This window comes from Micromesistius poutassou, assembly GCF_964030765.1.
Source record: "Micromesistius poutassou genome assembly, chromosome: 2".
In the NCBI taxonomy this organism is placed as follows: domain Eukaryota; kingdom Metazoa; phylum Chordata; class Actinopteri; order Gadiformes; family Gadidae; genus Micromesistius; species Micromesistius poutassou.
The window spans coordinates 15373063-15498774 of NC_140272.1; the positions used below are offsets into that span (position 1 = coordinate 15373063).

The 125712-nt window shown below is 43.7% G+C and overlaps 10 protein-coding genes across 13 annotated transcripts; 3 read left to right on the top strand and 7 right to left on the bottom strand.

The window, feature by feature from the left end:
- Positions 1 to 18997: 18997 nt before the first annotated feature.
- Positions 18998 to 37051, bottom strand: LOC311339072 (ras-related protein Rap-1A-like). Of its 2 annotated transcripts, none has more exons than XM_084464434.1 (8): positions 36999 to 37051; positions 31552 to 31646; positions 30675 to 30743; positions 29989 to 30045; positions 29085 to 29225; positions 24703 to 24846; positions 23911 to 24033; positions 18998 to 20070 (listed from the first exon to the last, which is right to left on the bottom strand). In XM_084464434.1, exons 2-7 carry the CDS (start codon positions 31606 to 31608, stop codon positions 23944 to 23946), a joined length of 558 nt encoding a protein of 185 aa, XP_084320560.1. In that variant the 5' UTR covers positions 31609 to 31646; positions 36999 to 37051; the 3' UTR covers positions 18998 to 20070; positions 23911 to 23943. The 2 variants fall into 2 exon arrangements, with proteins under 2 accessions (XP_084320560.1, XP_084320561.1); XM_084464435.1 differs by having other exon boundaries at positions 31552 to 31641; positions 36999 to 37038.
- Positions 37052 to 37633: 582 nt separating this feature from the next.
- Positions 37634 to 41353, bottom strand: timm17a (translocase of inner mitochondrial membrane 17 homolog A (yeast)). Its single transcript, XM_084464122.1, has 6 exons — positions 41116 to 41353; positions 40221 to 40320; positions 39457 to 39520; positions 39217 to 39345; positions 38985 to 39095; positions 37634 to 38457 (listed from the first exon to the last, which is right to left on the bottom strand). The coding sequence occupies exons 1-6, from the start codon at positions 41139 to 41141 to the stop codon at positions 38381 to 38383; spliced, it is 507 nt and encodes a 168-aa protein (XP_084320248.1). The 5' UTR covers positions 41142 to 41353; the 3' UTR covers positions 37634 to 38380.
- A 2248-nt stretch (positions 41354 to 43601) lies between these two features.
- Positions 43602 to 47762, bottom strand: lmod1b (leiomodin 1b (smooth muscle); the record flags this gene model as incomplete). Its single annotated transcript, XM_084464268.1, has 3 exons — positions 43602 to 44398; positions 44491 to 46242; positions 47466 to 47762. 3 exons carry the CDS (start codon positions 47760 to 47762, stop codon positions 44372 to 44374), a joined length of 2076 nt encoding a protein of 691 aa, XP_084320394.1. The 3' UTR covers positions 43602 to 44371.
- Positions 47763 to 50505: 2743 nt separating this feature from the next.
- shisa4 (shisa family member 4) lies at positions 50506 to 54830 on the bottom strand. Its single transcript, XM_084464834.1, has 5 exons — positions 54694 to 54830; positions 53692 to 53869; positions 52869 to 53005; positions 51976 to 52170; positions 50506 to 50606 (listed from the first exon to the last, which is right to left on the bottom strand). The coding sequence occupies exons 1-5, from the start codon at positions 54770 to 54772 to the stop codon at positions 50563 to 50565; spliced, it is 633 nt and encodes a 210-aa protein (XP_084320960.1). The 5' UTR covers positions 54773 to 54830; the 3' UTR covers positions 50506 to 50562.
- Positions 54831 to 55420: 590 nt separating this feature from the next.
- ipo9 (importin 9) lies at positions 55421 to 71030 on the bottom strand. The gene is made up of 24 exons (XM_084464760.1): positions 70826 to 71030; positions 69092 to 69153; positions 68689 to 68775; positions 68269 to 68470; positions 67974 to 68062; positions 66912 to 66998; positions 66687 to 66806; positions 65686 to 65786; positions 65306 to 65364; positions 65018 to 65169; positions 64766 to 64864; positions 64309 to 64415; positions 63694 to 63833; positions 62860 to 63022; positions 62007 to 62233; positions 61756 to 61904; positions 61260 to 61388; positions 60350 to 60625; positions 58958 to 59124; positions 58287 to 58420; positions 57882 to 58001; positions 57249 to 57368; positions 57067 to 57143; positions 55421 to 56580 (listed from the first exon to the last, which is right to left on the bottom strand). The coding sequence occupies exons 1-24, from the start codon at positions 70989 to 70991 to the stop codon at positions 56470 to 56472; spliced, it is 3144 nt and encodes a 1047-aa protein (XP_084320886.1). The 5' UTR covers positions 70992 to 71030; the 3' UTR covers positions 55421 to 56469.
- A 3701-nt stretch (positions 71031 to 74731) lies between these two features.
- Positions 74732 to 99160, bottom strand: LOC311339257 (guanine nucleotide-binding protein G(s) subunit alpha-like). Of its 2 annotated transcripts, XM_084464633.1 has the most exons (13): positions 97804 to 99160; positions 96183 to 96255; positions 95089 to 95143; positions 94696 to 94815; positions 94480 to 94506; positions 89116 to 89213; positions 77554 to 77608; positions 77190 to 77263; positions 76820 to 76878; positions 76522 to 76642; positions 76069 to 76199; positions 75778 to 75845; positions 74732 to 75202 (listed from the first exon to the last, which is right to left on the bottom strand). In XM_084464633.1, the coding sequence occupies exons 1-13, from the start codon at positions 97940 to 97942 to the stop codon at positions 75056 to 75058; spliced, it is 1167 nt and encodes a 388-aa protein (XP_084320759.1). In that variant the 5' UTR covers positions 97943 to 99160; the 3' UTR covers positions 74732 to 75055. The 2 variants fall into 2 exon arrangements, with proteins under 2 accessions (XP_084320759.1, XP_084320760.1); XM_084464634.1 differs by lacking the exon at positions 94480 to 94506.
- Positions 99161 to 101665: 2505 nt separating this feature from the next.
- LOC311339255 (tubulin beta-4 chain-like) lies at positions 101666 to 104990 on the top strand. The gene is made up of 4 exons (XM_084464630.1): positions 101666 to 101755; positions 102875 to 102983; positions 103144 to 103254; positions 103505 to 104990. The coding sequence occupies exons 1-4, from the start codon at positions 101699 to 101701 to the stop codon at positions 104692 to 104694; spliced, it is 1467 nt and encodes a 488-aa protein (XP_084320756.1). The 5' UTR covers positions 101666 to 101698; the 3' UTR covers positions 104695 to 104990.
- A 1107-nt stretch (positions 104991 to 106097) lies between these two features.
- On the top strand, positions 106098 to 111510 carry prelid3b (PRELI domain containing 3). Its single transcript, XM_084464636.1, has 6 exons — positions 106098 to 106224; positions 106886 to 107054; positions 108588 to 108677; positions 109408 to 109478; positions 109596 to 109698; positions 110029 to 111510. Exons 1-6 carry the CDS (start codon positions 106193 to 106195, stop codon positions 110143 to 110145), a joined length of 582 nt encoding a protein of 193 aa, XP_084320762.1. The 5' UTR covers positions 106098 to 106192; the 3' UTR covers positions 110146 to 111510.
- Positions 111511 to 112469: 959 nt separating this feature from the next.
- aurka (aurora kinase A) lies at positions 112470 to 116347 on the top strand. Of its 2 annotated transcripts, none has more exons than XM_084464631.1 (9): positions 112470 to 112776; positions 113085 to 113143; positions 113267 to 113618; positions 113720 to 113759; positions 113939 to 114130; positions 114401 to 114539; positions 115036 to 115184; positions 115345 to 115519; positions 115742 to 116347. In XM_084464631.1, the coding sequence occupies exons 2-9, from the start codon at positions 113093 to 113095 to the stop codon at positions 115937 to 115939; spliced, it is 1296 nt and encodes a 431-aa protein (XP_084320757.1). In that variant the 5' UTR covers positions 112470 to 112776; positions 113085 to 113092; the 3' UTR covers positions 115940 to 116347. The 2 variants fall into 2 exon arrangements, with proteins under 2 accessions (XP_084320757.1, XP_084320758.1); XM_084464632.1 differs by having other exon boundaries at positions 113270 to 113618.
- A 2295-nt stretch (positions 116348 to 118642) lies between these two features.
- Positions 118643 to 121089, bottom strand: slc32a1 (solute carrier family 32 member 1; the record flags this gene model as incomplete). Its single annotated transcript, XM_084464629.1, has 2 exons — positions 118643 to 119827; positions 120691 to 121089. The coding sequence occupies 2 exons, from the start codon at positions 121087 to 121089 to the stop codon at positions 118643 to 118645; spliced, it is 1584 nt and encodes a 527-aa protein (XP_084320755.1).
- Between the last annotated feature and the right edge of the window lie 4623 nt (positions 121090 to 125712).

The following is a 125712-nucleotide window of genomic DNA, read 5'->3' on the forward strand; positions in this document are numbered from 1 at the left end:
TTTAACTTTCAGATCATACATGCATTCGTTATATTTTAAGAAGTGTTGACAGCGGCTTTTAGACACATCAAACATTTGATGTGAACATTAGCATAAGCCAATTATACACCAGTCTCAGACCCAAGTGATGCCTCCCGTGTACTTCAAACGACTCACGCAGAAACAAACAAAGATAAAACAATGTTTTCCTCCTTTGATCTTCGAGTTCTGCCTCGTTTCCTTGTGGAATTTCAGCCAGCGTTTGTACAAATGTCGTCTGGGTGTTATCTGTGCCCTGTTCCTCAGCCCTTGGCGGGGAGCCGTCCGCGGTGGCCCTGTTGATTCAGTTGTTGGGGGGGGGGGGGGGGGGGGACCCTCAAGAAGTTTCAAATCATCGGGTTCAATTAAAACCAGCTATTGCCTCATTCAGATTGTTATGACCTTGTCTGAACCACAAGTATTTGTTTGCATGTTTTGTGCTAAACATGATGTTGATTTACTCTGACAGAAGATGAGCTTTGCCTGTGAAATTGTTCTGTAAACACAGAGATAGCGACCACAATAATAATGAAACTTTGTGCATCTTAGTGTCAACATCTCTTTGATACTAAGAATTTAGTTATTTATTTTCTTATGATCAGAGATCCTAATTCTCAAGCAGCAACTTCAAATGCCAGTGCTTTTGTAAGCCTGTATTCCTGACTGGGCAGTGGATATCCATAGCTTATTAAACACCTTTTGTCCCTGAATAACTGGAATGAGAGAGTCTGGCAGGGAGGAGAATACTCTCCCACCGCCATGACAACCAATATTTACAGAGATAAGCACACACTCCAGCTAATGGCTGAGTGGCAGCCAGTGTGGAAACAGAACTGTTAAAAACCACTCGCAAGGAAAGCATCCGTTCATTGTGGACACACACACACACACACACACACACTGCAATTATTTAAAATCCCTGAAAAAGAGGAGTAATTTAGCCTGTACTTAGCCAGTGTTATCTCAGCAGGAGGGGGACTCTTCTTATCGTCTTCTTATTTGGACACAAAAACTCTCTGGGACACACACACACACACACACCCTCTCTCACACTTACTGCTACAACCCATTAACAACATATCAATATTGATATTGTTTATTGAACCATGCTCATGTTTATTCTCATAAGAAGTCCACATTCAGTAGCACGCCTGTCATGTTGGTTTGCTCAGATAATGACCCAGAATTCCATGTTATTAGTATGTTGTTCCTGTAAGGGTCACGTGTTTTGACCTTTATGTTCAACTCTCTCCCGCCGGGCGAGTCAGCAGCACTCTGTGTTGGTTTATGTTGATGATGATGATGAGGTCGAGGTGGTCTCCATGTCATTACTGGACCTCTCTCTCTCTCTCTCTCTCTCTCTCTCTCTCTCTCTCTCTCTCTCTCTCTCTCTCTCTCTCTCTCTCTCTCTCTCTCTCTCTCTCTCTCTCTCTCTCTCTCTCTCTCTCTCTCTCTCTCTCTCTCTCGCTCAGACTGCTGGGAAGCATACGGCCTTCACTGTCTCCCCCCATACCCTCTCCCCCCCCATGCCCTCTATTAGAGACATGGCTCTCAATGAGATGAGAAGCCAGCATGAGGCCAGACTGTCAGAACTGGACAATAGAGCGTCAGGTACATCCCAGCTCCTGGCTCCATACTCGGCCAAGTGCCACACACCCGGTGGGTCTGAAGAGGTTTAGCGCGGACGTCAGTGACGTGAATTGATGGATTAATATGATGGCTCGTTTCTGTGAGTGTCTGTGTGTAGTCACGCATTCATTTTTTCATGCATATATATGTGTGTGTGTGTGTGTGTGTGTGTGTGCATGCATGCATGTGTCAGTGTGTATTCATGCATGAATATTTTCATGCATGTGTTCAAGCATATGTGTGTGTGTGTGTGTGTGTGTGTGTGTGTGTGTGTGCGTGTGTAAGAGTAAGTAACAGAGACCCCCAGTCCTAGTTCTGTCCTACCCATGGGGCTTCCCACAGCAGCCGATCGGTCTTTCGGTTTGTCAGATCCCCTGCGTGCCTCTGAGCGATGCGTTGCTCAAGCGGAGCCCAGCACCGCTCACCAGACGGGACCGCTGACACCACGTCAGATAGGTGGAGACGGATATACGGGATCTATTGGTTTGCAACATGTTCATTCTGGTAGCTTTATTTCTTACCTGTTTATGTATAAACATGTGTATTCTGCTCAACACAAACTGCAGCGTCGGCTCTTCGTTTTTGCAACATTTTATAACGTCATTTTTTGACATTTAAGTAGGTCCCATGGCCTGGTTTTCTGGGCTCTCTGTGTGATTCACTGTGCCCGCAGGATGTGGCTATGGCCTTTACTATTGTAGAGTAATATTCCCCACAACACATCCTGCCTTGTTTCTCTTCATCTGTCTCTCGTTCCTTTGCTTCTGGCTTTGCATCGCTAGTTGTGATGACAACTTTTACCCCTGATCTTTCACTTTTCAAATATTCCATTCTCAAAATCACGAAGAAGTCTGAATAATACGATAAGTTGCAGTATCTCAAGAGCTCTCATTATCCTCTGCTTCTATAGTATCCCTCCTCTTAAAATCCCAGAATCAGGGATAGACTCTCCAGCTTTTCTTATATTTTTTCTCCTGTTTTACTCCCACCCTCACTCTCCATCCATCCATACCTACCGTACCATCGGTCTCCTCCTCCTCCACCCTCCGCTCAGCCCAGCTTGTGGCCCTCACGGGGAGGCTGATCGCAGCTAGTTCTGTCTGGTATCATGACCTCATCCCAGTCCCCGGGCTGTGTGTGGCGCGCACAAGCCTCGTCATCCTCTTTATCAGTCACCCTTATCTTCATCATCACGCCACACTGTAACATTGGTTCCACTCCGCTGAACCACCCTGCGGAGGTGGGGGTGGGGAGGGAGAGAGACAGAGAGAGAGAGAGCGAGAGAGAGAGAGAGAGAGAGAGAGAGAGAGACACACAATTTGGAATGCAAAATAAAATATTTAAAAATCTGTTATTTTAAGAGGAACATAACACTTCCACAGTCTCTTAGTGGATTCTACGCAGCGAGCGAGACCTGGCCTGACACATCACATGCAGTCTAGCATCCAGCACTGTTGAGAACGGTGACGTATTGTCGGACAGACAAATATAGATGCGCCCTGGCAGAGTGCTGAAAGTGTCAACAGCAGGCGAGGGTCTTTATCACAGCGGATAGCCGATGTGATACGTAGTGACAGAATGAGAAAGACACGCAGCAGAGGTTTCAAATGTGGCTTCATGTTCGGTGGGCTGTTATTGAGATGGGACATTATGGTATGGTTAATTTTCACTCCCTTTCCTCTCTTGGGGAATGATGATCTAAAGCAGTGACCCAGATCCTAACTCAAATCCATCATTATGAGAACCTGGTCCATGTAACTGTCTGTGAATCCCTTGAGTAGTTGTAGAACTCATGTTAATCACACAGGGTGTTCATCCTTCGTTATCATCAAAATAGTATCTGAATGAGTCGAATCCGCCTTCTTGCCTAACATCTCGCAATCAGACAGATGTATCATCAGCCCAGAGCTCCTATTATAGTAATGCCTTGCCTCCAAAAGAACAACACACTTCCTTTTTCCCTTTTCTTTCTTCACCCTGTCAACATGACCTGCTTCCTTTAGTAGCCCCTGGTCCTCAGAGGCTACTACCAGGGTTGTGTAAAGATTTGTGAGCATCTTCTTAATGGCTTAATTCTGGTCTGCTGGGGTTCAACTTTGGCAAGAAAGCCTTTGACATTTCGTCATTGGAAAAAGGTTTCAAATGTTTGCCAAGTTTGGGAAAACTGTCATCCTTATCGATTCTGACTGAATTCCACCGGAAAGGACTGAGAGTTGTCAGAACCTAAGTGTCCAAGATTTTCTACTGAGGACATCAATACCAAAAAATGTGATTTGCCACTATTAATCCCACTCATTACCATTGCTGTATTTCCGTTGCATGGATTTCCTTAGGCTCACCAATGCAAACAAATCGGAAAACGGTGACATATCGTTAATCTGATCAGAAAATGCAATTTACAAACGATTTAAGATGTCATATTACACAGAGGTATCACATTATTGATCACTGTTTGAACCTGAGTACCCACAAAATGTCAAATGTAGGACAAATCCAAAGTCAAATACCCACTGCTGTTAGATTTAGACAGTACACAACAATGAGAAATAGAAAGCAATTAATGGTAAGCACTACTGTGAACAAGGGAACCAATCTAATGGAATTGTTTACCCTCTCAAGCCACTGGGATTGCAATACAATGGATTGGTGGGCCAGTGAGGCCCACCTCCCCCGTAACACATGTAGTCAGATGGTATTGGATTTCAATCATATGGGCTCCAGCACCCAAACCTCACCCCCATCCCAGTAACCTTGAACGTGCAAAAACCGAGGGTAGATGATAGATGGGTCGATGGATGGATGGCTGGATGGATGGCTGGATGGATAGCTGGATGGACAGATGGGGCTCAGTAGATACTAATGCCTTACAGTCTGGGAGATCAGGAAGTTGTTCAGACACATGTGCTTGGTAAGCAAGATTAACTGAAATGAATATGCAGCCATATTGACAAATTATATTGAATTTATTTTTCAAAAGTCCAAGTTGGCCTTTTTGAGTGTCTGGGTGAGTACAAACGATGAAGAGGTCAGGAAATGTGTGTGTGTGTGTGTGTGTGTGTCTGTGTCTGTGTCTGTGTGTGTGTGTGTGTGTGTGTGTGTGTGTGTGTGCGTGCGTGCGTGCGTGCGTGCGTGTGTGTGTATTTATTTGGTGCTATCAAAATTGTATTACATTGCACGTATTAATTAAATATAATAAGGGCATTTTTTAACAAATGACCTAAAACAAAACACGTCTTCCTGAACACCATTATTAACAACCAAATGAACCGAAGCAAAAGCAAATAATTGTGCTGCTATAAAGTTTTCACTTGTATTTGGCACAGTAGTACAAATTGTTGGAAAGTGGTGTTGGAGGAAAAACCTAGAACATTATGTAGTGACTTGGTCCCCATCGAAGGAAGGCTTACACTTTCTGCACTGATTATTCCAGACCTGGGCCATGTCAATGAAACCAAATGAGGGTATTTCAAAAAGACACAGTGTCCAGGACCAAAGATATAAATAATCTCCAAATAATGTTTCTCTACAGTGCACAGGGAAACTGCACTGCATCTAGGTCTAAACATCAGCAACATGTGCAACTTCAACCACTGTAAACAACGTGAGAGTCAAAGCAAGAAAGTAAGTTCTTACATAGGGGTCTGCAGCACAAAACCAAACATCAACATTCAAAATGGGACAAATACAAAATTGAGACTCTGCATACTGGATTCTGAATCCATTATCCGGATCCCCCAAAGACCCCCAAAAACATTGGAAAGAATCCACAAAAAGCTACTCTAGCCCTAAAAAGAGTAGCAGAAGGCTCAACCACTGTCTCAGACCAAAAGCTGAGAAAATCCTTGGATAGGTAAAAACTCAGTCAGCACAGCCTCACGAACGAGAAAGGTGGCGGTTTCATTTAAAGGGAGGAGAAAGGAGAGAGGGGAGAGGATAGCGGGAGAGAGATTTATATAATGAATGGCTGTCAGTGTGTACCAGCGCCTCCCAGCCCTATGATTAACTCCTACATATATATCCCAAATCAAAGACATGGCTTACGACTCCTGACTCCCACAGAGTGGCCTGGTGTGGTGCAGCCCTGCCCGGAGACACTGCAGCTGTTGTGGCTGGGCGATTAAAGGACACACTGTGTGTTTGTGTGTGTGTGTGTGTGTGTGTGTGTGTGTGTGTGTGTGTGTGTGTGTGTGTGTGTGTGTGTGTGTGTGTGTGCCACATGTTTCATTCATTGTATGTGCGGTTCTCCAATGCATCTTACCCTGGAGTTGCACTGAGCTGCAATGTGTATATAAATACATTTCACTGGGGTCGCAGTCTGGTCGTAGAATGCCAAAGACAACACAAGACACAAAGATATATTCACAAAAAGTATGCATATCATTTACACATCACAGAGTGCACTGAAGGAGGGCACTGAATAACACATGACAAACAAACAGGACATCCCTAGGATATAGAATATAGAGGATATAACTGGAATACAACAAACCCTGGGGTCCCTCTAGTGGACAGGTACGGGAACTCCAAGGATCTTGAACGACTAAAGAGGGTCAACGATGAGAGATGGCACACAAGACAAATCCCTGAAGCATCTAGCATATACTGACTCCACTGTCCGCAAAGGCAAGTGACTGAAGCTCTCTTGTTACGTGATGAGCCGGTTGGTTGAATACTTTAATTATCAATATGTCATGAATAAGAATTAAATTAAACGAAGAGGAGATACAAAAAACAATAAAGGACTTAGTGTTTTAGTTTCAATATCTGTTATAGCATCAGAGCATCAGCTGTTGTCACCAACACACACCCATGTGGGAGGACATTCTAGGGATTACTGACTGATCACGTTCTCGCTCATCCTACGCGGATTATAAATAAGATATACAAATATCATTATTACCATAGTCACAAAACCAAATGTCGTGTGTTTGTGTGTGTCTGTGTGTGTGTGTGTGAGAGGAAAAAAATGTCACCACTCTAATTCTCTTTAGCTGTTAGCATTAACTGTGTTTTTCATTAATTTAATTCAACTTCAACTCTCTGCCTCTCTCTCTCTCTCTCTCTCTCTCTCTCTCTCTCTCTCTCTCTCTCTCTCTCTCTCTCTCTCTCTCTCTCTCTCTCTCTCTCTCTCTTTCTCTCCCCCCATATGCATCCCTACAAGCTCGCCCACCCTCCATCCAACCTCTTCCAAAACCCTGTCACCTTGGTTCCTTCATCTCTGAAAAGTTCAGCGCTACAGCAACCATTAAAGATTTAACGGATGACTTTTACTATTTCCTCTGGAGCAAACTGAAAAAAAAACTATTTCCCACATGGCCGCACAAATAAATATCCCATGATTCTCTGGCAGTATAAGCTGGGTTAGTGTGGCACCGTGTGACTTTACATCTCGTCAACAGCACACTACTGAAACACTAACCCGCCTCTCTCTCTCCCTCTCTCCATCTCCATATAGCGCTCTCTCCCTCTCTCGCTCTCTCCTTCTGCAAGCATTAGCCTACAACCCGGCTCTGTTCTCTCTCTCTCTGTAAGAGCTCCTTTCTCTGCCCATGCAGCAAATAGTAGCCGAGTTGCAACTATCAAACGGGAAATGATTTAAATGGGATTCCTGTGTAAAATGCATCAACGTTTACTGCGTCAGCAGTAAACAGCGCTGTGCAAACAGTCATAAATTCAACATACATAACCAAACCCAGCATGAGGGTCTGAGTCAAAGTAGGCCAGTGTTTGCCTAAAGGTAACAGAAGCACGTTTGCTAGCAAAAGGATGCAGTGTCCGTCTACAATCCATTACTGGGTGCAGGTTATCACTGGTGGTGGTTTTAATGTTTGCTCAAACCTTTACTCCTACTATTGCTTATCCCCATTGAATTGACAGAGCCACCTGGGACACTATCACTCACTGATGCATTCTCACGTCAACAGCTGCTTTCTGTTCCAAACCACCTCAGGTTTAAATCTCTTGCTTTTCCTCTCTCAAACAAACGCATGCATGAGAACCAGGGGGTCAAAGCAGTGCTTTGCAGCGAGAGCCGATTGAACAGATGAAAAAATTCCAGACGTTACTCCACGAAATGCTAAGCCCCGCCCTCTATACCCTTCTTTCAAACCTCATTGTAAAGCCTTGGAAAGCTCCCACAAATGGACATTATATAGTAGATTCCACGTGATAGAGAAGGAGAGGGTGATGGAGGGAGAGAGAGGGAGAGATCAAGAGAAAGTAGGAGAGAGAGAGAGGGAGAGAGGTAGGGTAGAGAGACAACATGAAAGAGACAAAGATACAGAAAGAGTGAGGGTGAGAGAGAGAGAGAGAGAGCACAAGGGAGGGAGAAAGCCCTCCCTCACAGACATTTAATAGCTAGGCTATATGGTGGAATGGTGAAGGCTGACTGCGTTCTTGAAGTGAAACCCCGTCACAGCTGTCCTTTTTGTTTCGCTATCACTCTAAGCAGCCTTTTGTACCGGGTCTCTATGGGGCCTTTTGTCTGCGATAGCAAGATTTTTATTTAGGCGTCACCTGATCGTCTGGCACAGAAATGCTTGGAGCTAAAAGTGGAATTTGCTGTCTGCTTGATGTGCTATGTGAGTGTGTGTGTGTGTGTGTGTGTGTGTGTGTCTGTGTGTGTGTGTGTGTGTGTAAGAGAGTGTGGGCATGGTGTGTGTGTGTGTATAGATGTGTGTGTGTGTGTGTGTGTGTGTGTGTGTGTGTGTGTGTGTGTGTGTGTGTGTGTGTTTATAGCTGCATGTGTGTGTGTGTGTGTGTGTGTGTGTGTGTGTGTGTGTGTGTGTGTAGATGGGTGTGGGAGGGTGTTTTTGTTTGTGTGTGCTGTGGTTGTGCTTGCACATGCCTGCGGTTATGTGCCCTTCAAGAGTGTGTCTGTATGCATGGCAGCACGTGCATGTGGAAGTTTGAAATGTGTGTGCGAGTGTGTGTGTGTATGTGTGCGCATGTGTGCGCGTGTGTGTGTGTGTGTGTGTGTGTGTGTGTGTGTGTGTGTGTGTGTTTGCGTGTGTGTAGGGGGTGTGCATGGCGACGATTGTACACGAATGCATGGATATTACTGCGTCCCCCGGTGTGTGTGTGTGTGCTCGGTAAACCTACGGTCTCCCTGAGCGCTGTCTCACAGCAGCACGGTCTGTCCACTCAGGTTTATCGAGCCGGTCTACCCCCCTGGAGCCGCCAGCTGCAGCCAGCCCTGTGGACCAACGGGGAACACACACTCATTCTGCTTGTTGTGTCAGACAGCCTCAACTGCGGCAGCAGCGTCAGGTGCAGGTGCAGGCGCAGGACCGGGGGTTAGAGACCATTTCTCCACAGAAAACCCTTTTGTCAGGAGAGCTCTTTAGGCCAATGGCTGAGCGGCATTCATCTCCAGAGACGCCACTCTGTAGCTGACCCGGCGCTCTGCCGTCCAAGGCATGAGGCTAGCACAAAGAAGAAAGGCGAGCACAGGGGGAAGGAATCAATAATCCCGATCCATACGCTATCACGTTTTCATCTCGGGGGAATAGCTCGGCTGGTCAGGGACCCCCGTAATACGGCTAAGTGTGAGCGATCTGTTGTGCGGCGTTCAAAGAAATGTGTTTTATCTCCAAGACGCAGTGTTGACACGTTTGTAATTGTAGTCATGCAATCTTGAGGATTTGCGGTGAAAAAGACACAAAAGAAACAAAGAAACAAAGAAAGTCGCGCGTTTCAAGTCAATCACATCTTTGTTACAGGGCTGGAGGATTCTCTGGCATTTTTCTTTGCTAATTGCTGCTGCGCTTGAGTCCTGTTATAGGCCTGATCCAGAGGGATATGAATTATTCAGAGACTATTTTGCTTCACCGGAGGGATGGAGGTGTGGGCGACACAAGGTGCAGACAGGATGTGTGACACCAGTGTGTCAGAAAAATAAGAACTGTCGATTCCCCCCTCCCCCAGGGCCCTGTTTTATCTTCCCCTTCTTCGCCTTCTTTCTTTATCAACCTTATGAATGGTCTTTCTTTAGTTCTTCTTCCCCTCCTTTGACTTCTCTTTCCCTGCCTTCCGCTCTCAGCAACAGCTGAACTGTAGGTCTACCTCTGGCTGTTAATGAGAGCTGGACTCTGACTGCTTCTTTGTGGCTATTTTTGCAACACTCACTTCAGCTGCCTTTTTGGAGAGAATACACTCATTTTGATTGGACGTTGATAGACAAACACACCCACACGCCACACATACTCCTATGACTGCATACAACACATACATATACACACACCCAAACCCAAATCACATATGCGCACACACACACACACGCACGCACGCACGCACACATGCAGGCACACACACACTGGTCTGTGTGTGTGAGCGCTACCATTAACTGAAGCAGTAAACCGTGAATTCCAAGACCTATAGAAAAAGGCAGAGGGGTCTAAAGGTCTGAGTGGGTCTCTGTTGCTACATGCAAACCTCATTCAAGTACACATTTACTCCTCTTTTAACAAGCTTCTCTTTATGTGCCAAGTAGCTTACACTCTGGAATAAATAATTCACTCTCATTAGTTTTCTCTTGCAAACTCAATGTAGTCTGATGGGCTCCGTCGGGCTGTCGGATGGAAGTTTCTTCACTGTATCTTTTCTTTATACACACACACACACACACACACACACACACATATACACGCAGCCAAAGTCAAGGGTGCATTCAAATGCTCATTCAAATAATTAAAGACCATCCTAGAAAATAACTGCGTGAGTGTGATATTCTTTGGCATTCTCTCAATATCAACGTGATGAGTGAACATGAACAGCAGGTTTAGAACCAGAGAGAACAAGGGGCTGATGTGAATGGGAGGCCCCACCCACATTACCTGGAGCCTGGTTCCACCAGGGGCGTGGCCAGGATGTTATTTCTTGGGGGGCCAGCTCGGGCCAGTCTTTTATTTGGGGTGGGGGGGGGCGGGGGGTGCATGATTGCTTCGCGCGTTAACAGGGAGGCCCAGAGCCTGCGAGTGCGAGAGCATAAATCGCGCTTTCAACGAAACATGCAGTGAACTGTCAATCAACTGGGGTGGCACCTAGGGTGGCACATCAGGTTCCAGGGGGGGCCAGTGCCACCCCCGGCCACCCCTCTGGCTCCGCCACTGGGTTCCACACCTCCATTCTTCATTATTTCCTCATAAGTAGGCCTCAAGCTAAAAGGTATGAGCCAGACTGCCCCCCTGAGGCTCCTTACTGCCATAGAGATACTTACATATGCGCCGCATTGACTCCTCCAACTGTTGCCGAGATATGTCAACTTTGCCGCCATATTTCAGGGCGCCGAGACTGGCCTGTAAACAAAGTAAAGTCAGCAGTTATTCTGGATAAAAAGCACTATAGGGTTGACCTTTCTCAACTGATTTGTTTTTTATACACAGATTAAATCACATTATATCGATTTTTAATATTATAAGAATACATGTTTGTTTTACTCCACATAGATCATAAACATTTGAATAAAAACAACGGCTCATAGAAATGGAATGACAAATGTAAACTTTACAGTGCTTTTTGTCAACAAAATGCAGTTCCCCTGTTTGCTTGTATTTGTTCACCGCTCCGATATTGTGCAATGTAGACAATAGACAAATCCCAATACAATCCCAAAGCCAATGCATTGTCCATGTACAATATGCCTATGTCTACTGCTGTCACTCTGCAACAAAAAAAATATATATATATATATATATTATAACACATATATAAATGCTTACAAAGGTTAATTGACAAGAACGTATTTCTTTTTCAAGGCATGGTATGGCATATGAAATGGTTTACTCTCCGACAACGCTCGGCTTGGTGCAAAATGTGCAGCCCCTCGTCCCAATTACTGCTTGTCAAAAACGTAAGGTCAGCTTGCAACCTTATGCCAAAGGCATCAACATAAGGGAGCTTCACGACTGAAAACCCTGTGTGTGTGTGTGTGTGCGTGCGTGCGTGCGTGTGTGCGTGTGCGTGCGTGCGTGCGTACGCATGCGTGTGTGTGTGTGTGCGTGCGTGTGTGTGGTGTTTGCATCTGTGCTACCACATGCAGGCCGGCTTTCTTGTCTTTGCATATGTATACCTGCAGCCAATCAGCATGCTAATAAAGAGGGTGATTGGAGGAGACAGCGGTGACAGCGGTGGCCGACCAGCCCTCGGCATGCAGTGCTCCAATGACCTTCACGACGACCTTCAAGCAGAGCTCACCTCCCTACTGCCCAGGCCGCCCACCTATTGCTCCATTAAGAGGCAATCCTGATATAATGACAGCTCACTGAAATCAGCACCGTTCCGGCTCGTTGTTATAGATCGTGGCGGGAGACAAAAAGCACGGGTTAATTCATGTCAACAGGCAGTTGAAGCATCTCTTAGTGCAACAGATATGAAAGTATGAATCATGTGAGTCTGATTATTTATCAAATGTTTGAAATGTATTTTTGTAACAGTATTTGGTAGATAAGTCTTTTTTGTATGACAGATTTAGTTAGAGTCGTTGATAAGATGTTCTTTATGAATCACACAAACGTGGGATTAATTTGACTGGTTTGATGTGTGATATCATTCAAGGCAGTTTCAACAAATACATACACACACACACATACACATGTGTGTGTGTGTGTGTGTGTGTGTGTGTGTGTGTGTGTGTGTGTGCGTGTGTGGGTGTGTTTGTGTGTGTGGACAGAGCTGTGTGATCAGGTGCCAGTTGGCAGGTCCCTCTTGCTCATGGGCTCGGCAGCCTACAGCAGACACATGCTCAGCCCTGCCTGCCATCCCCTGTCCCTCCTGCTGAGCACAATCAGTACACACACAATCAGTACACACTACACAGCACATCCGCAACCATTTCACATCGGTGTCACCCGTCTATCAGTAACACATCCATTTAAAGCTCCATTGTGAAGAATTGAGTAGCAACTGTAGCGATTCTGTCCAAACATAGCATGCAACATGGCGACCAACACAGTGGTAACGTAAACACAACAACTCTTGTTTTCATTGGATTGTACACTAACTACAATATACTTATATTATATTCAATTTCTGCCAAGTCCATTCCACTAGATACCACTAAATTCTACACATTGTTCTGTAACCATATCCAACTGTTGATTTTTGTTGCAATTTTTCTTAATTTGTTCGTTTTCTTTTTTTTGCTATAACAAGGGTCGTTTTGAGTTGTCATGCTTTTTGTTGGCGTTAAAGTTGTGTGTTTGTTAATGTTTCAGTATTAAACGTATCTCTTTCGATCATATGTGATTTTGCATTGGAGGAAACACTGTTAATTCCATCATGAATATTAAACAAAACATGGCATTCCCATTGGGTGTATTTTTACTCAACCTGCACTGTTCGTGCCCGACGCAAAGAGAAACTGTTTCATCTAGCGCTCATCCATTTATTTCTACCATGCACTGAGCATAATATGAAATCTTCAGCAGAGAAACAGCCTCTAATTCCAGCAATGAATTTCATTACTGTGTGAATGGACCGTGTGAAAAAAATCAATCCAACCACCAACCCATCTCTCCACGCATCCATCAATCTCTTCGCTCACTGAGTCCATGTTACATTTAGCTGGGGTTAGGTGAAAGTCGTGGTCGGCATAGCGAGCAGTAGAACCGCACTAGAACCCAGGACACGCTTGGGTTTATTGCGGGCAGAATATCCAGAGTCAGCAGGGTGGGAGAGCCAGACTTGATGAGAGAGCTTCCATCTTTCGCTTGCCCGCGATTTCATGCATCGAGTTACATTTCACTCGTTTGAGGAAGGCTGCCTCCTGCCCCCACCATCTTTTTCACATTGTCCCTGCGTTCCACCTGATCCCCCCACTCTGTGCTGACCCACAAACGTGACTCAATGCAGGGTTACTCCAGCATGCACACTACTCCAAAGGGGGGGGGGGGGTCTCTCTTGCACTGGATAGATTGCCAACAGCAAGAGAGATTGGATTTCATCTGCAGAAACCTGGGTGTTTGTGTGTGTCAGTGTTGGAGCATGTGTGTGTCTGTGTGTGTATGCCTGTGTATATGTGTGTGCATGTGTGTGTGTGTGTGTGTGTGTGTGTGTGTGTGTGTGTGTGTGTGTGTGTGTGAGGGGGGGGGGGGGGGGCGTGTGCCTGCATGCTTGTGTGTGTGTATGTGTGTGTGCGTATGCTTGTGTGTGTGGGAGTGTGTGTATGTGTGTGTGCGTGCTCTTATCTAGGCAAGGCTTCAGCATCTCCCCACTATAAAATCCTGCTCTGATTAAGTTTATCTCCGTGTCGCTGTGAGGGTTTACATTTCCATCCGTGCTTCGCCTTTCCTGGGAAAAGGTCAGAGATTGGTTTGTTGCTATGGAATTCTAAGATATGTTGGCCAATGCTGATGTAAAATAAAATAAATGTAAATCCTGGTTCTAATTGTCACCAGCAAACCATTTGTAATACCACAAGAAACTCAGTTAATTGTACATCCAGAGAACACACACACATTGTAAGATTTGTGTTTGTCTGCAAAAATTGAGAGGTAATGACTAGATTGAACCAATGCGTCCCATTAACAAAAACACGCTCTCTTGTAATATAGAGGGGCCCCTAAACAGTGGCCCCTTACTGCTTTTTCACAGTGGCCAGATGCCAGCAGCTGTTCCATGGCTGGCTGACTCCTTCCTGGATCACCTCAACGCCAACACACACACACACACACACACACACACACACACACACACACACACACACACACACACACACACACACACACACACACACACAACACAGCAGTTGCTTGTGTTGCTGGTTCCACTGCATACCAACAGGCTGCTGTTATGGCCCAAACGTGCCCAGTTACAAGCGACTTATAAGATAGACAACATGCTTCAAGAGGGGGTAAAAACACCCACACACACACATCACATCACATCACCATAGCAGACAGTAGTAGACGTCCAAGTCCAGTGGGTAGCTACTGACTCGATATGACAGAATGAATGGGATGGTCTTTAACTATAAATGGCTAAGCACACACATTAACTCCTCCAGGCATAAATAATAGCCCAGGCGTATGGGTCCTTTTATTATATCATGCATGGAGTGGTGAAGGCCACATTAGTGCATGAGAGAGGCGGGAGGGGAGAGAGTGAGGCCTTGATGTGTACTGATAGAGACACACTACTGACACCATTTGATAGTCAAGCACATACACATCAGAAGAGCACAATCATTCACACACACACACACACACACACAGACACACAGACAGACACACACACACACACACACACACACACACACACACACACACACACACACACACTGTTCGATGTGATTGGGTAATAGACTTTGGCTGGGGAGCAGAATGAGGTAAACACCAAATAAGGAGGACAGAGAGGAGAAAATAGGCCTGGCTAATGAGCTATTGACATTTAGATAGATCCAGAGGGGAAGACATAGACTTCCATTAGATTGAAAAATGGCATTGGGTCTCTCATTTGCATCGCAACCGAACCAAATTGATGAGGCTTTGTCGGTGAGATGAATTTGTTGTGGAATTGCATACAAGGTAAGAGAGAGAAATCAGGGGGCGGGGATTGGGGGGGGGAGGAAAATTACATTTTGAGAGTGAAGCAGAGGATCTGGTTGCAAAACAAAATGCAGGAAAAATCAATGCATTACATCACCCCTTATGCTAGAGAACAATAGAGTCTGACCTAAAGATTACAGTCTTGGTATCATACAGGCAACTGGAACAATGCATCCCGAATAAAAGGTTGTAATGATATCACAGGAGCTATAGATGAAGTCTATGAGTATAGAGAGAGAAAATACATTAGAAAGTACTGTACTACTGTAACCACTTTGCATTTTCTACTGAAGAGGATTGCTCCTCACAAAATACAAAATGGAAGCAATACCTCTTGACCGTAATCGAGCACAAGTGTTTCCCCAAGCATAAATGTCCCCCATTATGGCCCCCACAAGCCGACATGGAGCTACAATGCACTGAGGGTGTTTTTTTTTAGTTTGAGTTATATCAGCTGATGTAATCACCAGGTCCTCACTACGAGGGAGGGGCCCCTTGAAGCCAGTGCTGGGCGCGTCAGCGCTGGGTGGGTCGGCTCGTAGGTGGGATGGGGTGAGTCGATTACGTCAGCTGATTTACCTCTCAACAGCCCCGCCGACGAGGAGGGAGGGCCACTTGAAGACGAGCCGATTCCTTTAAGTCGTTTTGCATCGATTTCTCCATAGTCCTCATGTCATCACTGACCGTGCAGGCCATGTTTCAACGTCAAAGTACATTGAGAGAAAGCTTGTGCAAGGAAAACATGAACACTGCCCGCGATCAAATACATGCTCGTATTCAGTACAACTTTAATATCCGCACATTTGGTCCGTTCAAATTGCCGGATGCAAAATCATAAATAACAGATTTTATGATTCTGAATATATACATGTAATCCTACTTATTTACTCATGGTAGGAAAAACAACGGGGGACAAACAACATGAATTCTTACAAGGCCAAAAATAGTTTCAAGAATTCCAGGTATGTGTTTTTCCACATGTCAATTTTAAAGAGTTAACTCGCTGGGTAAACAGCCAGACTGTTAGCATGGCCATAGCAGCGCTATGTGTGGAGGGAAGAGTAAACACTGACATGTGTCTACACACAACAGGCCAGCCTGTTCAAATACCCGCCAAACCTGCCGTGCGTAGGCCCCTATGCTATGCTAGCGCTAGCTGTGTCAACTAGCCTGAGGGAGAATCAGTGGGCTTTGTCGTTCTGGTTTCAATTAGGTGCCCCCCTTAATGAGAAGCGCTTTCCTCGGTTTTAATTAAAAAGCGGTGTGATTATGGGAATCCTAAGTGGATAAGTGGACTATCGCTGTTGGGGAAAAATACTTCTCTACGAATGTGTGATAACTAGGAAAAGGTGACAATGTGAAGTTTTTTTTTTTACTTCACATGATGAAACATTGGAGCTATGTTATTGCATGGAATTAACATATTCCATACTGTTACGTAAAAAAAGAAAACGGCATGATTAACAAAAGTGACATTATAGATTGTATTATTTCTTGCAAAAATGTATTATATGTAAAATAAAAACAGTTAAAAAGGTTGATGTCTGATTTTGTGACACCATAGCTTATGCATTTACAGACAAAGAACATTTGAATAAACCCTGTCTCAGAACCATGGAGAGAAACTGTATCGGCCTACGCCCTTCTCATATACACATTAAACACATTAGACACAGGAAATCAGAGAGACAGGCCGTGGAGTGCAAAGCTAAGCTTGCACTCCTGTCTGTTGAGAGCCTGCTACTGTACTGTCTAGTTCATGTTCACTTCCTCTCCAGAAAATGCATTAGACACAGCAAAAGATATCCCTGCAGCTGGGACCCCCGGTCTATACTGGCCAGCCACTAATCTGTTAATTGATCTGGAAAGGGGAAGGAGGGGTGTGTGTGTGTGTGTGTGTATGTGTGTGTGTGTGTGTGTGTGTGTGTGTGTGTGTGTGTGTGTGTGTGTGTGTGTTTGTGTGGGCAAAGGGTTCTAACGTCATAGTGTGTTTGTGTGTGTGAGTCAATGCGTGTCTGTGCGTGAGTGTGTATGTGTGTTAATTAGTGTATGCATAGGGATTTAAAGCCATTGTGTGTGTGTGTGTGTGTGTGTGTGTGTGTGTGTGTGTGTGTGTGTGTGTGTGTGTGTGTGTGGATGATGGGTTATGGTAGGAGATGATATAATTGAATTCATATAAAATCTTCTATAATGGGTTCAGGGACCTGGAGTAAAAATACGCAGGCGTCTAATAGGCCAGGGTATTGTTTGGTGGATTAACCTCTCCCAGTCAACGATATCTTAAGAGCCTCTCAGGCTGTATGCTGTAAAGTCAGGAATTCAATACCTAATGGGAGATCGATTCCAGCAATTAAAACTCTGGTGGTTTGTTTTCTACGAACAAAGAAAACCTTTTAAGGGGTTGAAGGCTTACCTTATGTGCAGTTTAATGGAAACTTCAACAAAGTAATAAACTGACTCCCTAACCCCCTCTGTTGTGGTTCACTCATTAAATAACACTTAACCACATTTTTACAATGTATAAAACCCTGATTATGAAAGCCTTAAGTAGTAGGCCCAGAAAGAAGACAGCCTCCTGTGTGAAGCAGGCTTGACTCTCTCCTAAAGGTCAATAAACCCATAGCATAACATGCAACAGCCTAAGTGTCACTAATTGATGGAGGCGAGGAGGATAATCCTCAAAACCATTATTGGGGTGGTTGGATTGCTCTTCATGACGACCTGGGAAGGGAAGAGGCAGCTCTCAGGGTGGAGGAATGCTTAAGAGTAAGACAGTTGTATATCACTGGGAAAAAAAGGATGATACATAGACATAGAGGAGCAGGGTTTGGTATTACCACACTTCCTAGCCACTAAAAGGATTTAAGGAGCCGGTGGTGTCTGGAGTTTACATGATAAGACACACAAACAGAGCAAAGTGACTCACCCACGCGTTAATCTCCTCTGACGCCATTCTCACCAGCGGTTATTAGCCCACCACCTCAGCCTCACACATCCCCCTCGTCGGGAGGCAGTCATCCGAGGAGCTTAGATGATACAGCACAATTCTTATCCACATCTAAATATCAGCAAGTGTCTTGGCCCAATTGCTACTCCATTAGTCTTTAAACCACACGATGACACTTCCAAGTGTATTTTTTTTTGTTAAAGCACCGAGAACATGAATAGGCCTAAATGCCCATGTTATTTGTCACGTAACGTTTATGTTAAGTAGCACATATATACATTAAACTATAGATTCCTTTTGTTTTATGTTCAAAAATTATTTTGGCAGGGAGGGTAGATATATGGGTATAAATTCCTGAGATAAGGCAACACATTATCACTGGTTAAAAATTGCTACAAAACACAGGCTGATAGCTTCTTGTAAAACATAAATAAGCGCAGTAGAATATTTCCGGCTAGACACTGCCCCCTAGAGGTCACCGATATAACAGGACTGCTTCGTCGAAATGATTCTCCATTATCAATGGGAGACAACTTGAATCTATTCTTAAAATGACTGGCTATCTAATTCTAATTCATTCAGATCTTAAAGTTTTTTTTGTTCTTGCTTTACTGGGATGTATTTGATTACCAATTATTTGGGATACCAACTATTTGGTATCCCAAATAACAAACGTCACAGCACCAAGGTTGGAGTTCACTTTCTAAAATCAAGTCAAATAAGCTTTGGATAAAAGTTTAATTCACAAAAATACATTGACCAATATAATGAAAATGTACTAAAATGTACTTTAATAATCCATAAAAGCTGGAACATCATTTGACAAAAAAAAAATAAAACAAAAAAAACAAAAGAAGCATTATTAGAGTTGGTTTTAGTATAATATATTTCGGCTTCAAGAGACATAGAAATCAATCCTTATTTTCCCCCCATATTTCTTCTATAAAAGACCCATTTTTTTCTGAAGCATCATTATGCAAAAATGGCATTAGAATATATTATGGGAGCTATGAAATCCCAGTGACAGTATAAAATTAAGTCACATCAGAGAGATATCTGCAGAAGAGAAGGTCCATGAACAATTGGGCAAAACTAAAACAAAAAGGAAAATAAAAGAAAAACAAAACATGGATGTTGTTCTATTACCACTGACATGACGGCCATGGAGGATCGGGTCATGGCTATAAAAGAAAAACTAAAAAAAACTTTCACTTCTCCACTTGAGTTCACTTTGAAGACATCTACACTTTTAACAGATGTGGTATTTCATGCTTTTTGAAGATTCATTATAACCATACAACTAAAGAGGTCCACTTTCCATGTCTTCGCAACAATCTATTCATATTGCCAAGACGGAAAAATACTGAATTGACGTTATAACTTGTTTTTTAATCCCCCCTCTTAATGGTTGGTATTATTCTTTTTTTATTTTTTTTCCCGTTAAACATCTAAAAATAAGAGAATTTAGAAAAATAAAAATAAGGGCAAAGTAAGCAGACGACGCGGCCGCAGTTGTGCTGCGGTCAGAGGCTTTTCTATTTCATCGTCGTCGTCATCGTTGTTGTTGTTAAAGAGTTTGCGGTGGTTTGGATGTAGACACTGTCCGTTCACGGGTTATAAATCAACACTGATTCAGAGACGCAAGACACAGGTCCCTCGCAGGTGAGAGAGACAGTGAGGGAGGGAGCTTCGCCCCCTCGGCCTCGTCGCTGTGTCGGGTACAGACCGGTCAGCTGATTCACTTTTTATGGCGGATGGCAGAGGAGGGTGTGCGGGGGTAGAGGGGTGGATGGGTGGGGGGGTGGGGGGGGTGGGGTCAGGGGTGGGACCTGGGTGTGTGGGGAAGGGAGGAGCGGGGTGATGGGGAGGGGGAGGGGCTGTTCGGAATGCTGGCACGTTCCAATCAGGGCAACAGTTCTTCATTACAGCATTCTAAAGAAGAACAAACACAGAACACAAGCAATCAGTACAAAATGCATGCGTTCATTTTGGCCCCTGATCCTGGCCCTAGAGCTGTTGATGGGGTTTGGTGCCCCCTATCGTTTCATAATCCACATGACAGTCATCCCTCTTTTGGCCAACAGAGGGCGTCGACCCTCCCCTAGCCCAGTTGTCTCATATTACAGGAAGAATTCTTCCCCTGTTGAACTCTGATTCAACATGGGAGGAATTCTTCGAATATGCAGGGAGACACATTCATGGACAATCCACAATGTTTCATTGGAATACATGAATAGAGAGCTTGTCATTCAGCATACTGTTGTCATCCCTACGGTTTACACACACACACACACACACTCAGATCCCGTCAGATTCTTACATTCAGCCAAGGCGTGGCTCATTTTTCAGCATTATCAAGTTGTGATTACGTTAGGGCGTTTATATAATTGCGACACAGTTTGGTAGCATTAGCTATAGATGCCAAATGCCAGAACTAAATCAAATGGAAGCCATTGATTGACATGGATTTGATCTATAGCCCCACCTCTCAAACACTGGTGGGGATCTTTCAAATGTGAGTCATTCAACACGCCTAATCTCAAACAGTGGTAATCTATGTGCTGCATTACATTCATCAGTGATCAGAGCATTGAGCTAGAGGGAATGTTTCCATAACCCTCCTAAGAGTGACACTATGTATTCAGCCCCCCAGGGAGCAGGAAGCATAACCAGCTGTGAATGAGGTAACCTTGGGGATGGGGGGGGGGGGGGGGGTTGGGAGCGGGGGTTCAGGGTCTCGTCAAGAGACATCTACGCCAGTCTCTTCCCGACAAAATCCATCTGGGGGCCAAAGCCACAGCAGAAGAAACAAACAGCTCGTCCACTATTTTAACCCCACGTTAGCAGGGCCTGCTTTCCCAGTTCTGCTGCTATCCTATCAGGCCCCATTCACAGGAGGTGGGAAGGTGACAGTGGTCGTGATTATTAGGGGGTACTTCAGACAGAACATTTATTTGTAGTGGCCGGGTAAAATCATAAAAGATGCCAAAGGTGATTCATTGAATGAGTGTGACTCATTGAAAATATAATTATGCTACTTATTAATATGAAGGTAAGATCCAGTTCTCATGACTCAAAACTCAGGCAGTTCGCTAGTGCCGACTTGAACTCAATTACCCAATTGATGATGTAATAGATTAATTTGCGGTAATTTCATCTGTCATCTCTAGGGACAAGGCAGTGAAACCCCAGTCCACTGGAGTTTCACGAGCACAGTTTAGGTTACGGACTTATTAGACAACAAATGTGAACTTTTGTTGGAAAACGATGCCCCTTTCAATTGAGTCAATAATGCCATGAACTCTCTGTCCCCCCTGTAGCCTATTCTGGTCTGGTGTCTCTCGGCCACCCTCGTCCCAGTTTAGGGCCTGTGTGTGTTGTGAGTAGTGGAACAGTAGGGACTGTAATCCCATTAGTGTTGGTTCACTGGGCATACCGGCGTTGGCTGTGTGTGTGTGTGTGTGTGTGTGTGTGTGTGTGTGTGTGTGTGTGTGTGTGTGTGTGTGTGTGTGTGTGTGTGTGTGTGTGTGTGTGTGTGTGTGTGTGTGTGTGTGTGTGTGTGTGTGTGTGTGTGTCCCCCCCCCCCCTCCGGATGCTTTTCGGCTCTTTTACACACACTCCGTCGGAGTTAACAGACAAACTGGAGTCCCTGTAGTGAGCGCTGAAAGCAGATGCGCCTGCACTGACATGTTGGGATACGTCGTAGAACTCACATTTTCACCATTTCTTCATCGTATGCACATGTGTGCCATGATTAATGATTAAAAAAAATAATAATTCATGTTAACTGTATTTTATATAATATGGTAACACGGACCCAATGACCTCCAGAGACACAGATCAATGCACAACAAGCTGAATGTGGCCTGGCCTGTATCTTTAAACCCGTCGCAACTGTCACTTGGTCAACACGTGCGCTCTGTTCAGCTTCACTAGCCTCCACATGTGGAAACATGGAAGAGGTCCATTCTGGTGGAACTATTCTTAGCAAATCCTAGATCGTGGAGATCTCACAGACCCAAAGATCTCCGGCCTAAGGAAAACTTTGCACATTGGTGCGGAAAAGCATTACATTGACTTTCGGAAAATGCATAAACAAAATTATTAAATGTTAATTTCACATCCATATATAATCGCAAGACAGCACATACCAATTTCCCCTTGATGACTATAATGTGTACATTATACCTTTTAGTTCAGAGTGTTTAATTACAAGGCCAGTCAAACCCCCCCCTTTAAAAGCTTAAGGCAACAACCATGTCCATACCATGTCTCATCTGGCCATAACCCCAATACATACATATAGACAGCCCTACTGCCTCAAAATACGGGCGGTGGACATTAAAACCAGTGATGTTTTTTAACAGGAATTAACTATAGCCTCTTTTTTTGGACCGAGAAGTGCAAGGAAGGCAGAAGTTGCGTTCAGTCCTGTGGTAGAAACCTCAAAAAACCTTAAGGTTTTTCCGATGGACACACATTCCTCCCTTCTCCCAGATGATGAGGCATCCCGCTTAAGTCACGACCCAATCATTCAGCACAGGGAGACCATGACCATGAACACAACTAAATAAATAAAAAAACCCAAATGAAAAACATGGAGGTATGCAAAGCAGAACAGTTCCCCTACGACTCGGTCAGGCCTGCAAATGATCAGCTGCGAGGCGGGGCCAGTGTAGGAGATTCCTGGAGCCTCGAGCACCTCCTACACAAGAGCATGGACAGCCTACAGTACAGTTCCCCTTCCCCATAAGCACATCATGTGATTTGATGCGTCTGTCTTTTGACGTGCTTGTTTTAACACCAAGGTCCACTTTGGAAATGGACGTTTGGAAGTGGTAACACTTTCAAGGGCTAACCTCTGCAATGTTTTGTTTCGTAACCCGATGTCAATTCAAATCCCAATGACAGAACCTAAAGAAATATACAGCAACATGTACCGTTTGAAGACAAACACACAGCATTTTCTCTGTGCTAACTAGAGCGTGCAAGTGCACAACACAAAAGTCAGAAAAACCTTTAAAAAGGTGTTCCGCGTTAACGTCTCTAGATGTTTACATGGTGAGTATACAACATTTAACCTGCAGCAAATGTCCAAATGTGCCTATCATGCAAGCCTAGTAGACTCACCCTAAAGTGTGGGGCTGAGCGGCAGCCGAGGACAGACACAAGAAAAGTAACCCACCCTAATAATGAGTTAATGCTTAATATTTCAAGTTGTTTTTTCAAGGATATCACTTTTGAATCAATGCATCTTTTACTTCTTCAGTCCACACTATTAAAGTACTTGAAATATCTGAAGTGTCTAAAAGAACTTACAAAAGTGGCTGCGGTGACGTTAAAGTTAGCACAGCGCAGGCTGGACTAAGTGGAATCTACATCCTAAACCGTTTTTTATGAACAACAGGCTGTCCGACCTGAGGTGTTTATGCGAGTGTGTGTGCGTGAGCTTTTCACATGGTTTTAATTAGCCCGGTTAAATAACCCCATGTTGGCTGAAGGTGAGCGTCGTCAAAGCTCTACTGGTACGAGGCAGTGCTTCAAGGGGCCATATAAAAGATGCATGGGAGAGAGGATGTGACACAGATGTGCAAATAATGATGGACCACGCTTGCCCCTTCATCATGACCCCGTCACGTGACTGTTTGGTAGGCTAGTTATTAGCCTTTTGATGTTGAGAGTGTTTGTGGTTATTAGTGCGTGCGCACACACACACACACACACACACACACACACACACACACACACACACACACACACACACACACACACCTGGCTCAGAGCTGCTGCAGGGGGTAGGGGTCTTTAAAGCAGAACACAGTTGGATTTCTTTTTCGCCTTCTTCTTTTCCACTGGCGTTTTCCTATTTATCTGTCTGACCAGGTCATAGAAGATCTGAAAAACAGCACAAGAGAGCAGCAACAATTAGCACACACACAAACAGACGTGTGGTAGACCTTGCCTATTTGCTGTACAGGAGGACAAACAAACTCTCTGGAATAAGCAGACCAGTATCTGCAATTGAAAGAAAGTCACTGTGCACACACATTCACGTCCACGTCGTTGCCACGCGGGGACATGGTGGCTTTGCCAAGGGTGTGACATTGTGTGCTAGGAGGCGTACAACTGAACACTTCTTTAATGGCCACATTGTAAAGCCAGCGTCACAGGGACAACAAACAGACAACAGCTGGGTTATGGTGACTGCTCGGCTGGCTGCTTTGCTTTTAGACGCCGATACTTAAAATGAAGAACCAAAGAGCATCAACAAAAGAAAAATCTCTAAATCAAAAAGGTAAGGAACCGCACCATCTCTGCTGAAACACAAGCACTGGAATGGCTGTTTTCAAGAGGCAGAAATCGGGCCAGGTGATGTCATTGACATTGACGTCAGGAAGCATCCCAACCAGATTATAATTATGATAAATATCGTATTGGTGTCACGAATCCTGAGGTGTGATTGGAATGTTGTGAATACTTAATGCGGCTGAATTTATACGGCTTCATGGCGGGGCTTCACAGTGGAGCAGCAGAATGGAATGGGTGGTGTGACGGGGAACTCACGTCGAGGACGTTGATCTTTGACTTAGCGGAGGACTCTAAAAAGGCACAGTGGTTCCACTGTCTGGCCAGGTTCTGGCCCTGCTCCTTCCCCACCACGCGCTCGTCCTCCAGATCACACTTGTTCCCCACCAGGATCATAGGCACCTAAGGCGGGGGGGGGGGGAAGCAAGAGAACACAAGGCGTGAACACATGGCTGTACAACATGGAAGACCCCATCGTATTGGGTCTTTTTCTGTTTTAGAACAATCATGCATTCAAACGTCAGTAGTAGAGCTAGGTGATAATATTAATACTCAGGATTCCAAACAATATTTATATAAATATACATACATACAGGATAACTCCCAATGAAAAATTGCATGTTGTGTAACTATGTTAATGTATAAAATGTGTTGATGCAGTGCTAGTAAATGACAGTAGTGAATAATTAAACCATGGGATCGGAGAGAGGATGACAACACACACATGAATTCTAGCAGAGGGCAATGAATGTTTCAATTATTTACACAAAACAGGTCTTGAGATGAACGCAGACGGTGAAACAAATAATTGGATGGAAATGAAAAGATAATGAAAGATGGTCAGGAATAATGAGGAGGGCATTGCTGGGGTTGAGATAGAGTGGTAGTGAGTCAGAGTGAGATACCAAACACACGGTTGGCACAGGAGAAATGCATAGATGGGAACACTGCAAGGGTGAGTGTGATGGGAGAAGGTGTAAAGAGGAGTGAAGGTGTAAAACAGAACTAGTCAGGGGGCCATTAATCAGAAGACCGCCATCAGCTTATAAAAAGGGAGGGTGGAGTTGAAAATGTCCAATACGTAGTGGTCTTGCTTCACCGGGACGGTAAAAAAGGGAGGATTCCAAGACACTCAAGAAACAAAAGAGCAATTCATCCCTCGGGTCAGGTTGTGTTTAAATAAACTGAACAATTGAGGTTACACACCACAAAAAAGAACCAAAGAAAATGCATTAATAAATCAATACAAAACCCATTTAATCTAACCCAATTTGGCGAACAAACCGAAAAGGAAAAGCAGGAAATTCTTTTCAACATCCCCAGTGCAGAGTACTCCACGATGGTGTAAACTGCTTTCAGAGTCTCGTCAGACCCTTTGGCCTTGGCTGTCACGGTGGGCACAGGGTTCGAGCGAGCCAAGTGTCGGGGATGCGTCTCATCCTGCCTGCTGCTGCTTCCTGACTGGCCTATCTAGGGAGAGCGGCGGCCCGGAGGAAGCCGTGCGATGACCCCGCCCGGCCAGGATAACATCGCTTTCCTTCCTGACCGCTTTCCAAGCACACTGGACTCCATGCTCCAGCTGCTGCCTGGAATGACGCGATAGTTGACCCAGAGCATATTCAAAAAAACGACAAAAAAAACAAAACATTTTGCTCTTCGCTCATCTGCGAGACCGAGATCTCGCAGCGGCAGAATAATGTTCTTCCGATATAAATAATTATATAAGTATTTGCTACAATAGTTATGTTAAAGCAAAAAAGCTAAAAACAAGTAAAAGCCTTGAAGGAAATCGACAGTGACAGCTTGTCCCCTGCATTCTCCCCATGATTTAGGGATGTGCTGTATCGGTGACCACAGCGGTGCAACCCACAGACACCACATTGCATGATGCAGTTTGCATGCAAACATACGGCATCTTTATATCATTTAGTGGGGAATGTAGTCACCAAACAACCAACAAACAAAAGCCTATTAGGCTGGCATTGACTTCCTTTCCCCAGTTTGACCAAGCCTTGCCCAGAAGCAACGTCGGTACTTGCGGTGGAGGAAAACAGCAAAGATATTTGAAAGTTACTTAACATAGTGGACCGACATGTGCCGGCATGCTCATACCGCTAGCCTCCCCCGAGCACAAGCATCGAGTTGTTCGTGGGGTTGTTCTTGGACAAGCAGGCTCGCTCCCTCAGAGAGCGTTAGCGTGCGTCTAGTTAAAAGGGCCAACTACTATGTTGCCTCCCTCTCCTCCCGTTCTTTCTGGTTTACGGGGCGAAGGACAGGAAGTGGAGATGTTTGGACTAGCCCCCATGGAGGTTGCTGCTTGATGTTTGATATCCAAACAAGCCCTCAGATTGGGCCGCTGAAGGGCGCTCCCGGGCGTGGGGGAGGGTGTCCCCAGGCGATCCGGTGGTATGCACTCCTCCTAATGTAAACTATCAGCCAATCTGGGATTAAGCACTGAAGGAGAGGAGTGGCAACGATGTCGCAGGAGAAGGAGAACAGGAGAGATCTCTCGATACAGCGGTGTCAGCACCCTGGAGCTGGCTATAACATGTGACTGTAATCTACGCGGCTGGCTCCGTCGAGAGGGTCTTGGCGTGCCGGAGACAGGTCCCATCCCGCCCACAGCGCCGATCCGGATAGACCTAAACATTCCGCCCACTGCTGAAGAATGTGTTGTCTTCTACTGTCGTAGATTCTGAGGAATCTACGACAGAAGAAGACAACACATTCTTCTCCTCGCGCCTGAATGAATGGGGACTGCGTTGCCCCGACAGTGGAGTGAGTCGTAAGCCTGCGCCGGGTGAGTCATTACCAACGTGGTCAGACAAGTCAGTGCAAAGATGACCTGGAAAATAAAATGTCACAAGCGCCTCCCCTTACATAACACCGGCGGGAGGAAACTAGGGAGGGAAGTGAGCTTTTAATAAACTATTGGCAAGTCGCTCGGTTCACTTTTGTCGACAAGTCAAATTCTCATTTCTCAATTCTTGTCATAAAACCATTAAAAGGACTGGGATGGTGCCCTGAACGCAGGCTGTTCAGGCGCTTACCGATGGCAAACACTCAAGGACAACCAAACATTGTGGAATATTAACCCTTAAATAACATCTTGATGATGTTGATATTGTTTCTGGGCAATTTACCGTCTAAAAAAATAAATAAAAATAAAAACTCAAAGCTATACCAGACAGCCAGTCACAACCACCATGCTAAAAAAGGCCATGACTAAAGTTTCCTCCCATTCTCAGTACACCCCCAGCCCCAAATCATGTTTTCTCATCCTACAAGTTACCATCCCTGAGACAGGCTTTTCGAAGTCTGTTTCATCTTCCTTTTAATAGAGTCCTTTAATTGAGCATGGCGAGACCGAAGTGGCTGAGAAAACATTTAGTTGTAAATGAGCCATGGCATTCGGATCAAGGAGCGGGGAGAGCGAGAACAGCTGTGGCAGCAGCAGCCGCTACCGGCGCTGACCGACTGATCCAGCTCTCTGGTCCCCATGAAAGCCTTCTCCTGCTGAGGTATCCGTCCTTTTTGGCTACAGTGGAGCAGATTAACAGAAAGAAAAATACCCTGGAGCGTTTTCCTTCCCCGCCAGGGTGTTTGCTCCGGTCTAAGGGGTAGAGAAAGATAAACAGATGTCGTCGCCAATCACAACCAAGGGTCTTAAATCTCCAGTATGGATCTCCCGAAGGTGGAACGTCCCCCCCTCGGTCAGAGGTCAGATAAGCAGGAGAGCCGGGAATATATTAGGAAGGAACGTGGCTCCGTGATGACAGGGTTGAACGGTTTCCCCTCCATGAAGAGATGGCTGTGATCTGTCCGAGGCCCCAGTGCCCTTGACCACATGGGTGGGGGGGGGTTAATGGGGGGGTAACGCAGGGCTAGATTCTGGGTGCTTTCACTGCACCTCACCCCTGACAATCCAATCACCTGCACACATAGCATCAGACCAAAAAGTATGCAGGCCAAAATAAATGGAGGGAGTTGGAAGGGACCGGGCGCTGTTAGGCCAATCGCAAGCCAATGAAAGATGATATCTGAGAAAGGACCAGAGGAATGGCCAAACAAATAAGAAAGGAGCTGAAATCGAGGGATGGAGATTCTGAGCTGAGCTCTTGAGGGAAGTAGGAAATAAACATGGCTGACATGGGAGTAGAGGCAGAGAGGCAGAGAGAGAAGGAGAGGAGAGAGAGAGCGAGTTATGGTAACATTCAGTCCCTGCAGAGATCACCAAAAAAGGGCATCCTGGATGTGAGGCACCCTGCCCGACTGGAGGTGGAGAACTCAGCAAACTAAAAGTCTCCGCATCGTAAAAGGGACACACAGGGACGTGTTCCATCGAAACCAAATAACTGACAAGACACATTTTTACTTTTCATTTCATCCTTCCCCTACCAAGTTCCCTTTTCCGTAAAATAAAGACATGGCTTTATTAAGTAGCTTACAGAAGGATTACCATGCAATTATAATCCCATAATTCAGATTACATCATCTAATAATGTTGATTTGTGGGTTTATAACTTTAGAACCACTACTAACAGAAAAGAGTAAACGGGCGTGGCACCCCTGGGGGATCACATTAAATGATCCCTTGACCATGATCAGAGAAGTGCTCAGGCATGTGAACTGCCACTTACATCTTCAGTGTCCTTTACTCGTAGGATCTGTTCCCTCAAGTCCTGGAGGTCGTTGAAGGTTGACTGTGCCGTGATGGAGTAGACCAGCGCGAAGCCTTGGCCATTCTTCATGTACAGGTCCCTCATAGCCGTGAATTGCTCCTATAAAAAGGAGGGTACGAATGAGGAAATGGGAGAAAAGGGCTCCTCAGTTTCTATAATCCAGAATTTGAATCAACATGCTCTATTCAAATTGAAAACCCGAAATCATTTAACGCCTCGGGAGCATTTAACAAAAACAGGAACCGAACACAGTGCTAGTTTAGGAATGACCAGTTCTTTCGAAATAGAAACTTCAGAAATAGATACATCAGATAAAAAAAAAAGTTAATGTTTTCCAAGAAACTAATTTCAAAGGATCTCTTAATTCAGCCAATATCTTTCAATTCACTTCCGAGACCAGGCATGAACTCACTGACCCGTCGCTTGACAGCCATTGAGCGTGTGATTTATTAATTTTTCTATGGTTCCTCCCAACAGCTACAGCTGTGTTACTCATGTAGACGACATCTGCCTGCTAAGCCGCAGCTCAACCACCTAACAATGTATTTATGTCAAACCGTCTAGCCTGGCTAGTGTCAAACAGGCCTGAGTTTCATCTATACCCCTGCAGCGCTGGGGCTAGTGGATCCCGGCAAATATGTGCGTATTGCAAGGCCTCAAACGCCCAATATTTTCAGGTAGCCCCGCCGTGGTTTTAGCTTATCAATCAATAGCGGTTACACAGGCTCCCCAGTGGAGATCACTCATCATGGTCCCCTGGGATGCTAACATGGCAACTTGAGCCCATCATCTGAAGCACTGAGGCCATGACATATATAAGGCGAACTCTGAGATGGTAGCTTTGAGTGTTCAGATAACTTACGGTTCCTGCCGTGTCGAGGATTTCAAGCATACATTGCTGTCCATCGACCTCCACTTGCTATTGAGGGAAAGGAATGGCATTAGTACATCACATCACAACATATTTTAAGAAATATTATCTGGTAGAGCCGGCAGTATATTGAGTAGCATAGCAGTTCATTAATAGTTCATTTGTATAATAGTTCATTTGAAATTGGTTTAACAGGCTACTAAGTAATGTGAATATGAGTACCAAGCAGGAAGAGGCTTTTTGTTTGACTCCATTAGGTTTGATTAGTTCCTTGTGAGGCAGCCTCACAACGAAGTAATCAAACCTTCTCGACTTATTAGACTGTTATTAAGTGCCGTTTTCAAAAACAGCACTCAAGCTATCACACATTCTTTCAATAACCACAATCTGAGTGCATGTGGAGCTTCACTGTGCCACTTATTGACATAATGGCCAGCTGCAGGCTAACACACAAAATAGACTAGGATACATCTCCCAAACCAAATGCACAAAAACAAAAAAAAGGACAAAAGAGTGAGAAAGAGAAGACAATGGCTTGGAGAGAGCCTGGACAGAGAAGGGGGAATAACAAGAGTATGGCGTCATAATGTGAACCTGCAGACCAGCTGCTAGCAATCAACTCATTCCCGAGACGCCGCCATCGCAACTCCCCCAAAACCCATCAGTGTAGGGCTTACCTTTCTGTACGAGTCTTCTATTGTCGGGTCATACTTTTCCACAAAGATCCCCTGTACGAACTGAACCGTCTGCAAGAACAAGAGACAGACCAGACAGCCAGCATCAGAACCCAGCCTCTCCAGACCATTGTAGCCATCTGTGCTGCTAGCATGCTAGCATAAAATATCTCTCCAAAGAAAACTCAATGCTATGATATCTTAGTACTAAGTGTGTTTGTTGCTATAGAAGCAGAGACAAGTTTGCCTGAACACAGGCAAACTGACAGGTCTTAACCTGTCAGGACCTGCCAGTATGGCGGAATAACCTGACAGACACCAGCAGTGTTGGTAAAGAATTGAACACAAGACCATTCTTCTTCTTCTACTACTCCTACTACTACCACCACCACCAGCTTGGGAATTATCTTAAAATTATGTTAAGCCTAATAGACCCACAATAAATCACAAACATATATAGTATCATTGCGCATGACAGAATGCAACTACTGTATATAGGTTGCCGGATAATCTAAAGCGATTTCCCATACTAAGCTCATGTAATTCTGCAACCAGGCAGCAGCAGAGCATTGATAACGAGCAGGCTTAAATACTTGTTAAAATGAAATGACTGACTTTATATGCATGGGAAAAACTATGACATAAATAATAACGTCTTTAATCAAAAGTGATAGGTTACTCTTATGATTTAATAAAAGTGATTTCCCCTCTAGCCAACACCAGTTGAGGCTTGGCCCAGTATCACACATTGTCCCCAACATATGACTCATGGAGGTACAATTGTACACAGACTCTAAAAAAACAAGGCAGAGACCTCACGGCCGGCCGACAGGAAGGATTCGAGGTGGGTGGGGGTTAGGATGCAGATAAAAATACTCACCAGAGCAGACTTGCCCACACCTCCTGATCCTAGCACCACTAACTTGTATTCACGCATGGCGGGATCACTTCACCGGACAGCCCCAGCAGTCTGCACTGGACAAACGGGAAGAGGAGTAAGATAAAGAAGAGTGGGGGGGGGAGGGGGCAGAGAGAGAAAGATTTTTAATACTTAAAGTAAAACAAAAAGTAAAAAAAGAGGAATTCCCCTTAGTTTTTTTTGCTCAAATGTTTCCTCCTCTGGAAAAGAGGAAGGATTCTAGTCATTCCTGGAGGTGCACACACAACAATGGAGGGGGAACACCCATAAGTGGAGCCGCTGCTGCTGCAGGGTGGAGGAGGTGAAGCCTGAGTGACCTCTCTCTCTCGTTCTAACCCAAACCAGCTGTGGCGTGCAATTGTGTCTATGCGGTTGTGAGGCAACTGCGAAGGAGAATACGAAGAAGATGCATGGAACTGGCCAAAGCGCCTCATAATGACGCGATTATTTGACCATCGGGCGCGGGCTGTCAAAACACTGCCACTGTTGTCAGACACAGGCCGAGCAGCCATTCCTTCTGGAGATAATAGAACTATTGAGGCAGGCTTTGTGGGCAGGACTCTCACACTATGAAAAGTGAGATTAAGACTTGGGGTTGGTGTGAAATCGATTGATTAACTCTTGTATCATTATGAGGAGAGCGGGGGGTGTCAGGGGATCAATGGCTCACACACACAGAAAGCAGTTAAGTCGGTGGGGTTTAGCCAACTGGGTCACTACCAGTTGAGGTCAGCTGAAAAAGCTGCGGAGGTCCGTTACTGGTGTTTTCTTTGCGATTGCGGCTGTAGCAGTGGAGCCCGAGGAGGGCTGGGGAGTCTGAGATCCCACATGATGATTTCCCGTTGACTTGCAATTGGCCAAATTGGATACAAATGGTCCATGGAAAGCAGTGGTCGAAGCTGCAGGCATAGACCTACAACAGCTTAAATTTCCTTCAAAAGTTGATTTGAGTTGTTTTTCCCCCGGTAATTACAATCATTGGCTTAGAGATGATATTGCTCTGACTGTAGAACTTTCAGATTTGCCTGCTGTCCAATAATGTAATATGGACTAGAAAACTAAATCATAATATAAATTACTTGGAAAGACTATACTCTGCTGGTGTTAAATGACACCATTACTTTAGAGGGCCAGTTAGGGGGTTCCCCGAACTATGTGTACGGATCATGGTTTGTTATTTAATGGACCATGATCAATAAATTAGAAAAGTGCACATTGACACTGCTATTTTCTACATTTGGAGTAAAATATTACTTTCTCAGACCACACGGCTAGTTGGACCACATCTAGTATGTCCAAAACACCAGGGCTCATAGAAGATGGACTTTGAAGTCAATGAAAATGGGCCCAAAGGCAAATAAACAGTATCGACACATCAGCAAGAATATAGTGCTTGATAGTTATCATAAAATCAAAGTTTTACTATAAACTACATTTTGAAGAGCTGATCAAGCGATAGTCACCAGCTGTTCTTTGCAGCAGATTTTTCTCATACATGTTGAATGTTTTATTTCTCCACTTTTTTGAAATGCTAAGGACAGATATGGTCCTTCAACTCGCAATGACTATGATGGCCACGAATAATTAATATCTGCTAAACTTGCGACTCAAAGAGAGAAGTATTAGTCTTTTGTGTGATTTTTCGATTTTGGGCGTGGCTGTTTAAGGAACAACAGCACGTGCCTACACAAATGCTATGGGGCGAATAAACAAAAAAGACTTCCCATGTCAGCGCTCAATTACAAAACAAAATCATCTGTGTGAACAGCACACAATGACCAAGGCCACGCCCTATTTTACAGTGATATGTACATCATGTTTTCTTGCATGGACAAAGGGGAGAAAAATCCCTGCTTTGAAGCAAATGACATCAGAAACGGCCCATCCCAACACACAGCGTCTGCAAGTTCAGAAGAATGCTCCACATGTTTTTCAAGGGTTCACTAGTGTACAGTTATGTTCCGCCCATCTTTCATAGTCTGATAACATAAACAAACCTCGCCGCGCGTCAGGACCCAAATCGGGTCATGGGCTCACTGCTGCTGGGTCAATTCCACGCCAAAAGGACCTTGCAGTGGATTTTCATGTCCGGAACTCATAACCCACCAGACTGTTGCTATGTGTGGTTAAAACATAGGGATAATCTACTAAGCCAACAACTAACCCTACAATTTAGGTTTTCACAAACAGGACCGCACTTGTGTCATTCTGACCTGTCAATATTACCGGAAATCTACCCAGTCCTTAAATCACTTTCTGTAGATCAGTATAATACATTCAGTGTATGATTCAGTAACAGAAGAGATTGCATTACAATGAACAAACTTTAAAAATGAATTGTGTAATCGGATAATGTCTTGGCAAATAACATTATCAACCACATTTTCTGGAAGTAAAGATTACCTCAGCCAACCACTTTCATGCAAAGAGTCTTTTCCACACATTTTCAAGGTTGGCTGATGGCCATTATAAAGTATACCCCAGTGTATAAGCCACAGGTTAAGAATGCAATTGTGGCGGTCAACTTATGGGGCAAAAACCTTTTTGGAGAACTAGACCATTACTGGCTCTGCAGGCCTGTTAATAATGAGTAGAAAAATAAGTTTGTTCAATAATACTTCTTCCAGGTCGGAACACCACTCAGCATGAAATTTAAATTTCATCATTAGGCAAATATGTCAAGTACCATTATCTCTGGTGTTTGCCACATAAAGAAACAAAGATGCTTTTGAGTGTAGAATACAGCATTATAGTTGGTCCTTTTGACTGTAAATGCTTAATAACTTCCAATACTCCTCTGGTCCCAAATGTCACCCTGCCAACCCTAGTGACATAGGTAGATTTAAACTACGCCCTCAGGGAAACACTTCAATCATATTATTATCTCTTGTTGACCACCACATACTTAACAGAACGGTATCAGCTCTTCTGTGACAGAATAGCCAAAAGTAGCACATAACGGAGTCAGCTACCACCTGTGCATAGACATTCCCGGAATTACTCTCCTAACGCCAAATCTAAGCCTATATCACCAACCAACACATGTGCACACACACACACACTCACAAATACACAGCCATTTAAGGACATCTCCCTCCTTAAACTAAACCTCTCCTTCTTTCCACTGCCCTCGACGACACATTGTCGTTCCCAACAAAACAAACAGCAACATATTTGTGCTCTCATAGTAACTCCAGCAAAACGGGAGGGAGGGGAAAGCCACATGTTGTTCACACACACACACACACACACACACACACACACACACACACACACACACACACACACACACACACACACACACACACACACACACACACACACACACACACACACACACACACACACACCCTCTATGGACAAAGGTATGTCTCCATGTACGGTTGAAAGCGAAAGAAGGGCTCTCTGGCAGCGCGTCTTCACGGGCTGCGTCTCCAATGAACGCAAAACTAAAATGATAGACCCGCAGCGTGATTACTGAGGCAAGTAGAAGACTAGTGCCTTCGATACAAGTATCTGACCATCATCACCACTTCCTGGCTTGGCAAAGGATATGACAATGTGATGAAGCTGTGAGTCAGCATGGGGCACACGTGATTGACAGCTACTAGCTCTCTCCCTTGCCCCATTCCACGGATAGTGTCAAACCACACATCCGCCCATCATGCGAGAACACTGACACTACATGTAACTATGCTTCATTACAACATTACAATGCAGATGGGGTAAAAACAAGTTTTATCGTTACATTGATGTCAAATGACTAACTTTTTGTAGTTACTTTTTTGACTCCTTGCCAATACCAAAAAATAACACAGAAATCCTCTTCGGTAAATCATAGGAGCCAAACTTCACGACATGAGAACAACCCTCAATTCTGAGAACTGCTGCGCTTAAAGAAAGTGAGAAGTAACGCCCCGGAAAATGTTAGAAATATGATAAGAAAATTATGTCAGAAAAGAAGAAGTATGACAGCACAGTTCTCGATTTGCATATTACATCAACCAAAAGTCTGTCTAATTACTTTATGGCCTAAAACTCAAAAGGCTAGGAGAGATGTGTGAAATCAAGTGATACCAGTATCCTCCTTAGGATGACAAGGAAAGACGATTGGTAAAGCAATCAGAATACTGATGCTAGACTACAATATGTTCAACATTTTTAAGTGGCATGTGCAAGAGCAAGTGGCATGCGCCTGTCAGTTATACGTGACCTGTAACCACATCCTCTTTGCAGAGCACCAGTCGGCGTCTTGCTGATATCGTGGAAAGGAGTGGCTACTAAAATAGATTCTTTCTTTTAGTCTCTGTTCCTGTTTAGGGCCCTGGACACAGGGGCTTGTTTGGAGGAGGAAGTGTTTTATAGCCGACATCTCATCACCAACCCCAGTCTTATAGAGTTGACATACACCGGATGAGGCAGATTATTTCGACTCTGAAGGAAAATATCTTCTGAGGAGGGCGCGCATAGTGAAACACGAGAATCCATTTTCAATACCAAGTGCCTCGATTGAGATAGGTCCTAAATGTAGTTTCCAAATATATTCCACCTTCTCTTTTCGCTAGCGGAACCCTACCGGCGTTGTCTACTGCAACACGCTCTAACACACCGTTAACCCTTGACAAGATAAGGCATTAGAGCCGTCTAATGATCATACCAAGTGAGATAATGTAACGGTTACCCACACAATTGCCATACGGTTAGCCCACCAGGTCCTCCCGTTATGTGCCGTCTGTGGGCACGGAGCTCAGCGGTAACATTCCTCGAGCCAGATCGAGGTTGGGCATTTTAACAGCGCTTTAATTACATAAGTATTTTGACTTGACCATACCAACCATCGACGAGCTCATAAGAAGCGAATTACAGTGACTGGTGGTCTTCAATACACTATCCGTGAACTGCCTTCAGTGCAGCCAATAGACTAAGCCATTTTAACTAGCTCGTTAGCTAAATAATGCTAACTAGCCAACAGACTGCGACGAAAAGGGCTACCGACACTTCACAGGCTAGCTAGCTAGCCTGTACATTCCTCTCCCAGAAAGAGACCAAAACACAGTTAGACCGCCAGAAACATATCCTCAATGTCAAACTCATTGTGTTTTATTGTTAGGTGAAATTAAATACACGAGTAGACATGCTAGCCACACAGAATACAACGCATTTACCCCTAAAGACCAAACCAATTGCTAACATTACCTGCCCTTCCGCCTGGCCTTGACTAAAATGGGAGTGCACAGTACGTTTTTACTTACGGACAATGTTTATTCTCCCGTATACTAAAACTAAATATACTGCATGCTGCCAAATACACTAGCTGATTTTAACTACAGTAGTTGACGATATACTCTGAACCGGTGTATAGATTTAACAGGGATTATTAGCTAGAGAAGTTTGACGTTTCCACTTACCGTCTCTCGTTCGCTGTCTCTGGCTACTCTGCAAGTGTCAATTTCGCTCCTGCCCCTGTGCGCAGTAGACGTCATTCCTGCCTACTTCTTTTTTTGATGGTCACGGCCTCTTAATAAAATTGTCCCAGATCATCTTTATTGAAATGATACCTATTCAGTTTCACTATATAACCATTCATATCGACAATAAAAACAAATATATATGTTATCTCATATTTAGTTATTCAAGTTTTGGAGGCGTATGATACTTACATCAGATCACAAGGACGTGATTTAAAAAATATTATTTAGTAAATGACGAAAATCTGCCAATAAATAACAGCCTTCAATCGTCTCCAGTATTTTAACAGTTTTGGTCACTTCAGATGTCCTATTAAATGTTTACTTGTAGTAGGCTCAATACAAATAGGCTCAATACAAGTACAATTTGTCACATAATTATAATTATAAAATAACATTTCTTTATATATTAGTGTAAAACAAACTTCTGAAGCATCCACATAGCCAATTATATCAGCTAGACTAGAGCAGGGAGGGAAATAAAAAAGGTATGAGTGTGGACTACCCTCTAGTGGGGGAGATGATACACCCTGGCTAATCGGTCTTTGGTCTAGTCAAAGGATTTCACAACCATCAAAAGTTAACAAATAGACAGATGGAGACATTTATTTTGGTAGGATTCCATATCTCACATGTGTGATGTCATTTGTAATAAACCATTCCTCATCGTGTCCTGCCAATGAAATCCCTTATTAGCAACTTTACTATGCTGGTGTTAAAAAAAACACCAGTAGATCTGATAGCAATCTTAGTACAACACTTTCCAACTAAGAATAAATAAAGACCTTTAAAATCAGATACTCCAGGGATAACAATGATAATCAATGACTGCCATTACAATGGAATTTAAAGAAATGAGGAGGCGTGGCTGTTTTGGATTCACAAAAAACGGCCAGCCCAAGCAGGTGACATCTTTAAGGCAAATATTTGAATACATGCTGAATATTTACTGTATATATACATTTAATAGACATTATACAATTCAACAGCTTCCATCTGCGACATGGGTAGATTTTCCAGTAGTTAGGGTCGATCTGTATTGCAGGGCCAAGATGGATGACGGGTCAAGTTATTTGTGTTTTACCAATGTCGGGGGAACATGACATGGCTGAGCAAAACAAGACAATGAGTCTATAACTTGGGTCCAAAATGAAAGAAAACAATGACGTATTTTGCTCCCTGCTTCGGTCAGTCCATGGAAGGTGCAAATTGGTGGAAATTGTTGCCCATGTTCGCCATATTCTTTTTAACCTTCTTTTCCTTCTTCATAGTTTCCACAAGTAATTAAAAAAAACCTAGTTGATGTCAAGAGATTCCCCTCCTTATTGATATTGCCTGTAATCTCCAAAACCAGATGCAGCCATGGGGGCTGGGGCAGGTTCTTCTGCAAATTGGGGACCTAGATGGAAGAAATGAAGTCATTTTTTAGAATTAGAGATGCCCCTTTCTGTCCCTGGTTGGTCAGATGTCTGTAGGAAGAGGTTCCTTTACCCACCCATAACACAAAAATGTCACCTTTATGGAGGCATCACCTGAACATGCATACATGTGCATTAAATACTCACAAATGGCATTTAAATAGATATTTAACATTAAATTGCAACATTTCAGCACAGTATTTAATTTTTTTATTCATACATTCTTCATTTTCTATATTTCTTTAGAATAAATTGTAACGACCAATTTCAGAAACAAAAATAATGTGACAAACCACACTGTGTTTATTTGTTATGTGTAGCTCTCCAAATGTCAAACAATTAATTTTAGTCCAAAGATTCCTGTTTAAAAAGTTCATCACATCTCACAGAATAAACAGGCTCATGACTATTCATTTCATATAGTTTGTCATGTTTACATGTTGCCCTCTACACTGTGTAATGTAAAACCAAAGCTGACATTTAGTCCAGTCAAAAGCACCAAACTTACCGGTAGGAATCTGTGATGAAGCAAATCTGGTAAGAAGTATTCCAGCGCCTTCTATCAGAGCCAGCAAAATGCCTCCCATGGCAGCAGAACCGACCATGGCCACTGGTCCATCTGAGGAAGAAACAAAGTCCCAGCTGAACTCTTAAGCACACATGACATCAGTCAGTAAATAGAAATGTGCACAAGCTTTATGTCATACATTGTTTTCTTGAACCTTTGCAGGTCTACTCACTTCTTGCAGCAAGAATAGCTCCGGTCATGGCTCCACTTGTAATTGAATTCCAGGGATCCTCTTTGCCTCGAACTTTCACAAGTCCACAGTCAATCATAGAAAAAAGGCCCCCCCATACAGCAAAACTACCTGAAATCAGACAAACCAAAATCATGACAAAACAGCTAACATTCATGCCTTGATTAAGGTACACCATTGACCTTGTAAGGATGTATTTTGGGAGAGATGTGACGTTATTACCTCCCAATTGTGGAGCTCTGGTGCGGATGGCAGTCATGCTACCCTTCATTCTGTGGTTCATTCCCTACAGTGAAAGGGACATCTCATCAAGAAAGAAGTCTTCTACAACCTAAAGAACTTGTTTTGACACACTAATGACATGCCACATAATATGCAGACATCCCCAATTCAATGACCAAATGCAACTGTTTTTTCCTGCTTATCCGTAGAGAAAAACAAATACACCCAAATCCGTTGTGCCACAGTTTTAATATAACCTAGTTTAGGCAACCCTTCCCCCATTAGTGTTCTACTTATATTTAACTAAAATGTATATAGTGAAGCTAATTTGTCCTGTAGCATTTATGGGCATCACATGCTTTAACATCACAGTAATAACTATGTTATTATTGTGTTTGTAAGTTTCCAATAGTCACATTAAAAATGTAATTAAATACAATAAATAAAAAAAGGAGCTTAGGCGCAACCTCCACAAACTGTTTACTGAGAAAACATGCGTGTAGGATCGTATGCTCCGGGTTATTCAAACTCCTCCTTTGGAATGTATGGTAGGCCAAGAACTAGTTGGTTGGCTTTCTAAAAAAGCCATCTGCATTTCTGAATTAGGAGTAAATGTGTTGGGTGGTCTTGTTTTACGGCAAACTTGCATTATAGCATATATGTGCAGTCTGTAAACATGTTGGTTACGCAACTATAAGGCCATTCTTCTTGTTAATTGTATATGTACAGTCGGTTTTACGTCATGCTTTCTGGTCGAAACTTACAGAAGGGGCATTTCTGAAGCCTTTGACAGCCTGAAAAATCCCACCACCAATGGCCCCCATTGTGAAGGCACCGCCACAATCGTCCACGATTCGCCAGGGACTAAAGTAAAAACAAACATACAGCTGTAATATGTGAGGTCTCTTGGCATTGACTCACACTGGTATGGCGAGGTTGGAGTATTTATGAAGGTATCAATTTCATCCCTGACCTCGGATACCATGAGAAATTGTCTCAATATCGGAAATGATTGTAAACTGTAACAATTCTAGGACATTCAACGACACAAACCAATGCAATCCGATTGGGCTTTCGTCAATATGCAACAATATCAGCTAGTAGCACTGGATTTTGCCCACTGCATGTGTGCGCACATGACCAGTTCCATGCCAACAACATGTTATAACAATTCCTTACTCGACTTCCCATACATTATCAACAAGGATATCCTAATAGTAGTGAGAAAACACGTTGAGCAACACACTAAATGCAGTCACTGTCACCAAGAGCTTATTATGTATAACTAGCAGTCTACAGACGTGGAAATGTCACCGCTTGATTAACAAATTACTCGTTGAATTAGTGAAATGACTGGGATCACTGGGATTCCATTTGACTAATGAGTTGACATGTATAACAATGGTTGCTGAATATATAAGATATCCGACAAGGTCACTAGCAACGTGACTAGCGTTGACTTTCAATGCTCTGCTGGTAGAGCCCTGATGCTACATGCTGTTAGCATTGCAACCCAGGGTTGCCTCACAAAATCCTATAATACCAACAGATACTACTTTCAAAAAGTATAAAATATGTCTTCAATTGTCCGTTTGTTCAACGCAAGAAGTGGGTCCTAATGGATTAAAACACATTTTTTAGTATTTATACAGCTCGTACCATGGCTCTCTTGCGTATTCCTCCATTTTGTTCTTCTGGTGTTCCGAAAGACGTCACGCTTAGCAAGGTGACGTAACACCTTTGGTTTCAAAGGCTGAAACAAAACTGACGTTGTAGTTTTTCGCGAAAACAAACAAAATGGTTATCATACACTTAAATCCAACGACATAGTAAAAAAATAATAATAATACAGTTAAAGAAGAATAAATATGTGACTGATCAACTGTACTAGATCATAAAATGACCATGATGTCATCAGAGATCAAGGACACATGCTGAGTGGCTCCTCTACCAGCAAGCCAACATAGCCAGTATGTCCTCCTGTGAAATGTGCTTTGCGGCGTCGTGTCATAGTAGCCATGCAACCCTGTCGTGAACTGCACCCCTGTCGTGATGTTTGGCCAAAACAAACATAAAAATTAAATCAGTGAATAATGGGATTTTTTATGATACGAAGACACAGAAGCCAAAAATATTTGTGAACATTTATTCTGTCCCTAAAAGTCAGAAGAGATGCAATTTAAACAAGAACAGAGGACAACAGTTTATTGATATTATTTGGTGAATGGAAATTATTGAGATGTATATATTAATAACGTAGAGTCATTATTAAATAAATCACAAGCTCTCTCACTCCTTCAAACTCAACTAGATGCTTTTCTCTTCTCTTCTATTCTCCTCACTAAGAATCACGAGAGGACACGTTTCACGACAGCGGTGCAAACTATGACACAACAGAAGCCACATGAGCTGGTTTATAATTTGCTAACAATAAGTCGAGTCTAGAAGGGAGGGAGCGGACGGAGGCAACCCTATTCCATATTGTATATTTGGACTGCAGTACCCATTTCAAACGCTAAGTATCAATGTTTCAAGCACAATTGGTGTCATGTGATGTCAACGTTGGTGTGACATCACAAATCTTAGTTGATGGGACATCCCAATGTTGGTGTGACATCACCTGCCAAATTCAGAAAGAGAATGTGTTTCTAGATGTAGGTCTAGAAACAGTAGTAGGCCTAGGTCTACAGTTGCTCTCAATTACAACATTATAATCCGATAGTCGATAGTCGATAGTCATTCGATAGTCCAAGGAATGACTTCCCATGTACTTTCCTAACCACTTGACCTCGATAAAAAATGTCATGAGGTCAATGAAAGATGTGAAGGGGAAAAAAAGGATGGAGGAAAAGACAGCTGCTGTGCCAAGAGAATCCGACTGCACCTACACTAGGCTACATATTCATGCAAAGCGTATGTTGTGGTCGAGGTCTGCCTTAGTGAAACTACAGTGTCCCTAAGATGGACTACTAAAATCCATCTTAGATACTTAGATACCTGCATGTGTGTTATGGCTTTCTTTCATGCAGCCGTGGATGGAAACATGGACAACCCAGTGAAAGATATTATCTTACCAAGGTTGGAATTTAATTTAAAAAAAGAAATAGGCCTATAGGCCACCAGTCAACAAGTGAAGCAAAATGGATGTCACATAATGGATGCTCACGCTTACCCACCTGTCCACCCATACTTATCGACATGAATTACAATTAGCATGATGTTGATAGTTTGTTTTCGCAAATGGTCAAATGGTGAGTCGCTTTAAATGTTCCTGACCCAAGGAATTGGGGACAATATAAATAATAATATCATGCTGTTTGGTGTTTATTAACTATTAATCAGCCATCTCCATGTTCTTTTCCCTTCAGCCGAGATCTGGACTATTGGCCAGACTAGCAGAGACGCTGGCCCCATGGCACATACAAACAATAAAGGAATGGGTTACAGAGTAAAGTCTCCATGGAGAAATGACCAAATATAGGCATTTTGGGGATGCAGAGGCTGAGGCAAGGGGATGAATACATAAACTGGTCTGCTGCTGTCCGGCTCTCTCGTGCTCTCTCCCTCCCTCTCTCTGAATACTTAAACTAGCCTGTTGTTAACCTGCTCTCCTTCTTACCCTGTCTCAGGGATCACCCCTGATTATCCAAACACCAAACAGGGTATATCTGACGGGCTGATGGTTTCTTGCTGGAGTACATGCCGGTGCTTCCCTCCGGCCTGGAACATCACAGAGGTGAAACAGCCACAGCAATCCAAACCAAAGCATTCCTTTTGGTTAACACTATTGATTGATACTAATATATAATCTAAAATATAGCAAATGTGTTTTGTGCCATTAATAATATGCCATTGTCTTTAACTGAAGACAAACAGGCATTCATAATTAAAGGCATGTTTGTGTTATAATACAAAATAAAACCATTTGTTACAATGTACAATCATTGCCATCACCGCCATTTATATAACATTAGAGCAGTTTGAGAAGGACATTCTGTTATAAGTAAGACATAAGTCAAGATAAACTGTTAAAGACTGTGATAAACACATTATTTAATATAAGAAGTATCTACAATATTCAATCTCCCAGCCTAAAAAAATACAGATATCACTTTGGATGCTGAAAAAAAATCTACTTCCTGATAAAGACTCAAATTCTATCTTGAAAGCTGTTATATTAGACCAGGAATCCACTGGGCAGTTATCCAATGTGTTGAACATTGCCTGAGATATTTTGAGATTTGGCATTGAGACACACTACAAACCTTGTTTCATTCCATCAATACGGTAACCTTAGTGCTGTCAGATTGTTAACCCTGTCAAGTAAAAAAAACCTGCTCTGCATTTATCTCTTCCCTGATCTACTTTCTAGAATCCCACATTTGTGCAGAATTTCAAGTAAAAATTATGAAATTGTTTTCTCCCACAAATAAATATTTAGATCAAATTATTGCTCTGTTTATCATTACCATAGCTGGCTTTTATAGATTGAATCATAAAGCTATTTGTAAGTCTTATGTCACTCTTTATTCCCTCCACGCTCACATTAGTTTATTTTAATTACATGATTGGCTTCATATATTCAAGTGCAAATAAGAGGTAAAGCATAAATATGAACAGAAAAAAATAAGCAACTACAAACTCTTGACACTCGCTGCAGTTGAAGTCACCCCTGCATCACTCATCCTCCCTAGCATCGTATTGGTCCAGTGTTAGAGGGGAGGAAATCATTGTGAAGGCTTTTCCAACCATCCACGTTCTTTCTCTGCCTCCATGTATCCCACGGTTCAATTACATATAAAGAAATGTTACGACAGCATGGGAGGATGTTCATATTCAGTATCCTCTTAAAGGCTGGTGGCCAGATGTCAACCAGCATCATCCCTTTCTGGTGGCCTGTCCATTCAAATGGGAATTATTGCAACCATTTTGGCACCGGGACCTGCATCAAATAAAGAGACACGTTAGTAAAATACAAGATGTGAATGTACTTTACTTGCTTGCCAATCAATCCATATACATATTTCACCTAACCTTTTTCAGTTGGACATTACCACCTCCCCTGATGGAGGCCAGCAGTTGGTCCCTTGAGTTTTTGCCACCTTCTGGGCCCTTTGCATCCATCTTCCTCCGTGAAACTGGTGTCAGGGAGTTCCTAAGGGAATCCACATCTAGCATGGGTGGAGGGGGAGGCGGAGGTCCACCCCCAGGTGGAGGTGGGGGTGGCGGTGGAGCAGGGCTTCCTACTCCACCTCTCTTGGGAGTGAGCTTTGGCGATGCCATGGGCGAGGGGATGGGAGAGGGTCTTGGAGAAGCCTTGGGCGTGCCTCTAAGAGACCCACCGCCACTTCCAATTTTGGGAACCTCCAGCCCCCCCTTCTTCTCCCCATTGGCCTGGGCCAGCTTCTGCTCCTGAAGGCGTTTCTGTCTCTGCCGATCCATGTTGCGGCTCAGTATATTGGTCATGGTCATTCTGGGCCCTGCCAGCTCAAAGTGGTAGCCTAGCTTCAACAGGGTTGTGTTGTCTTTTAGAATTTTTGTCATCTCCATTTCTGTCTTGCCGCCACAAATGTGCCGCTGGTTGTGGAAGCGCAGCTCAGTTAGGGTGGCGTTGCGCTGCAGCGCCTGGATGATGGACATTATGCCCTTGGGGGTGAGAAGGTTAGAGTCAAGGTTTATGCTGGTGATGGTGTTGTTTTGGCGAAGGGTGCCCGCGATAGCGTATGCAACGTGATCATCAGCCCGGCAGTTGGCCAAGGCGACTGTCTTTATGCATGTGTTCTTGTGCAGTGCTTCAGCGAACTGAATGAGCGTTTTGACCTTGATGACCTCTGAGTTATTGACGTTGAGCTCAAGGAGAGACGGGTCATTGTTTCGAACCTGCTCCATCAGCTCGTCAAACATGCTAGCGTCCTCATCCTCCTCCTCCTCGCCCTTGCTGTTAGGACTTTTGATCCCATCACAGTTGTTGAGAGTCGCACTTTCCTCTGCCTTGTTGGCTCTGGAACATTTGTTGTTTTTGTCCCCGTCCCGGCCCTCCTTGCACTGGGTCTCCTCGACGTCCTTGTGTGCGTTTACTTTTCTCTCCTCTTTTGCCTGATCGTTTGGCTTCACTTCCTCATCAGTCTCTTTCTTTTTCTCTACCTTTTCAGTGATTGATTCAACACCGTCAACCTCATCCTTCTCAGTCTTTTGCCGCTCAAGCTTTAATGGGGTTTGATCCTTGACCCGACCGCTTTTCTCGTCTACCTGGCTTTCTGCCTTAGTCTGCTTCTCCAGCAACATGGAGACACGTCCCCGGGTTCTGACCTCCTCCTTTCTCTCTTTCTCCTTGCTGCCTTCCCTCTCGCTCTTCTCTCGAAGCTTGGATATGATGTCTTTGGTTTTGCTGTCGTCCTTCCTCCTGGAGTCCTCTTTCTTCTCTTTCTCCTGGCTCTCCTTTTCTTTCTTCTCCTGCAACTTGGAGATCATGTCTTTGGTTTTGCTGCCTGTGCTCTCGCGGGCTTCCCTCCTGTCTTTTGGAACTTTGCTGTCCTCACATGTCTCTTTGGTGTCTTCTCGCACCTCGCTCCTCCTGCTGTATCTACTGGAGGAGCCCAGGGACTCCTCTTTGGAGCACTCGGGGGCTCCTCCTCTGCTGCTCCTGGTGCTGTCCAGCTTTGCGTCTCGCTCTGTCGAGACGCTGGCCTGTCTCTGTAGTCCTCCCCTCTTGTCTTCGTTCCCCTCCTGGCCCAGGCCTCTCTTCTTCAGGCACTCCTGCTTCCGGCTCTCCTTCTTGGCGTCACCCTATTGGGGGGTAGGAATAGGAACCTTTAGTGATGTAGTAGAAGGTGTATTAACCTTCAGTAGGACCTTTAGTGTCCCTTACTCTACCTGTACTATTATAGAAGGTATGTTGACTTTAGTAGACATTTTATCAGAAAGATAGATGGAAGGATGGATATAGATGAATAGATATAGGTAGGTAGATGTATTGATGGATGGATAGACAGATAAGTGGTGGATAGATAGATAGATAGATAGATCTCAGAGTGTGACAGTGTAAACAGAGAACCCCACCCCCTCCCCTTTCTTTCCCGGAACACATAAACAAAGTATGACGTAACCCATGATGTAACACCTAATCATGTTGTGGCATCTGCCATTGTAATCCAGTGCCTTTTTGAACGTCTCATCCTTACAATTAGTCACTGAACACACCTAAAAACCAACATACTACACTATGTGTGTGTTTCTTAGGGAGTCACAAGACAGGGAACCATTTCCAAGCCCTACAGCGGTACAGCCAAGGGGAGAGTCACTACAGACTAAGTGTTTGATTTGTGAGCACTCTGACTGTTTGGCCAAGACCACTGCAGACGTGTCCTTAAAAGGCAGCGAGCGTAGGAGTAATCAACCAAGGAATTCCATCAGACCGGGATTAAGAAGCTCCACAGGGCCACGGCTCTCAACTAAACACATTAAATGTCAAGCCCCCAGCCCCCATGCTTCCTTCCATAACACTACCAGGGAAACCATGCTTAAGTGAAGAGACTTTGCTTAGTGGCCTAAATCAGACACAGAAGTACCAATGGTGTTTGTGTGTTTGTTTACACTTGTCGAGTGTCTTTTTATACACCAAGGATATAATGAGGTATAATGAGGAGGGTTAAGAATGGCTGACAAGTGACCCTGGGGGGGGCTGGTGTTTTTCCTGGCACAGAACCTCACCCTGGGAGACCCAATATTAATGAAGTGTTGGACATCCATGAGGTCCAGTTGTCCAAAGGCGGGGCGGTTGTTCAAAAGGGAAACATATCTCATGGAAGCTAACATTTGCATACCGAGAGAGGCAAAATACAATTCCATTTTAGGTCTAAAAGGAAAAGGAAAAGACAGCAATAGCAAATTATTCTAACCTAGAGCCTAAACGCTCTTTCATTTATTTCTCAGGCACTAAGCAACATGTCTTTCTTCACTAATAATAAAGTGGGGGAAGCACAAAGGGCTCAGCGGTGGTGGGACCATACCTCCATCGATGGCTCCCTGGGACCCAGCCTCCCCTTAGGATCGTTCTCCGGCCGACCGCTCGCCTTAGAGTGGGGGGCCGCGCTGCCGTCCGCGGGCCGAGGTACCCCGACAGACGGGTTGTCCCCTTGGGCGAGGAGCCTCCCCGCCTCGCTGGCCGGGTCTGGACCCTTCATCATGTCCTTCTCCAGCTCCTCCATCTCCTCCGGGGAGAGGGTGGACAGCAGGTTGTCCAGGTCCGGATCCTCGCTCACCTGCCGCCCCGTGCGGGTCAAGCCTCTGATCTTTCTGCTGGACATGGTGGTCTAGACAATAGACGTTAGGACTCCGATAGAGAGAGAGAAAAAAAGCTGAGTTGTTGAAGAGTGATTGTTGTTGTTGTGGATTCTGGTGGTTATTTTGAGGAGATCTCTGTTAAAAATAAAAAAACGAAACTCGGGTGTTGTTATTTGTGGCTCCTATAGGCCAATGGTGATGTCCTGTCGTCCAGTCCTGCTGACCAAGAAGCCACCAGAGGCATCAATCCTTGTGCGAAGAGGCTGGGCTCGGAGGAGGCTGCCTTCAAGACGGGGATAGCAGTGGCGGACTGCACAAGCCTCGCATCATCAAAGTGGACTGTGTGCCTGGGACATTCTTTAAAATCCTGTAAAAGTGCATGTCCATATTTAGTCCAGTGTACATAGTCCTTTAAAGGCAACGGGGAGGGCCAGCGTTTACAAAGAAGGCAGAGCCTGGCACTGCACAGCGAGACTTCCTATTACATAAATCAAATTGTTATTTTCAGGAGACTTTCCTGATTATGTCCTTATTAAAGGCGCAGATCGTTTTTTTTTTTAAACTAAGATAATGGCTGTAGGAGTGTGAGCTCATTCCTTGTCCTCTTAACAGGAATGTACTTTTAATTCCTTAAATAACGATTTTTCTGCTTTTTACAAATACATTTGTAGATAGTAGATAATATAAATGGGTAAGAAGTCATTGTTTGGTTATTCTACACACTATAAACTATATATATAAACCATATATAAAGTAAATAGGCCATTAGCTAATAATTACATAATAATGACATCTAGTGGACAAAAATATATTAACACACACACATAAATAAGACAAGTCTTTTGTACATTCCATGTTAGATTTATTTTTAATAATAATAAAAAATATTACATGATATTGCAATAACTTACCATCCATATGACATAAGCCGAAAGCCATAGCAAGACAAGGATATTGCCATCAGTCTCAGATCCATCAACACACTCATAGAGTTGGTCAGAAGCACAAAATTAACAGAAACACGTTTAAGCGAATAGTTATCAATCTTTACCAGCATCTTAAAAAGAAAAGTCCAGTGGAATGCTTGTGCTTTACAACGGCCTAATAAATATATACATATGAACAAAACAATTTCCATCTCATTCGCCTTTGTCCTGAGACAATACACTGCAATAGCTCTCAAGGGAACATCCTTTGAACTTTATATCATTATTTGCAATTGGCCTTTACTTTATACTGTTCTACGAATTAATTAAATACATAGAGAAAAGGTTATCTCTTTCGAACATGTACCATATTTGCCCTTTGATGCAAATAACAATAGCCATATTCAATACTTCGGGCCTGAATAAACATAATCCAGTTCTATTCTCATTGAGGGCTATACATATTTCATTAATAACTGTACAATACATGCTTAGAACATCATGTTTAACATTCAAGCATTTACAAGGGGGCCACAACACCGGAGCAAAAGGGATGTTAACAAAGATCACCTCTGGTAGCGAGTTGTAGAAACTGCTGCTGCTGTGTGTGAGCTGAGCACCTTGAACTGTCTCTACACCATCTTTAACCATAGTTAATTACATATATAAGGGTGTGTGTATGTGTGGAGGGGGTTCACCATCATTTTTGGGTTTGGAGAAGAGATGAGTAATCGGTTGACAGTAAGATGAGAATAACTAATATAATACAACAGTCAACCAAATGTACAACCTCATCATAAATATACCTCATGTTACGCTGTTGAGAATCCTTTTAGGAGTGTGTTCCAATATCATCAAATATGCAGTGGTTTGATTGACAAAATTGCATGGAAAATAGTTAATAAACATATTTCTCTTCATGTTGATATGGACGTGTAAGGCAAGGTATCGTGTGTATTTTAATCAAGTAGCATGACCTACGACTTCAGTGACCTGATATGTTACAAGAAATACACTGATTTTACGGATTCACACAAAAAAGTGTCTTTCAAAATGAACATCCCATTTAATTGTATTGACAATTATGGCAATCACTCGTTGTTAATGGTAATGGCTGGAATGTGAGGAAGACAACGGTTACCTTCCAGTTAACATGCACATGAGGTGAGGATACCGATTAGACGGATGAACCTAATACGCTACAGCCAGGCTAACTGTCAGGTTCATATGGAAGACGAGGCGAAATTCAGCTGCCGAGTACATTTTCATCATGTGTGAACTATGAGTGACTCGTCGGACAAACCGTTTCTGATCACAAATTAGGAGTCTCATAGAAAATAACAATAAATAGAGTATAGAACATTCCTTATGTTAGTGTGCCTTGCATTCCCTTCAGCGATCAACATTTCTCATGAATAAATATGCTGGCTAAGACATTGCTGATTAGAGATGAAATGTGACCTTTGGCAGCCATCCTATCATATGCGTTCAACCAGGGCAAGAAGGTCAAGCGTTATTTGTTGAATTTCAACAGTTTAAATTAAAAAACCTCACCAAAACAGGGTGCTGTTTTGCTACCTTCATTCACAAGGCCGAACCCCATACTCTGGCCTGTTCTGGGGCTGCTCGTTTCTGCAGTTATCTTGTCACTAAGGGATCACATGACTCACAGAAACACAGCAGGACGGGGCTATGAGGAAAATGACCAAAAAAGTTCCCCTGGTTATCTTCAAACTGCTGCTAGTCAAGCTGTGTGTGTTTTATCTTCTCATGCCCCTGCTCTGTGTGTGTGTGTGTGTGTGTGTGTGTGTGTGTGTGTGTGTGTGTGTGTGTGTGTGTGTGTGTGTGTGTGTGTGTGTGTGTGTGTGTGTGTGTGTGTGTGTGTGTGTGTGTGTGATTATAAATGACCAGGGTACTGTGGTGGAGAGTAAGGTGGAGGAGCTGAAAGAAATACAAACGCAAATTCAATAATCATCTCATGTATATATCTTTTGTATTAAAATAAATATTGATTCAGTTTGATTCAATAGAATGAAGCCTGAGGAATTAAATAAATTGAGCCATCATAGCTGTGCCATCCTAGAGTGTCCAGCAGGGGAGTTTGTTGTGTTAGTATTTGCTTTCCGTCAGACGATTCCGTTCACTTGCAGAATTACAGGAGCTTATTACACGGGTCTTCTCAATGCTGTGGAACGCTCCGTTCACTTGCAAGGGCCTTCCCGACTTCCGGTGGTGAATTATTTTTCAATAATGACCATTGCTAAGCATATAAAGACCGCTGCCAAGGAAAGTGGAGTGATTCACATCTTTCATATCACTCCGCAAGTAGTCTGGTAACTTATCAACCCCAGAGGATTCGGTTGTTAAGCGACGTCAACGAATTGGACTATTTCTCTGCTGATAAACACTACCAATGGTAATTGTAGAAAGACACAGCGTGTGAAGTTATTTTTTCGTTTTGGCAAGTAACCATGTAATAAGCGGGATAATGTATAGAACGTCGCCGGTCATTATCTTAAATAAGCCCCTTCAGGTCGAAGCAAGACACCTCCGCTTCACGTCGGTGTCCTGTTCGCCCTGTCTGGGCTTATTTCCCGATAATGGCCGGCGTTCTATACATTATCCCTTACATAACTCCTGTTCATGTGAGGGGAGTCCACTTTTAATTAGTTTCCAAAAATTTGGATTTATGAGGCAACCTGTGTTACAGGTTGACAGGTCACTCTCAGCTGACAGATTACACTCTGAGTAGACTACCAAGCCATAAGCATCTGATAACATAATCACATCACAGGCAGCCTAATGATCACAGGGCTGAAAATAATGCGGCCTATCTTTGTGTTTGTAGACTACAACTACAATCTGGTTTTGTTACTAGCTCCCGTTTTGAATAAGCGACCATTCGGAACACATTGGGAAACTTTAAATTGTAATTAACAGTGTATTCCCATCACATGTACAGGAGCTGGGCTCCTTTAACTCTGCAGGTCAATGGAAGCTGCTAACAGATGGCAAATACTAACCCAGTGAACTGCCTTTCTGGACACCCATTGATGAATTTAAACGTCTGAATCTGAGTAAGACGTTGACAGTATTTTACAGTTATAGTAACAGATATTGTGTAAATCATATTTACACAATATCTGTTACTATAACTGAGGAAGTTATAAGTTACAGTTATAGTAACAGATATTGTGTAAATCATATTTACACAATATCTGTTACTATAACTGTAAAATACCGTAAAATCAATATAAATTATATTGTATAATACATCATTTGAGAAGAGAAGACACTATGCTCATCTTACCCTGACCGTAGGTGGGGTCCATCATGGGGTACGGGGGGTAGGGGCCCGGCTGCATCATGGGGTACTGCGGGGGCATGCCGGGGTACTGGGGTGCAGCTGAGTAACCCGGATGGGGGTAGTCGGCGGGTCCCAGCGGCTTTCCATACGCGTCATACATGCGCTCGGCGGGATAGCTGGCCATGGGAATGTGCTGGGCTGAAATACATCAGGTCATAACGAGGATTATTAAAAATATAATAATAATACTACAGTGTTTCCCATACATAGACCAATGTGTGGCGTAGCGCCACAGATTCAACAATGACAACAACGATTCAACAACCCCCCCCCCCCCCCCCCCCTTACCCCCGTCAACAATCCCGTCCGCCCACAATCCAACACAACAATCCTGTCCGCCCGCAATCCAACACAACAATCCCGTCCGCCCGCAATCCAACTCCCCCCCCAAAAGTTGCCAACCCTGCAGGGGGGCACCACACATTGCTACCTGGTCTCTGGGAAACACTGATACTATTAATAACACAGAATAATAATAATAATAATAATAGCAGAGCTACAACAGTTGCTTTTGATTCATACATCTGTGTGTGTGCATGCGTGCATGTGTGCGTGCGTGTGTGTGTTTTGAAGTCGGATGGATAAGAGAATATGCAGCTGAAGTTGGGCCAATGTGCAGTAGAGTTATTGTGTTAGTGTGTGTAACTAAAAGACACAAAAGATACTCTAGGATCCCACATGTCATGGTCCCGGATTCACATTTAGATTTGCATCGAGTCTTTCAACAATCACTCGGCATATGTGAAACTTCATTCAACGTGCGCTGCTCCCTCATGCGTTTGGTTATGGTTTGGATTGGATTGGACAGAGGCTGCAGTGTGGGGCTCCAGCCTTACCGTCGTACGGCGTCCGGCCTCTCTGCTGCCGGCGCTGGTAGAGGTAGCAGCAGGAGCACATGAAGCAGCACACCATGGTGGCAATGATGGCTACAAACAGCAGGATGGACGAGGCAATCCCAAATATGGTGTTGGGGCTGAAGTCAGAAGAAGAAAGAGTGAGCGGGATATAGAGAGGAGAGTAGGGGATAGAGAGGAGAGTCAGGGATAGAGAGAGATGGAGAAAGTGTTACAGCTCTGAGTTTAGCTTAATCTCTATAAAAGACATTTCACCACTACTGTTTTCTACAAAGAGGTCTCCTCTGCCTTCACGGCCTTGCTCTGCGTGCTGAGCAACAAAAGAAGCCTCCTTCATCTTGTTTCACGGACAAGAATCACTTTCTTGTTGTTTGGAGTACGTATAACACTAATGTTACTGTACTGCACAGCGTCTCTGATTGCGAGCCAACCGTGGTGAGGTAAGTAGGACTTCAAGGACAACAACACACTGAGCATGGGCAGGGGGGATTTGAGGGAGACTGCTTGGGGAGATAATGCTAGCACACAAGAATGCTGTCAAATCGCTTCTTAGAACTCTGTTTTTAATATTCTGGATGTATGTGTTGTGATCTATTTATAATTAAATTGTATTTTTATCCTTACTTTATTGAATCTGTTACATATTGCAATATAATAATAAAGCTGTATATGTTAAATCCATGGAATACAATGTGTCAAATAGTAGTATGCATTTATATAAATTATATGGAATGACATGGAGAGAATGTTTGCGTGGTCTCCACGACATTTGGTCTCCATGTAGAGTAAAGGGTAGCAGCAGCACCTGAACTGGAAGAGCATGCAGCGTTTCTGCTCCCTCTCCGTGATCATCTTGAAGGCATCCAGGCAGCAGTAGCGCCGGTTGCAGTTCCCACAGCAGAAGGTGATCAGGGGGCAGTCAAAGCCGTTGTGCCAGGTGCCATTCTTGTCCACGTACCATAGACAATCCTCATTGGCCCCCACTGAAACTCACACATCAGGCGTGAACAATGAATAAGCAGTAGCTCATTTGTTTGTTTTTCTTGTGAAAAGGTAAACAAAGGTTTTCTATTAAAACAGTCAATATAGAACTTGAAACCACTATGAATAACTGTAGAAGGTTAAACATATTCAAGAGTAAAACTACATGTCCCTGCAGTACAAAATAGCATGAAATATATTTGAAATTTGTATAATAATATTTATATATTATGTAATCAAAACTGCCTGTAAAATGTAAACACGATGAACTCACTGACTCATAAGATGTGACCAAGGCCAGTTATATAGGTCATACTATTATTGTAGTCTCTGAATAGGCTATTTGTGTTCAGGCCGTCCCATGGATTTCTATAGTAGTCTATAGTAGTATTCTTAATGCATATATAGTATAAATAGAGTAGGCTATTGTATATGCATTAAGCCTTTATAAGAGTAACATGGGTAAAAAGGGGGTGAAATTTCGCCAATGGTTAATTGACCAGAGCTATATACAAATAGGCTATACAAAATCCTATGTTTTAGGTGCTGCACAAAATGCTGAATTTTGCATTACTATTGCAATGCAAAATTGCGCGCTTTATTGTGCATTGTCTTCACTGAAACTCAACCTGTTACAGGCCAATAACAAACATCACAAAGCGTCTGAAAATAAAACATTATCCAGAGTGTGGAGCACCATTGAATCCATGTGTGGATGCATGAACAATAGGCGGTATCGTGGGAATCAGAACAATATCACTGTTGTGGACTGGTATGTATGATATATCGCAAGTACTGCGGCCTGGCTGTTGAGGCATAATCTTACCCGGGGAAGTAGCGAGGACGATGGTGAGCACCGATAATGCCAATGCAACCAGGGACATGCTGCCCGTTAGGGAGAACATCTTCACACAAGAGGATCACACAGAAATAACCCCCAAGAAGTGGATCGTCCGATTATATAGCAGTCAATTTACTTCCAGTAGCAATCGTTTCTATTCATACTCCTCGCTTAGCAATTGTGCATCAAATTAGACAAGTGTTTGGCTACGAGAAATTGAACCATCGAGTGACACATCCACGGAGCTCCAGTGACGCCATCTACCCATCCATTCGATCCTGCACGAGCCGAGCGTCATGGAGACTTGACTCCGGTCATAGCGCCCCCACGCCGGGACTGGCAGAAAGCAGAACATTACCGGGTCTGATTTACCCAATTGACAAAGATATTTTTTCTATTTTAGAATGTTATTTACTCTCCATAACAATTAGACCGATCTAACTTCTAATTGATATACTTGAGAGGGAAAAAATAATTTAATTGAGCTAAAAGTGAAGATGTATACATGTCTAATTGAAACCAGGCAAACATTATTTCATTCAAATCCAAAATTGATTCTGTTGTCTAATTAGATGGAGATCTTATAAGTATTAACAAAAGATCTATGTACACACCATCTAAACATTGCAACATTTCAGTGTCCATCTGTGCCACCTCGTGGATGCGATATACATTAGGGACACAAATCAAGGAACACTGACTAATTTTGAAATATATTTCATCACAACCTTTAATAGGGACAAGGGAAATGACAAGGCTGTGGATTTACATGGCAACACTGTAAATCCCATAATAATATCCATTGCACCCAAAGACATGAGTGCAGATCTAAAAGCTTTCATCTCCTGTCAAGAACAGTCAATATTTTAAGGCCGCCAATGTTCAAATGCTCCTCTCCAGAAACAGAGATTATTTGACCTTCCTTTTAAAAACATCAAGTATCACAGAAGATATTGTTTTTGCTCCATTTCTTTCTCTTTTTTTTTCTTTTTTTTTTACAGAGACAAAAAAAAATACTGGGTTGAGCGGCAACTTGGGTCGAGTAGTCAGTCCATTCTGGTGATCCCCCATCTTGTTTGTGACGCCTCAAAACCTTCCATCCCTCTCCGTGTTCCAGTCTCTTCACAGCTGCTTCAAAGTGCCACGAGAAGAACCGGGATACGGACACAATGTCCCGAATCATTTTCTACAAAAATAAGTTGTCGTCCTCATTTCAGCCATGATTGTTCCTCTTCTCCCTCCTCTTAGTGTCTGCCGTCCTTCCAACTCCAGTGACAAACAAATGACAGGCAGAGAGGGGAGGGGGCCGCACAACCTTACGGATAAGTGCTTGTCTCTTTCCACCCCCCCCCCACCCACGCACTTCAACCACTGATCATTTGGTTTCCTCTGCCAGTGATGTAAATCGATTATGAAAGAGTCAGTGATGAGGGAGTGTTTTGAAGGATAGCTGATAAAAACAGGTTTGGGTTGGGGTGGATGGTCTATTGACCGCAGGGCCAAAAGCCTACAGAGGGCCAGAGGCCTACGGAAGGCCAGAGGCATACAGAGGGCCAGAGGCCTACGGAAGGCCAGAGGCATACAGAGGGCCAGAGGCATACAGAGGGCCAGAGGCCTACAGAAGGCCAGGGACCTACAGAAGGCCCAGAGGCCTACAGAAGGCCCAGAGGCCTACAGAAGGCCCGAGACATATAGAGGGCCAGAGGCCTAGGGGCCTGCAGAAGGCCGGGGGCCTACAGAGGCCCAGAGGCCGGCGGAGGGCTAGAGGCCTATGGACTGCAGGGCTCTCCTCTCTGCGTCGTTGAGGTGGCCTGAGAACATGCTGTAACACGGCTGCTGGGCGAACTGGGTGAGGAAGTCCGTCAGGTAGGCCTGCAGCACAAATCAAATCACAGGTTAATAATGAACAAGACAAGACAAAACTCATACATTCACTTTATTAACCTGCATTAAGGACGAGTCTCTATTCGGCCGCGCCACGACCCACATCAATGGCATCGCATATCCAGAGGGGTTCAAATCCTGATTGTGTTCAGTACTCATTTCGAGGCACACCAGGCATCAACGTTCATCACCATCTATTTCAGTAATGACGTGATGTGACGTTTCTTACAGAGAAATCTGGCACAGTTTACAACATTTGAAACAAACTGCTTGTGTTTTGAAATAATTGCATGAAAATCTATTTTCATTTTCATTTATTCATCTCAAAACGGGAGATTAATAAGAAACCATATTCTAGGATTAAATAAATACCGTAAACCATTATTTTAATAACCGACTTGAAACCTATCCAGCACTGTTCCAAACCAGCCGCGGGCTGTGCGTTTGGGGGGGGGCCTGTTTTGGGGCCTGTACCTGCAGGTCAACTTGATACAAGGGGTCCTTCAACGCGTCCGGGTCGTCCTCTTCATCGTCCTCATAATACTCGTCGTCTGCAAGACCGTGGGAAGCAGACGGTGCCACGTGTCAGGTTCAGAAACGACATACAAGGGGCCATCACTTAGAGGCTAAACCCGACGACACAAGGCGCGCCGTACCATATTTGTTCGAGGCGATGAGGTCGGAGAGCAGCTGACCCGCCAGCCCCTCGTCCTCATCGTCGTCTTCGTCGTCCACCCCCTCCTCGCCCTCCTGTTCCTCCCACATATCGGTGGAATCTGGAACGGACAGGAGGACAGCAAACGGTGATCCTCTTTCACTCAATACCACGAAACTCTGTTTCATGCACAAAACAGCGCGTACGACTTGGAGCAAACACCTCGGACGCTCCAGAGGTCCTACGTGATTAAACCTGCTCCGAGTCACTTTTGTACTGCAGCTTTTACAAAATCTACTACTGGCTTTTTTAAAATACTGTCACTAAACAGTTTCACGTGATTAAAACGCATCCATCCTCTCAGGGAATTTCTGCCTATAAATTGTTTTTATTCTGGCGCAAAATCGCAGTCTTGATCGTCTGAAAAGTATAAAGCAATTACTCTGGCTACAGCTTCAGCCAGTCAAGGTTACTAATGGGAATAAGTACGTAGTGCAGGTTAAAAACACCCTGTGCACAACTGTTCATTTTCCAAAAGGCACACTCCGCAGAGGTCCTCCCACGTATGAACGTCAGTCACCGTGACGTTACTATGTCAGAGTGACCGTTACCACGGAAACGGAGGTGTGCCTACCTTGGCTCCAGTCTGCGGCGGTGGCGCGGGTGGCGTTGGCCTCCACCACAGACGACAGCTCGTTTATGATGAGTTTAAAAATCTTCACTAGCAAAGGAATGTTGGTCCACCTCTCTGGGTCTATGGAGAACACACGAAAAAGCCAAACCAAAAACATTCAACGGTGAAACGCAACACGTGGACAAATAAGTACATGATACTTTTGAATTGAGCTCAAAGGAAAGTCCACATACAAATAGACTTCATTTCATTAAACTTTCTCTAACCAGGAACAGCAACCCCCCCTTGTGTTCTTGGTTGGATTCAAATACTTTAACCAGCTAACCAGCTTCCCACCGCTTTTACCCGACCACAACGATCCGATCCCATGATCCGAGGAGCTACATGGGTGTTAAAGGGACTTACTCTTGACAGATTTGGAGCGCGTCCGGATGCCCTCCTCGAGGTTGATGATCTCCTCTCCCTTCACCACGATGTCCTGCAGACGCTTGTCGTTGGTGTTGAGGCCGTGCTGCAGCAGCTTGCAGAGAGCCACCGTACTGCAGGGAACAAGACCCACACAGAGGATGAGAACGACGTCGAGGAGGAGGGAGAGGACAGGAGACGCCTCATTAGGGAGCCAGGTTCACCTCACAGGACTTGTTGATTTATCTAACAATATATGTTTTGTGCTCATAACAATTGAATGAAGAATGGGATATGCCAATCACCATCACCAACACCAGATCCAAGTGATCAGCTCACTTTATTTAACAAGCCAAGAATTAAAAGCCAAGAGCTAAATTGATCATTCTATACAGAGGACAGCAACTAAATATTTCAAATATAGGCAGTGTGTTTTCTATCTCAGATCCCAAAATTGGAAAAATCTCCCCCACAGCCAGCAAGCGTTTAGAGCCAAAATGGCCACTAGGTGAATATGGCCCTATTCCCGCAGTGTGTGTGTGTGTGTGTGTGTGTGTGTGTGTGTGTGTGTGTGTGTGTGTGTGTGTGTGTGTGTGTGTGTGTGTGTGTGTGTGTGTGTGTGTGTGTGTGTATATGTATATGTATGTGTGTGTGTGTGCTGCCCCTCTGACCTGACTTTGCCCTCATACTGTCCGTAGAAGAGGTGCTGCCGACTCATCCACTCTGTCATGACAAACTCCAGCGCCGGCTTGCCCGTGGGGCCCGGCAGGCTGCACAGGAACTCCAGCAGCGGGTCCAGCTGGGAGTGCACCAGGTGGGCAAACACCATGATCAGGGACTGGAGGGAGGCAGAGGAGGAACCAGAGACCAGGTGAGCCATGAGTGAGAGAGAGCAGTGGTGGTAGAGGGAGAGGGGAACATTTGGAGCCAGAGTCAAGTTATTATACAGCGATGCAGAATAGAATCTGCAGGATAGCCTGGTAAGAACATCCAGATATACAAGTTTGCTTTTTACAATGAATATCAGTCTGGCCATAGCTGGGCAGCAATTGATTTCCACATACGTTACACCGATCGCATGTAATTATTCGAGGCAGTACTATGAAGAAAAGCAAAAACATATTGGTACTACTTCACACTAAGGGGACATTAATTAACATTAGTTAATGCAGTAATAAACATTTAGCTAACATAAGCATAGGGGATAGGATTAATGCTGGTGTTTTAGGAGTAGTAACCCCTGAGTAAACCCTGACCCTGTTAATGATATAAATAGTAAATGGTCCTTATTTATATAGCGCTTTTATCCAAACCGCTTTACAGTGTTGACTGACATTCACCCATTCATGCACACAGTCACACACGCTGAGACAGCCAGCTCATCAGGAGCAATTAGGGTGAGACGTCTTGCTCAGGGACACCACGACACTCAGCTAAGAGGAGCCGGGGATCGAACCAGCAACCTTGCGGTTACCAGCCAACCCGCTCTACCTCCTGAGCTAATGCCGCCCCACTAATGCTTATCACTGGATTACCGTATTTTAGGGCGCAGAGATTGTTTTGTTCCTTGTTCGACAGATATGCAAAAGTGGCTCCCACCTGTACTGATGGGTCCCTTTTTTAACCAGAGGCTTACCCTAACCCTCTCCACAGCCTGGAGGCCAAAACAATCTCGAGAAAAACTGAATGTGAAAACAGGATTGTCTCACGAGGGCTAGCAATGGATGTATATATATAAGGCTATACCATTATACCAGGTAAAAAAAGTAATTTGAGGAGTATGTGGGGCTGCTGTGGCACCTAAATTGAGGTAACTCAGTCCTGGCCCAGACCTAAATAAAAGTTTCACGACCAGGGTTGACAATGACAATGCCAACAACCTCCCCCATGTTCAAAGTCACCCCCCCCCACCCCCCCCACACACACACACACACACACACACACACACACACACACACACACACACACACACACACACACACACACACACACACACACACACACACACACACACACACACACACACACACACACACACACACACACACACACACACGCTCTACCTGCATCACGCTGAGCGTCTCCGCCTGCTGCATCTTGCTGAGGATGGCCCGGAGGATCTGGTCCAGCTGCTCGCCCAGCTCCGTGCCGGCCCGCGAGATCAGCGTGGACACCAGGCGCCCCACGAACGCCGCCGTGAACTCCGAGGTGCGGGGGTCCAGCAGCTGGTTGACCACCTGCATGACGTACCACAGGCCCGTGTTGCCCTGGTCGTCCCGCCACTGGCCCACCTGCTCCAGGGCGATGGACACGTAGGCCCGCAGACACTCGCCACCGTTCTGAGGAGGTGACACAAAAGCGTCACGGTGGGACAGCCAGCAGGATAGGGACGGCAGAGGGGGCGTAGAGGTAATGGAGCAGCTCAGTGGCCCGACCAGAGGCAAGACGCCTCTGTGACTTCCCAGTAGGGCTGTGCGATTAATCACATTTTGATCTCGATTTAGATTTTTGGGTCACACAATCTCTAAACTAATATAGTAGAGTTGAAATGATTTATTTGAACATTTTGTGTATTTTTTTTTTTAAGGGGAAATTTCAATGTCTCAGTTACAAAGTGTTTTTTTGGAGAGAAATGCTGAGTAAATGCAAACATGTTTTCAAACTCAAAAATAATCGTTTGAATAATCTTGATTTAATATTGACCAAAATATTTGTGATTATGATTTTTTTCCCATACTCCAGCAGCCCTACTTCCCAGGTTCCCTTCTGACCTAGGGTCCTATGCTACGAAGGACTGTCTTTTTCCCCTCTCCTTCGACCTACTTTCCTACGGTCTCGCCACTATCCGGCCCAAAATAGAGCATTTGGTCCATGAGACTATTCAACTTTACCCTTCATGGTTCGTCATGTAATCCAATAAACTAATATTTGTCTGTATTAATGTTGACGTTTGGTGCGGGGGGAGGCGTTCACCTGCATGATTGCGTTGTCTTCAGTGCGAAGGGTGCACTGGGCGACCACGGGGAAGGCCTGACACACCAGCATCTCAGAGAGAGGGGCTTTGGTGTTACGCACCACTGTGGTCAAGATGTCGATGGAGGTCTGCAGGGACACGGGGGGGGGGGGGAATACATCGTCATCATCAAGCAGGAATTCTATTGCAACATGGCCTTGCAAGTTTAACACCCTTTAGTCACCCAGTAGTCTAAAATGTGGTAAATCATCCCTACATGGTCATGTATTTTCCTACATTTTTAAAGCGTGTGCTGGAACAATGGATTGTGGTACTTCTATCCTATTAGTTCAGTTTCGGCTGGTTTGGGAGACAACATCAGCACGCTCTCCACAGAATACTCTCCGCAAACCCCATCAATGACTTATAGTTTGTGCATAAAGTTTATGAAATCATTGATTTGGTGTGTGTCTCACACACACACACACACACACACGTGCGCTTGGGCTTGCCTACCGCACAGAGTCCGGGCGGTATCTTGTCGGAGGGGGCCTGCATGATGCTGACCAGCGTGGGGATTAGGCGCATCTGCATGGGCCCCTGGCAGCCCTCCACCTGGGCCAGCTCCTTGAAGATGTCCTGGGCCAGAGACGCCACCACGTGATCTAGGGGAGGAGTTCAACATCACTCACGGCCATCGTTTCAACGGAGCCGACAATTGGCACCAGCGGGAAGGTCTACGCTCGTTGCGTGGTGTGCTGCCTCACCGTTGTTGTACTTGAGGAATATGGCGATGGTGAGCGGGCAGATCTTGTTCTCGGCGCTGGTGGTGAAGGCGGCGTCCACCGTGCACACGATGCACAGGGTCTCCATGACCAGAGTGAGCACCTCCGAGCTGAACTGGGCGGCCAGCTGCACCAGCCCCTCCAGGATGCTGGGCAGGAAGGGCTGCAGCACGTGGGTGCTCTCCGACAGCTTCAGCTGGTCACAGTAGCTGGAAGGGGGGGGGAGGACGTATGTAGGAGACTAGGTGTTACAAGTGGCCCGGATACTAATATGCTTTATTAAATGGTAAATAGACTGCGTTTATAGTGCGCTTGTATCCAAAGAGTTTCATATTGCCTGACATTCACCCAGTCATGCACATTTGAGCTGATTCGGTGTTGGGATTTCCATGCATTTACACAATAGGCGCTTAGGGACAGCGGGTACTTTTACAGTTTTAACAACCGTTGGCGAAACTACAAATTGTGTGTGTCCGCACCGTGGGAAAAGGGAACCGCCGTGGTTCCCTTTTCCCCACAGTGCGGACACACACAATTTGTAGTTTTGGAGCGCCTACTTCACGGTAGGAACTTTCCTAGTAGAACAGGAACTGTGATAGGGTCAAATGCAAATCACAAGCCATTACAGCACCGGCAACACGGGCCACTGCCATTTTCAAAAGCCTGTTTAAACAGCTCCCTCTGCGTGCACAATAATCACCGCAATGATAACTTGCACAGATCACACAATGGAGGGATAGTGATAAGTCCGGGCATTATTGAGCCACAGTCACTAACATGAAACCTGTGACACGTAACAAAATGCAGAGTTGGCAGAGTGCCATGGGACGCTCACCCCCAGATGGCCCTGACGGCGGAGATGCGGACGGAGGGCGGCTGGCTGTCCTGCAGGCCGCTGACGGTGGCCTGGAGGAACTGCTGGATGAGCTCCGGGGACATGGCCGTGGTGAAGCGGCTGGCGGCCCACAGGGCCCGGCCCAGCAGGAAGGGAGACGCCGCTGGGGAGGGGAACACACACACACACACACACACACACACACACACAGAGGGGAGAGGTCAGTCAAACAACATCAACCGTGTATTCATTATCCCTCATAGCAAATGACTGAGTTGAATGTTCTGAATCGATTCCTACATGAACAATTTATAAACTATATGAATAGTTCAGAAAAGTTGCTGTAGTTTAGATTTTACAGCTATTATTTGAGTTAGTTTGTTAGAAATGTAACAGCCATCCCTCTAGTGAGTTAAATGTGCTGAATATCTTTTGTCGAGGTCACTGCCTGCCTCTACATGACCCAATTTAGACTTTAAACAACTACCGGTGTACAGTTTGGACCAACCAAGTTTTTATCCATCCCTTTTAATGTGTGGATAGTAGAAATAAATCATCCCTCATATGATAATAGTGGAGTAATGTTAATAAAAACCTATAAATGGAAGGACAGTGAAGTCATCCATCGAAGGATCCATCTTGCCTGACAATCACAGGCTGCACCACTTCTGAATGACGGAGTAATGTAGGGAGGGAGGGGGTAGACCTCGGGATTTTGTTTTAAAAATGTTGCACTATTCTGCTTGTCCTGCCGTCTCTGTTCACAACTCTTGCATCACTGGTGAGATGCATGAATAACGTCATTGAACCTTTAACCGCACGTCAGGGACTCACCAACCAGGTTGAGGTCGGCCAGGATAACGTTGGCAAGGAACCCGTGCATGTCGAACTGAATGCGGCCATTCTTCACGTTCTCTGTGATGATGGTCTTGACCGAGCCCAAGGCCAGCATGCAGGCCTCGTGGACCTTCCACCTGGAAGACACAGGCTACGGTGAAAGAGCAGCGACGCACTGAAACACTTTACCGCCATCTAGAGGCAGACCAAGGAAATGCAACTTTGTTTACCAGTTCCAACATAAAAGATCTACATAAAAAAAAATATATGCAAAGCACTGTGCTGTTAATCAACTCTTACTCATCTCAAAATGCATCAATCCAGGTAAATATGATTCAAACAAACAAATTGGTTCTTACCAACAACAACAATAAAGTATAATATTCTTCAGCCGGGAATATTCTTTCCCGGTTGACGTGCTCTCCAAGCCCTGACAAAAACCTCCCTCAGTGCACACTCATTAACTTTGTTTGCACCTCATTTGGACTCAGTCTTTGTAATGCATCGCTTTAAATACAGTAAAGCCAGAGTATAGCAATGCTAAAACTAACTATAAAACGTGTGTGATTGAGAGCTCCAACAAAGGACATCCACAGTGAACGGTGGGCTCACCAGTGCTGGTTGCCGCTGTTCTTGGCCTGCTCCGCCTCCTGCAGGTGTCTGGTGGCGGCGGCCGCCAGCGCCGCTGCACTCTCGTTCTGGAACTCTGTGGCGACAGCCTGTGGGTACAGGTCAAGAGGTCAACCTCCCAGCCGTGGGTAATATTATGTTAGGAACTTAGGATCCATTTCATGCAATTAAGAACGGTAAAAAAAAAGAAAAAAAAAAGGCTTTTCTCCTCCTGGGTATCGTGTGTACTCAAAGCCGACGAGCAAAAAAAAAAAAAGTAATAAGAATAGATAATCAAATGAGCACATTGTATGATTGTAAAGCACCAGGGTTTTAAAATAATGAATTTTTTAAAATTATGCAAATTCATAAAATTCCAGTCGATACAATCATGTCAAGTGGTGCAGTTGCCTTCCGATGTCTTGCATTATATTGACTCATGTGACACGTCTTCTCTCACCAGTAGCAGGTCCTGAGCAGAGATGCGGACCGAGTAGGAGAAGGTGTCATCGTCCTCATCCTCAACAAACTGCTGGGGGTTGGCCGTCCACACTTTGATCTAAAAAAAAATAACCATCAAGGTTCTCAGTATTTCAGCCATAACCGTTTTCAATCCACTGTCGGGACAGATTGGGCGGAAAAGTGCAGATTTCAACCCCGTTTTTTTTGGGGGAGGGGCGCGACACGATGTGTGATGTTTCTCAAAGCGCACCTGGTCCTCCGTGATCTGCATGTAGAGGATGATGTAGTAGATGAGCTCGGGCAGGGCTTTCTTCACCGTGCTCTTGAACTTGCTGTTGTCCAGCAACGTGTGGACAAACTCAAAGATACTGAACACCAGATTCTCAAAGCCCAGCACCTCACCTACAGGAGAAAAAAAAAAAAAAGAGGAAAGGTAAACTGGAGAAAAGTGCTTACGGACTAGATCCAGGCTTATCCACACTGTGAGAGATGCGTCACAGCTATGTATTGCTGCTAGAGGGCAGCAGAGAATCCTCACCGTCCGAGTCTATGGGATCGTCCACGTCCTCCGTGTAGTTGACCTCTGTTCTCACATAGGTGACCACAAAGTCAAGGAATACACCATTTATCTAATCACCCTATGCTAAATGTCTCAGAGAAACCAGATGCATTTCATTAGTCATTAGTTTTGCAAATAGAAATGCCCCTGAATTGACATAATCTGGCAAAATTCTGGTTCATGTATTACCTTTTTTATGTTGTAAAGCAATTGCTCTTACACTACATCCAAAATACTGAGTAATCTCGATCTCAATTTACCCCCATCAGAATCCATTGCTTTTCCTGATATAAAGCCAAATGATGGGCAGTGTCACGAGAGCCTCGCCAGCCGACGGCCCCAGGGATGTGAAAGGATATAAAGAGGCGCTCTCTGTGAGCGTGTTCCACACGATGGGCAGGATCTGCTGCATGGACGACACCATGGGCTTAGGGAAGTTCTTCACCAGCGCTGTCACCGCCTGGGACAGGAAACGAGATTCTGTGAGCAACCACACTTCTAGGCAGGGATTACCTTGTTAAACTCCTTTCTCCCCCCCCCCCCCAATCATTGTGGTTTTGTGCTAAATTAAAGCCAGCAATAGGCTCTGGCACACTGTCCATCAACTTCTCATTTAACCTGTGAGCCTGTGGTAGATGTCACATCATGGGGATATATGAAGACAGCGGCACGATATGAGGTTGGATGTAATACCAATACAAGGTTTGTATTTGTTGTTATAAACGGTGGAGAAAGTTAATAGGTACAAATGTATGAATGGGGTCGGCTTAGCTCAGGAGGTAGAGCGGGACGCCTTGTAACCGGAAGGTTGCTAGTTCGATCCCCAGTTCCGCCCAGCTGACTGTCGAGAAAGCGTTCGGCCAGCGGTATAGAGAAAATTGATTGAAAGAAGTAAAAGAGCAAGATCCGCTTATCACTGCTCTGCGTGGAGTAAAGGCGTGTTAACTTGAGACGTGGTCAGACCCACTCCAGGGTTCTCCCCGAACAATGCAGTAGGACTGCAGCAGTCACATTTTAAAATACACAACCGGTATTCAAGAGCACAAGAGGAAGAACATACACTATTCTGGATGACTGAAATAACCTGAACTGAATAACCTTGTCTATTATCAGATTACCAGCATTAATAATAGGTAGAACATTGAGGATTTTTGTCAGTTAAAACATTGATATACGGTAGGCTTCATCTGGAGCAAAGGCACCCAGCACTGTCAGTAAAACAAATAAATAGTTGTGCAGTTTCCCTGCATTCTAGCCCCTCCCAGTGTCAAACCGTGATACATACAATGCCCATGGTCATTTTCATTTATACCGTGATACATTATTTGTGCAATACAACCCAGCCCTACTACATTCCCACCTTGAGGACTTCCATCTTCAGACCACTGTCAGAGGAGGGTCCATCGGGCATCTGTAGGGCCTGCACGAACGCCTCAGTGAACTGCTGGACCACGGGGAAGATCAGCGCCTTGGCAGCACCCTGGATAAACAATCCACACACACATGAGTACACGAGAAAGGTTTAGGGTTAGGGTTAGGGGAACCTCGGCAATAATAGACATGAGTAGACACAATTGACATCAACCTTTTCCAGCTCTTCGATGGCACAGATGAGGTTGGCACAGGTGGTGAAGATCTCCACAGCTCTGGAGCGTGTACGGATACTGTAGACCTGCAACAGGGGTCATAGAAGTACACTACATGTCAGCTCAATTCACTTTTGGGGCAACATTAAAAGGATTTTTTGACCGGTTTGCTAAGAACTTGACATTGTTCATGTCCAGATGTAATTCGGCCATGATTTTTGTTCAACTCACTCCCTCTCGCAGCGTAGGCACGTTCAAAAGCTAGGCAGGTGGAAAGCTGTAGAAGTCTATTATAATCTTATCTTAAGTGTTTAGCAGCTCCCATAGCTGTGTCTTTGTTTTGTCCAACACATGCAAGCACAACACAAATTGCCCTGGCTAGGTAGTTTTCTCTGATAGTGCCCACAAACTAACAAACCTGCATGTTTTTGACTCTGGGTTTACATGTAAGTGTGCATGCTCACACCCCTAGAGTCTGAGGCATGCAGTTAGAAATCTGAGCAAAGATGGTGACTGCGTTATGGGCACACTGTTAATTCTGAGTGCAGAGCAACATTTCATAAGTGTAGCGAAGAGTAGGAGGGCGTGTTTTAAGCTGATTGGAACATAACCTAAGCATTCACTTCTGGATCAATATGAAGTGCTCGGTTCCCGGTTGCATGAATTGATATGGAACAAGCCTTAACTGTAAACAAATCTTTTTCCCTACCATGCTCACAGTTGAACAAAAAACGTGGATGATTTACATCTTGACAGTGCATGTCAACAATTGACATGGGGAAATTAAAGCCTTGTTGTCTTTACCCATACTAAATGCTGGAGTTCCAGTGATCCCTCTCCAACACAAATTACATTTCAGGGAAAAGCCTTATGGCCACATTATAAACTAAGATAATGTTGAATTTAGGAACTAAATGACAGTAGGGAAAAAGGACGGCCAATTAGGATTCAGAGAGGGCCGATCAGCCAAGGAAACCTTGAAAGATCTCATCAGAACAAGACATTAAACAAAGACGAAGGAAAATAAGACTCGTAAGGCTGGTGGATCGGTTGGTACTTACCTCGGCCATGGTGAAGATCTTGTACATCTCTGGCAAAATCACGGGGGCCACCAGGGGCATTTGAGTGTCCGTGACCTCCCTTGTGAACTCTTATGCCACAAAACAAAACGGGCGATAGGTTAGTGGCAGTGACAGAGCACCATCAGTCCCTGAGCTGCATGTGCCAGAATTTGGATTACCATAGTAATCAGTAAGTACCATGTGCAGCCGTGTGTCCATCCACACAAATAAACCATTCCTCCCTCCACAACAACAACAACAACAAAAAACAGCGCCCGCCCGCCCGCACGCCTACCTGTGAGGACCCGCATGGCCCCGTGCACGGCGTTGACGTCTCCGCTGACCAGCATCTCCATCAGCAGGTTGAAGAGCTGCGGCCAGGCCTCGGGCCAGTCCCAGTGGGCGATGGCCGACACGGCGTACGCCACACTGGAGCGCACCTTGCTGATGGCCTCCCGGAGCCCCCCGGGGAGCAGCTCTCGGATGGCAGCCTTAGCCTGACGGGGACGGGTGGGGGAGGAGAGGTGTGACCAAATGCATCGTGGTAGTGAGGCAGGGCAGATGTGTGTGCTGGTGAACCACAAACACCTAGTACACGCCTACCCTTTGAACATCTGGGAATTTTTTTTTTTTTACTTTGGTCATTTTTTTAACAGAATTCCGGAATTAATGAATAGACTGCCGAAATGGCATGGTGTGACAGCAGCCGGCATACCCGATCGGAGGTTTCCGGTGGCCTGAACTTCTCGGACTGGGAGCACCAGTGTGTCTCGACATATTGCTTCAGAATGACGGATGCCAACTGTGCACATAGACGAGGAGGAAAGAGACACACACACACACACAGTCAGAAAACATCTGGACAGACTGGTCATCAGTCTATTGCATGCGCCTGAACGCTCGTTTCCTCATGTTGGATGTGGGCTCCATCAGATCTGTCACCAGGTTACCCACCCCTCATTAAAAGGCTTTGCCGAGAAATAACCCAATCTATGATGTGCCCAGTTTCTCACTTTGACAAATGTCAATAAGAACACACAAGAAAATATTTTATGCACGTCTCAGAGAAAGTCTGATCTATATTTTTTTGTTCCTGATAGGTTTCTTTTAAACCTCACCTGGCGGATGGCTAGCGCCCCCTGTGGGTCCACGGTGAGTTCTGCCAGGTGGACGCCAAACTCTGCAACACCAGCAAAACAATCAAGTAGTGTATACAGGACATTTAATAACAGACCACAGCCTGCAGGGAACCTGACATTGTGGTCTCCAAATATGGGATTGACATGGGAAACCTTTATACACCCAAAACACCATGGTGGCAATGTGTCTGTTCACATCATTATATACATATGCCTATACATATGGGCAGCAGGACACAAGATGGATAAAGATAGCACAGCATGAGGAGGTGCTTGGTAGCTATGGTAACGACCTCATACAAACGGTTGCCACAAGATATGAAAAAAAAAGGTCTGCTCGTTGGGCAGGCCTCCGACAACTTTAAAATCCCGGAGGGGGGAAAAAAGGAGCATCTTTTCTACATTTCAGAACAAGACAACATCAACAGGCGGAAAAACAAGCTCTGAGCCTTCTTCTCTCAGACCAGTCCGCCCAGTAGCGCTTCACAGGCCGGAACCCAGACAGCCAACAGGGATGGAGGTTCACATGAACACAGCCAGGATCTAAAGCCAGTCTCTGGCTGTCCCCTAACAGTCTCCACCCCTCTCCCTGGGTTTAACTAGGAATGACATCAGGGGGCCAGCAGACAATGTGAGTGCTGACGGTTCTGTACGGCATCTCCCTGACACAGAGGCCAGCGGATATGGACATGGCCCATGCGAGACTGCAAGCAAGTCTACATACTGCGTGCACAATCAGCCTTTTGCTGGCAGCAGGAGTAAAGCATAAAACAAAAGACAAAGAACTTGTTGCCGAGCGACAATGGCTAATCCATCATACTGTACCATGGCTGCTGTAGAAGGAACCGTTATGCTGCCAAATTGACAAATATTTTATGTTGTAGAAGTTTGGAAAGTACAATTTGTTGGGTATTCAAATGAGTACATTTTTGCAAAATACAAATCGTAAATGGATTAAGTGCAATGCATTGCATCAAGTGGATGTATAGGCTGTGTGGCATGATATTACATTAACCAGTTCCATAATAATCCCCACCACGAAACAGAGCAAGGGGTTCTGAGTGAGATGTTGAAAGCTTGGGATGCCGGCTGGTTGACCCGCGTGTCACCCAGAAAACGTCTTCGCGGGAAAGTGTGTCAACTTATTTACCACGTTGTCAGCGACACCCGCCAGTTAGTTTGTATTAGTTTCCCGGCTTTAAAAGGTGGATTGTACCAACGCATATTATATATATAGGGTTAATATTAAACAATTTGCAAATGATCAGGCGGGGCCAGAGGGACAAGCGTCGGGGTGGATCATGGTCAGGGAAAAGGGCTGCTGTCATCTCCCAGTTCCCACCCTCACTATGATCATGTGTCCACATAGAACATATAATCTACACTGGGTTTTGCGCTTCGCCTTTTGACACAGTCTTCCCCATCCTTGTTAATAAAGATCGAGTAATCCAGATACGTTGCTCAGAGTATGTCTGAAAATGTATTTTTTTGCCAACTTCAATAACTTGTTAAAGATGAGGCCTGTTCCGTCAGGGAGCAATCAAGCCCTGTGATTGCTAAGGAGCACGTTAGTCACTTTGGTCCAGATCAAAAAGCAGCTTTTATGGTCGTTGGGATGCATAAATTGTCAAGCCAAACAGTAGATCAAAACGAAGACCACCTCACCTCAACAGCTAATCGCACCTAGCATAGCCCACACTGGCTATCACTTACCCTCGGTTACTTCCAGCACTTTTATCTGCTCCTCTGCTGCCGAACGCACTTCTTGAACCGGGGACAAAATCGCCGTGAGAGTCTCAATGAGCGCCTCCTTCAGTCCCTGTTGAACTGGGCCGGCGGCCGAACCGGACCGAGGACCCGTCACACTCATGCCTGCCATGTTTTCACCTGCACAGCCTAGGCAGCCCACTACTGACCACCGCCGGGAGGGGAGCAGAGCACCAAAACGAAGCGCGCCAATGCATGGAAACGTGTGGGCGGAGTTTAGTGCAGGAAACACATTGTCCTCCGCAGATCCTTCTTCCGGTCGGCTGCGCAGCGGTGATAAAATGTGGGCCCCCTCTCGTGGAGACGAAATAATAAGGATTTCTTTTTTCGTGGGTCGGTGATTTATCAATGCAGGACCGTTTTGGATGGAAACTAGCAAACCCCTCTAAAGAATATAAACTATAGACTATGAGTAAACTATATACTATTTGACTATTAATTAGGCTGCCGCTGCGGAATCACACTTTCAATCAATTGTTGGTTAACACAATTATGTTTGCCTTGTTCTGTCAACATTCTGTGGACTAGTGAGTGTTAGTGTGTAGTTGTTCATGCTATTTATCACGCAAAACAACAATAGCCACTAAACGACAATTCTGTATAGGGTAGCATTCAAACAGCAGAACAGAAAGTAAATATTAACCGAACAAACTGGAAAGGCAATGTAGATTTCTGCCGATTCAGTTGCATCTCCAACCATATGTGCACCTGTACCTGTGTGTGTGTGTGTGTGTGTGTGTGTGTGTGTTTACTCGATGTGTGTTAGACAATGGAACAAATCTGCTCTGACTGTAATTTGAGTCTTTGTACAAAATGTTCAGTAACAGACACGCGGAAAAACAACAGTAAAAATAGAAAAAAGCAGGGTGAGTTTTGCTGCTGCAGTCACTTATTTCTGCAGGGAGGTTGGAACGAAGGAACAAAGGGGAGAGGTTTATTGGCATAAACATTGAGTGTCATCTAATGTTACATAACATGACTGTTTCATACTGTATTACTTCTAGTAAGTACAGATCCAAGTGGCTACTGTGATACAGTGTATCCCATACACCCACGAGAGGTCCTAGTCTTGTGCCTGTGTGTCAGGTGCAAAGTCAGAAACATATCTTGTATACTTTTACTTATACCTCATGTTATTACTATGTAGTATCTGGTAGAGCCATGTCGGACATCATCCTCTCCAAAGAGTGAAGGGTTGATGCACTTGCACCCTCTGATCCTATCATGACACAAATGAATGGCAGTGCCAAGAAAATCGGTCACTCACACACTGATTTTATAGACCTTTAAAGCCGTGTCCCAAAGTTTCTCTCTCGCTCTTTATATATATATATATATATATATATATATATATTCAAATAGGACATCCTGTATATGGTATGTAGGAGCTCAGAAGAGACAGATGATCACTCGAAGCTGTATATCAGAAACATGGGACTCAGGGTTGTTGTGGACTAAGCATTGGTGAACACCTTAGAAGAGCAAGGCCAGCAGGCCACCTAGGAATGAATCAAACACTGAGATTTTTTTTCTTATTTTTTTTTAAGCAAAAAGAATTTGGTTTATGTAGAAACAAGCAATGTTTTGCAATTGGATACCTTCCTCTCATTTAAAAGTTAAAGCAAAAAAAAAAGGAAAGAAATACATTTTAATGCATATCCCCCCCCCCCCCCCCCTTTCATTGTACCCAGAATCAAACACGTTTCTCCTCGGTACGTGTGCGCAGATGTGGAAAAATAAAAACAAGGGAACCCCAGGATATATCCAAAGGGCGATAGATACTAGTGTACAGTGTGTGTGTGTGTGTGTGTGCGTATATAATCTGAAATATATATACTTTATATATATAAGATTGTGTTAGGGCTTGAATGTGGCGTACCCTGATTATCTTTTCGTCAATCTGGTTTAACAAAGAAAAACAAATGACACGAAGGTACAGACTTCTTTTCCAAACCTCCTCGCCAAGTCCTGTCGTATAAATCAACGGAGGATGAACGCAAAATATCATAATCAACCAACAAACAAAAAAGTAGTGGGAAATAAAAACTATAGCAACAGACATCAGACCCTCCTAAACAGCCCCCCTTGGCCCACCCAAACCCTAGGGGGGGGGGGGTCAGCTTGGTTGTACAGCGCAGTGAAACATAACTTACATATTAGCTCTTTGTTGTCGTCATTATTTTTTTCTTCATTTTTTTTTTTTTTTTTTTACACATACACTCGTGATCAAGGCACAGGGATCTTCTACACGTTATTTTTTTCTTCAATAAAGTTGTACAAAATAATACATTTTACAGTCTGTACAAGAATAATAAGTCCAGCAGTAAAATATAAAGACAGACATGTTCAAAGCCCGGACTGGGATGGGATCAGGAAGGGTGAGGAGCAAGACAAGGGGGGGGGCGGAGTGTGGAGGTGGCCAAAGCGTGTGAGGTGAGAGTGTGTGTGTGTGTGTGTGTGTGTGTCCCATCTTTTTTACATCATGCCTCAAACGATGTTTATTTTTTCACCCTCCATCGTCATTAAAGAAGAGTCGGGGTGTGTTGGGGGGTCAACCAAAATCAGAATCATTTTGGAAGTCGTTTGGACTGTTTGTGAACCAGTCGTTCATCAAACCATACGGTTGTTTCAAAAACTCGATAAATATTTGGATCAATCAATTTGCAGAGGCTAGAACTAAATATATACACATATCTCAGGAGGAGTTTCCCTCTTGGATGGTTTTCTGAGGATTAAATGGCGTCCTCTGATTGGCCTTTATTCCAGATGGCTAAGAAGACACCATCCTTCTCTTGGTTACACAGTGATTTACAGAAAAGTAGTACTATGGCAATGAGTGACTCCATGAACAACAGTGTTCTAATCATGTTTTGGTAAAAAAAAGAAAGAAAAAGAAGAAAGAAGATAAAATGAATGGATTAATTATTTCATGTTAAGTTTGTTTAATAGCGGCAGGGAAGGAAGAGGACAGGGCGGAGTCAAGGCTGTGTGTGTGTGGGAATGAGTGTGTGTGTTTGTGTGTTTTTGTTTGTGTGTGTGTGTGTGGGGGGGGGGGTGGTCCTTAAGCTTAAATGGTGTGCAAGGGCAGATCGCACACACTGTGTACACCAACACACAACATGGGGGGAGGAAACAAAACTGTTAAATAAATGTTGAATTGTGTTATTACAGGAATATATCATATTTATATATACATATTTATATACAGACATATAAATATATATATATATGTATATAGCTTGGATTTTTTTTGCACTGCATGAAGTTCACTGGTATGCATGGAGTTATGTATTGAATGTTTTTGTTTTGTTTTCTCGTGGACTTTTGCCCCCCAAAGAGCTGGTCTTGCACTTGTTGGTCAGCTGGTCCACTTCTTGAACCAAGACCAGAACCGTCTCACAACCCTCCTCCCCCTCCCCTAGAGTCTGCCTTACCCCCACTAAGCCATCTGAATATGTTGTCCATTGCCCCCCCCCAGCCATTCCAATGGGTGAAAGGGACCTCTTCGTTGTGTTCAGTGTCCCACATAAAATAAACTCACAAAAAAAAGAGTCCAGAGTTAGCTTGCACGATGCATCAATGAAAATAGTACGTCTTGATTCTAACTATGTGTGTGTGTTTGTGTGTTTTACTTTTGTGTGTTGTCTATAACGTGATACAATGAAACCTTGATCTCTGGTTACATTTTAACTCAGATGAAAGTCTTTGTGTGTGTGTGTGTGTGTGTGTGTGTGTGTGTTTATCTATCTGTGTATGACAGAGTTAGAGAGCTAAAAGGATCCATCTTCTCTCCATTGGAAAACAATTTTCCAGTCTCATTCTTCCAGGAGGTCAGGGCAAGGTTCTGGGGGGCTGGGAGTTGGGGGGGGGGGGGGGGGGGGGGGTCTCGGCAGAGTCAAGCAGTCTGGCCTTGTGGCGCTGTGTCGCAGTGGCCCGCTGACGCGCGCGTCTTCAAAGTAATATCCTGCACGGCTGTGGATGCACGTGGTCTGGTCTTCACCAGCCGCCCCGCCGCCCTGGGACATGTGGACAGGTCGTTTGGTCAGTTTGGTGGGTGGGGTTATAGGTCAGTGGGGACGGTAGTTCGGGGGAGGGGCGGGCGGGGGGGGGAGGGGTAGGGAAGGCGGGGGGGGCGGGTGGTGTTGGTGTCTTTTCGTTATCGTCCCAGCGGTCCGATCACAAGAGCTCGTACTGCCGCAGGTGCATGCGCTGGATGATGTCCCGGCAGTCGCTGAAGACGCGGCGGATGTTCTCCGTGTCCACGGCGCACGTGAAGTGGGGGTAGCAGTAGTGGCGGCCGTCCCCGCTCGCCGTGCTGATCCTCTGCAGGGGGGGCACAGAGGGCGGGGGTTATTGAAAAGTGAACGGGAAAAGATCAAAACTACGACCGGTTTTAGATCGCCTGAGTATTTCAGAAGAGTAAAGGAATATTCTTGAAAGGTTTAAAACGACTCAAATGATAAACAGTTATGTATTGTTTTGAGACAAGGCACCCAGAGTGCGAATGTAGCGAGCAGTAGATTCCTCTTCCTTAGTATAAGACCCAAGTCTATTTTGGATGCAAAACCTTCTAAAACATTATTTCACGTCCGTCCCGACACGGCCTTGTGTTTAACATTTTGTTATCTATTTGTTATTAAACACATTATGCCATTATTTGAATGCATTGAATTTCCAAGGAAGTTCATTGGAAAATAATCATTTTTATAGCGCAGTGAATGCTTGAATCCAATATTCGATTGCTATTTTGTTGATGTTGGTTTTATCTATTTAACTGGGGTGAATAAATAAAACAAAGGCAAGGTAAAAGGCTGAGGGATAGCGTTAAGGGTTAGGTTTCGGGTTAGGGGATAGGGTGAGGGTTAGGGCAGTAACATTGTATTTTAAATGGCGCGTACCAGAAACTCGTCCCGGATGAAGTACTTTGCTCTTGTGACACGAGGATCCTCTCCTTGTTCTGGTATTGCTGTTGAGAGTACAGATCATTAGTACTTCCTAACTGTATGTCTCGTAGTGAAGAGCAACTAGTAACATTGACTGGCTGTTGCGCAAGTCAAGTTAACGTATCCAATTTAAACAGACTAAAACCAGAGTACCATCAGAAGAACGAAGAAGAAGGAAAAGATGATGAAGATGAAGAAGAAGAAGAAGAAGAAGAAGAAGAAGAAGAAGAAGAAAAAATTAATTACCATCATCCGGTGTAGTGTAGCGTTCAAACTCAAAGAAATAATCTTCGATTTTTGATTTCCCTGCTAGAACCTTCTCTGCTAGCAGATCCTGTTTGTTCAAGAAGAGGATAACTGAAATGGTCCGTAGCCACCTGGGAAGAGAGCGAAGACAACATTTATCAATTTGATGACCCCATGCATAAGGTCAATCTACTGTCGCTTGAACCTCCTATAATTATGACGTGTTCTACAGCCTATCCATGGATGCAGCTTTAATGAATAATAATATTCATATGGTGCTGTCTGGAAAATCATGGGAAACTCCTTATTTCTAACCACACATAAAATCACGAATAAAAGCATGCTGTGAAAAAGGCTAATGTCACAAGAAAGTCGTGCTGCACACGGACAGGTTCCGTGTGCGGCAATGTCACACCAGGAAGCAGGAGTATACTTGTCTTCTAAACAACGTACCTATTGTTCCAGATGTTCTTGAAGAGATTGAGGGCCTCTTGCAGCCTGTTTGTATGATTGTCTTCTCTGATCACCATGTTGTAACTGCTACTGGCCACCACAAAGATAATGGCCGTCACATCTGTATCTCACAGACACACCGACACACACAGACACACACACAAGGAAATATTTTGTAACCTCCATTGCGAGTGATGGCCTGTTCTTAACATTGACTTTTTAGAAGAAATGAGAAGGTACATGTTGATGTATGGATATAAACATTATCTGTGATGTTCTGGGGCCAACTAGGCCTTACCGTTAAAACACTGGATCCATTTTCGGCGCTCATCCCTCTGCCCTCCCACGTCAAACATGCTGTTGAGCAGAAAACAGGCCGGGAAAAATAAAGTGACAGCACTACACACAATAGAGAATCAGTCATTTAAGAAAATAATGAACATCACACCTGAGATGAATTGGAAAAAAACACATTTTCTAATGAATTACATGTCTTTCTTTCTTCCATATTTTTGAAGAAAACTACAATGCATTAAGATATCTTTACTCATCTCAGTAGGGGAAGAACAAAATCATTATCTATAGTCTTCTGTGTTACAGCTCATCAAACCCTACGTCCCACCAATAAGCAGCGCTAAATCAAAACACAAGTTAAGACGAGAACCCACTGGAAGTTGACTTTGTCTATTTGAAACGTCGTCTCGAAGATCCCAGACGTCAGCACTCGGCATCTCAGTAAGTCCTGAAGGAGAAGGAGAGAAAAGGGGGTATTGAGAGGTGCAAACACTATGGGGGATTCACAACATGGGGCTACATGTTGAAAAGGAGGAATAAGCAATATTTATCATACAAATAAATGAATAAATGATGAGAGCTACAGGAAGAGGAGAGGAATAGATAATTAATGTTTAGTTAATTCATTGACTTTAGAACATTAGCCTCTACAATGCTGTGTGTGTGTGTGTGTGTGTGTGTGTGTGTGTGTGTGTGTGTGTTTGTGTTTGTTTGTGTTTGTGTGTGTGGACATCTTACCTGATCAGTTGGTGTATAATCATTTTGACGGACGACATCGATTCGGTCTAAGAAGCTACAAAAGACAAAGAGCAGAAGAAAACGTTATAGAATATCATGGCAAACAACGATGCACATCTGCAGCATTTTTTTAACTTCAAGGCTATTTGTGAGTTAGCTACTTTGTGAGTTAAGCATACAGTATACTCCACATACAATACTAATTAGTCATACATACTTAAAACCTGTAACACCATAGAGGCGACACTGTTGTCAAACCCCCAGTGAAACAACCAAGCAACACAATGTTGTTTTTTCCCCCTTCATCTCAAGTTTTGTTAAAAAACAGTAAATAAAGGTCAACAAATATCAGTTTTATGCAAAAACTGAGAGCCAGACGATGTAAAGAAAACAAATACTCCAATACCTGGACATACATTAATAACTGTACAATAATTGTAAACAGGACAAAAATATTTCACACTTTTGGTTGTCATCTTTAAATTGGATGTCGTCTGAGTTAAATGATTCACTGTGAAAGTCCAACCGCTGTGATATGTACGTCTATACTGCCTACTTTATAATACACTGATAATTCTTCCTTCAAAATAATCAAGTACAAACAGAAATGCACACACACAAACAAAGATAGACAGTTACAATGCAGTCAAAAGAAAGTGAGCAAGATGTAAAAATAAGAACAAGTTCCTTGAATGGCCAGCAGAGGGCGTGTGCTCAGCTGAGCGCGGGAGGAGAGCAGTCTGAGTCACCAGCAGGCAGATTGCTCTGTCAACCCAGAGCAGGCTAGTCAATGAAGCCGCTGTAGTAGTTTATGCGCTATGACGAGGAGGTGTGTGTGTGTGTGTGTGTGTGTGTGTGTGTGTGTGTGTGTGTGTGTGTGTGTATGTGTGTGTGTGTGTGTGTGTGTGTGTGTGTGTGTGTGTGAATGTGTGTGTGTGTGTGTGTGTGTGTGTGTGTGTGTACTTGTAGGTGCATGTGTTTCCTTTTAATAATAATGATAAGAACAATGATCATGTATTTTATTATATTTATTATATTATATTATATAATAAACCTTTCATATTAAAAAGCACAAAGAGCTTATAGTGTTTTTAAATCACAGTTTAGGCCCATGTAAAGATGATGTGCACTGGTGTGTGTGTGTGTGTGTGTGTGTCTGTGTGTGTGCTGCACTATATTCAGTATGCTGCATAATACCTACTTGTGTGAGCTCTATAGTGCATGCTTTGCAAGCACAATGACATTCACCACAAATCAATTATTAAAAATCTAGTAAATCGAGTAAGAAGTTTAAAAACAAGGAACCGAACTAGGGAACAAGAATTTTTTTGAATTGTTCCCACTTCAACAAGAACAACTTACATTGCCTTCGGTGTTTCAAAGCATTAAAAGCTATTGTCATGACCGACGTTTGTGACCGGACATCTGGGAGCTAATTGTCCCAGAGGACTGTGCTCCGAGAGAGGGGCAGAGTACTGCTGCTCACAGTGTGCGGGCCCTTCTGTGGTACACTCCGACAAGGAACCTGTTCACGGGGCCCCCCCTGGGTACACTCCAACACGGACCCTGTGTGGGGCCCCTCCATCACTACACTCCAACAGGGACCCCGTGTGGGGGCCCTCCATCACTACACTCCAACAGGGACCCTGTGTGGGGGCCCTCCCACGCTACACTCCAACATGGACCACGTGTGGGGGCCCTCCCACTCTACACCCCACAGGGACCCCGTTTGCGGGCCCTCCATGGTACGCTCCCACACGGACCCTGTGTGAGGGCCCTTTGGCCTGGACAGCTGGCCTGCTTATGCGGCGCTCTTTTTCTCACACACACACACACCGTTCAGTCCCTCACCGACATACACTGGCGTGCACGCCTGCTACACACAGACTGAAAATACACAGTGGTTTGGAAACATTCAAACCAGTTGTCCTGTCCTTTCAGACACAAATGGCCCCATAGTGTCAGAACAACAGCAGAGTCTCCACGTTGACGTGGGAAAGAGGAATGAGTTAAACAGAGGAGTCCGATGGGGGAGCCATGTTTGCCGGTGCGACTCCAGTCCACTGCCTCACCAGTGCAGGCACCAGCGCAAACATGATGACCAAATAGTGCACGTACAAAATAACATTATCGTATTATTATTGTCAAATGTGAAAAGCCACCTAATTTGTGTCCAGCAAAATCAGTTAAGTATTTATTTAGGACCAATAACACAACTCAACACAAAACAAAAGCCACACTAAGTGACAATTCACTTGTAACCGCTTAAGCTGCTAATGCTAACGACGACGGGATCCAAATCCATCCTAAAAAGGATTTGCTCATCGCCGCTGCGCTGGTAATCTCCCACTTCACATCATTACTCACTAGTCTACCCCGTTTCTGACTAATTGCGTCTGCCTTTTGTTTCTGTACAGTTGCCGGGGAAAGATGCAGGCCGGTCTAGCAGCTGCCTCTGGGGGGAGCGGAGGTATGCAGCCCCCTCTGAGATAACCAGGAATGTGGCAGGTAGGGGTGAAATGTGACAGGGGGGTTGCAGGAAGCCAGCGGCGAACACCAGGAGGAAAGGGGGGAGCAAAGCCCTGGTCAAAAGACCCACTGGACGGAGCAGAGACAGATTTAGACGAGATGAGAAGAGAATGTAACGAAAATAATGTAAAAAGAGGAAGAAGAAAAAAAAAAAGGGAGAGGCAAAGAGAAGATTTGAGGCAGAAATAAAAACAGACACAGAACTTTGGGAAGCATCAGTGCCTTTTTTAACTGTGCCAAAGTAACCCAAGTAAGCTGGTTGGCTAAGCTAAGCCTAACTAAGATACACTATTCTACCCAATCGCAATGCTACCGCATGCTCACCATGCGTGCACACACACACACACACACACACACACACGCACGCACACATACACACACACATGGTTAGCTTGATACATATCCAATGAAATAAACACAGTGTGTGAAACCATTTACAATTAAAAAAACATTTACAATTACTGATTACAAAAATAGAGGGATGCAAATGATTTTGAATTGGGCATATAACGTGAGGGAGCGGTGTATAATAGGTGACATGGCTGCTACCCCAGGGAGCAGAATACAGCTCAGCCTGTGTTTATCTACAACTCTGGTCGGAGGCACCGACAGACCAGAGCACAAATACACTGCTCAATTTTTAGCCACTTTTTCCTATTAATAGCAGAGGTGCCAATAATAACCGTGACTACCGAGTTGAACCAAAGAAATGGCTGGCCCAGTAACAGAACACACAGGACTGTCAAGCATTGCAGGGCAGGGTTATTCTGAGGTAGCAAAGGGCTTGATTCAAAACCTCAAAATACATGCGGAGCCCTCCACTGGTTGTTAAAAATAGCCTCGTATTTATTTAAAGGGTATATACCCTGTGCTTTTAATGTGGGTTTTTTAGGATAATTGTGTTGCGTTTAACCATCTTTGAAGATTATTATAAGGAGTGAAAGGGGAAGTTTGGGTAATAAAATGTTAACTATAGTTAAACACACACACACACACACACACACACACTTATTTGCTAAGCACAAAACTAAATCTATAATCTGTTATATTTATAAGCCAATAGAGGCTGATTGAGATTGGTGAAATAAATTTCCAATCAAAACATTTTGAAGAAACTTTCCACGTACTTCAATACAAGATCTTTTTAAATAAATAAAACATCCCTGTATTTATGGCTATAGAATGGAGGCACTTCAACTTGTAGCTCACCCTGAGAATATCTGGTGTGTTCCCATACAAAGCAACACTTCATTTTGCTCTTTAAAAACTAAACTGAAACAACCAAAAGTCAATGAAACCTACCCCGCCAACCTCTACAACAACAACAACAACAACAACAACTCAGAATATCATGCAAGCTTATCCGAGAGATGTTTTGTTTTAGTCACAGGAAGAAATTCCCCTTCTCCAAGCAATCTGATCAAAATCCGGCCCGCTAGAAGGAGACAAGAGGCTTGGGTGTCACTGAAAGTCCTGTGTCCCGACAAAGCTGTTTGCAAACTTCTTTTGATGCTGCCCTCCTGTTACAGCCTTGCAGGCAACAATGCAATACAATACTAATACTAATGTCCTTATAAGTTTGTAGATTATTTTAGATGTTATGATTGTTGAATTATTATTTTAACAGTTTGTTTAATAAATAACCTCATTTTACAAATTGGACAAATTGTTTAGAATTATGTCATCTGATTAACAGTTTTTAACTTTGATTTGTTGCAAAAAAACTGGCAACTTGAGCAGCAGTTTGCTGTAACAAACTATGCCATATTTACTGAACAAGTTTAAATAATTTCTAATCTTAATTTATAAATAATTGCAGAAGACGCTATACATAATAAAGCAAGTGACAACTTTAATTTGATTTGTTTAACTAACTCAAATAACCTTTGTTGTGAAGTTTGTGCCGTAAAAAATTCTTTCTCCTTAAGTGTTTAAGTAATTTACTCAGTGTGAGAAATACACACAAACAACCCGGCAAAAAAACACCCAAAATATCTGCACATCTTTGTACAGAGCCCAAGCGGATCTACTGATCAACTAGCGACGCTAGCTCATGTCCCACACACACGCGCACGCGATTATGGCCCTCAAAGAAAAGTCTGCAGACGTGACAATTATGTCCCATCTGGCTTGTTTTATTTGAATTAACGATTAACATTTGCTTTTCTTTTATATTATCTGCTTTTATCGTACTTCTTTTGCATCAAATTTCACGTATTGTGTATCGTTCTAACTCATCTCATATTGTCATTTTTCTGTTCACCTTAACCCGGTCAAATTACTCAATCATAAAATATAGCAGTTAAAGTCCTCAAAGAAAAGTTAAGTTGCTTAAAACTGAAATAGGGAATTATTTACCCAAACATTCTTTATGGAGTTGTTATAGTTAAACAACTACATTTTAAATTGTTTTAATCATCAAAACAAAAAACAACAATCCTGCAATCCAGAAAAGATGAAAACAACCTAAATTCCTGTTTTTCTCACAGTAAAATCCCATGATGAAACTGGTTTAAAACAACAACAATAACAACATTCAACAGGGGTCACTGCCTCTATGTATGTAAATGTTTTCGCCTCGCAGTCCTACCAAGCCGACCCTTCACCAGCCGATCCTTGATCAAACACACAGGCCTGCACACAATACACATCCAGCAGCAAGAGAGAGGGAGAGAGAGAGAGGGGGGAGGGAGGGAGAGAGAGAGAGAGAGAGAGAAAGAGAGAGAGAGAGAGAGAGAGAGAGAGAGAGAGAGAGAGAGAGAGAGAGAGAGAGAGAGAGAGGAAAAGAAAAGAGAGAGGAGGCTGTGTCTGACATTACAGCGCTGCTCCAAAAATAGCTCCCTGGCGCCCTGGCCTCCAGCTTGGTTGTCATGGCGACAGAACCACAGGCGCTATAAATAGACAATCAGCTCCAAATCTTGTGTGACTGGAGTGAGGCCAGAGAGAGGGAGAGACAGACAGAGAAAGACTGAAAGAACAGAAGAATGATAGGGAGGGAGGGAGGGAGGGAGGGAGGGAGGGAAGGAGGGAGGGCGGGGGGTGGGGGGAGGAAGGGGGGTGGGGGGAGGGAAGGCGGGAGGGGCGCAAAAGAGAGGGAATAGAAACACAGTGAATAGAGTGGGACAGGATGGTGGACAGGAGAAAGAACGAAATAAATAAAGAAAGACAGAACACGCAACATCTAAATGAGTGAAAGACAGAACGAGAGAAGGAGTTGGCATATTTTCATTTAGGCCAATATACTTTTAGTGAGGAGATCTTTCTTGCATGCACCCGTACATTTCCGAGGGAAATAATCAAGGTGTCCGCTCCATCTGACCTGTGCTCACTTCCCCTCTACCCCAAAACCCATCTCTCTTTCTTTTCATCCCTTGGTATCCTTCTCATGCCTTCGCTCCCTCCCTCCATAGCGATGAGTCAGAGACTCAGTCCCAGACATTTTCTGTCTCTGCAGAAACGCCTGTACATCAAACACACACACAGAGACAGAGAGAGAGAGAGAGAGCGACAGACAGACAGACAAACACAGACAGACAGACAGACAGACAGATATAGATAGGGAGGGTGAGAGAAGTAAGAGTGAAAGAGCAATTGGCATAACTCGAAAGTAAGTGAAAAATGGAGAAGTGAAGAAAAGTGTTACGGTTAGGGTGACTCTAGCGAATGAAACTCAGTATTGTTAAATTAAAATCCCCCGCAACACCAATGAAAATACACACACAGCAAACCAAAAAACAGTTATATAAATATATAGGTGCGTAGTCTAGTATCGAGGCCTAAATTACAAGTTTAGTGGTACGACTGAGGAACTAAAGTAGCCAACACACTCCTCCCCGTATGTGAGGATAAACCAGTTTATAACAACCATCTTGCTCACCAATGCCTCACTTTATAATTACACTGTCTTCTGTAGCAACAAATGGAATTCTCCAATAAATTCAACCCCGCTAATAACAAACTAGTATCAATGGCGACATTCAGGTAAAGGCTACTGTTCCTTGAAGCATACTGTATAGGAACTGTTCACAACAATGGTGATGACTTGCAGTAACACCAACCATGGCACATTGTTAAAACTCATTGGACACATGTCAGTGAGAGGACTACATGTGATTGGCTCAGCATCCCAGCAAAACTCCAGAGACCAATCAGTACATTCGCCTCGGTGCAAGTCAGAACAAAAGTTCAACTTCAAGCAAAAGTTCCACCTTCTTGATCAAGGCCTGCTTGATCAAGGCCCTTTTTCACTTTTTATAGGTCAACAATAAACATCAGCAAACATTTTGCAGATGCCAATACTTAAAAAAAACTTTGGGAAAAAGTTCAGTCAAATTTGTACACAATCGTACGCAAAAATTAGCACATTTTTTCGGGTTAATGAACCAGCCGACGTGACAGGGCCTTCTCACGCAAAACGAACACGCTCATCGTCTCCAAATTACAGCGGGGGGGGAAAAATAGCTACGCTGTTTGGACGTTTTCATGTCCACAGCTGAAGCTGGCCTCACAGTGGAACATGACACGTCCACGCGTCACCAAGGACAAAAAAACATCCTCTGCAAACAGCCGTCAGCGGCCATATAAAGGCACCAGGAAGTGCTGTGTAAAACACCATCAGAAGCGAAAAGCAAACATCACCGTGACGGCACAGTCACGGGCGCCTGCCTCTCGTCAAAGAGCGACAGCACCATGCAATGGTCGCGTCAAACCCATCTCTACCCCGGCCCTCTTCACATGGTAGTACGCAACTGATGATGGAAAAATGGTTGGTGGGGGGGGGGGGGGGGGGGGGGGCGAGATGGGAAAGCGGGACTTTCCTCTTGCTGATTCAAGATGACACGTTCAGCTAATGCTAACAACCCTTATCAATAATGCTAGTTATACATCCTCCTCCCACCCTTCCCCTCCCCAAACCACTTGCTCATTCATTCTCCCTATGCAGCTTGCTTGGTTTAGAAATAGAACCTGCCCCCCCCCCCCCCATTCACACACATAAATCCCACCACCACCCCAACCCCTCGCTCTGTTTCTCCGCTTTCCGTTTACATAAGCACAGAGAGAGAGAGAGAGAGAGAGAGAGAGAGAGAGAGAGAGAGAGAGAGAGAGAGAGAGAGAGAGAGAGAGTTAGAGATGGGGGGGCACTTCCGGACAGGCCACCCAGCTCCAGCAGGATCTGACCCATAACACTGGAGCTGCTGGCTGTGGGAGAGGTGAGCAGGGGGGGAGGTGAGAAGAAGAGGACAATGGGGGAGTGGGAAGGAGAGAGAAAGCGAGAGAGAAAGCGAGAGAGCGAGAGAGAGAGAGAGAGAGAGGACCAAAGGGTACAGTATGGAGGGTGAGGAAGAAGAGGAAGGAGAGCAGAAGGAGAGGAAAAGAGGGAGGATAGGGGACAAAGGACTCACAGACCCGCAATGCAGGGACAGATGTGAGGCCCTTTAGGACTGTATCATTGAAGCACTTGAAGCCCATGCCCACAAAACACGCACGCGAGTGCACATAAAGCACTGGGGCACAGTGCACATGCAAAACCGTCGTAACCCATCCGTGCGAGTGCTAAAACTGGCAAAAGCAGTGCTACCGCAAGACTACCAGCGCCTGGATGGTAGACACCTGGGGGCCAGCCCCGCGAGGAGGACATCCCCGACCCAGATCCGCCTGCATCTGCACCCAGGCAGGGCAGGGCACGGTGTGGCCCGGTGCAGTGTGCCTGCATACTATTTGTATTCATCATCTTTTATTTGCGAGTGGTGTGCTGAAGTATCATTATTGTTCTTTTAATTTTCTCTTCTTTCATTTGCAACTCATTTTCGAGGCTCACTTATTTCGTTTTGACAATTGAGGCTAACCTAGACTAATTAGACTGACGGACATTAGTTCAATCCCAAACTGCATCTTGCATTGGGAAGATTAACTATATATTTATCAGGTCACATATCAGTAACGATCATCAACTTTCAGTCACCCCATGTTGTCTGTTAGGCCTACCAAGTTTCGATATTAGGCCCCAGAACAAACAGCTGTAGTATTTTTCATCTGAGGGGCTACGATGGAAAAGGCTGACATTGTTAAATGGGAGTTAAGGTGGGATATAATAATGAGGGCAACAATGAAATGAACCATTTAACCATTATATAATTCAGGCTGTTGAGAGCAATACTCTGTGTGCATGGCGATACGGCTCGGACACAACAGCGCAAAATTGTATTTAGTATTGGGCCTATATTTTACAATTGTACAATTTGATTGATAATATACTGTATTTGGTATATTTAATATATTGTATCTGACATAGACCCGGCAGAGCACACAGCTAAATGTAATATTGGTTCTATCATGACTGATCTCCACCTCCAGCGAGGCGCTTCTATCAAAAAAGCTGGGTTGGGATGGCGGTCTCACGCGGGTGGGAGATTGCATCTTTAGTCCTTCGAGTCATGTTTCGCACAGTTGGGGTGGATCCATGCAATATATACATACACAAAAACACAGTTTGCATGCAGAAATACTAGTTGCCCACCACAACACAAATCTTTTGCAAGCACATACACATACTTTTTGCGCACAATACAAAACCTAATTTTGAAGGTCTTGCGCACACACGTTCTACTTGTGCACACACGTTCTACTTGTGCACACACGTTCTACTTGTGCACACACGTTCTACTTGTGCACACACGTTCTACTTGTGCACACACATTCTACGTGATAAAAAAAACTCTAGGGGGGAGTATGTTTATATATTGGAAAATATTTGGGCTTGGTAATTATGTCGAGTAGAGTCCCTGCACAGTGGGAACGTTAGTCTACCAACTGATTTGCGGAAATAAGAGGACAGTTCCGTATGACAGACTTCGGCCGCTACAGAGGCCATATTCTCATTATGAATCCATGAGAAAGATCGCCAGCAAGGAGGCCGGCCACGATGTGACCCGTCAGTAACCGGTTTTGATCAAGTAGAGTCGGTACCGGAACAAGACCCCGCGGTCAAGGGAGCCACCGTTTGCGACCGCCGTTTATAACAAGCCCACCAAACCTCCGGTCAAATCTTTAATACACCAAAAAAACGAATGTATATGCTCATCCGTGTCGACATGTTGACACAATATTGTCGCCTATATTCATTTAATCACACGTGTCTCCATATTTATCGAGGGGAAGTGAAATGTATTGCAAAAGTATTTATGCTTTTAGGTTGAATAAGGACGTACATTAAATTGTTCTGAAATTGAATAAATTGAATAAATATAAATTGTACAATATTGTCAAATTCGTCTGATCTTTGTTTAGATCTAAATCAAAGACTCAAAGGGGAGTTGGGTGGGCTTGTTGTATATGACAGCTGTAAAGAAAAGTGGTGGCGAACGATGGTTCCCTTAACCACAGGGTCTTGTCCTATATCGACTGGAGGATTTGCTCATGGATGTACAATCAGAATAAGGTTTCTGTAACATGCGTTCAGTAGGTATTATTATATTATATACCTGCAGAGGGACTACAAAATTACAAAGCCAAAATACTTGGTTTGGAGAAACAAACTCATATTAAGAATATATGAACAACATTATATCATAAAAACAAATAATTCAACTGTCCTCCGGTTATGATGACATGTCTAGCCTTGCTCTCCCCTGTCACCTTGTTCACCCCCCTCCCCCCGCAAAGAGTTTTGCATCTTGTGTGCACAAGTAGAGTGTGTGCAAGAGTTTTATGTCACACGCAAGTAGTACGTCTGAGAGCAATGTGAGTTTTGTGTTTTGTGCAAGAAGTATGTGTGCTTACAATCGTTTTATATTGTGCGTAACAATGTGTATGTGTGCGAGCAGTAGTTTTGTATTGCATGCAAATAGTATGTGTGGGAGTGCTTTATGTGCACGCACAAGCACGTTTTGTGTATGTACCTGTGATTTATGTGTGTGCACTTGCATATTTTGCATGTGCTCAAGTGCTTCATGTGGTTAGGGAAGACCTCACTCTCTCTCCCATTGTGTGTCTTCCTTTTTCACCCTTTCTCATGGTCTGCAACCAGTCTGTAACCAGTCTATCACCGGCCTGTAAGCCCGTCTGACCTCCTCGGTAAACCCAGGAGGTTTGAGGGAAGAGGTAGACCATCCTAATCACATCAGAACAGAGGGCTAAACGATCAAACACCCCCTGCCCCCCCCCCCCCACACACACACACACACACACATGTATTCCCACCATACAGGCATTCTCACATGCATAAACACACATATGGTAACACAGACACACACACACACACACACACACACAGACACACACACAAACACACACAGTTACATGGTGGGTTATCTCTGCTCCAGGACTTATAAAGTGATTAGCATTCCCCATTCATTTCCATACAGGGACACGTTTAAAAGGACCAAATAAAGTGCAGTCTCGGTCTGGAATTACACGTATAGGTCACAATTGGACGAGTAATGATCAACAGAGAGCAGCAGTCACAGACCCAGACTCAGACTCTTGTAACACTCAGGGAAAAGTAGCAACTCTTATCTATAACGATAGCTGCTAATGTGCCCAAAACAGACTCCCGTTATCATGGTCAACTAGCATTGTACCTTCCCAAACCCTAAATCATTTGACCTGTGTACATAAACCAGTGTCTAAAACACCCAAACAACCGATACGCAAGCTGAAGAAGTGTGTGTGTGTGTGTGTGTGTGTGTGTGTGTGTGAGAGAGAGAGAGTGTGTGTTTGTATATACAGCCTACATTAACAAGATAGAAACTGAGTCACATGGAAAAATTGTGATTTCTAATGTGTCTGTGAGAAGTGTGTGTGTGACCGATCCCTGCAACCAACTCTTGTTTTCATCATTCAGCTTGTGTGTGTGTGTTTAAATATATGTGTGTGAGTGTGTGTGTTTAAATATATGTGTGTGAGTGTGTGTGTGTGTGTGTGTGTGTGTGTGATATATATAAGTGTGTGTGTGTGTGTGTGTGTGTGTGTGTGTGTGTGTGTGTGTGGGCTAGTGTTTTGGTGTGTGTGTGTGTGTGTGTGTGCGTGACTTACTACTGTGCACAGTCGATGAGCTGGTACTCATTGGATCTCTCCCAGCACGCACGGACCCCGTTGTCCTCCCAGAGGATCCTGGTGTGTTCGTAGAACTCCTGGAGGGAGAAACCAGAGAGACGGCCAGTCAGAGTTGGGATCAACTTCCAACCCGATGCTCACGGGAAGCAAGGCATTTGAACGGAATACACAAAAAGAACGCACCACAGGCTAATGGGAGGTAACACAGCTTATTAGCAACGTGGTGTGTTGCCATGGAAAGGATTCAATATTGGTGGTCCACACTCCTCGGGGGAATACACCTCGATGCTTGACTTTACCTCACACTCCTGTTGTGCATTCAAGTAGCAATAATGTACACATATTCCAGATTATCAAATCAGCATGTGACATCCAGAGCCAATCATTGATTAAGCTGATGGATCAAAGGACAACGTGAAACCCAGTCACACAATTACCTAGTTCATTCACTGCCTCCAAGTGAATCCTAATCCTGTCAAGAAAAGTAACGATAATATAATCATGTAAAAAACCATTGCATTAGTGCTTGTGGTACCAGTTAAGCATACCATAATTAACATAGCCATGGGGTGATGAGGTCAACACAGGTGGTAGAGTGAATTGAATACAGTTCAGATCAGATCAGATTAGAAAAATGTTTCCATCCATCAAATCTCATAGCAACCAATCTGAACCGCATTTTGTCATCATTACCAGGTCATCTAAGCTGGTAATGCGTGGACACAAGGTAAGTGGACCGCACCTACCAACACATATATGGTATTCGCATATATGGTACGTCTAAATAAAAATGCTTGAATTCATAACACCATACTATTGAGTTGACGAGTTGCATCAAAAATGTAAGAGTTCAGTTTCAGTTCCACCCCACTTTATATCCAAATCAAAAAATGTACCCGGGCAGCAAGTTGAGTGAGTTTTACACACAGTCCAATCAAATCGTGTCACCAGACGTTTAGCCTCAGGCTAAAAACCATTTTACCTTGAAAATATGTCATACAATGGAAGTAAGATATGATCATAATTCCACTGAATGCCGCTTATTTATACATAAATAAAATACAACATCATCCAAACTAAGGGAACCGATAACCAATGAAACTCTTGAAACTTGAGCTGTGCTGCAGGTAGTTCAGCCGGAAGACTGGTATTGACGACATCGTCAGTATTACCCGCTCCTGCGTCACATGTACAGACGCAACCTCTCTAAATTAGCCCAGAGTGAGATAGGGGCAATAGGCGGGGTTGCTATGGAAGTTTCTATGCGCGTGTGTGTGTGCGTGTGTGTGTGTGTGTGTGTGGTGGAGGAGGAGGAGGAGGAGGGGAGGGTTGTTATTAATGTAGTGGTGTTGATGGTGGCCATAGGTGGGGTCGAAGGAGCGGGAAGGGGTAAGGGAACGGGAGGGGGTGGGGGGGTGGGGGGGGGGGGGGTTTGCACTGGAGTCTGCCGTCTGCAGTGTGGAGACGAGAGGATCTTTTTTGGAGTGGTCTATTGAGAGAGGAGCAGCAGATGAGTGGACCCTGATAGAGACGGGAAACAGAGGAGCGGTTCATTGAGTTCACCAGAGAAACGCAGAGCTTTGTACTGACACAAGGCTTGGCTGTCACTACTCTGGCCGATCGCTTCCCTTTGGTCTCCACTTGGTCCCACAGAATGCGTTTATAGACACAAATAACCCATTGTCGACCGTAAGGCTCAAGCCATGTAAAAACGAATATACTGTATACTCTGCATAGGGTTGTGTTTTTTTTTTCTCTTATTTTAAAGAGCATGCCTTTGCCATGAGTGTCTTGCTACTGCACACATACCGCGTTATTTAAAGTTTGGCAAACCGGTCCTACTCCATAAATAGGATGGTAGATAGATTAGTATTGCGAATGGAATCACGAAACCAGATTCTAAACTCGTTTTTGTGTCCTTTAACAAGGAGGTACTTATAAGTTGGATACAAATTATTTAATCTCTCTCATTTAGCTCCAAGTGTTTGTCAAAACAAAATGGTTTCATTACTACAACACACACCAATATCCAAAATTAACCATCAAACAGGGTGCATATTCTTTCTTATGCATGACATTTCTATATTAGTCTGAGTCTCTAGGCCTGAAATGATGGGCTATATCCTCAAACTACACGTGAACAATTCCATAAAGGAAATTTGTTCATTTTGGAATTATTTGGTTTACAAGGTTAGCATTCAATTTCATGAATATTCAGTCTGGTTTTAGAGGAATTCAAGATTCCTCCCGTGCCTGTTGTATAAATCATAATAACCCATCATAAATAAAATACCCCCAGTAACAAAACTTGTAATCATATCAATAACAACTATGGAGTATAAATAGTAATAGTACTAAAAATACTATTAATAAGGCTGCTGCTTGTTTTACTCCTACTACTACTACTACTACTACTACTACTACTACTACTACTACTACTACTACTACTATCCCTACTACTGCTTTTACTAATAATAATAATAATAATGCTAGTACGATAGCCAAATCAAATGTGAAACTATGCGCGCCAGGGACAGTGTTATTTGTATGTGTTCGCCTCCCTCTCTATGGAAGGCAGACGGTGAACCAGTCCAACGGGTTTCCAGGGTGGCCTTTGGCCAGAGGCAGGGAGCCGGTAGAGAAACAACATTGGGAGATTTAAGAGAGGGCAAGGCAATCCAATAACAATCACAAAATACACAATTAATTAGTTTGATTAACTAATTATTATTAAGGCCTATCCACATGAAGGAAGCAGTCAATGGAAGATATACATTTATGCTTCTGGGAATCTTTTTTTTTAGCTCCGCTAAAGTTACCAACATTGCATTGGTGTGCTGGTATCTCTTTTGAAAACGATAGGTTGCATTTACTTTCACAACAATTTAGCAAGTTGAAATAACCATTTTGACAAATACAATTATCAAGTAATTGTGAATAAAAAATAATTTCTTGAGCCTTGATGACAACAGAAGAGGCTGAGACGTTGAAAGCATTAAGCCAAGGGTCAGAATGAGACAGGCCTGCATATAGAAACTTGCCATGACGTAACAATGACAATATCAGGAGAGGCTTTTGCTTACACACAAAATACACATAGTATTCACACTGCAAACTTTACTAACCCATCAAAGGTTCCACACAGAGAGAATAGCCCTTGAGACCAACAGACCAGGTGAAGATGTAATGTTGAAGATTTACCACTTTTGTATACTCCTACTTTCTCTATGAAGCAACTATATACATCCCATTACTTTTGGATTATTTTGAGGCACACTGATAGGCTAATAGGCCATATTGATTGGTAATATGTGGCGATTAGTCCTCAATTGTAGTGTGTTTGACTGTGCCATGATATTTCGACACACACTTTATTGTTTGCTTGGAAGGTTAAGGTTGGACATTTCATTCCATGGACACTATGCATAAATGCATAGCTTGTGTAAGGAAAAGCACCATCTAGAGCTAGCTAGTCAAAGAACAGTGCATGGCAGGAGTGGGACTGGAGAAGTACTATTAACTTGAGATACCCAACAACAAGGCCAAACTTAAGTTGACGTTTGTCGTAGAAGCTTCATTTACTTTAAAATTGAACACTGAACACTGCAGACACTGCAGAAGAAGTGTGCATTGCTAAACATTACATGCATTGCTATAAAACTCCACTCTAGTTGCAAGCAACTTTTGATAAAGACAATCCGTCTTCAAAAGCATGCGGCACAAACCAACTCAGACCTCCCCGGCCAGCTATCGAACTTCCAATTAGCACATAGCATTGTATATCTTGAGCACCGGAATGGGGATACTGTAAAAGTGTTATCCTAAAAGACAGAGCATTTGATATAAAAAATGCAATTAAAAAAAAAGGGAAAGCCTATCACCTGCATATGGCAACATAGTTCTGTATTTTAGAATGACCTGATAGGAAGCATGTAATGCCACTGAAGTTTTCAGTACTTATTTTTCTCAAAGCAAAGAAATTAAATACACATGAAGCTTCATCCTCATTGACAGTCACACACATATCCCAAAGTGAAAATGTCAACGGTGACAATCTCTGCAACTGACATCCCTTTAGCCTAGCAGCCTTCAACTAATGGTAGTGGTTGAATTCAACTTAAAGCTGCTGTAGGTACGATTTGAGATTTCTTAAGAGAAAGAGCAGAAAGGAGCAGGAGGGAGAGAGGTTTCGAAAATATACAACAACTCCTTCCCAACATTTCTCTGCCATTAAGAAGTTTTCCATTCACGCACCTGTTGGGAAAAAATTATAAGAAGTGTTCGCACATGTGATTGACCAATCAGGGAAGAGAAGAGATATGCCAGAAATGAGCGAGAGCTGTGTAAAATCGAAATGATCAGGCAGGTGCACAGTCAACCAGAATAGATATTCCTCTCAGAAACTATTCACTCATTATTAGCGATAACAAAAGGCCATGGCATTGCTTATACGAATTACACCCAGATTATAGCTCTGAAATCTTACCTACAGCACATTTAAATGTTTACAACCAAGACGACAAACATTCCAGAGTTCAATCTTTGTTTTTTCTTCCTGAGATAAAAGGAAAGGGCCTCAGAGCAGGAAGGCTTTCTTTGGAACTGAGCCGCATAAATATCAAATACAATTATATAATATGGTTAAGAAATGCCCCTGACCATAAGGTCATTGGTTGGGCACATGAAGTAATCCTACAAATTAAATTCTTGAAATTCTTTCAGGAAGACATTCTACAGCATTTGGTAAGGATATGAACCAACGTAAAATGCTGCACAACTCGAGTTGCAACTTTAATACAAAGCAATAAAAACAAACTCCTATACATTCACTTCATCAACCGACATAAAACCTATGCAGGTGACTTAAGAAGTGCAGTTCTGTACCGACTTCCTGGTGCGTGCCAGTAAGCCATGGGGGAATGCCTCAGTGGGGAATGCCTCCAAGTATCTATTGTTTCAACAGGACAGGTCCCAGTGGAGCCATTTAGGGTCATTACACACAATCAACATTAATAGGTGGTGTGAATCTCTCAGGTGAGATCCCTGATTCAATCACCAGCCTCCCAAGAGAGAACACACCTCCTAATGTACTCCCCCCAGCCAGCCAATAAGCCAAACCGCCGTCCATAGCCACTGATTGGCAAACGTGAGTCCTCTGTTTCACCTCTAGAGTGCTATTCCATACTCTCCCGTCTGATTCATCCAATGCCGTATTTAACCTAAATTAGCGGCCACTTCAAAAAGTACACAAGCACAGATAAAGGCTTCTACGACTATTTCTCAGTCCTAACAGTGGGGTAATCCATGTAAGGAAGACGGGCCTCCGCTAATGGGGAATATTACCTTGGTAACCTGACGGCTTTCTGGGACCTGCAGATGAGAGAACACAACAGGGTTTGTTGGGACAACATGGGGCCTAGCAAGACACGGGCGGAGGCCAGCCGCTGTTGCTGCTCCGCTGCTTAAGGCTCCAAGGCCCTCACCAAAGAATGAAAGACAACAACACACGCCTGCTCCTCCAGCCGCCTTTTATCAGAATAACGTTAGCTGGAAACTTACCGAGGGAAATTCGTAGTCCTTCCTGTTCATTAAATTTGTGACGTATTTTATCCGGGACTGGTTTGCTGGACATGCTAACTGGCATGGTGGCGTTAGTGTGCTCATGGCAGCCACGATTGTCTAGAAAGAGAAGAGAAAGTATCAACATCTTAAACCCAACTTCTTCAATTGCAGTTGTGTTGTATGCACAGCTCCATTTGTGGATATTCAACTGAAGGAAGCTTCATTTCAAATTAGAAAAGACGTCTACTTGGCAACCCCGGTCCATTGCAGTATGATACAGGCTATAGGCCGAGTTGTGCATTGTGTTAACCTTTGTCAAAAATCTGTAAGGCCTAAATACGTATGTCCTATGATTTCCTGCAGAAAATGCAGAAGAAATCTGAAACTTACCTCTATAGCTTCTTTGATGTTGTTTTTAATGTCATTAATTTTCTGTTTTTTCTCTCTGTCAAGAACAAAATGTTTTAGGTTAGAGATTTGTTGTTGAAATAAACAATGAAAAAGTGTGCAGGTAGCCTTTTCTGAAGCAGCGAAGTTATTCAAAGTAATGTGCATAGCACAAATATTACATTTGACCATTTTGGCGTTTGCTGACACAAAAAGGTACAATGTACAATAACATCCTTGCCATGATTTATTCTGTGTTTCAATATTGACACATGTGTCATACTCCTCCTGTGTACAGGGGAATATTTTGTTCAGTGGATGTCGGGTTAGAATTCTCCACATCTGAGTCAATCACTTATAATCAGGCTCCGTGAAAAACACTTTACTCTTTTAAACTCTGCCCACCTCCAAACTAAACAATCCTCCTCTCTTCCTCTCCCCTAGTCCACTCATTCATTCCAGTTGAGTATTGTGTAGAACACAACTCCACAGTGGGATCTCTGTATTTTTGTCTTTTTAACGTCTATTCTGCATGGCCCCATAAATGATGAGCATGTGATAACGATTGTACCCCCAAAAAATGATGAGGGAACAAATGATTAAGAATGAAAATAGAATGTGGTTTTGTTCATTACATCTTGTTAGAGATGCGTATTGGAAATTTTGCATTAAAGCAACATCTGGAAATATTTTTTAGCCATTATTCTGAAACTTCTGAGGCAACATCTTTCTGAAAATACAGATAGAAAAGCCATGCCCTAAACTCATCCAAGCATAAGCCTGGTTAATTGTTAAATTCCCAAATATACTCAGAAAGATATTTTAAGGTTTCAAACAACTTTATGATATATATATATCATAAAGTTGTTAAAAAGTTGTTAAAAATATATACTATATCATAAAGTTGTATATATAACTGTAACATGAACTTTTAAGTACCTTAAGTACCTTTTTTGTACTATACTGAAAGTACTAAAATATGTACTATAAACCCTTATTAAAGTGTGCGTTTATTCAATGATTGACAAAGAGGAGAAAAATAAACGTTTGTAGTTCTCAAATGTTTCAGTAAATCAATAAAAAAATGAAACACTTACTCTGCATTGAAGCCGTTTACATGCAATATTCGCATCTGTTTGACTATCGTGCTCTTCCCGGATTCACCAGCCCCTGGAGGAAGAGAAGAAAGCAGGAAATTAGTTCAAAATGGACAAAACTCCAGTCGCAGCCCAGCAGCTGCAATACTATGGACCTCTGTCCAACATGGAAATCTGACAAAGACTAAAAATAAAAGATGACATAGAAAGAAAATGATAAGATACTTAAATCTGTTGTCCCTCAACTAAGTTTATACCTGGATCAGGCCCAACCTAACTATCGAACGATGACCTTTAGAGAAAGTTAGATACTAAAATAAAGTATGTTGAAACGTACAATATCCAACTGTTCAAATGTTCAAAGGACGTTATTCTCAAATCCTGGGTTAAATATCAGGATTAGATTTTCAACAAGTGGAACAGTTGACCTCATTTATATATATATATAGATATGACCATTTAGCATTTTTTGTGGTGAGTAAGTCAACAAAACCAAGCTAAACCAAACAGATAATAAAACAAGGAAAGTTGTAACCATCAAGCTCGTTCTTGTTTGTAAGCCTTTGTCACATATGAGGCACGTAGTTTGATAAAGCAGAACGAAAGAGTGATGGTTTCTATATGAGTGTTCCTCCCAGCCAGAAAAGGCAAACAATAATATATATTACAATTTCGATTTTAAAAGTCTGAAAAAAAGTTTAAGACAAGCTCAAACTATTCATATAATTACAAAAAACTGTGACAAAAAAAATGTGATCCTCTTAAATGAACTCTTAACGACATGACTACACAGACACTTATGGCTACATAGACATGTGTAGCATCTTTGAAGAGCTGCAGGGATGTCAGACCATGTATTACTTTTGAGGGGACACACAGGTTCCGTAGACTAAAGCTATCTGATTTGCTAACATTAGTGCTCTTATTACAATACTAACCCTGGCCAATAGTAGGGTATGTAAATAGATCCACAAAAATGTATAAAATCTTGTCAAAATACATAAGATATGGGGTCTGGTTTAGATAAATTAGTAAACTATGGTAGAATATTTCAAGAAATAGATTTAATATCAAACATCACATAAACCTACATCACAGACTCTTGACATTGACCCCAGGACACAGTGAATGGTAAGGAGATCGAAAGAGAGTCGTTGTATTATATTTGTTATTAGTGGTGGGATAGGCCTAGTTCACTTGTGCACTGTTCCACATGTTCTGCCACTAATGGGCTTTCTAATTTTCGTGACACTTAAAAGGCCACAATAAGATCCAGATGTACTGTCCTTATAATGTCAAATAATCATAATAATATAATAATTAAAGATATAAGTTGTTAATGAACACAATAATAGGGAGCATATGAATGTATAAAGGCTATATGTAAAAGGTGGAATTTAAATAACACATTAAAATACAAACTTTGACCAAAGCCTAGTATGAGTTAACAAGCACACAGCATGTGTCCCTTAGTGTTGGTGACAAGTCTCTAAACAGGTAATGTAAGGTTAGCCCAGACATTTCAATACATCAGCTGTACATGTGAATGCAATGTAAGCCCAAAAAACAAACGAAACAGTGGACAGACTGAACACGTATGATGATATCGTACAGAACCTACCTAACAGTAGCAGCCGGTGAGTTGCTCGGTATATCTGCTTGTCTTTTTGTAGCTGTTTCTCTATCTTTTTGTTGGCTTCCCTCTGTGCCTTCTCCTCATTTCGTTGGTCTTCGGTCTTGCTATTGCCAAGACACCCCATCTTCCCCAACCCCCCAAAAAACACACCAATAAAGGTTTAATAGACTATATCAACAACTCTAGATTCCTAAATCGGCCCGAGAGAGGAACACCTGTCTCAACAGGGGTGACATTTATGTCGCCAGATGCCAACTAAACCAGTGTAACCAGTGTGTGGGCCTAGTAGTGGATGAGAGGGAGTCCCCCGGTTGTGGAGACCACCGATTCAATGAGCGCTAATGTATCTCCAGCTAGCCTCCGCGCGAGCCGAGCACTGGCGCCAATGACGACACCCGCCCTCGCGCACGTTTGATTCCTCTCGTTTTCACTGTAATTCCGCAATGAAGTCATCCAGATGAACCACGTGAATACGAAGGTGGAAAAATCTCCGCGGGGCGATGTACACCAAGGGTTTGGCGTCGGGGTTCCCACGACGTGTTTCTGCGAGGCTGAGATTCAACACTGACTTTTTTTTTTTTAGCAAACGTCTCCTAGGGAGCCCATCTTCGGCTCAACTCGCACCGCCGTTCAGTTCGAGCCCCTCTCGCGTCGATCCCGAGGTTCAACCTTTCCAAATGTTCCGTTTCGACTGAGCAAGACAAGCCAGACACATGGGAGGGTTGGTGAAATTAAAAAATATGTATTCCCACTAAAATGTCGGCATGCGATGCATCAGGCAATTCTGATCTTCTTTCTATACCCCCGACGTCTTTGGACCTGTCACATCGTAGCCATTCCGGAGTCACCTTTACCAAATAATCACTTTTTTTAGTGCCCTGCTATCAATGTGTTTCCTCCGGTGCTGCTGTTGAGGTTTGACCAGACCCAAAAAGGCCCTTCTCCGTCTTTTTCTTTTTTGGTTGTCGCTGTATTTTTGTATTAGTACTCCTCAGATCCGAAGGCTTCTCGGAAAGAACAAAGCTTGTGTTTTGGTTGTCCTTGAATATAATGTTATATCCCCCGGTCACTCATAGTCATGGAAATCCTCCGTAATGTTGGCGGTTCGCGCAGGTACAGCCTACTGTCAAGTCTCTCAGCGTTGTGTATTCCTTTTGAATTCGTATGGCAGGCTAGATATGGTTACATGTGTAGATATAGGAACATACCGCAGGTTACAATCCCTCATCCAACGATGACAGTTGTTTCACCATGAAAAGGCCTGATCTACCCTTGAACAGATGGGAACACAGTCGTTTCTTTCTCCTATTTTTCTGGATTTTTTTCGCTTTTTCTTTGAGAATTGCACATTGAGAGAGATAGCGCTGGAGAGGTGGGGTGGGGCCAGCAGCTCTCACGGAACCCTGGGAACGAAGCAGGCGCCCGTCACGTGATCGCCGTGTCGCTGCCATATAGAAGTCAGAAGGCGCCCTCTTTGTAGGAAAAAAGTATCAGAAAATGATGCTCGAATAGTTAATGTCTTGGTGATCGTATTGCAATGCATATACAAACTACATATTTGGGTTTCTATTACGCTTATTGGGTCTGTTAGCCTAAAGGAAGACACATTTTGCACTGTTGGTAGATCATAACAGCAAACAAGTTTATAGTAATTTACCGACCAGAGACATCATGATTGTTTGGTCTGCTGGATGACAACTGGAAAATGTAGTGTTCACGTCTGAATAACATTTCATAATAAACTGACTAACAATGTCAAAACGTTTCAAACCGTACCCACCATACTTGGAAATTTAGGCTTACCTAATGTATCCAGACCAAGTAGGCAAAATAGTTTGGCTTCTGATATTACCTTCTTATCTGTGTCTTTTCGCTCTGTGCTTACAATGGATGATATGAACATCAAAGGGATGTTTATTTTAACTGGCAGGAGATTTTAAAGCAGCGTATCCTCTCAAACCAAAATCAGTTAACTTTTAATTACCATGATATAAATTGAAATATCACTAATGATGCTTTGCCATTTGTTGATGTTTATATAATCACCATACACACCACTGCAAAGCTTATCAGAGATATATATTAAAAAATCCAACTAGATTTCTGGTTTATCGGAAAACAGCATGATGCCAGGTATACATATCATATAAATATGATGGTAAAGATGGTTTCTTTAATGTATGTGATACATGCATCTCATAATTATTATGCACAAATTCATAAGCACATCATATATGTGAAGATATATATAATAGAGGACATAGTGGGTAACACTGCTGCTTCCCAGGGTGAGGCAGCACCCTCACACATCCAAATTGGGTGCTTCTGGCCAAAATACAGGCAAGTTCCCTGAAGCTCTCCGGGCCCCCAGGGACCTGGTGTATTGGTCCCTTGAGTGTAGCACTTTGGCTGCCGACTATGGTCAGAGATGGAAGCAAGGGACCGTTCCCAATTTTCCAAAAACCCAAAGTTGTCAACATTTGCAGAGTGATAATTTAAACTGGCCTTCTCCAGCCTTTATCTAAACAATCTCAGTAAATATGCAGAAGTTAAGGATACCATTCGTTACATTATAGTGTATAGGGTCAAAATGTACTGGGCTCAACTCCCAATGTCTAAAGGCTAACTTATGAGCCTTGTTCAGCAAGATGCAAAATATCTGAATTCACTTTAAGGCACTTTGGATAAAAGGTGCTGCTTAATAACATAGTGGTACATAATATAAAATATCACAAAATGGATAGTAGGACATAAATAGTACAAAATAGAAGAGACACTCTCTGTCAGACGTCTCTCTGAGTTGAGTTTGAGATAATGCTTGATCTGGTTTCATGACCAATAGGAAACAGAAGGGCCCATTTAATCAATTACTGCATTTTTATCAAACTTTTACTTATTAAGAGACACTAACGTTCACGGTGAAATGTTTACTCTCTGTGAATTGCATTGCCTGCTTGACAGTCATAGCGCAGGTCTGCCATATGTTATACCGATAGGCCTCTAGATGGTAGCATCACACCGCTCTAGATCTTTATGAATATGAAACTGGCTAACTAGTTATCTAGAAAACCTTTTAATCACAACTCAAGTCTTGAAAGGGTTATGTGATTCATAGTATTATTTTAGTAATAACATTGCATATATTTTTATTTATTCCCTTATGACATGATACGTTGGATAATGGATAAGCATTATCCATGTGCCATGTTCATAGACTGGTTTACCATTTAATTATGTCCAGTTTTTTTCTGCTAGTCTTGTCAGCGATTGTTTCGCTTTTTATTTGAGAAGTCTGTATGTGTGGGTATGTTTGTCTGTGTGTGTCTATGTGTGTGTTGCGTTTAATTTGGCCAGTACAAGGGGTGTTATCAGTTACCAAGCAGAGACACATGTCGCCTCGTCTCTAGGACACTTCCTTCCGATCCTCCATGCATGTCAGGGATAACAGATACTATTCAGCACTAGAGAAAAGGCTTGTACGACTAATATGTTCAGTATATGATATGCAATAAAGTAATTACACTTGAAATCCTTAAGTCAAAAAAAGCTGAATACTTCTGAATAGTTCCTCTCTTCCTTACTGCAGATTGAGCCACATTATCAGGAAGGAATAAAGTAGGCTAAAGCAAAAGTAAAAAAAAATACTATCCTTTAATAATTGTATCATATTAAATTGGACAACATATGTACTGTATTCAATTGATTATAATGTCAGTTTATAAAGTGCAATTTGCATAGAATAAATAAGATGCTTCCGTTTAGTTTCTATTGATTAACATGACATCACATCAGTGATGACATCATGGGCGGTATAAAAGACCAGCTGGAGGATTGGAGTATCAGAGACCCAGTCCATACCCTGTGCTTTGGCTTCATCATCATGCGTGAAATTGTACATCTACAAATTGGACAATGCGGAAACCAGATTGGCTCAAAGGTAATAAATAACAAAAGAAATTCTCTATGCCTTCAAAACTATCTTCAATAGTTAATAATAATATAAAAACAATTATAACAAATACAATTGTCCTAAATAAAAATGTAATAGCATAAAGAGCTTTGAAACGACTCAAAAATAATTACAAATAAGAATTCAATGTGTGTTACTTTTAAAGAAATCCTTTCGTTTGTCGTGGTGTCCCATTTCCAAAGAAAACCAGCAGTTGTATGACATCCAAACGTTCAAATGTAACCAATCATCTTCAAGAGGATGTTTAAAGCATAATTCAAATACCAGAGCTGCATATCAAGAACAGTACAATTATATCTTTAGAGTAATTTCTCAATGTAGCCTAGTGATTGGTGCATATTGTAAAACTTATGTGTTACTACTGGCAGTTGTGAGTGACAGGGTGTTCCTTGTGGTCTCTGGTAAAAGATAAGGGGCAATGCAAGGCTAACATGGGCGGGACTTTTTTTTATCACGTAAAACACAAAGCAAGGAAGAGAAAATAAGCTGAATAATATCCAAAATTATTTCCTGTTATATCTGGAAAAATTGGTAATACAAGACCAATTGCATTACAATATTGAGCGATACATGGATTAAAAAGTATTTCTGACCAATAGAGGGCAGAAAGTAACCACTTTGATCCACAGGTATTTGTAACTTGTAGGTTTGCGTCACTATTCATTCATACATCCATGTTGTTCATTGTCCTGCTCCTTTGATGCTTGGTTCTGCATTACATATCCATTTGATTCTGAGTTAAAAAGCAAGCATATAGATACCAAAGGTGAAATAGTGAATAGTTGGTGGAGTGTTTTGTGAGAGTAGCCTACATCAGAGTGTGATAGGCTCCCTAGATCATTAGATTGACCTTATTTTAGTAACAAGCTCATAATATGTTCAAAAAGTAGTTTAATATAGGTTCTCAATGACACTTCCGTCGTATTCCTTTTGTGCATTAACATATTTTGTTAAGTTAGCAGACACACTTGTTTAAGTTCAAAGTTACACTTAAACATGTTGTTAGATGTTGTTAGTTAATTGTATTGCTTTGTTGGTAATGTTTTTGAAGTACTTATAATTGCTGTCATTTCTCCTTTTTCTAAGTTTTGGGAAGTGATCAGCGAGGAACATGGCCTTAACGCTACAGGCCTCTATGAAGGAGATAGCAACCTCCAACTTGAAAGGGTCAATGTGTACTTCAATGAGGCAAATGGTAAGGAAACGTGCAATTTCAGTTCCAAATCAAATTAAATTGAAAGATAAGATAATATAAGGTAAGGAAGGTGTTACAATCATTTGTATTTATTTTAATCAAATACATTTAAATTTTATTCTTCATTTGATCATTTGATTGTACTGATTCCCCATTCCAGGTGGTAAATATGTGCCGAGGGCCTTGCTTATTGACCTGGAGCCTGGAACCATGGACAGTGTGAGAGGGAGCCGCATCGGCGCCCTCTTCAGGCCAGACAACTTCATCCATGGTGAAAATTAAACACTTTGTGCCATCCATGGTTGATGATGATATATTACTTTCTATTGTATGCAACAATGTACAGTATGAACAACATATGTTTTGTTGTGTTGTTGTTGTGTGGCAGGGTTAAAAAGCCTTTCATTGATTGAAATGAATCATTTGATATTCTTATTGCGACTTTTCTATCAGGTGTTTCTTCTCCATTGAAGAACACTGAGCGATCCTTGCTTTCCACATGGCTCTGTGTTGTGTTCCAGGGAACTCCGGAGCCGGCAACAACTGGGCCAAGGGCCACTACACGGAGGGGGCCGAGCTTGTGGAGCAGGTGATTGACCAGGTGAGGCATGAGAGTGAGAGCTGCGACTGCCTGCAGGGCTTCCAGTTCGTCCACTCCCTGGGCGGGGGCACCGGCTCAGGCATGGGCACCCTGCTCATCAACAAGATCCGCGAGGAGTACCCCGACCGCATCATGAACACCTTCAGCGTCATGCCCTCGCCCAAGGTGTCCGACACGGTGGTGGAGCCCTACAACGCCACACTCTCCGTGCACCAGCTCCTGGAGAACACGGACGAGACCTTCTGCATCGACAACGAGGCCCTCTACGACATCTGCTTCCGCACGCTCAAGCTGACCACGCCCTCCTACGGCGACCTCAACCACCTGGTGTGCATGACCATGAGCGGGGTCACCACCTCCCTGCGGTTCCCCGGCCAGCTCAACGCCGACCTGAGGAAGCTGGCCGTCAACATGGTGCCCTTCCCCCGCCTGCACTTCTTCATGCCGGGCTTCGCACCGCTGACGGCGCGTGGCAGCCGCCAGTACAGCGCCCTCACCGTGCCCGAGCTCACCCAGCAGATGTTCGACCCGCGCAACATGATGACGGCCTGCGACCCCAGGAGGGGGCGGTACCTGACGGTGGCCGGCATGTTCCGGGGCCGGATGTCCACCCGGGAGGTGGACGAGCAGATGCTGAGCATGCAGCTGAAGAACAGCCACCAGTTTGTGGACTGGATCCCGCACAACGTGAAGGTGGCCGTGTGCGACATCCCGCCCCGGGGGCTGAAGATGGCGGCCACCTTCATCGGCAACAACACGGCCATCCAGGAGGTGTTCCGGCGCGTGGGGGAGCAGTTCTCCCTCATGTTCCGACGCAAGGCCTTCCTCCACTGGTACACGGGGGAGGGCATGGACGAGATGGAGTTCACTGAGGCCGAGAGCAACCTCAACGACCTGGTGTCGGAGTACCAGCAGTACCAGGACGCCACCGCCGACCAGGAATTGGAGGAGGAGGGAGGGGAGGAGGAAGAGGCGGCGGAAGGGGCGCGGCGGCCGGTGGCGACCTCGACAAAGGCTATAACGAAGGTTCAGTCTCGCACAGAATCGATGAGGGAGCAGCGAGTGAGCGAAGTAGTGATTGAAACCACGGAAAGTGACGAGGACCAGTGAAAGTCGTGTCAATGTTTATAGTGAATGTGATTGTAGCACCGTGCAGATTAAAGATGTTTAGTTACTCGTTTTGTTTTGTGCGATTGCCAATAGACATGTGAATTGTATTTTCGACTACTTTCGGAATTATTTATATTGTATGCATGCTTATTAAGTTGTTCACTACTGGATTATAATGAAGTTGTACAGAAATTAAATCATAGTTTTAGTTCTAGGTAATTTATGTATTGTAAAACTGCTATTTGAGTATTTCTTTTAATTTTGTGTTAATTTTTCCTTCACACTATGAGATTGATTCAACTAAATAAAATAATAACACAATCAAAGTAAACTCCAGTCGTAAGTAACTGATGTTTGCAGGACCACTCCAACAATGAATTTAGCATATTCACGTATTCTATGGAAAACTCAATTAAACCAACTAAATCGAATCTATTCCCACAATTATGGCAGCATTGCATTGCACTCTTCATGCTAACTATGTAGAGCCCTCCTCCCTATTTCACAAGTATGGCAAAGAGAGATTATACAATACCCAAGTTGCCCTGTCTGTACTCCTTGATAAGCATGTGTGACGTGTCAATGCGTTTCCACAGTGCACCACCAAACATGTCCTAACGAAGGGTTGGTGAAGAGATATGGAGGATCTGGGTTACAATGAGATAAGCACATCTAGCAATGGAATTTGAAGATTTCCCATGTCTTCAGTGAGGCAATACACATAAAACTGCATAGCTGTTGTCATTTATCCTTAAGGCAATGATGTTTCATGCAGCAGATTCTAAATATGAATAATATAATATAGTAATAATAATATAATGCATCGTTTTCTCCCTCTCTCTCTCTCTCTCTCTCTCTCTCTCTCTCCCTCTCTCAATTCAATTCAATTCTATTTAAAAAAGCTTTATTGGCATGAGAAATATACATTTACATTGCCAAAGCAGGTGAACAATACAATAGAAATGTCAGGTAAAAAGGTTAGGAATATGGAATATATAAGTAATATAAGTATAAAACGGACGTTAAATACAAAAAAATAAATAAATATATATATATATATACATATACATATATTATACTATAAAAGTACTAGCAAAAGTAAAATCTCTCTCATGAAATACGTGTGTGTGTGTGTGTGTGTGTGTGTGTGTGTGTGTGTGTGTGTGCGTGCGTGCGTGCGTGCGTGTGCGTGTGTGCGTGTGTGCGTGTGTGCGTGTGTGTGTGTGTGAGAGAGAAGGGTCAATGTCCTAAACTTCCAAGCACATGATGCCTTCCAGCTTCAATGCTATGTTCCAAGTGCAAGCAAATTCCTTCAATCAGAATGCGGCGGAAGTACGTAGCCTACAACTACTCATGTGACCTTGCTGGAGTGGGCGGAGTGTAGCACCTCTCCTACTGCTTAGCTCTCGGCTAACTCGCCCAGTGTGACCGTGCCTACCGGCTTTTCCACTCCTGACTCCAACTTCGCACCGGGTACCCGACCAACCCATATTCAGACATGAAGATCTGGACATCAGAACACATATTCAAGTAAGTAGTTCCAGTTAGATCTACGCTTGCGTGCGCAATATGCTGTTAGATCATTTGATTCGCACTGAAGGCAATCACGTGTAGAACGACATTCCTCTCTGTTGAACAGGCAGTAGTTCTATGTCGCTACTCAGTGAAAAGAGCTGCACAATTCAATCATTCATTACACGGTTTACAGATGAAATGTAATATTTGAGGACGTCGCTAAAGATAGACATTGGTCGAGACATTGCGGTGCGATTGCGTAACCTGTCAGAGCGCCTATTATGACGCGCCGGTGTCGTACATCATCGCTCAACCTTTCACCCAAATTTAGCCGCGATTGTAACTTGCGTCACGGCGTACTTGCGTTCGCGTTATCTCCATGGCAACCATTCACAATCGCCGTTACTTGCACCATGCTGTCGTTGCTAAAAAATCAAAATGTAGTGCCATTCCCATGAATGAAATAGAAAAAATGGTATCAAACACCACGAGGAAGTAGCGGTGTTATTTATATAACCCTTTCTTTCATGTCAAGATGGGCTTCTCAGAAATGATGAGCGTCACTGTGAATTCGCTAATAAGCATGTTGAGATATCTAAATAGTGTCTCCATATAAACTATTTTGTAAGATTACACAAAATAAAATGTAAATATCATCCGTGTCCTCTGCTTGCAGCCATCCGTGGGAGACGGTGACCAAGGCGGCCATGCAGAAGTACCCTAACCCCATGAACCCCAGTGTGATAGGAGTTGATGTCCTGGACAGATCCGTAGACAAGCAGGGATGCCTGCACAGTAAACGACTGCTAAGCACAGAGTGGGGCCTCCCGTCTATAGTAAAGTCTGTAAGTATCCAGGTTATAATTATTGATTGATAGTATTTTTGTGGAGCTGTATATCAGTACTGTTAAGACAAACCCCCTATGAAAGAGGTGGGGAGGTGTAAATCATAGCAATGCTAGAGAAGTGTTTTTGTAGGCCTATATGCGGCATATGTTGGCTTCACTTTAGCTAGTATAAAGGTAAAAAGCTATAAAAAAAAAAGTATAAAACTTAAATTCCTCCTCTCACTGGAGGTCAGTTGTAAAAAATTGGCATGAAAAAATATTATTTCATACAGAAAATAAGTTTGTTTTCGATTAAAGCCCATCCCATGTCAGCAAAGAGTAGGTGCATTAGGCCGGGGAGACTAATGCGTTTGAACAAGGTTGACCTTGCTACTCAAGGTAAGGCTATTTTAGAAATGCTCCAGACCGGATGAGTCCATGACTCTGTCACAGCTCGTGCTGTACGACACTGGGCTGCGGTTTATGTGTTTCCAGACCTCGTGTCATGTGATGTAACATTCCAGCTCGTATTAGCCCCTCGATAATAAGGGACGTCCCTGTTGAGTGAGGAGTTGTGTGCCCCTACGTCGGGAGCTCTTGTTACACACTCCAGGTCACGTTGTTCATGTTTGTATCACAAAATTCGAAAGAATATTGGTCATAAAGTGAGCTACTATAGTTGTCATAGTTCTTAGTTTTGTAGCTGAACTTGCGTGTTTATAGAGAATAATGTGGCATCATTTCAATATATATTTGAGAGTGCTACTTTTGAAGACAGGCTGTAATCGCTGTTGTGTATTTTCAGTTTTTTTCTATAGATGAATTACTGGTTTATAAGGAATGCTTAGCACTTGGCAGGGGGCCATGTATTGAGTGTTCAGTTTCCAGGTGTAACCTACCACTGTGCCAGTGTTAAGTAGGACCTGTTCATCACCCAAAAATTTCTTCTACACTATTACCCCATGTCTCCCAGCCTCGGGGGCCAGAGTTGAGTATCCACATGACTTCCACTCATGCCCTTGTGCAACCTAAGCCAACAGTACCCAGCAATCAGTAGCATAACTTAATAGCCGCCGTTTTGTCTTTAATGTCAGAAGACCGGGCAAAAGAGTATTAATACGATGTCTAATTCCATTTACAGACGCGGTCTGTCTATTGACCTGTGGTCAATGGTATATTCTATTCATCTTAATCAGATTGTCTTGGACTAAGTCCTGCTGAGGTCTGAAAGGTGAACCAAGTTGACGAGCACTAGAATTAGATCTTGGTTCAGTAAGTAGTTAATTCGATTTTGTGATGGTTTGGCTTTTTTTGGTTTGATATCTTACATTAACCCGACCATTATAACGTCATATTTTTCTGGACGGAGTTCTGCAGGCTGTTACCAGACTTTGTGGGAAAATGTATATTTTTCTTTCAAAACGTTTTGCTGTCTCCCATCAGTTGGGGTCAGGGTTGACTTCCACTCCGAGCACAATATGCTTGCAGACCACTTCATTTTATTCATGAGAAATATAGTAACATCTTTTGCTGTTTGTTTCTTTCCTGTAGATCATTGGCAACACACGGACATGCACGTACATCCAGGAGCATTCGGTTGTAGACCCCAAAGAGAAGGTTTTTGAACTTCAGTCCACAAATGTGAGTACTGTCATTCATTATTTTTTATTATTCATAAAAAAATACCTTTTCATGTGTAGGTGCATCTGTGCCCGAAATCTGATTCATGTAATGCACTGTAAACTGTATCCTTAAGGACCTCTTTAGTAAAGGTCCAATAATCTGGTGATCCAGACATTGCCCTTGAATTCGGGCTGTGCAATTATTACATATCATCATTTATTATCTTTGAATGATATTGTATATTCTAAATTAATAATGACGAGAAGATGAACCTTTTTTTAAATGATCAAAATATGAGGTTTGAAACATCACAAAGAAGGGAAAACTAATATTAGTCTGATTCCAAACATTGCATTCCCATATACTTCAAAAATCGTTATCGATATTGTGTTTTATTCCTTTTGTTTATTATTTTATTTATTATTGTGGTATTACATTTTAACATATCCCCCAGTCCTTCCTATAATGCTGCAAACCATGCTCCCAAACCAAGGATCATAAACATTTTACAAACATGTATCATGTTAGCAATCCCCTCCCTTCTACTGTTTAAGGATACCATAATATAGGGAATAGTACTGTATACTGTAGTGTACGGTTATAGTGTGAACTAAACCACCAAAGAACTCTGCACATACTGTACATGTATAATCATGCCACTAGTGTTTCAGGGGTGTTGGATGGTCGAGATCATTCTTGTCCAAACACAACCTTTGCTTGACATTTATGCTTATCATTGTGTCTACAGATCACCTTAACAAACTTGATATCCGTGGATGAGAAGTTAACCTACAAACCACATCCTCAGGATCCAGAAAGGTATGTTGAAACAAAATGGGCTGCAAATTCAGCCCTTTTTTATAAATACCTTATTTTAGTACAGGTAATGTTTTGCAAAGTCTTTGTTTTAATATATTCTTCTTCTATTCTCACTAGAACGGTATTGACTCAGGAAGCAATCATCTCTGTGAAGGGAGTGAGCCTCAGTAGTTACCTGGAGGGAGTCATGGCCTCCACCATGAATACCAACGCTGGCAAGGTGAGAGATGCTCTTGACTTGTCCTTATTTTATATGTGTATGGTTGTGACTCCCAAGTACATGTCTGTCATGCTGTTTACAACAAATCATTTCCAAATAGGTGTTAAAAGAAAAGGGTTTCCCCACTGTAACAGATGATTGTACTTTATAAAATGATCACTATATAATAGATTCATTTGCTTAATTAATATTATGGTTAAATATTTGAACAAAAGACCATCTGCACCCTATATTCTTGGCAGGGGGCTCTTCCACATGAATCTTTAGTATGAACTTTTTTCCTTGCCTGTCATGTAATCTTTGGGGCTCCATTTTGTTTTTCTCCTTCAGGGGCGCGAGGCGATGGAATGGGTCATCAGACGTCTGAACACGGAAATCGAGGAGCTGGCGGCCACGGCGCGCAGCACAATACGCACGCCCATGGCTGCGGCAGTTACATCGAAATAACACCATCACTTTCGGCCCACAACCCACCCTTTGTGTCTGGGTGGCAAAAACACAAAGACTACCAAAATGTCGCCATGCGTCAGCATCCCCCACCTCCCTTCCTTTTTAGTGTTAGATTTGGTGCCTCTTCTACGTGTTCCAGAGTTGCATATCCCTCCATTTGCCATGAACTGCTGTCTACATTAGATAGGCATTCGTGCGCCAAACTGCAGTGTGGAGGGGGGACTCTGAGACCGGGTTTCCGGGCATGCTGTCAGCCCTGGTGAGGACGGCATTATAGAGAGAGGTAAACAGGTGCAAGACTCGAGAGTTGTTCAACGCCACCCATGTTCAAAGCCAGTAGCTCTTGTGTGAAACTGACAAGGAGGAGGTCGACGCATTGTTCGGTTATTTAGTTTTAGTTTATTATTTGCTTTGTTTTTCAAAGGTGCCAAAGTCTAGTGATACTACTCCCTGTCTGGTGGCATTGTGCAGTACATTGGTGAGCATCAATACTGTGTGGTGTTAGACCTCAGAATGCTAGTCCTTTACCGCAGTACAGAGTCTTTACCACGTTTGGTTTTGTAGAACATTGTTTTGTGGCCGGGTGTATGAATGCAATGGAACGTTTGTCCTGGGTCTGGTCGTCGTGGATTAGAGATCTATGATGTAGGGTACCAGAACGTAGCCAAGTGCCAAGGTCTCATGTTGAGTGAAGGGCATGGCACAGCCACTGAGGAAAATGTGAGTCAACAGGGTTTTTCATGGCTGATGTTCTCCAGCTCTATTGAGCCTTGACATTGTGACCATGGTTTCCCTTCCAAACTATGAACTGATGAGAATGTTAGAGCCAAGCCTGTATACATGTAATGTTGTTCTTGTATGATTATTTAATTTAATATTTATGTAACCTGAAGGGATCAAGATGCACACCATGGATTTATGTTTTGAGGTATTGAACTGGACCATCTTCAGTGTGTTGGCAAGCACTTATTTGCTGAAACGGTTGGAGGGGTAATAACTAATCTACTGTCTTTGATTGTTGAAGCTAAACACCAGCACTTGTAAACTATTACAAACCAACAAATATCTGAACATGACCACTGATCGAAATGGCAGTTGTGTATTTTTGAAATAATACTGCTCTGGGATCTACTGGCTTTTACCAGTAATGATATACAAAAGGTCCTATATGTGGATGGGACTGAGCTTACACTTGGAACCAAAATACATTTTTTTTAGAACAAAGCTGCTTAACATAACTAGGGATTTTGTGAAAACATTGTTATTAGCCTTATAATAAGCTAACTTGTGAAATAAATGTGCAATTCAAGCAGTTTTCATATGTAAAAGTAAATTGTGAAGTCTTTGCTTTCTGTGTATACTATTAAAGATTATTTATTATGTGAAATTGTATTGACTATTGGCTTTTTTTTGCAGATTTAGCTTTTCTGGATTAATAACATTTGAACATCAGAGCGTCCTCAAGGATCTCTGACACTCATTAATACAGAGCAGACTTCATAACATGCTCATGCATTTAGTTACTTTTAATTCCTTAGAAACAATTTTTAAAAAATACAGAAACCCCTGCTGTTGATACGGAATAAAGAAAATTGTATGATAATAAATTTACTGTAAATATATTAAGATGAATCAACCTCAAACTGATTTCTGTTAATTGTTATTTGACAACATGGTTTGCCAAGATATATAGATTAAGAAAAAGTCCCTTGAATAAACATTGCAGTAACGGCTTGCTTATGCTGGAAATGCAGTGGATGTTTATGTCCCGCATTACACATGCATCCACTGTATACAAATGAGTGGCTAGGGATTTTGAAAGTAGCAAACAGTTATGTGTGGTTTTCATTTTTTTTTGTTTTGAACATGTGATTTAGACATAAAAGTGTACTGTGTCTGACATTAAACATAAATGTTATTATTTGAAACCTGATTGTCCCATATACACCGAGATGTCATATTTCCAAGAAATTATTTTGTACAGGAATCGCCTTAATCAGATGACTTCATCAATTTTAACGTTCCTTAGTGGATATGATGAGTTGATGATATTGCTCACAAATATTTAGAATAATGACAATTATAATTTCATCGATTTATATTTATATCAATACAATATTGTCAGGCAACTACTGCCATCTACAGTTCAAACCTGAAAATGTCATTGTGATGACGTCAGAAACCCGCTTCCAAATCAGCCAATGGTTCATAAGTAATGGCGATCATTCCAGCCAATCATGTGAGTCGAAGTGGTTCTGGGTTTTAAAAAGAGCGACATTTGAATTCAACCAACAAGCGATATTAGGAAGTGTATTTAACCATTGTCAAAACTTGACGCGACGATCTCGTGGCTTGTCTAAAATAGGATACCACTTTTTAAATATTTATTAACGCAGAGTTTTGTGTCTTACGGTGTTGTGTCCTGTTACATTATTTGAGGTTGGAGGGGTCAGGTAGATCTTTGAACAACCTTGATATTTATTACATGTATGCAGCTCGACTGGCTAGCTGAAGCTAGCCTGCCGCAGTAAGGCTTGTAGCTTCGTTCGATTCAATCGCTTATTTTCGGTATTTAAAGTAAAGACAAGACAAGAATTACATCTGGAATTTGTGCAAACATATCTTTAGGTAAGTTATGTTGCCATATTGGAGATGGATGGCTACCATTGCTGGTAGACTGCATAAGTTACTGGATTTAAAAATGGTTCAATCAGGCGATATATATACACATAGTATAACCGTTTTGCAAAATGAATACAATCGACATTCGCGTAGCATTTTAATGGAAATGCAGATGACTACCTTACGGACGAGATTTTATTTCTAGTATAACGATGGCTATGAGACTAAATCGTGTGATTTCGCTAATAATCCCAAATTATTATATAATTTCTTCATGTCGCGAACTTCAATAACATGGAATCATTTCTTTCCAGAATATACCATGGATGCTGCTAGTGGAAAGGATGGCAAACTGCAAAGGCCTGGAGTCAAGGTAACATTAAAGCATTAACTTGAATATAACTTTTGTTACACACCATACTGAGCTGTATTTGGTTTGTTGGGACATGGGTTTTAAAATGGTGGTCTATATTACTCATGATGATCTCCTCCCTAGCAGACTACCAGTAACTTGGGTCCAAAGAGAGTTCCAGTGTCTCATGCTCAAACCACTCCAAAGTCTTTCGCCCCAGCGAGCCACACTCCCAGGGTCCTTGGGATGTCAAATGGGCCGCAGCGCATACAGCGGCCCGTAAGTCACCAGAAGCCCGCATCGCACGTCGACACTGCTATTGTCAAGCCCAGCTATGCAGCTGATCAAAACAGGAACCCGGTCACTCCCACTGTTAACCCTGCAACGCAACAGAAGCCTGGTGTCCAGTCTGGTCAGGCCAAGCCGAAAGCCACAAAAGTCAACCCAGAGCCTGCCAAAAACACAACAGAGCCTTCTAAGAAGAAGCCTTCGCAAAGTAATCATTATGACTAGAATTAAGCTTATAATTACATTCACTTGCCATCCTTTTTCTGTGTATTAGTATGCCTGACTGATGTGTTCTCTTTTCTTCATTAGACGAGGCACCCAAGAAGGAATCTTCAAATGGAAATTCAACGTATGATAATTTTTTTCTTGCATATTTGATCATTGTGTTAAGAGTTTTATTTTTTGTCTAATGTTTATCCATGGAAGCTTCCATTGAAGGTGAAAATGTAACACAAATGTAAATTCTATGGAAACTGTGTAATCAAGCCTTCGTATAATCTAATTCTAAGTCTTGTGTTGCTCCAAAAGAGAGCGATGGAACCTGGAGAACTTTGACATCGGCCGTCCCTTGGGGAAGGGTAAATTTGGCAATGTCTACCTGGCCCGGGAACGTCAGACCATGTTCATCCTGGCCCTGAAAGTGCTCTTCAAGAAGCAGCTGGAGAAGGCGGGGGTGGAGCACCAGCTCAGACGTGAAGTGGAAATCCAGTCTCACCTCAGGTAGAAAACGCATCTGTCCTCCTAGTGAGAAACTGCCAATAAATCACAATGTCTGAGAGGTACTCTGGGACATGTCGATTCCCTACTTCCCCTGCCATCCTATTGCCACAGACAGCGTGGCATATTTATGACAAAGGCGGCAGTTTCAACGTTTTCAACAAAGTGGCAGCATCAGGTTTAAGTTGTTGAAGCCTATTGAGCAATATGCTAAAGATACTTGAGTCCCCGTGCTGAAGTGGTGCTCTGATGTTCTGTCCTCGTCTACCAAAGGCACCCAAACATCCTGCGCCTCTACGGCTACTTCCACGACGTGTCTCGCGTTTACCTCATCCTGGAGTTTGCACCCAAGGGAGAGCTTTACGGCGAGCTGCAGCGCTGTGGCAGCTTCAGTGAGGAGCGCAGCGCCACGGTGAGTCGTCCTGGCCATCTCTGTACAACGTCAACCTCCCAAATTCAATTCAAATTCTTTCATTAGTGTGTCAGTTAAGGCTTATTTATGGTTGGACGTCAACGCAATGCAAGGGGGTTACGGACCCATTACGTCTTTGCGGACCCTCCTTGCGTCCACCGCAAGGGCCTGACGCGCGCCTCCCAAAAATTGTAACCTTGCTTCGAGGTGACTCGGCAGCAAGGGCTGTGCTTGTTCCACTAACGTAAGCTTGACGTAGAATCAAAACAGGTTCACGACTGCCGTGGTCATTGCGTTACGTCAACGTCCAACCATAACTCTACCTTAAGTCGTACTGTAGTTGTGACAAGCTTCACTAGAAAGCTGCACACACTAACGCAATATAAATTAATGGGAACCTTTTGGATGTACTTGTGGCATCGACATACTTTGAGAAAGCCAAAACCATAATTGTACGTCTCATGCCCATTGTTGTTTTATTTTAATGCCCCATTAGTACATAATGGAGCTTGCAGATGCTCTGAACTACTGCCACTCCATGAAGGTGATCCATAGAGACATCAAACCTGAGAACCTCTTACTTGGAGCCAATGGCGAGCTGAAGATTGCAGACTTTGGGTGGTCTGTGCACACGCCTTCCTCCAGGTAATGCATTTGCGCAATATAGTGTCCAATCCCAATAATGAGCCAAATCAGGCAGGCAGCATTTATAGTGTCTGGCTTTGCGTGAAACATCAACCTAGGAGCCGAGCCAATCGTAACTCGTGGACACTAGTAACTCGTGTACCTCTCTGTGCTGCTCCAGGAGATCCACTCTGTGCGGCACGCTGGATTACCTGCCCCCGGAGATGATCGAGGGTAGGACCCACGACGAGAAGGTGGACCTGTGGAGCCTGGGTGTCCTCTGCTACGAGTTCTTGGTCGGCAAGCCCCCCTTTGAGACAAAGAGTCATGAGGAAACTTACCGCAAGATCTGCAGGGTAAGGAGCCGCACGCCCTGGACTGCAGCGTGTTATCAAATGTCAACGCTAAATCGAACATGCCAACAACTGGCTGTTCAGCTGATCGGAATTGACTTTAATCTTGCCTGAATTCTCATGATAAGGGTCCCAATAAACTGGTCACACGTCGAGCTAGTGATATTAACATTGTATGAGGAGAACGCTCATCTAAAGGATTGTTATTTTTCCCTGTGCCTATAGGTGGAATATACGTACCCGGCCCAGGCCAATATCTGTGCAGAAGCGAAGGACTTGATTGGCAGGCTGCTGAAGCACAACCCCATGCAGCGACTGCCCATCCAGGGCGTGCTGTGCCACCCCTGGGTGGTGGAGAAGTCCACTAAAAAGCCCACTAAAAAGCCTGCATCCACGTCGGCCAGCACAGAGCCGGGAAAATGAGTTTACCGGAGCCGCTGTTTGTTGTGATGTGGTCGTCTTTACTTTCTCGCTTTGAAACCCGTGCAGCCGATGGGCCCTTTGTTCTGAGCTGCTCGTGTGCACTGTGGATCACTTCTTTGTGCAAGCTGCGGATTGGCTTGCTTACAGGCATGTTGATCCATTGTTTTCACCTTTTTTGGTTGTCATTGTCAATGGTATTATTGTCTGTACATATTTCTATGTAATTATGAGTTTTATTGGAGAATGTCACCACTACTTGAATAATAAAAAATGATAAAGGACAATACTTCGGTTAAGTAACGTTTTGTTTTAATACAAGGGAAATTATTGCCTCATTGAATATTTAACTTGGCTTGGTGTTTTGCAATGAGTCCCTTTCTGCGATCAAGTGTTTCCCTGACCAGACCACTGGAGGGTGCTCGCGCATCACCATCTGCTGGGATTTACAAAATACGTATTAAACTATAAGATTGTTACACGTGTATGAAATAAAATGTTAATTTCATCTATTTGATCGTTCTGTTTTTTATTTGAAGAGTATTTGTTTTACACCGTCTGCAATGTTGTGGCGCGAACACCAAGAGGTCCCTTTTAAAGAAAAGCCCATCCTTTGGCGTTACGACTATCGTACTTTGATAGTTGCAAGACATTATCGCTATTTACAATTCATTTTTCAAATACTGTGCAGATAACTCGCTATATTTTATTTTCTACCAAACATTTGTACTGCGCTTTTTAATCCAACCAGACGGCTACAGATAACCGCGCATGCGAGTGCATGCATGGTACGTCCCAAAGAACGTTGAAGACAGATGGAGATCAGGCCTATCCAGAGGACTCAATATTCTGTCTCGAAGCTTTTCTACACAGATGGTCCTAAGCAACACAGTGGATAGGTGGACAGGTAGGTATAATTTAAATCCTTGCGATTGCAGTAGGTCTAGGATACTACGCTATAGGATAAAAGCAGCCTTAGACCAGAGAGGCCCCATCAAAGCAGTGCTTCAATCGTAGGCCCTATAGGCCCCTCAGTTAGGCCTATAAAAAAAGGGCGTTATTTGAAAACATTTATTTCGGTTGGCTATTCCTAATTATGAAATCATGCTTGGCTACGTTGGATAAGTCCCACAAATATCTAAGAATTCAATATATCCATCTTTTGCATTTTATTAAAGAGAAAAAAAAATACATGAAACCCACACTTTCATTTTTAATACATAAAACCACTCACAATTTTACAATATAATTTCACTTATTTATTCTTTAATATTCATTTTCACGATATATGATAACGATTTTTAGATATACATTCCATCTTTTTGAAACCACAGTAACACTACACATACGGTTTTTATAACATTTCCACATGACCCATTGGATTGCACAGAATGAACAATGTCTTTATGCACATTTTCTTATTTTTTTGATCTCTTAATATTTTAGCTCCAAACGACAGAATTTCGAACAAAGAATCAATCAATCTATTCTTGGAATATACATTTCAAATTCACAACGAAAAACATTTCGGAAGTAGCCTAGATTAAAGGATTACAATTTTGCAGCCCCTCTCTTCGAGTGGACCATTGTTCTCTAATCAGTTCAAAATAATACGTGTTAACTCGTATTATCGTCTTCCAAAATGTCAACTTGTCAAACCAGGCCTTTCTTATATAGTCTAGGCCTCTCTGTAGGCTATAGGCCTAACTGTATAGGCCTCTCTGTAGGCTCTAGGCCACACTTCAGGACATGGGCCTCACTGTAGGACATAGGCCTTTCTGTGGGACATATAGGCTCAATTCCAACGTAGTTTGAGCGTCAATGTAAAGAAAAATTGGGGAGTTATTTTTTGTCCTCCCAGATTGATCATATTTGTGTCTGAATATCATACATTCAATGCATAGTTTGTATAGCTGCTGCAAAACGTCGGGGTATCTAGGTCCAATATTTTGAGAGAGGTCCAATTTCCACATGTCATGTGTTATTTGCTGTCATCGTTACTCTTTTCCTATTCATTCATTGGTAGAACAGCCTGACTATTTCATTTGCATCTTATTAACCAATTCCAGAAGCGTATCAGTGACTCACCACTGGCCTGTTGGAATACTGCAAAACACCAAAAAGAAGAAAGTGGCATTTTTTAAATAAACGCTTCTTATTAGTAATTTAATCACAATATGTCAAATTTGTGTCCACAATCACAACCTTCAACGTCCAATGATGTATTCTCAAGTGGGGGTCCACCACAAGAGTGATGAAAAGACATATTGACCATTTTGCAAGTTTGATTTGTTCAATACTGTAAACCTTCACTCCACTGGAAAATATTTATATGTAGCGTTGTTCGCATATCAATACATCATGTTATCCATATAGTGTGTGGGGAATGAATCACTCGCTCACAGTCACCGTAGACCTATCTATTCCTCAGTGTGTGTGTGTGTGTGTGTGTGTGTGTGTGTGTGTGTGTGTGTGTGTGTGTGTGTGTGTGCGCGCGTGTGTGTGTGCGTGCGTTTGTGTTTGAGAGAGATAGAGAGCGTGTGTGTTTGTGTGTGCGTAAATCGATGCACGACTATGCATCGCACAAATATGTGTTGAACGCGTATAGTAAGCAGGGGCTGCACTTGAATAGGAAGTCGTGTGTTTTGCACTAAAATGGGGATCTGCAGTTGACATCTAATTCTCAGCGATGGTTTAACTTTGAATCTACTCTTCTATGTTATACTTGTACGCTTCTATGAGGCCCTCCATCGAATGAATGAAACCAGATATACTGCATATACCCCCTATTACAAAGATGGCGACATCGAAGAACACGTGGTGCCACAACAGCTTTCTCCATAAAAGCTTGAGGTGGAAGAGGCTGGGCAGTAGAAAGCACAGCCCCGCGCCCGTGAGACTTCCGGTGAGCCCCATGAGGAGAGCAAAGTGTGGGACATAAATGGCCATCAGCAACGTAAACACAACCAGGGTGCATCGAAGAGTGAGACCCCAAGACTTCAGGCGTCCGTCGGCCCCGTAGCAATCTGGAAACGGCCGTCCTCCGTCACCGAAAAAGCTTTTTTCCAAAACCTCTACGGCTGCGAAAAACGGTAATGGATAGGACAGCAAGGCTTTGGCTACTAGGAAAAGATTGACGACGGCTCGGATGGTGGACGGCAGGTTGTCTGTGATGACCTCCTTGGTCGCGTCCGCCCAGGTCAGGTAGGCCACCAGGGCGAACAGGCCCTTGAGGATGCAGGCGGCGATATGGGTCCAGTTCATCATGCAGTGGAACTCGCTGGGCTTGTTCATGTTCCCCTCGAGAGAAGGCAGGAAAATCTGTGAGGTGTAGCTGAACACGATGATACCAATGGAGATGGGGAACTTCTTGACGTCGATGTAGAACTTGACTTTGTCCCACGCCCAGTCCCTGGCTCTGGAGAGGCAGTAGGCGATCACCAGGACGTTGATGACGAAGTGGGCCATCGTGCACAGCAGGCTGAACTTGGAGACGGCCTTCAGGTTCTTGAGAAAGGCGCAGGGCAGGAGGGCCAGGGTCGCGATGATGGCCCAGGACTTCTGGGAGACGGGCATGGTGGGGAAGCTGTTCTCCATGAGGTTACCGCTGACCACCACGTAGAGAATGCAGGTCATCACCAGCTCTATGATCTGGGCTACATTCACGATGTGACCGCCCAAAGAGGGGAATCTGGGCGCGCAGCAGGCGTTGGCAATGTCCACGTACGAGTCCCTGACGCGCACCAGCTGCCCGTCCTCGTTCTCTTCGTACAGGCAGGCGATGAGGATTTTGCCCGTGTAGCAGCACACCACGGCGGCGAAAATGATAAGAAATAGTCCGAGATATCCTCCGTGCAGGATGGCGTAGGGTAAGCCGAGCACGAACATCCCCTGCGAAGGCAAAACACAAACGGGCCATGTTAAGGGGGGCAACGAATAAATTATTTCACCTCGACACTCTTAACCTAAATCTCTTTTGACACATGGGTGAACGGCTGGTGACAACGGTTTCCATTGTGGGCTTTCTGATTCGCTTTGAGCATCGCCCCCCCCCCCCCCCCCCCCCTCACCCCCGCCTCTTTCGTCATCACGAGGAAGAGGAGACACAGTGTGACGTAGCGCTGGCTGACTGTGTCGTGGCTTTGGCCAAGACCGCCCCAGCAACAAGGGCTTTAAGGCTATATAGCACTTACAGAAACACGACAATCTGATTGCTCGATATTCACCTTCTATTAAATATGTTTTTAAAGGCATTTAAAGGCATAAATACCTGCGCAAGTTCGACGCGTAATGGACGCGCGCAATTTAATTGAAAGTAACTTTATAGCAATTACAATATATATATTTCTTGATTATTTGGTATGGTATATTCAGGTAACATATTCTTCAGTATTAAAGTTAATCATGGATGTCCCTAAATGTGATCAGTCGTTTACTTCTCTCGTTGAAATCGTGTGCGTAAAATTCCGCAGTCTCGTCAAAGCATATTTTGCGTTTTCTCCCTGACGAGGTGGATGATACCGATTATGTTTTGATTAACATCATTTTACAGAAAGCACACAAAGAAAGGTGATCAAAAATAACACGGACTACTGAGTTTAGTCATCAAAATGTGTAAATTGACAGTGCGCCACGCATTCGTCCCCATGAAGGGTGTTTTCAATGAGTAGCGCATTTCATGCCAGGCAACGGGTATCACGATACAAAACATAGATGGTGGGCCCTCTACCACCTTCTTTACCCTAGCTTTTTACCTGGATGGCATTTGTCACGTTCCAGCCGGCCTCCCATGCGGTGATTTTTGGTTTATCCTCTTCTGCCAGACTTGCGTCTTTGGAGCCTGAGGGCGGCAGACCGGTTCCATCTCTCTGGTAGTGGCTGTCGCCATCCAACCCCCCCTCCCCTGTGCCAGCCTGTCCGCTCCCTGCTCCGGCTCCTGCCTCGTCGTTTGTTAAAATGTCCATTTGCATCCCCTGTCTATGGTCATAATCCAGGTCATCGCAGGCGGCGAAGCCCAAACCCTCCTCGTCCGTGGCGGCTTGGAAGCCCATCCTGGCGAACATCCCGCTCACCTTCGCCTGGGATTTGTTTGAGACCGAGGTAGCGGCATTGGACAGCTTATTAGAAAGCTTGCTTCTTATTAACGTAGCCATTTTTGCTTTTGATTATGCAAATCGGTTTATCCTAATTAGTATTTTCTAAGCGGTCGTTTAAGATACGATTTGTTATTTTTTCAAAATTTAAAACTCTTGGATAAAGTCACGGAGTATATGTCAAACGCTGTTATCTTCAAACGCGGACCGAGATCGAGTTGCTATCTCCACTTCTTGCTCAAGGTACGCCTGCTGCTCTGGATCATCCCCAGGTACATGTCACCTTCAGACGCCTGCTCTCCGTCTGTGCATCTTGCTCCTGCGCGCGCTGATAGTCGACGAATACGCCCGAGATTTGGCGCGCGGGGTTTAGAGCTCCAAACGGACGCGCAACAGCTTTTACGCAATCCAGGGGTCGGCAATGTTGGGATATAATATCGTTTTCTTTTCAGGGCTGCACGATTTCGGCGGCGGTCCCCAAGTTGGGTTGACAGTTGCCGCTACTGATGTCAATGCGGTGCGGTGAAGCCGGAGGGGGGTGGCAGAGATGAGCCACGTGTCACCATCAGCCCGCCAATGCACGCTCTCTGCTTCAACATGCACGTTCCCGGACCCCCAGTGCGCGCGGCCACCCTCACCAGAAGCAAACGGGAGAGATTTGCTGCATTTCTAGGGGAGGTGCTTGCGGTTACCCCATGCCCTCCCTGTTCTATAATCTATAATATTTCACCCAGACGTCCAATGGCATTCCAGAGGCCTCGAATCTTGCATAACTTTAGGTGTATAAAAGGGGGGGCGGAAATGGAAGAAGCCCCTTCAACTCCGTTGGACCGTGTATATATAACCCCACAGACATCACTTTCTTCTTAGATGTGCAATAAGTTTTTTTTTTTTTTTTTTTCATAGCGACCCAAAGGACGTGGAACTCATGGTAGCACCCATCTCACTTTTACTGTCGGGATTATACGGAACGAGTTTTAGAAGTGTGCTCGGTTTATTCATAGTCTGTTTGGAAAATACGCGTTTTTTCTGCTTATTCCTTGTAAGGTGGAACCTAAGAGCGATTCGCGATCAATATTAATATAATGCTCTGTACTTCTTGTTTTCAAAAGGGGGATCTTTCATTGAATAATTCCGCTGTATTTAACGGGTTCATTAATTCACTCGGTGTTTTGATTGACTGCAGCCGACGGTAATTCTATTTTTTTACGCAGTTCGGTGGGAAGCAGGGACAATTTCGTTGATGTACTAACATTTGGTTTTATTTTTTTATTGTACTTTCCGTTGCATTGATTGATTTTAAATGTGTAACCTCTCCCCAACACTTGTGTGCCATCTGTCAAATACCGCCAAAACTAAAAATAAATCATATCAAATGATTTTGGTGAAGCAGATCGTTGTTACAGTGGCTTTAATTTACAATTTATTTTTAAATCAAGCTTTTAAGGCCCTATATTTTGAACGTTCTTTACTAAATTAAATGTGAAGTTAAGGCCGTGGGAGATATAGCAAGATAACCGGCTGTAATCGCGGGTTGAAAACGAGCCATGGTGACTGGGGTGTTTTCCTGGAGTCGGCTGGATGACATTCTTCCGTCCCTTTCTATTTGCGTCCCATGAACGTGTCCCGGGGCAGGAGTACAAAGTTCAGCACTAGAGCGTGACAAAGCGTCTGAAGAGGCAGTGATACAGTGATACAGGGATGTGGGCCTACAAGGCAGAAATAGTGACCTCACAAATTGAACGCGTTCTCCTCAGCGGTTGCAAAATGTGTGTTTTTTTCCTTATGGAAAATAATTTCCCGTTTAATTGTACAACTTCGTAGGCTTTTTTGTTTTGTTTTGTTTACCCCTCCAATAGGTCGCAATAAACGCTTAGACTAGGTCTAAGACGTAGCCTAAACATTAATAATACCCATTTTATTTATTTTCATTATTTAGTTGGCTCTGCGTTCTCCGCTGAAATTCAGCGCCGATGAAACGTTGTTTCACTGTAAATGACGTGTCATGAAGGTGAATTCTTTTTACAATGAAGGCAGTGGAAATGTTTATGCCTAGCTATCATTTTGACACTAAAGGAACAGACACGACCGCTATTCGGAGACCATGAAGGGGAACGAGGCATCCATAGAAGGCCCATGACAGGAATCTCCCGCATCTAAACATATAGGCTTTGTTTTAGGGGTGGTTGTGGCTTGTGTGAAACGCGCCATGGCAAACTCTATCTCGCTTGCACACAACGTGGGATATTTTTTTTTCCTTGTGAAAAGGAAAATTCTAGCTACCCCCCCCCCCCCCCAACCCCACCCCCACACCAAGGATGAAAGGGTTAATCACAGAGGCTGTTATCAGCGCGCCGCAGCCCTCCTCTGATCCGCGCGCAGGACTGTCTGGTAGAGTGTGTGTGTGTGCGTCGCAAGATGAAAAGAGCCGCCGTGACACCGCGGCGGACAGTGGCGGCGGGGAGGGGGGTTACAAGGGCTGGATTTACGGCAAACTCTGGGTTTACTGTAAAGATAAGCACCGAAATAAAACGTCGGATTAGTATAATAATAACAACCACAAAAACAACCAAACAAAAAAATAATTCGAAGGGGAGGAGGGACATAAGAATTGTGTGTGTGTGCATATGAAATGTATTCCCTAAATTGAATTATAGCCTAACACACGTGACCATCATGAACATATTACAAACGGTCAAACTCTCTCTTTTTGGAATTTGTAATGTTTTACCCTCGTATTCGCGAGGTGGAATCCGCCGTGCCTTTCTGCTTCTCTTTGTTGCAGAGGAAATCACTTATCTTTAAAGCCAAACTAAGACCAGGTATAGGCCCTCCACGTCCCCAGGAGGATCCCGGGTCGCCGGTCCAGACACCATCCCCGTCCCTTCCATCGACAAAAGAGGGCGATTGACCATCAGGGTTTAATCTGTGTTCGGTCTGCATCGCTGTGTGCTCAGCAACCACCGCGTCGAACAAAAGACACCCACTATGTATCCACCTGCGTGCACCGTGCAGGGTTTATTTTTAGGCTCGAGAGCCAAGTGAAAACGGCCATTATGGTGAAATACTCCCACCTTCCCCCCGCATCCCCCCAATGTGCTGTCTCCCCCATCCCCCCTCTCTCCCCCATCGCATTATTACCCGCGGCCCTCTCAGTCTGCTCTCTCCCTTTTCACATTACACACTTGGCTGAGCTGGCACACGGTTCTGCGGCTTCATGTCACTCCTCCACGAGCCACACAATGATTAATTAGCGATAGATGATGGACTATTCTCATGATCTCCTCCCCGGAAAAACAACACACACACGCGCACACAGGCACGGAAGCACGCACGCACGCGCGCGCGCACACACACACACACACACACACACACACACACACACACACACACACACACACACACACACACACACACACACACACACACACACACACACACACACACACACACACACACACACGCACATTTCCGCTCAAAACTGCCTGTATATGTGCTGGCTGGATTTCTGTTTTGTGATCTCAAACATTTCCTTTTTTATCATTTCTTTCTGCCTCATCGCTTACTTGATTTGATATTATTTCATTTGTGGCAGCACACTGCTACATCATTGAGCCAGTGCGTCTTTCATTTAACCCATGACAGATCCTGCCTTTGTGTTTTTCTGCCAACAAGCCAGGCAGAAAATAACACCTAACCACCGTCAATTAATAAGGGGATCTGAAAAGGGCCTTCCGGTCCCCGGGGACCGCGGAGGAGAGCAATGAACTCACATCAGGCTAATCACACCACCTCCGAGTCCATTAAAATTACCATTACAATCCCGAGTAGCTGCCTCCGCATTATCGGGCCGATTAGCTTTCCCTATGCTAAAAAGCCATTTCAAGTTTGTTTCGAAAAAAATATGGAATAAAGCAACAACACAAATGTTAGAGTTCATTCAGCTTGGAGGTTTCAGCACCTTGGACAGGGGCCCCACCGCCTCTCTTAAAGAGGGCCATCAGCGGTCAGGATGATAAATGATGGTTGTAGATAAGACCTTTATCGTTTGCAGAGCTTATCAAACATAAAACAGTAGTTTCAATGAGCATATTCGAATTCATATGTGGCCTACATATTATGCGATTGTTCTTATTATCCCCCCCCCCCCCAAACAAACTGTCCCCCATCAGTCAGGCAATCAGAGCTGCCGCTCGCACAGAGACATCCAGGTGGCCCGACGGTGAACGACTAAGAGCCTTTTCATTACTCCTAATGCACCAGTTTAATGGCTTATTATGGGCTCCCGGGAGGACTGCGGAGGAAGGGACTCGTATATCGGCACCTCGAGCTCTTTCTCCGGGAAGGAGAAGCTCCATTCACAAAGAACACAAGAATCGGAGATGTTTATTTTATTTTAAGCACAAGAACAACAAAAAAGGCAACCTTATTTTATAAGCGGGTTGGAAAGTCACCGTGACTCGTATTCATCACTAATGGCTTCTTAATTTGTTTTTGCTCCAGCCCCCCTCGTGATTTCAATTAGCCTGCTCTATCGTTGTGGTTTTGGGTCGTATGCTCTTTTTTCCTGAGTTGTTTCCCCCCAGTAAGTGGTCTTTCTGCAACGCGTCTCAAACACACAGCGATGTGTGTGTTACAGGCAAACGCTCCCCAGACGCCGCTTGCTGTTAACCCGCGTTGACT

Excerpts from the sequence above, each read along its gene's own strand:
- LOC311339072 (XM_084464434.1), bottom strand. The coding sequence starts at position 31,608 with ATGCGTGAATACAAGTTAGTGGTGCTAGGATCAGGAGGTGTGGGCAAG. Across the intron at positions 30,744-31,551 it reads GTGTGGGCAAGTCTGCTCTG|ACGGTTCAGTTCGTACAGGG; the intron begins GTGAGTATTTTT and ends TTGTTCTTGCAG. Across the intron at positions 24,034-24,702 it reads CAAAGATCAACGTCCTCGAC|ATCTTCTATGACCTGGTCAG; the intron begins GTGAGTTCCCCG and ends GCTGTTTTTCAG.
- timm17a (XM_084464122.1), bottom strand. The coding sequence starts at position 41,141 with ATGGAGGAATACGCAAGAGAGCCATG. Across the intron at positions 39,521-40,220 it reads GCTTCAGAAATGCCCCTTCT|GGAATGAACCACAGAATGAA; the intron begins GTAAGTTTCGAC and ends CTTTCACTGTAG. Across the intron at positions 39,096-39,216 it reads AGCTATTCTTGCTGCAAGAA|ATGGACCAGTGGCCATGGTC; the intron begins GTGAGTAGACCT and ends TTTCTTCCTCAG.
- shisa4 (XM_084464834.1), bottom strand. The coding sequence starts at position 54,772 with ATGTTCTCCCTAACGGGCAGCATGTCCCTGGTTGCATTGGCATTATCG. Across the intron at positions 53,870-54,693 it reads CGTCCTCGCTACTTCCCCGG|TGGGGGCCAATGAGGATTGT; the intron begins GTAAGATTATGC and ends TGTGAGTTTCAG. Across the intron at positions 52,171-52,868 it reads AGGCCGGACGCCGTACGACG|CCCAGCACATTCCCATGGCC; the intron begins GTAAGGCTGGAG and ends GATGTATTTCAG.
- ipo9 (XM_084464760.1), bottom strand. The coding sequence starts at position 70,991 with ATGGCAGGCATGAGTGTGACGGGTCCTCGGTCCGGTTCGGCCGCCGGC. Across the intron at positions 68,471-68,688 it reads CACCGGAAACCTCCGATCGG|GCTAAGGCTGCCATCCGAGA; the intron begins GTATGCCGGCTG and ends CGTCCCCGTCAG. Across the intron at positions 57,369-57,881 it reads CGCCGCAGACTGGAGCCAAG|ATTCCACCGATATGTGGGAG; the intron begins GTAGGCACACCT and ends TGTCCGTTCCAG.
- LOC311339257 (XM_084464633.1), bottom strand. The coding sequence starts at position 97,942 with ATGGGGTGTCTTGGCAATAGCAAGACCGAAGACCAACGAAATGAGGAG. Across the intron at positions 94,507-94,695 it reads AGGACTACGAATTTCCCTCG|GTCCCAGAAAGCCGTCAGGT; the intron begins GTAAGTTTCCAG and ends TCTCATCTGCAG. Across the intron at positions 89,214-94,479 it reads AAAGCCGTCAGGTTACCAAG|GAGTTCTACGAACACACCAG; the intron begins GTAATATTCCCC and ends TTCTCCCTCCAG.
- LOC311339255 (XM_084464630.1), top strand. The coding sequence starts at position 101,699 with ATGCGTGAAATTGTACATCTACAAATTGGACAATGCGGAAACCAGATT. Across the intron at positions 102,984-103,143 it reads GTACTTCAATGAGGCAAATG|GTGGTAAATATGTGCCGAGG; the intron begins GTAAGGAAACGT and ends TCCCCATTCCAG. Across the intron at positions 103,255-103,504 it reads GCCAGACAACTTCATCCATG|GGAACTCCGGAGCCGGCAAC; the intron begins GTGAAAATTAAA and ends GTTGTGTTCCAG.
- prelid3b (XM_084464636.1), top strand. The coding sequence starts at position 106,193 with ATGAAGATCTGGACATCAGAACACATATTCAA. Across the intron at positions 108,678-109,407 it reads TTGAACTTCAGTCCACAAAT|ATCACCTTAACAAACTTGAT; the intron begins GTGAGTACTGTC and ends TTGTGTCTACAG. Across the intron at positions 109,699-110,028 it reads TGAATACCAACGCTGGCAAG|GGGCGCGAGGCGATGGAATG; the intron begins GTGAGAGATGCT and ends TTTCTCCTTCAG.
- aurka (XM_084464631.1), top strand. The coding sequence starts at position 113,093 with ATGGATGCTGCTAGTGGAAAGGATGGCAAACTGCAAAGGCCTGGAGTC. Across the intron at positions 113,760-113,938 it reads TCTTCAAATGGAAATTCAAC|AGAGCGATGGAACCTGGAGA; the intron begins GTATGATAATTT and ends TTGCTCCAAAAG. Across the intron at positions 114,540-115,035 it reads GTGAGGAGCGCAGCGCCACG|TACATAATGGAGCTTGCAGA; the intron begins GTGAGTCGTCCT and ends ATGCCCCATTAG.